Source organism: Salvelinus fontinalis, chromosome 6, assembly GCF_029448725.1.
Source record: "Salvelinus fontinalis isolate EN_2023a chromosome 6, ASM2944872v1, whole genome shotgun sequence".
Classification (NCBI taxonomy): Eukaryota; Metazoa; Chordata; class Actinopteri; order Salmoniformes; family Salmonidae; genus Salvelinus; species Salvelinus fontinalis.
This window is the reverse complement of record NC_074670.1, coordinates 53245137-53387550: the sequence shown is the minus strand read 5'-3', so window position 1 is coordinate 53387550 and position 142414 is coordinate 53245137. Positions and strand designations below refer to the sequence as shown.

At 43.8% G+C, this 142414-nt stretch overlaps 9 protein-coding genes across 21 annotated transcripts in view; 3 read left to right on the top strand and 6 right to left on the bottom strand.

Annotated features, from left to right (window-relative positions):
* Window positions 1-8284, top strand: part of LOC129858121 (zinc-binding protein A33-like) — a 12267-nt gene extending 3983 nt beyond the window's left edge. The window contains exons 3-6 of the mRNA XM_055927096.1: window positions 6228-6461; window positions 6672-6694; window positions 6950-7065; window positions 7333-8284. Of these exons, the coding sequence (XP_055783071.1) occupies window positions 6228-6461; window positions 6672-6694; window positions 6950-7065; window positions 7333-7898 (939 nt within the window). The 3' untranslated portion in view covers window positions 7899-8284. The remainder of the gene's footprint in view (window positions 1-6227; window positions 6462-6671; window positions 6695-6949; window positions 7066-7332) is intronic.
* A 9180-nt stretch (window positions 8285-17464) lies between these two features.
* On the top strand, window positions 17465-31074 carry LOC129858120 (calcium-binding protein 2-like). Its single transcript, XM_055927095.1, has 7 exons — window positions 17465-17911; window positions 18598-18903; window positions 29045-29075; window positions 29217-29351; window positions 29554-29663; window positions 30025-30172; window positions 30419-31074. Exons 1-7 carry the CDS (start codon window positions 17825-17827, stop codon window positions 30442-30444), a joined length of 843 nt encoding a protein of 280 aa, XP_055783070.1. The 5' UTR covers window positions 17465-17824; the 3' UTR covers window positions 30445-31074.
* A 5597-nt stretch (window positions 31075-36671) lies between these two features.
* Window positions 36672-42705, bottom strand: LOC129858118 (zinc finger and SCAN domain-containing protein 21-like). Of its 5 annotated transcripts, none has more exons than XM_055927091.1 (3): window positions 42121-42705; window positions 39463-39536; window positions 36672-38361 (listed from the first exon to the last, which is right to left on the bottom strand). In XM_055927091.1, exon 3 carries the CDS (start codon window positions 38354-38356, stop codon window positions 37184-37186), a length of 1173 nt encoding a protein of 390 aa, XP_055783066.1. In that variant the 5' UTR covers window positions 38357-38361; window positions 39463-39536; window positions 42121-42705; the 3' UTR covers window positions 36672-37183. The 5 variants fall into 5 exon arrangements, with proteins under 5 accessions (XP_055783066.1, XP_055783064.1, XP_055783068.1 ...); XM_055927089.1 differs by having other exon boundaries at window positions 39463-42236; window positions 42392-42705; XM_055927093.1 differs by having other exon boundaries at window positions 42392-42705.
* An 8588-nt stretch (window positions 42706-51293) lies between these two features.
* On the bottom strand, window positions 51294-53600 carry LOC129856727 (beta-crystallin B1-like). Its single transcript, XM_055924456.1, has 6 exons — window positions 53515-53600; window positions 53075-53169; window positions 52821-52939; window positions 52509-52641; window positions 52138-52280; window positions 51294-51970 (listed from the first exon to the last, which is right to left on the bottom strand). The coding sequence occupies exons 2-6, from the start codon at window positions 53162-53164 to the stop codon at window positions 51799-51801; spliced, it is 657 nt and encodes a 218-aa protein (XP_055780431.1). The 5' UTR covers window positions 53165-53169; window positions 53515-53600; the 3' UTR covers window positions 51294-51798.
* Window positions 53601-55114: 1514 nt separating this feature from the next.
* On the top strand, window positions 55115-57603 carry LOC129858116 (beta-crystallin A1-2-like). Its single transcript, XM_055927087.1, has 6 exons — window positions 55115-55221; window positions 55902-55984; window positions 56089-56207; window positions 56413-56554; window positions 56729-56871; window positions 57008-57603. Exons 2-6 carry the CDS (start codon window positions 55910-55912, stop codon window positions 57153-57155), a joined length of 627 nt encoding a protein of 208 aa, XP_055783062.1. The 5' UTR covers window positions 55115-55221; window positions 55902-55909; the 3' UTR covers window positions 57156-57603.
* Window positions 57604-57932: 329 nt separating this feature from the next.
* LOC129858117 (uncharacterized) lies at window positions 57933-60154 on the bottom strand. Its single transcript, XM_055927088.1, has 2 exons — window positions 59239-60154; window positions 57933-59081 (listed from the first exon to the last, which is right to left on the bottom strand). The coding sequence occupies exons 1-2, from the start codon at window positions 60016-60018 to the stop codon at window positions 59055-59057; spliced, it is 807 nt and encodes a 268-aa protein (XP_055783063.1). The 5' UTR covers window positions 60019-60154; the 3' UTR covers window positions 57933-59054.
* A 5023-nt stretch (window positions 60155-65177) lies between these two features.
* LOC129858115 (catenin delta-1-like) lies at window positions 65178-107939 on the bottom strand. Of its 9 annotated transcripts, XM_055927078.1 has the most exons (24): window positions 107812-107902; window positions 106746-106824; window positions 89736-89815; window positions 82299-82448; window positions 79811-79962; window positions 77895-77963; window positions 77432-77554; window positions 77052-77314; window positions 76628-76924; window positions 76307-76541; window positions 75942-76164; window positions 75213-75405; window positions 74985-75102; window positions 74720-74876; window positions 73480-73497; window positions 72978-73046; window positions 72783-72910; window positions 72500-72650; window positions 72182-72374; window positions 71856-72055; window positions 71689-71730; window positions 71523-71599; window positions 71274-71328; window positions 65178-66982 (listed from the first exon to the last, which is right to left on the bottom strand). In XM_055927078.1, the coding sequence occupies exons 5-24, from the start codon at window positions 79955-79957 to the stop codon at window positions 66924-66926; spliced, it is 2817 nt and encodes a 938-aa protein (XP_055783053.1). In that variant the 5' UTR covers window positions 79958-79962; window positions 82299-82448; window positions 89736-89815; window positions 106746-106824; window positions 107812-107902; the 3' UTR covers window positions 65178-66923. The 9 variants fall into 9 exon arrangements, with proteins under 9 accessions (XP_055783053.1, XP_055783057.1, XP_055783052.1 ...); XM_055927082.1 differs by lacking the exon at window positions 89736-89815 and having other exon boundaries at window positions 71237-71328; XM_055927077.1 differs by lacking the exon at window positions 89736-89815.
* A 2288-nt stretch (window positions 107940-110227) lies between these two features.
* LOC129858114 (zinc finger protein with KRAB and SCAN domains 2-like) lies at window positions 110228-114438 on the bottom strand. The gene is made up of 4 exons (XM_055927076.1): window positions 114073-114438; window positions 113077-113171; window positions 112886-112973; window positions 110228-112781 (listed from the first exon to the last, which is right to left on the bottom strand). Exons 1-4 carry the CDS (start codon window positions 114359-114361, stop codon window positions 111934-111936), a joined length of 1320 nt encoding a protein of 439 aa, XP_055783051.1. The 5' UTR covers window positions 114362-114438; the 3' UTR covers window positions 110228-111933.
* Window positions 114439-132160: 17722 nt separating this feature from the next.
* LOC129856726 (smoothelin-like protein 1) lies at window positions 132161-136153 on the bottom strand. The gene is made up of 6 exons (XM_055924454.1): window positions 135985-136153; window positions 134963-135079; window positions 133380-134191; window positions 133151-133265; window positions 132917-133068; window positions 132161-132814 (listed from the first exon to the last, which is right to left on the bottom strand). Exons 2-6 carry the CDS (start codon window positions 135041-135043, stop codon window positions 132454-132456), a joined length of 1521 nt encoding a protein of 506 aa, XP_055780429.1. The 5' UTR covers window positions 135044-135079; window positions 135985-136153; the 3' UTR covers window positions 132161-132453.
* Between the last annotated feature and the right edge of the window lie 6261 nt (window positions 136154-142414).

The window sequence follows — 142414 nt, the reverse complement described above, 5'->3', positions numbered from 1 at the left end:
TTTTAAAGAAAGGCATTGATGTTTATGGTTAGGTTTGGTGCAACGACAGTGCTAAATCATCACCCGTTTGGCGAAGTAGGCTGTGATTCGATGAGAAATTAACAGGCACCGCATCGATTATATGCAATGCAGGACACGCTAGATAAACTAGTAATATCATCAACCATGTGTAGTTAACTATTGATTATGTGAAGATTGATTGTTTTTTAAAAGTTTAATGCTAGCTAGCAACTTACCTTGGCTTTTTGCTGCCCTCGCGTAACAGGTAGTCAGCCTGCCACGCAGGCTCCTCTTGAAGTGCAATGTAAGGCAGGTGGTTAGAGCGTTGGACTAGTAACCGGAAGGTTGCAAAAACGAATCCCCGAGCTGACAAGGTAAGAATCTGTCGTTCTACCCCTGAACAAGGCAGTTAACCCACCGTTCCTAGGCCGTCATTGAAAATAAGAATGTGTTCTTAACTGACTTGCCTCGTTAAATAAAGGTGTAAAAGAATTATAAAAAGTAATAATTCAGCCAAATCGGTGTCCAAAAATACCGATTTCCGATTGTTATGAAAACTTGAAATCGGCCCTAATTAAATCGGCCATTCCGATGAATCGGTCGACCTCTAGTTGGGAATGTCTAATGCACAATGGTACTCTGAGATTATGATACAGATTATGGGATTAGTGTTCACCCATTCTTCCTCTCAGAAACATTGCAGACACACACACACATATTCTCACACACCTAGTGTAAGCACACACCATGAGAGTGACGTAAGATACTGGCCTTAGTTAGCACTTAGCAGTGATAAGGTCAATGCTAGAATTTAGAATGGGCCCGGGACTCCCCCTTTGTGTTCTAACACAGGCTTCACCTCACAAGGTAAAGTCTATAAGAGCGTTGTACGTGTGTCTGAGGCAGATATGGAATGTGCAGAATGTCAGGGGGGAGGTAGAGTTCTGCCTTTAAGATGAACAGAGCACAGTCATGTGGGCCCCATTAAGGAGGAGTGCCCTGTGTGTCTGTTTGTCTGTCACATGCTGACAAACTTACTCTCTGCCAATCACTCAATCTTTCACTTCCCTCTTACTCTCTCTCTCTCTCTCTGTGTGTGTGTGTGTGTGTGTGTGTGTGTGTGTGTGTGTGTGTGTGTGTGTGTGTGTGTGTGTGTGTGTGTGTGTGTGTGTGTGTGTGTGTGTGTGTGTGTGTGTGTGTGTGCGCTTGTAGCAGAGGTGGTTAGCTGTTCCTGTGATGTATGACCTTTTCTTTTTTCTTCTCTCTTTTTTTTCTTTTTTTTCTCAGGGGTGGATCAGCTTAATATTGCGGAAAGAATGTTGCTTCCAATGTAATTGTCTGCATCATTTCCAAGATGACCTTTTCTTTTGATTATGTTCAGTAAACTGACTGAGATTTTAATGGAACACTGCGTTTCTGTCTTCCTTACATGATCAGTTATTGAAATGTTGCGATGTGTGTCTGTTTTGTGCTTCATGTTGTCTTTGTTGTGTATTGTTCTATATCATTGCTGTCTCCGCCTCTGGAAAGCACGTCATTGTAAATAGGGATTGGTTATTAATGGACGTACTTGTATCATTAAAGGTTGAATAAAATAAAAAAAATAAAAACTTGTTTTAGCTCTAACATCATGACTAAAGCTCAATGGGCTAATCCAAGATGGCGTTGCAGTAGGATGTGTGTATCTGTCTTTGTCTTATCCCATGTCTTATCCCGTGTAAATAGCAGGTCTTTTTTGTATATATCTTAATCTCACTTTCTATCTACGAACTAAATATACTTTCCTGCAACCCGCCTCACCCAATGTGGTATGGATCTGCTATTTTTATTCCACATAACTGGAACTTCCATCAGGAGCTAGCCAGCTAACTAGCTACTAGTCTTTGTTAGCCACGGCTAGCGGTCTTCTCCTTTTTCCTGTCATCAGCCAGCCTTACCTTGGACAACTCCTGCCAGTATGCACAGCGCAATTTCAACCCAGAGCATATCGGACTGCTTCTCTCTACCATATCACCGGATTTCTGACGCTTTGGATCATTACACCGGATCATCGCAGCTAGCTAGCTGCAAACGAGTGGCTACTGTTAGCTAACGCCCCTGTCCCGAAGCAAGCACCAGCTATCCTCGAGCTAGGCCCATATACCAGCTAATTCTAGGGCTACAATACCTCCTTTGCCAATTGGCCTGGACCCTTTATTGTCGAAACAGAGCCCCGCCAATCCATCATGACTGGACTGCCAACGTGATCGCCCGATGTGGTCTCAACAGGCTATTCTGTTACAATGTCACCGAAGAACCATCTACTATCCCCGACCCGCTAGTTTTCCTGAACGCTGTGTCCCCTGCTCGCCTAGTGTAGTAGTGACTACCGAACGGCACCCTGACTCACCCATTGCTGCTCTATTAACCGTATGATCACTCGGCTACACTGCTGATGCCCCCTGGACTGTTTCAATAACACGGTACTTCATTTTGTTTACCTGTCGGCCCCACCTCGAACTCAGGTCCTGTATGTACCTAACAGACCCGCTCTGCCCATTCATCGCCATTTACCTGTTGTTGTCTGAGCTCTCCTGATAAACACCTGTGATTGCTTTATGCCTCTCCCTAATGTCAATATGCCTTGTCTACTGCTGTCTTGGCTAGTTCTTACTGTTTTATTTCACTTTAGAGCCCTCAGTCCCACTCAAAATGCCTAAGATAGCTACTTTGTCCCACCCAACATACATATGGAGACCTCACCTGGCTTAACTGGTGCCTCCAGAGATGAAACCTCTCTCATCGTCACTCAACTCCTAGGTTTATCTCCACTGTACTCACATCCTACCATACCCTTGTCTGTATATTATGCCTTGAATATATTCTACCACGCCCAATAATCTGCTCCTTTTAATCTCTGTCCCCAACGCACTAGACGACCAATTCTTATAGCCTTTAGCTGTACCCTTATCCTACTCCTCCTCTGTTCCTCTGGTGATGTAGATGTTAACCCAGGCCCTGTAGCCCCCAGTTCCACCCCTATTCCCCAGACGCTATCATTTGTTGACTTCTGTAACCGTAAAAGCCTTGGTAACCGTAAAAGCCTTGGTGATTTAGATGCACTATTGTAAAGTGGTTGTTCCACTGGATATCATAAGGTGAATGCACCAATTTGTAAGTCGCTCTGGATAAGAGCGTCTGCTAAATGACTTAAATGTAAATGTAAATGTAATGTTTCGTGCATGTTAACGTCAAAAGCCCGCTCCCTAAGTTTGTTTTATTCACTGCTTTAGCACACTCCGCCAACCCTGATGTCCTAGCCGTGTCTGAATCCTGGCATAGGAAGGCCACCAAACATTCGGAAATTTCCATCCCCAACTACAAAATTTTCCGGCAAGATAGAACTTCCAAAGGGGATGGAAGTTGTAATCTACTGCAGAGATCTGTCATGCTATCCAGGTCTGGGCCCAAACAGTTAGAGCCTCTACTTCTAAAAATCCACCTTTCCAGGAATAAGTCTCTAACTGTTGCCGCTTGTTATAGACCCCCCTCAGCCCCCAGCTGTGCCCTGGACACCATATGTGAATGAATTGCCCCCCATTTATCTTCAGAGTTTGTACTGTTAGGGCCATCCTACAATTTAAGCTAGATGCCCTCAATCTCCCACAAATGATCATTGAACCTACCAGGTACAACCCTAAATCCGTAAACACGGGCACCCTCATAGATATCCCTCTAAATACACCTCTGCTGTCTTCAACCAGGATCTCAGCGATCACTGCCTCATTGTCTGCGTCCGTCATCACTGTCAAACGCTCCCTAAAACACTTCAGCGAGCAGGCCTTTCTAATCGACCTGACCCGGGTATCTTGGAAGGATATTGACCTCATTCCGTCAGTAGAGGATGCCTGGTTATTCTTTAAAAGTGCTTTCCTCACCATCTTAAATAAGCATGCCCCATTCCAAAAATGTTGAACTAAAAATAGATATAGCCCTTGGTTCACTCCAGACCTGACTGCCCTTGACCAGCACAAAAACATCCTATGGCGTACTGCATTAGCATCGAATAGCCCCCACGATATGCAACTTTTCAGGGAAGTTAGGAAACAATATACACAGGCATTTAGGAAAGCAGAGGCTAGCTTTTTCAAACAGAAATGTTCATCCTGTAGCACAAACTCCAAAAAGTTCTGGGACACTGTAAAGTCCATGGAGAATAAGAGCACCTCCTCCCAGCTGACCACTGCACTGAGGCTAGGAAACACTGTCACCACTGATAAATCCACTATAATTGAGAATTTCAATTAGCATTTTTCTAAGGCTGGCCATGCTTTCCACCTGGCTACAACTACCCCTGTCAACAGCTCTGCACCCCCCACAGCAACTTGCCCAAGCCTCCACCATTTCTCCTTCATCCAAATCCAGATAGCTGATGTTCTGAAAGAGCTGCAATCTGGACCCCTACAAATCAGCTGGGTTAGACAATCTGGAGCCTCTCTTTCTAAAATTATCTGCCGCAATTGTTGCAACCCCTAATAATAATAGCCTGTTCAACCTCTCTTTTGTATTGTCTGAGATCCCTAAAGATTGGAAAGCTGCTGCAGTCATCCCCCTCTTCAAAGGGGGAGACACTCTAGACCCAAACTGCTACAGACCTATATCTAACCCACCCTGCCTTTCTAAAGTCTTCGAAAGCCAAGTTAACAAACAGATCACCGACCATTTCGAATCCCACCGTACCTTCTCCGCTATGCAATCTGGTTTCCGAGCTCGTCATGGGTGCACCTCAGCCACGCTCAAGGTCCTACATAATATCATAACCGCCATCAATAAAAGACAATACTATGTAGCCGTCTTCATCGACCTGGCCAAGGCTTTTGACTCTGTCAAAACTCAACAGCCTTGGTTTCTCAAATGACTGCCTCGCCTGGTTCACTAACTACTTCTCAGATAGAGTTCAGTGTGTCAAATCGGGGGGCCTGTTGTCCAGACCTCTGGCAGTCTCTATGGGGGTGCCAGAGGGTTCAATTCTTGGGCCGACTCTTTTCTCTGTATACATCAATGATGTCACTCTTGCTGCTGGTGATTCTCTGATCCACCTCTACGCAGACAACACCATTCTGTATACTTCTGGCCCTTCTTTGGACACTGTGTTAACAAACCTTCAGACGAGCTTCAGTGCCATACAACACTCCTTCTGTGGCCTCCAACTGCTCTTAAATGCAAGTAAAACTAAATGCATGCTTCAACCTATCGCTGCCCGCACCCGCCCGCCCATCTAGCATCACTACTCTGGACGGTTCTGACTTAGAATATGTGGACAACTGCAAATACCTAGGTGTCTGGTTAGACTGTAAACTCTTGACTTCGGCGATGTCATTTACAAAATAGTCTCCAACACTCTACTCAGACTACATCCAGTTTGCTATCACAGTGCCATCTGTTTTGTCACCAAAGCCCCATATACTACCCACCACTGCGACCTGTATGCTCTCGTTAGCTGGCCCTCACTTCATATTCGTCGCCAAACCCACTGGCTCCAGGTCATCTAAGTCTTTGCTAGGTAAAGCCCCGCCTTATCTCAGCTCACTGGTCACCATAGCAGCACCCACCCGTAGCCCGAGCTCCAGCAGGTATATTTCACTGGTCATCCCAAAGCCAACTCCTCTTTGGCCGCCTTTCTTTCCAGTTCTCTGCTGCCAATGACTGGAACGAATTGCAAAAATCACTGAAGCTGGAGTCTTATATCTCCCTCACTAACTTTAAGCATCAGCTGTCAGAGCAGCTTACCGATCATTGCATCTGTAAATAGCCCACCCAACTACCTCATTCCCATACTGTTATTTATTTTTTGCTCCTTTGCACCCGAGTATCTCTACTTGCACATTCATCTTCTGCACATCTATCACACCAGTCTTTAATTGCTATATTGTAATTATTTCGCCACTATGGCTTATTTTTTGCCTTACCTCCCTAATCTTATTACATTTGCACACACTGCATATAGACTTTTCTGTTGTGTTATTGACTGTACGTTTGTTTATCCCATGTGTAATTCTGTGTTGTTTGTGTCGCACTGCTTTGCTTTATCTTGGCCAGGTCGCAGTAGTAAATGAGAACTTGTTCTCAACTGACCTACCTGGTTAAATAAAGGTGAAATACATTTTTAAAAAATAACAAAGTCTCTTAGATGTATTCCATACCCAGTCTGTAACACTAATATTTTTCTCTGTTTCTACCCACATCAGGAGCGAGCTGGGGACATGGAGGTGCAGGTGAGTGCAGAGTTTGGACGTCTGAGGGAGTTCCTTCTCCAGGAGGAGGAGAGAGTGAAGGAGCGACTGCAGAGGGAGAAGGAAAAGAGGCTCAACCAATTGGAGGAGGCCCGCAAACACAACTCAGAGCAAATCAGCCAATTAGAGCAAACCGCCGACCAGCTTCACGTCAAACTCCGAGAGGAGGAGAACCCGGCACAACTCAGGGTGAGAGGAGAGAAAGGAAGAGGAAAGGAGATGGGAGGAAATCTGGATTTTAGAGGACAGATGGAAAGGGGTTAATAAGGGTGGTGGTGGAAAAAGAACTAGAGGGACAGTGGGAAAGGGAAAGAGGAGGGTAGAAGGTTTCTGAGTAGGAGAAGAAGAGTGTGTGCGTGTCTCAGCATGGCCTCATATCTCTGTTTTTGTTTCTTACAGGGAATCAAAGATTTTATTGGAGGGTAAGTCATTAAATCCATGGTTGTTATTTGATGCTACAGCTCATAGAGCTCTGCAACATCCACATGACTCCACATGATTGAATTAACTCTAAAAAAGAAAAAAAAGGTAACCCGATGTTCCACAGTGTTTCATTCATCTTTATTTGTTCTATAAGGGTACTTTGTAAATTAGATAAAGACTCAGAAACAGGCCTTTCTAGGTAAATGAAACTCTGTCTCTCCCTTTCTTTCTCTCTATCTCTCTCCATCTCTCAGGACAGAGAGTGTGTTTGAGCAGCCCCCGGAGGTGCCTGTGGATCTGCAGGAGGGGGAGTTCCTGGGACCACTGCAATACCGCACCTGGAGGAGGATGAACTCTGTGCTTCAGCCAGGTACAACCACAGCCATAAAGCGGTAGACAACACACACCTTACCCAAACCTGACCACATTGAAGACCATACCTGAATCCATTAGTCCACAGCTCTCACATATGTGACTTCATTTCACCACAGGGTCCACCTGATTGCATTCTATCAAACCTGACTGCACCTAACAGTATCCAACCACACCTATGAGCTGGCCGCATACACCACAATTAACACTCGACCTCACACCCAATAACTCTTGTTAATATTTGAATGCCTCTGTCTCTCCCTAGGTGTGACAGCAGTGACTCTGGATCCAGACACAGCTTACCCCAGGCTGTGGGTGTCCCCGTGCTGCACCCAGGTCAGTGTGGGGGACATCCAGCCCAACCTGCCCAACAACCCTGAGCGCTTCACCCGCTACAACATCGTCCTGGGCAGCCAGGCCTTCACCTCAGGGCAACACTACTGGGTGGTTGAGGTGGGCACCAAGACAGCCTGGGGGCTGGGGGTGGCGGCTGCTTCGGTCAACAGGAAGGACGAGATCAGCCTGTGTCCGGACGATGGCTTCTGGACCCTGGTGATGAGAGACGGGCGGGACGGGAGTGAGTACGAGGCCTGCACCAACCACGAGGAGAGCCTGTTGCACCCCCCTCGCCCCCCCAGGAGGGTAGGGGTGTACCTGGACTACAGGAGGGGTGTTGTGGCGTTTTACGACGCAGGGGATATGAGTCACCTGTTCACATTCTCCGACACCACATTCACAGAGCCGGTGTACCCCTACTTCAACCCCTGGCCAATCATCAACGGGAGAAACCGTGAACCTCTTATTATTGTTAGCCCAGACCCGGAGGTATGAGAGAACTGTTAAGAATTGTTATGAACTGTCTGAGAAATGTCAGAGAACACTGAAAACCAAATACAAGAAAGAAGAACAAGGTTAGAAAAGCTGTGAGAAACAGCATCATCCTCACTAATGCACTAACACTATACCATTGTTCACTGTTTTGTCATTTATGTTACCGTGGATAATGTTTTGGGTTTGAAGAGAGCACATGCCAGTGGACTTTAAAGTAAGCCACATGGAAAAACTAATTGAAAAGTACCTTAAATATAACATTCTTATCCTTACAAATGGACAGTGTGAACATTAAATGACAATTTCATAGTATTATTCTATAAAGTATACATAGTAAGATGACAGCGTATTTGACGTTTTAATAAAAGAGTATATACATGTGAAAAGGTATTCTACTCATGTACTAACTGACTCCAATAGCAATATAATGAAAGCTGTGTGTGTGTGTGTGTGTGTGTGTGTGTGTGTGTGTGTGTGTGTGTGTGTGTGTGTGTGTGTGTGTGTGTGTGTGTGTGTGTGTGTGTGTGTGTGTGTATAACCTTAGGGGTAGGTTGTCATAATCCATTGTGATGGATAATGAACTGTCTGGCTGTTCTTTAGAGCTTGACTTTAGTGTATTGAGACTGTTGTTCTATTTCAGTCCACTGGAGGGCGATCAAACACAATACCCACCCTATACGTGCGTGTGTGTTTGGGGGTAGGGGGAGATAGGAATGATCCAGTAGCGAAAAGGACCTGGGGGAAACATTGGCTGACTGTAGAATAAAAATGTGCTGTGCTACATCCACAATGTGGTCTTTCTACAGATAGATCACACTGTTAGGTTCTAATTTTCAGAGTAAAAACTCAACGGACACCATGAAAGCTTAAACCAAGTTTATTCTTCCCAGAGGGTCAATACAGCTGCATTAGACAAAAACATGGTTTCACCCATGGTAGTATACATACCCCACTATGGGTGGAGTCTCCTCCTTACCGCCGAACATTGCATCGTTATTGCTAGTCAGGGAGCTGAGTGATATGGGCCATAAATGGTTCCTCCCCTTATCAGTACTGCTACATGTGATAGGTTTTCCCTGCACTCAGCCCCTCCCAAGCTTACTTATGGCACCCCTCATGTCTCTATTATACCTAATGATTAATAATACACCTAATGATTAATAATACACCTAATGATTAATAATACACCTAATGATTAATAATATACCTAATGATTAATAATATAGAAAGCTCAGAAACCAAACCTATCAACACACATACATGTCATATGTTTGGCCTGTTGTTTGGGAACATGCAGATAATGAACTGTGGCTGTTCTTTCGAGCTTGACTACGGTGTATTCAGACTGTTGTTCTATTTCAGTCCAACACAACGGCCACCCGACACGTCATTCTCACACTGGTGGCAACAAAAGAGAACGAGCTTTCAATGATTAAGAGCTGCACTTAAGAAATCACTGATTAAAATCCATGTTTCAGGTCGGGGATTTAACACCTAAAATATGAATCATGTAGCCATACTACGCCATCTTCTTTATACACGAGGTGACGTCCTCAGACTAATCTAAAATACACAGGTTCTTTGCATCAGGGAGTGGAGTATGCCAGGGACATACAAACATGTACTGTTCATTCACAATTTCAATTATTCAAGCAACTCAATGAAGGCTTCTCACGGACACCACCTTCAGCGTCTAGCGCTCCGTGCAACCACTGCTGACAAGCACAACAGGGTTACATCATCCCGAGTTCCATCAGTACATAGGTTTTCAATCGTCTATCAATGTATTACATTTCAATCAATATTCATAGTATTTCTGGCCAACACACAAAATACATACCCAGGAAGGCATGCCATGGGATAAGGGGAACAGGTACCCGTGGTTATGGGCAACCTTGCCATGAACATACTGACAATCCATTATCGCCACACCCATCATCCCAAGGCACGCCAACCTGCACATAGTAATAGGATCCCCGGAACGAATGAAACAGACAAACATGTATACCTTGAGCCATGCCCTTAATTGGAAATTAGACCCCTGGCGCTGACAGAGGCTGTGTTCAACATTTCAACATGTTACACCTTGGCTGTGGTGCTAAATGATTTTTGGCAGAACTAACCGGTCAGAAAGGGGTTCGGATTAGAGCAGAGGTTCAAGGTGGTGCTGAGTACTGAGAACGTGTCTTAAGTTCGTGTGTGTCTGTGTGTGAGCGGGAACAGGTGCGTGTATGCGCAGGAAGTGTGTGGTGTGTGTGGTGTTGTGTGTAGGATTATCACCCAGACATTGTTTCAGCCTTCTATATCTGACACTTTGAACTTGATAAGCGAGAAGCTACCAGAATATACCACAATACAATATGAAAAAAATAAGAAAGCAGTTAAATACTAATCCCTTCTATATTTGATGCAGGACAGCTATATGCTTGTGTTTTACATAATTTATATATGTGGTATTACGAGTCTATTGCAACATAACACCACAGGCTATTGTATCCTCAGATGGGCACACAACTATTCTTAAGTTGACTTAACATGGACTACAGTCAATTGGTTTTACTTGTTAAGTATGTTAAGTCTACTTACAGCGCGTTCCTGAAAGTATTCAGACCCCTTGACATTTTCCACATTTTGTTGCGTTACAACCTTATTCTAAAATGGATGACCTTATTTTTTCCCCTAATCAATCTACACACAATACCTCAAAATGACAAAGCGAAAACAGGTTTTTAGACATTTTTGCTAATGTATTAAATTTTTTAAACGGAAATACCTTATTTACATAACTATTCAGACCCTTTGAATATGAGACTTGAAATTTAGCTCAGGTGCATCCTGTTTCCATTGATTATCCTTGAGATCTTTCTACAACTTGATTGGAGTCCACCTGTGGTAAATTCAATTGAATATGATTCGGAAAGGCACACACCTGTCTATATAAGGTCCCACAGTTGACAGTGCATGTCAGAACAATAACCAAGCCATGAGATCGAAGGAATTGTCCGTAGAACTCCGAGACAGTATTGTGTCGAGGCACCAATTTGGGGAAGTGTACCAAAACATTTCTGCAGCACTGAAGGTCCCCAAGAACACAGTGACCTCTATCATTCTTAAATGGAAGAAGTTTGGAACCAACAAGATTTTTCCTAAAGCTGGCCGCCCTGCCAAACTGAGCAATCGGGGGAGAAGGGCCTTGGTCTGGGAGGTGACCAAGAACCCGATGGTCACTCTGACAGAGCTCCAGAGTTCCTCTGTGAAGATGGGAAAAACTTCCAGAAGGACAACCATCTCTGCAGCACTCCACCAATCAGGCCTTTATGGTAGAATGGCCAGACAGAAGCCACTCTTCAGTAAAAGGCACATGACAGCCTGCTTGGAGTTTGCTAAAAGGCACCTAAAGGACTCTCAGACCATGAGAAACAAGATTCTCTGGTCTGATGAAACCAAATTGAACTCTTTGGCCTGAATGTCAAGCGTCACATTTGGAGGAAATCTGGCACCATCCCTACAGTGAAGCATGATGGTGGCAGCATCATGCTGTGGCAATATTTTTCAGCGGCAGGGACTGGGAGACTAGTCAGGATCAAGGGAAAGATGAACGAAGCAAAGTACAGAGAAATACTTGATGAAAACCTGCTCCAGAGCACTCAGGACCTCAGACTGGGGAACAGGACAACGACCTTAAGAACACAGCCAAGACAATACAGGAGTGGAATGTCTCTGAATGTCTGTGAGTGGCCCAGCCAGAGCCCCGATCGAACATCTTTGGAGAGACCTGAACATAGCTGTGCATTGACGCTTCCTAACCAACCTGACAGAGCTTGAGAGGATCTGCAGAGAAGAATGGGAAAAATTCACCAAATACAAGTGTTACAAGCTTTTAGCATCATACCCAAGAAGACTCAAGCTTGTAATTGCTGCCAGAAGCCGTTCAACAAAGTACTGAGCAAAGGGTATGAAAACTTGTGTAAATTTTATATTTCTTTTTTTATACATACATTTGCAAAAAACTCTAAAAACCTGTTTTTGCTTTGTCATTATGGGGTATTTTTTGTAGATTGATGTGGGATTTGTTTTAAATATATATTTTAGTAAGGCTGTAACGTAACTAAATGTGGAAAAAGTCAAGGTGTCTGAATACTTTCCAAATGCACTATTGCAAGACTGAATCGGGCCCATAGTAAGTAAGTTCATTGTCCATCCCTTCTTTAACAAACAAATTAATGATAAAGGTTCTTCTAGTTCATCTGTCTATCTTATCTGTAATTAGATAGCATTACTCTAAGGCTAATCTACATCCAGTAACACAAGCCTTCCGTTTTACATTACTGTTTATCCATCCATCACCTCCCTCCCTCATTCTCTCTCTCTCTGTTCGAGGAGAGATAACTCATCACAGGCATACAGGTAGATCTCTAGGAACAAGGAGAGGACTTTGATTAATGATTGGACTAGTAAACAACCCTGGGTTTCATTTCAGATACATTTTTCCAGTGTTTCATAAAGATAATTTAGCGCCTCACACCACTACACCTGGGTCGCCTCAAACAGAGAGGCTCAAATCCACTCGGCTCTGTCTCTGGATAATTCTCCTGCCTAGGACTCTCCTACGACCCTCCAGAATTAAGATCATGGTGGTTTTCATTAGAAACCAAGTGCCACAGTCCAATCGAAATTAGATCACGCACATATAAATATATATATATATATGAAGACATATTGTTTCTGAATGAGAGACAAAGGGTTCCTCGTTCGCAGGTTCAATGCCAGCGAAAAATGTTATATTTTAAAGCATAGAACAGAAAGGCCTGTAATAGCAGGAGTTGAAACGGGAGAACCCAGTGCCCATTTTATTCAGAGCGGTATTGGGTGAACATCCCACCAACCGCCCACCGTTCATTCTGGCCAGTGCTGTGGCAATATTGAGGGAAAGCTGCTGAGCGCTTTATCAACTGTTTGGTCATGTGAATAGTCGAATTCAGTTGCTATATCAGATAGGAAAATAATACAGCGCTATAATATAGTGGCTTACCTATGGAAATGTTATAAAAGTCCCCTCTGGCTAGATGTAAAGGTACAGGTGGAAACAGCAATTATGCCTACACATTATACCTTGCCATAGACTTGTCATGCACTGCGCTCTTCTGCTGCTACTCCATCATAGTCCGTCCCATGTATCCCCAATACATGTGTGGTTAAATTTACATTCTGTAATGCTAGTATATCAGTCGATCAACTCTCGATGAGTGAAGGAGACTCCGTTACTGAATGATCAATGATTTGAGGGAAACCCACCCACGGCCATGGTCGATCTCCCAACATGTCACTTTTTTTCAAGGCTACTAAATAAGAATCGGACACCTGGAATATAATGCAATCCTTTTCGATTTTAGCATACTACATTCTGTGAATCTTTTAGCATCTTCCAGACAAATCGCTAGCAATAAAGTGCAGAATATGTCCAAACTGATACGTAAAGGCGCATAGCTTTCTGTAAGCATGAGCGAGGCCACTGTCCAATATGCAGTCCTTCCTACAATATGAAGGACTCTTTAGGTTACTTTTTGATTGACACTTTATTCCTTTATAAAGCCAGAGTACTTGCTTTATATGCGTGCTCCTTTGACATGTTGATCCATTGCTGCTTTAATCCGTTTTCATCATTTGACCAGGCGTCTGGCTGTAGGTGTAGATATTTTTAGAAATACACATTTTTGGTACGCTAATAATCCTAGGCCTACAAAGCTGATTTGGTGTTTTAAAACAGGAGGATATACGAAATAATATTTATTTGTATGGCTGTGGACAGGTCGAAGATATGGGGACAGTAGCCTACACCCAGTTTTAAATCGTTGGATAACAAATATAGGCTGTGATGATCAGTGTCAAACTATTGACTATAAAAGTGTGCTGTTTTCAGACAATTTATACAGCTTGTGTCATAAGGGAGCTCCAAGGCAAGTTGGATTAATTTGCACACGGGGAGGGACCAGGGAACTGGTCACAATATGGAAGCAGAGGGCAGATAAGAGACACATTTAATTACCATGTGTAGACACAACAAATCTTGATCAGATCATCTTGATCGGATGACAGGAACCACATGTTAATCCAAGGTGTAAACATAGCTTCTGCCTCTCCCTTATCCACCTCTCTAACTATCCTTCTCTTTCCCTCGGGCCCTCCTGAGTTATCCCTTAGTAAAATACACCATTCTATTTTTGACCAGTGCAACTGGATGTTTTTGTCGTAATGGATCTCTTTTCTCCCGGTCTGAGTTTGTGCTCCCCAATCAATAACTAATGACCAGGCAGATAGGGGGAGTGAGAGACAGGCTTAATGTGATTAATGGAAACCTCATTAGGAACTGGAGAAATGTTTGTTACCATACGCTTATCCTTCAGCTTGAGTACTATCAGCTTCTTTTTCAGCCGGAAAGAGGTTAAGAGCTGGCTAAGAAGGGAGGGGTGAATAGAGGAGGAAAGAGGTTAAGAGCTGGCTAAGAAGGGAGGGGTGAATAGAGGAGGAAAGAGGTTAAGAGCTGGCTAAGAAGGGAGGGGTGAATAGAGGAGGAAAGAGGTTAAGAGCTGGCTAAGAAGGGAGGGGTGAATAGAGGAGGAAAGAGGTTAAGAGCTGGCTAAGAAGGGAGGGGTGAATAGAGGAGGAAAGAGGTTAAGAGCTGGCTAAGAAGGGAGGGGTGAATAGAGGAGGAAAGAGGTTAAGAGCTGGCTAAGAAGGGAGGGGTGAATAGAGGAGGAAAGAGGTTAAGAGCTGGCTAAGAAGGGAGGGGTGAATAGAGGAGGAAAGAGGTTAAGAGCTGGCTAAGAAGGGAGGGATGAATAGAGGAGGAAAGAGGAGGGGCCAGAGGTCAAGAAAACAGCGGGGCAAATAGGATAGAATACTTTATAATGTGTTTGGAAATGTTCCATGTGTCATTACATAAAGACATACTGTAACATAAGATACAGAGTTCAACCCAATTTACACATAATAGATGTAGGTGGTAAAACAAAACACAGGAGGCTGCTGAGGGGAGGACGGCTCATAATAATGGCTGGAATGGAGTAATGGAATGGTATCAAACACATGGAAATCGATTACCATTCCATTTATTCCGTTCCAGCCGTTACCATGAGTCCGTCCTCCCCAATTAAGGTGTCACCAACCTCCTGTGGTACAAACAGTATGTGGCTAGGTTACATTGATAGTCCTTGTTTATTGAACTGAAACTGATTGGAGATCGGCCGAAGTGATGGAGAGTGATGCTCATCATTTATTTATCCTTGAACTATTTGTCGTCCTTCACGATCCTATAGACTAAGGGCTAAGTACTGTTCTGGAATGAGAAGGAAGAGCAGAGGTGGTTATTACTTCTTTCTAGAAAGCAGATGCTTTCAGTGGAATTAAATATCTGTGGTGATGTCATACATGTCCATGTAAGGAAGAGCTTAGAGTTATGCTCTAAGCCAAGCTGTGATTGAGCATAGAGTCTGTGTGCTGGTTTAGTTCACGGCACACAGGTATAGTACCAGTCAAAAGTTTGGACACACTCACTCATTACAGGGTTTTTCTTTGTTTTTACTATTTTCTACATTGTAGAATAATAGTGAAGACATCAAAACTATGAAATAACACATATGGAATCATGTAGTAACCCAAAAAAGTGTTAAACAAATCAAAATATATTTTAAATGTGAGATTCTTCAAATTAGCCACCCTTTGCCTTGATGACAACTTTGCACACTCTTGGCATTCTCTCAACCAGCTTCATTAGATAGTCACCTGGAATGCATTTCAATTAACAGGTGTGCCTTGTTAAAAGTTCATTTGTGGAATTTCTTTCCTTCTTAATGCGTTTGAGCCAATCAGTTGAGTTGTGACAAGGTAGGGGTGGTATACAGAAGATAGCCCTATTTAGTAAAAGACCAAGTCGATAATATGGCAAGAACAGCTCAAATAAGCAAACATAACTTTGAGACATGAAGGTCAGTCAATTAAGGAAAATGTCAATAACTTTGAAAATGTCTTAAAGTGCAGTCACAAAAACCACCAAGCGCTATGATGAAACTGGCTCTTATGAGGACCGCCACAGGAAAGGAAGACCCAGAGTTATCTCTGCTGCAGAGGATAAGTTCATTAGAGTTAACTGCACCTCAGATTGCAGCCCAAATAAATGCTTCACAGAGTTCAAGTAACAGACACATCTCAACATCAACTGTTTAGAGTAGACTGCGTGAATCAAGCCTTCATGGTCGAATTGCTTCAAAGAAACCACTACTAAAAGGACACCAATAATAAAAAGAGACTTGCTTGGGCCAAGAAACACGAACAATGGACATTAGACCGGTGGAAATCTGTCCTTTGGTCTGAGTCCAAATTTGAGACTTTTGGTTCCAACCGCCGTGTCTTTATGAGAAGCAGAGTAGGTGAACAGATGATCTCCGCATGTGTGGTTCCCACCGTGAAGCATGGAGGAGGAGGTGTGATGGTGTGGGGATGCTTTTTTGGTGACACTGTCTGTGATTTATTTAGAATTTAAGGCACACTTAACCAGCATGGCTACCACAGCCTTAAGCAGCGATACGCCATCCCATCTGGTTTGGGCTTAGTGGGACTATCATTTGTTTTTCAACAGGACAATGACCCAACACATCTCCAGGCTGTGTATGGGCTATTTGACCAAGGAGAGTGATGGAGTGCTGCATCAGATGACCTAGCCTCCACAATCACCTGACCTCAACCCAATTGAGATGGTTTGGGATGAGTTGGACCGCAGAGTGAAGGAAAAGCAGTCAACAAGTGCTCAGCATATGTGGGAACTCCTTCAAGACTGTTGGAAAAGCATTCGTCATGAAGCTGGTTGAGAGAATGCCAAGAGTGTGCAACGCTGTCATCAAGGCAAAGGGTGGCTACTTTGTAGAATTTCTAACATAAATTATGTTTTGATATGTTTAACACTTTTTTGCTTACTACATGATTCTATATGTGTTATTTCATAGTTCTGATGTCTTCACTATAATTCTACAATATAGAAAATAGTAAAAATAAAGAAAAACCGTTGAATGAGTAGGTGTGTATATACTTTTGACTGGTACTGTTTGTGTGTGTTTGTACCCTCAACTGTGTGTGTGTTTAGTCATGCCTACATGATGTATTTATCCATGCATGCATGTTCATGTTTGATGGTGATGACATGTCATGTTTGAATCTGTACTCATCCCCCCTTCCCTCCTCCTGAAAGGCTGACCTGAACACCTCAATGAAAATCCAATTAGCGTTCCAACAAAGGCCAGGGCCTGGGCAGACACAACTTATCACTACACAAAACCGATCACAGACAGACAACGAGACAGGGAAAAGGGGGATGGACAGAGAGAGACAAAGTGTTTGTGTGTGTGTGTGTGGGGGGGGGGGGGTGATGGAGAGATAGGAAGAGAGAGAGAGCGAGAGAGAGAGAGGGGGAGAGAAAGAGAGAGAAAGAGAGAGAGGGGCAGGAACTCAATCCCTGAGTTTCAGGACACATGATGATAAAACACCCTCACCTGGACAAACAGGACGAGAGATAGAGAGAGGCACGCACTAACAACCATTGAACAGGGATAGAGACAGAGGAAAGGGAGTAAAGAGAAGGGGAGGGAAATCAAGGGAGTACAAAGCGAGAACAATTTTATTTAGGAAAAGTTAGCTACTTTCTGATTTTAAACTTGGGAGAGAGATAGCAAGTCAAAGCAGAAATTAGAAGAGTCCAGACAAAGTGACTTTAATAGATACAGAACTAGTCAGTTTGAAGTGTCTGTTTAAAAAAATCCACTAGGAAAACTAGAGAGGAGAGGGAGGAAGTGAGAGAGAGAGTGAGAGCGAGAAAGAGAGGGAGCGAGAAAGGGAGGGGGAGCAAGAGATAGAGCGTGTAAGAAAACAACACCGAGATGTTCATGATCATTCCGAAGGATTCTTCCGCCGGAGGAGGTGGTTCAGCAGGGATGAGCTCGCAACACGGGAAAAGCGCAAAACAGGTGTGTGTTTGTGTGTATGGGTGTGTTTGTGTCGGTTTGTTTTCATGTGAATTAATTACACAATGTATAATTTTATTATCTTTTAAATTTGACTAATTTCTCTCTAACTCTAGTGAACAAACATAGATGTTATGAGAGGTTTTAGCATCTCTTGGAGTTTAAGATAATATTGTGTGTATATAAATGAGTGTGTGTGTGTGTGTGTGTGTGTGTGTGTGTGTGTGTGTGTGTGTGTGTGTGTGTGTGTGTGTGTGTGTGTGTGTGTGTGTGTGTGTGTGTGTGTGTGTGTGTGTGTGTGTGTGTGTGTGTGTGTGTGTATAACCTTCGGGGTAGGGGGAGGGGAGGGGAGTTGAGGGTGAAAAGATGAGTGTATTGATATGGGGCGGGGATAGGGATCACCTTGCAGGTACGGTATATGAAAAAAGTTCATCTTTAGGGTTTTGTCAGATGTTATGGGATAAAATTAAGAGAAAAAGATTAATTGATGAAGAATACTTGTGAATTTACCTGTGACTTTTACCTCAAACACCAATTTGTTCGTTAGTCAATTATTTTTCAATTTGAAATAATAATATCTGATTCATTTCTTAGTTTGTATGAAACACTTGTATGGATCTGACTCAGTTCCTGACTATCAGTATCAACGTTGGTATAATGGATCTCTCACCTGTACTTTCCCCATGCAGGTAAAAGCAGCGATCAGTAAGAAGGTTCAGAAACAGCAGATTAAGCAGAGGAGGCAGTCCATTGAGCAGAGTGGAGACTCAGAAGTCTCAGCGGCTGGAGTCAACCCCCCCCATGGTAGGAGGTACAGCCAGACCCCCACCCCCTTCCCCAGAGATAGAGAGAGAGGTACAGGGGATGAAGAGGAGGAAGAGGAGGACCTGGATGTGGAGGACAAGGTGGCAGATGTGATAAAGACGAGTGGTCAGAAGCAGGAAGAGATGGAGTCCATAGACCTGCTCCCTATAATGGACCCAGCATTTGGACCGGTAAGAGCCGGGTCTGCCCTGGGATAGGCCTTCTTTAGCAGTGTGTGTGTGTGTGTGTGTGTGTGTGTGTGTGTGTGTGTGTGTGTGTGTGTGTGTGTGTGTGTGTGTGTGTGTGTGTGTGTGTGTGTGTGTGTGTGTGTGTGTGTGTGTGTGTGTGTGTCCGTGTGTGTGTGTGTGTGTGTCCGTGTGTCCGTCCATCCAAGGCACGATTGCAATCTACCAAGGTCCTGATTGAAATTCCCTACTCCAAATAAATACGCTGACTCTGTCCCCATACTATAAGGTAGCTGCTTATCCTATATCCCATGTTTAAGTGTTAGCCTTGATGCTAAGAGAGTTGTGTTGTTTATCTGTGTTCAGGGTTTATGTGGTAGCGTGTGTGAGGGTTTAAGCTCTTCATTGGCATCTGCTACAATAGGAAACTATAATTCGTAACAGATATCATTTTAAGCCCCAGGAGTAATAAACACCAAACAGTACGCTTCAGAGTCTTGGGGCGGGGGCAGTAGGTTTGCCCTCAGGAGTCTGGTTCCTCCCCTCTCCCCTGGTCTGGCCTGTCCTGCCTGGCCTGTTCTCCCCTGGCCTACACTGTCCTGCCTGGCCTGGCCTGCTCTCCCCTGGCCTAGCCTGTCCTGCTTGGCTTAGCCTGTCCTGCCTGGCCTGGCCTGCTCTCCCCTGGCCTAGCCTGTCCTGCCTGGCCTGGCCTGTCCTGCCTGGCCTGGCCTATCCGGCCTGGCCTGCTCTCCTCTGTGCCCGTATTTGGCTCTGGTTCTGACTCACTGAGGCACTGCAGAGTTCCTGTAGTTGACAAGTTGAGTAACTGGATACTAGTATCAGTATCTGACACCTGATCAGAACACAATACATCTACAGAATTACCGGCTCTTACACGCATATCACCATAGCGACCAGAGCCTTACTTCCAGTCAGGGGTAAGAGTCAGGTTACATGATGCGTGTCTACCTGAGTCTGTCTCAATACACACACACTTACCACACACTCCGTCCTGTAGGCATGCAGAGCAAACAAAGTGTGTGTGTGCATGTGCTTGCATGCGCGTGCGTGTGTGTTGTTGTGGGGTTGAGCTGACACCCATACTGGTCGTGTGACAGAGAGGTCTAATACTGATACCTGATGCAGATCAGATACTGTTCAGAACACACAGAACTAGAAACCCAACAGAGTGACATGATTAATTGACATGATCAATAATAAAATATCAATGAGATATGTAATCAGTTTTAATGGCAGTGGTTGCAACAATGTTTATCCTATCAACAGCATGAGTGTTGTTTACCAGACTTGTCCTGGGACTAGTCCTGATTTACCCAGTGTGTGTGTGTGTGTGTGTGTGTGTGTGTGTGTGTGTGTGTGTGTGTGTGTGTGTGTGTGTGTGTGTGTGTGTGTGTGTGTGTGTGTGTGTGAGTGAGAGAGATCTTGTTCTTCTTTCCTTGTGAACACCTGAAATCCACAAAAGGATAGTTAAAACCTCTTAAGTATTTTTAAATTTTCGCCTAAAATGACATACCCAAATCTAAATGCCTGTAGCTCAGGCCCTGAAGCAAGGATATGCATATTCTTGATAGCATTTGAAAGTAAACACTTTGAAGTTTGTGGAAATGTGATATTAATGTAGGAGAATATAACACATTAGATCTGGTAAAACATAATACAGAGAAAAAAACATGCGCTTTGTTTTTGTATCATCTTTTTTGAAATGCAAGAGAATGGGCATAATGAATTATTCTAGCCCAGGCGCAATTTAGACGTTGGCCGCTAGATGGCAGCAGTGTTTGTGCAAAGTTTTAGACTGATGTAATGAACTATTGCATATCTATTCAAAATGTTGTATCAAGACTGCCCAAATGTGCCTAATTGGTTTATTCATACATTTTCAAGTTCATAATTGTGCACCCTTCTCAAACAATAGCATGGTATTCTTTCACTCTAATAGCTACTGTAAATTAGACAGTGCAGTTAGATTAACAAGAATTTAGACACATCAGCTATATCTATGTCCTGGGAAATGTTCTTGTTACTTGCAACGTCATGCTAATCACATTAGCGCACATTAGCTCAACCGTCCCGAGGGTGGGACACCGATCTGTAGAGATCCTATTTATTAAGCAAGGAAAATTTCCCCTTGTGGCTATATAAATAAAATACAATGTGGTTTTAAAGTGGCAATCTGCAGTTGCTACATACATTTTGTGACTTATAAATGAATTATATGTACCCATTGATTCTTGAATAATACAACTTCTAAATGCCTAATGAGCTTCAGAACCCAAAATATAAGCTTGTTTTACTCCAATGATTGTTAACAAAGTAAATGTAAACAAACACTATATTGAAAACATGGTTAAAACAATCATTTTGATATCATGGATGGTCAGTCCTTGCATCCATAGCTCGGTCTATGAATTTGAGAGTTGTTATATTTCTCCAGCCCCATCCGTCAGCTTTTTACTTTTTTACCTTTTTTTACAGTACGGCGAGTTCACTTTTTTGTTGTTTCAGCTGCTGATTGCTGCTTTAAATTCTGCCAAATACTTATTGAACACTATATTTTGTACTATATTTTGTACTATATTTTGGACAGAAGCTGTCCTCTAGTGGTATTAAATTGACACTGCAGTGTTGAACTGCCCTAGTACTGACCTAGTACTTGTTAAAGATTCCGTCATGACATGAGCCAAAATGTTCGTTTGATCTAAATCCAAGTCTGTCTCCAAAAGTATAGAGGAAAAGCGGTCAGTTGATCTTGTAACAGACATCTGTCACTCAGTTAATCTTGGCACTCATACTTCTTATCTGCTACTATCACCATACGTCTGGGTTTGAATGGGTGTGAAAGAGAGAGAGAGAGAGAGAGAGAGAGAGAGAGAGAGAGAGAGAGAGAGAGAGAGCGAGAGAGAGAGAGAGAGAGAGACGGAAGGGGTAGAGAGGGACATGACCAAACTACACACACACACATTTGGCAGAATTTGATGCCAAGTTACATCAGGTAAGCCTTATCTTTGAGTGGTCATGGAATGTCACAAAATGTATATCCTACTACAAATGTTATTTATACAACACACGTACACACACGTACACACACGTACACACACACACACACACACACACACACACACACACACACACACACACACACACACACACACACACACACACACACACACACACACACACACACACACACACACTCTGGATAGTAGTTGGGGCCATCTAGGCACCAATGGGCATAGATCTGGCATCACTTTACCTTCTCCCAAACCTAACCTTAACCATATGGGGGGGGAACACAAATCTGACCTTAGACGAGCGTCTATGGAACCTAACCCCTAGCCTTATGCCCCCAAGGTTCATCATGAGGAGAATGGTATGCATTAGTAATAAGCTTTACAAAGTCAGGCTACCGTATATTAACATCTGCCCCTGTTGACAATAAATAAATCCTGTAGGTCTCTCTGTCTCTGTGTCTGTCTCGGTCTCTCTTTCTTTCTCTCTCTCTCTCTCTCTTTATACGGCATGTAATTCCCGTCAGTAGTCATAGTATTTATTTAGTCATGTGAGTCAGTGTTGTTGCACAGAAACACAGTTTAAATGTTGTCCTGGAGTGTCTGATATTATGTCCTGTGTCTCTGGATTAGACAGCTTTACAGCTCGGATTAGAACCTCTGTAATGCTTTTATCATGCACCAATCAGAGAGAATATTATATTTGACATCCAAGGAAAGCATGAAGATGTGTTTATTGATTTTAAAAACAGTCCAATTAGAGCAGTCGCCTGTGATGTGCGTATTTGGTTAGGATATGATTAACACACGCATACAGTTAATGGTGTGTGTGATTCTAACATACGCACATACACACATCTAATGGTAGTCCAAAACAGCAGCTTGCTTCCAGGCTGTTTGAGCATCAGTCTCACTCTTGGCTCTTTTCTTCCTCGCTCATTTGTTGTTTCTTTCTCTGTTCTGCTTCTTGTCTTGTTCTCTTCCTGCTTTCCCGTAGATTTTTATCTCATGACCAGTTTGATTTTCTTTCTCCCTGTCTCTCTGAATGTTCCATCCTTTTCTCTCCATCACTCCTCCTCCTCATCATCTATTTTCATCTTGTATCACCTCTCTCTCCAACCTGCCCTCAATTTCTCCCTTTCGTTGTTTCTCTCAATCTCCTTACTCTATCCGTTTCTCTTCTTACCCCTCCATCTCTCCCTTTAATCTGAAATGGAGTGATAGGAATTTTTAAATCCCTTGCGTTTGTCCCCTCTAATTCTCTCTATCTCTCCTCCCTCTCTCTGTCTATCTCTCCCCCTCTCTGTCTGTCTGTCTGCATCTCACCCCCCTACGTAGATGTAGTCATTTGAATGGAGTAACAAGCCTTGCTCCAGGGACAGAGAGAAGGAGAGAGGGAGAGGGGTAGAGAGATAGGGGATTTAAGAAGGGGTCAAATTGAGACTTGATGAGTGAGTTGGAGCGAGAGGGACAGAGTAATGTACCACATGAACTCTTTTCTATTCAGACATAGAAGTGGGCTAGGTTAATGTTTGTTTTAGGCGACCTTAAACCCAGATCAAGATGTTGTTTATGGGATTTAGGATCTTCTGAGTGTGGATTAGAGGTTCTACTGTATGTTTCATCTCTGATATGAACATCACTTCAGACCACGATGTGACTGGGTGATAGGACCTCCTGGACCCCACCTCAGAACTCTAATCTCGGGTGGGACCTTTGGAACTCCAAAGAAAGGGGGAAGAGAGAGAGAAAGAGAAAAAATAGGAACAAGAAGAATAGAACAGAGAGGGAGGGAAAAGAGAAGGAGGGTCAGGAGAGTTACTTCACACTCCGAGGAAAAGGGATGGGAAATTATACTAAGCCATCCATGAAAAACAAAATGAAGAAGGTAAGAGCAGTTATTTGCTTTTTTTTAAAGATATGGGACGAGAGAAGCCTTTGCTTGCTTGCTATTTCCTTGTCTGTGTGTTGATGTGTGTAATATCCTGGAAATATAATATAAGTATAAGTATAAGTATAAATATAAGTATTTTTTCTGCAAAGTACTCAATTTTGAATAGGTGCTGTGCATTTTTAAACAACATTGATCTGAAACCATTCAACGTGATTATTCTGAAAAACGCCAGTAGAGACAATCTATGGCGTTTCCTTTTCACTTATATGCATAATGTCTCTGCATCTCTGTACAATGGAGATCTTTCTTTGATTATCTCCGAGCCTGATAAGCAGTATTACTCCCCAGAGATCTTTATCCTTGTGTTTCCTAAAGGGCAGGCCCAACAACCACATCAATCTTGTACCAGACGTGGAGTTTGATTCTACAGTTATTCTCAAGCGCATACAAGCATTTTGTTTTTATAGATCAATGTTGTTGATTTTTTTTTAAGTGTTCTCAAGACACAGAATTCTGTGGCCCACTGAAAAACAGTAAATGCCTTCTCAAAACTTAAATATTTTCATCAATTCTATATGCTACTGTCACAATCGCTAATACATTACTCAAAAGAACATGACTGTCTGCAAAAAGATTAACACAAACATGAATTTCTCTTGAGTCTAAGCTGACAAAGCAGAAAGTTAGTGTGTGTCGTTTTTGATTCTAGTGATCAAAATATTTGCTTTGCAGTCACTAAATCATGAAGATCAAAATTGGAAACACAACTATCAAAAGGTGCATAATAATGGGAAAATACAATATTATTCCTGATCAAAAAGAAAATAGAAAATAAGCACACCGCGCAGGAATCCTTCATCAATATCTTCCCAATCCAATGCCATGTATTCAGTACTGTACCTTCCATCGGCTATAGAAACACAATCCAATGCCATGTATTCAGTACTGTACCTTCCATCGGCTGCAGAAACACAATCCAATGCCATGTATTCAGTACTGTACCTTCCATCGGCTGCAGAGACACAATCCAATGCCATGTATTCAGTACTGTACCTTCCATCGGCTGCAGAGACACAATCCAATGCCATGTATTCAGTACTGTACCTTCCATCGGCTGCAGAAACACAATCCAATGCCATGTATTCAGTACTGTACCTTCCATCGGCTGCAGAAACACAATCCAATGCCATGTATTCAGTACTGTACCTTCCATCGGCTGCAGAAACACAATCCAAGGCCATGTATTCAGTACTGTACCTTCCATCGGCTGAAGAAACACAATCCCCAATAGAAATAAGGAAGGTGAATACAATGGGAGAACACAACTGATTTGAATGTATAGGCCTCAATCCACACCAAAGTAAAGCTCTATAATGGAAGGTCATAACCCACTGGGCATAGACCCCAGTTCAACGTATAGTTTTGATTCACATTTGTTTGAGCTGTCAATTAATGTGAATTCAAAGTGAAATCAACAACAAAACATTACCCATGTCATTGGATTTCGGTTCAAAGTTGGGTGAAAAAAAAACGATTGGCAAATTGATTTACCACGTTGATTCCACATCATCACATAGATTTGTTTGGGGTTGAAATGATGTGGAAACAATGTTGATCCAACCACTTTTTACACAGTGGGAATGTTTAGGAGTAACCCAAAGTCCCTTAGAAGTAACTCCACTTTATTTTCTGCATATCTGCAATGTTGTAAAAAAACGTACAAATTTGACAGTTCTGTTGCCTAGAGCTTTCCCTATATTGTACCTTCCATTTCCAATATTGTGTCGTCGTATTTACTGATTGCCAGAAACCGTGAACACATTTGCAACCTTTTCTCTTCTGAAGAAAACATGTTAATATTCTGTAAACAAAACACTTTGCATTGAATATTGCATTCATTGATGACAACTGTATTTACAGTTTTGTAAAACTGGGTCTAATACAGTATATGCAATCCAGGCATAAAGGCAAGAAACTTATCAGACATTCTGCAAATGTACTTAATTAAGCATTTGATCATTGTTGGTTTGCTGTAGGTTAGTTTAACCACACTTCCAAAAAATGTTTGTACACAGGTTAAGAAAAACTGTAACTAAACACAACTCTGGTATTATCATATTGACTAGATGTAATCTGTAAGTGTGTTATGTAACACTGTGTTGAGTCTCTGAGTTGAGCAGAGTGTCTGAACACTTACCAGAATGAACGCCCCAATCCAACTCTGAGCCAAGACTGAGCCTCGGAAACAGAGCAGAGAAAGAGATAGATGAGAGAGTGAGAGATGGAGGGAAAGCATAGCTCCTTGTAACCAATACACAGACCAGCACATAAACAGAGAGCTAGACTTATTGAGCTGATGGTCTGCTGGCTGATAGGGCTTGTCATGTAGATAGAGTTAAACTTCTAAAAGTCTGACAGAGATTGCCAATCCTGTCCTATCTTGTTTGCTGATGTAACATCGTATCTCCATGAGGACTAGTATGTGGACAGCTGGCTGTCAGACCTCAGCAGACAGAGAGGGAAACAGAGTGTGAAACCAACGACTGTTGGGTTCACTAGTTCTGGATGATTCTGGTTCTAAGGGGGCCGTCGGGCCCCAGGGGGGTAAGGGGAGGGCAGGGGGCCCGGAGGGGCCCCGGGCGGAGGGTGAGGAGGAATCGGGTGAAGACGAGGAATTTAAGGTGCCACTGTCTGCACTGGTCCAGAACTGCACCGTGTTACACAGGATCGTGGGACCCGCCTGCATCTTCCTCAAACAGGGCTTTGCAAGCAGCCAGATCGTACGTACACACGCTAGTGAACACATACACACACATACTGAGACACATGCATGCAAGCGCATACTCAATCACACACACACACGTACACTTACAATTACATGCTAAACTATTCACACACACACCAACACACACACATCATGATCATCTTCCCTTCCTTCTCACCACATAACATTCTCTCCACAATCATTTCATTTTCATCATGGGACAACCAATCAAACGTGCTATATAAAGTACATACTGCAGGCAGAGAGGAGTCCAACCAAACCTTGATGTGGTGTTGCACTGTGTTTATCACATACAGGGAGATTCCAAGAAGAACATCCATAGTAAAGAGAAAGACTGTCTCTCCCTATATTTCTCTGCCACCAAACAAACTCAACCTAATGACCTACTACACCAAAACAGGCACGACCTACAGTGTGTGGACGTGTGTGTGTGTGTGTGTGTGTGTGTGTGTGTGTGTGTGTGTGTGTGTGTGTCAGTAAACAATTCACATTATATGTCCAAGGGTCTTACTTACACTAAACCACCTACATTTCCTAACCCCCCCCCCCCCCCCCCCCCCCCCACACACACACACACACACACTACCCAATAATCTGGTTACTACAGTGATTTATGTATTGTGAAAGTATTTTACTGGGTCCATAATACAAACATGGCTCATACAATGTAATCTGTGTAGATTTAGGGTCAGATATACAGTACCAGTCAAAAGCTTGGACACACACCTCAAGGTCTTTTCTTAATTTTTATTACTATTTTCAACATTGTGGAACTATGAAATAACACACATGGAATCATGTAGTAACCAAAAAAAGTGTTAAACAAATCCAAAATATATATTACATTTTCGATTCTTCAAAGTAGCCACCCTTTGCCTTGATGACAGCTTTTCACACTCTTGGTATTCTCTCAACCAGCTTCACCTGGAATGCTTTTCCAACAGTCTTGAAGGAGTTCCCACATATGCTAAGCACTTGTTGGCTGATTTTCCTTCACTCTGCGGTCCAACTCATCCCAAAACATATCAATTGGGTTGAGGTCAGGTGATTGTGGAGGCCAGGTCATCTGGTGCAGCACTCCATCAATCTCCTTCTTGGTCAAATAGCCCATACACAGCCTGGAGGTGTTGGGTCATTGTCCTGTTGAAAAACAAATTATAGTCCCACTAAGCCCAAACCAGATGGGATGGCGTATTGCTGCAGCATGATGTGGTAGCCATGCTGGTTAAGTGTGCCTTAAATTCGAAATAAATCACAGACAGAGTCACCAGCAAAGAACCCCACTTCATCATACCTCCTCCTCCATGCCACACATGCGGAGAACATCCGTTCACCTACACCGCGTCTCACAAAGACACAGCGGTTGGAACCCAAAATCGCAAATTTGGATTCATCAGACCAAATTACAGATTTCCACCGGTCTAATGTCCATTGATCAAGTTTCTTGGCCCAAGCAAGTCTCTTCTTCTTATTGGTGTGCTTTAGTAATGGTTTCTTTGCAGCAATTCGGCCATGAAGGCTTGATTCACGCAGTGTCCTCTGAATTGTTGATGTTGAGATGTGTCTGTTACTTGAACTCTGTGAAGCATTTATTTGGGCTGCAATCTGAGGTGCAATTAACTCTAATGAACTTATCCTCTGCAGCACAGCTAACTCTGGGTCTTTCCTGTGGCGGTCCTCATGAGAGCTGTCATCAAGGCAAGGGGTGGTTTCTTTGAAAAATCTCAAATAGAAAATATAGTTTGTTTTGTTTAACACTTTTTTGGTTACTACATGATTCCATATTTGTTATTTCATAGTGATGAGGTCTTCACTATTATTCTACAATATAGAAAATAGTAAAAATAAAGAAAAGCTCTGTAATGAGTAGGTGTGTCCAAACTTTTGACTGATACTGTATTATATCTTTAGAAGCAATGTACTAGATAGATATAATATTTAGTCTAACTTTGCAAGGCATCCTGGTTTACTCTTTCTAATAATGTGTGTCTACTGGCACGCTACAAATCACATGTACCACCTCTGCTATTAAATTAATCATACCATAGCAAAAAGATGTAGATTTTATCAAGCAAAAACAAATGGCAGAATTTCTCTCTCTTCTTTTCTCTCCTGCTTTTTCTACCTTTGGCTGATTGGTTCCCATTGTCTTTGTGATTGAGGCCCATTGTGTATTTTCTAATATCAGTGGTTGAACAATTTGTGTTTGTTGACCTTTAGATTTACATCTGTGTGTTTGACGGCAGTTTTTGTATCAACATGAAAACATGCACGTACGTTGCTTGTCTTGTCGCGGGTACATGAGCAAACAGATTTTGTCGTCGTCGTACGTCTCGTGGGGTTGTGATGTAGTGCGTGTGTGTGTTTGTGATGCAGTGTGTGTGTGTTCATGTGCCACTACCAGTCTGCTTATGTGAGTTCCTCTGCTACCTCCAACAGGACAGGGACCTACGACCAGAGGAGATTGAAGGTAGATTTTCCCCTTCTATCTCACACAGTCAGAATCGTACCATGACATGTTTTACAATGTACATTCTCTAATTCTTACCTTGTGAGTGTACTTGTATGTTTGTGTGTGTGTGTGCGTATGCGCGTGCCTGTGTGTTTGCAGAGCTTCGCGAGGCGTTTGTGGAGTTTGATAGGAAGAAGAATGGTTATGTCAGCCACAAGGACCTGGGAGAGTGCATGAGGACCATGGGCTACATGCCCACAGAGATGGAGCTCATCGAGCTGGGCCAGTCCATCTGTGAGTCGGATGTCATCATCACGAGACAGCGGAAACCACAGAGTCATGGAATATCTGAAACTCTTGAGTGCTATGGCGGAATTTAGGTTGATTATTGCAATGAATTATGAACCAAGGAAACACAAAATCAAGGAATATTTAGGCAATGAAAGACATATTGTACCCATGAGTAATAGTAGTAATGTTTTTATGTGGTCTGTAGGTGGCGGCAAACTAGACTTTGAGGACTTTGTGGAGCTGATGGGCCCAAAGATGCTGGCAGAGACAGCAGACATGATCGGAGTGAAAGAACTGAGAGATGCATTCAAGGAGGTCTCTCTCTCTCTCTCTCTCTCTCTCTCTCTCTCTCTCTCTCTCTCTCTCTCTCTCTCCTCTCTCTCCTCTCTCTCTCTCTCTCTCTCTCTCTCTCTCTCTCTCTCTCTCTCTCTCTCTCTCTCTCTCTCTCTCTCTCTCTCTCTCTCTCTCTCTCTCTCTCTCTCTCTCTCTCTCTCTCTCTCTCTCTCTCTCTCTCTCTCTCTCTCTCTCTCTCTCTCTCTCTCTCTCTCTCTCTCTCTCTCTCTCTCAGATTGTGTGGTTTCAAAGCTTACAGAGATGGTTGCTGTCTTTCTCAATGTGAGTAACTGTCACTTTAGCCCCCTTTCTCTCTGTCCCTTTCTCTCTCTCTCACACACAGTTTGATGCTAACAGTGATGGTCAGATCAGTATAATGGAACTGAGGGAGGCTATGAAGAAGCTGATGGGAGAACAGCTGACCAACAGAGAGATCGACGAGATCCTCCGAGACGTGGATCTCAACCGGGACGGACTGGTCGACTTTGAGGGTGAGAGATGTGTGTGTGTGTGTGTGTGTGTGTGTGTGTGTGTGTGTGTGTGTGTGTGTGTGTGTGTGTGTGTGTGTGTGTGTGTGTGTGTGTGTGTGTGTGTGTGTGTGTGTATGCTCAACTTCAGTACTGATTTATATTTGTTAGAAGCAGCGACTTGGGTTTTTTGTTGGTCTGTGTATGGGATAATCATGTCTCCTTTTCATTTAACTCTCTTTCTGTCATGATCTCTCTCTCTTTTTACAGAATTTGTTCGAATGATGTCACGCTGAGATAACCATATGGCGTTGTTGTGTAACAACTGGAAAAGGGACCACTACATTTGTAGTGAACAACTGGAAAAGGGACCACTACATTTGTAGTGAACAACTAGAAAATGGACCACTACATTTGTAGTGAACAACTGGAAAAGGGACCGCTACATTTGTAGTGAACAACTAGAAAAGGGACCACTACATTTGTAGTGAACAACTAGAAAAGGGACCACTACATTTGTAGTGAACAACTGGAAAAGGGACCACTACATTTGTAGTGAACAACTAGAAAAGGGACCACTACATTTGTAGTAAACAACTGGAAAAGGGACCACTACATTTGTAGGGAACATTCTTGTTCTACTGACTGGACCTCGGTTTGTTATTTTTTGTAAAGCAGCACTTAAATTGAGTGAACACTTAATAGTAGTTCTACAAATCTTCTAACTCAAGTTGTGACAGTTAAATTGAACATGGATTGGTTGTGACATATCAACATCCTAATGCTTGGCTGTCATGAGTATCTCTTATCTTTTTAAAGTGTCTTTTTTTTAAGTGAATGTTTTTACTCTGATTGTATGTGTGTTCAAAGGTTCAACCTCGTTTGTCAAATGTGATGTTATTTTCAAATAAAAAGTTGTCTGTCTGTGTTGTTTCTATTGCTGTTTTTATGTGCTATCTTAAATGTAATCATTTCTAAGAAAACGTTTGACTAATTCATTCATTGATGATCATTTGATAATAAAATTAGACACATTTTAATGCAACGTAAGACTAAATAGGGACAGGAATTTAGTTAATGAAAATTATAATGAATGTCTATGATAAATTCACATTCTCCACACACAGTATGGCACCTCTTCTGTTCAAGGCAAAGATCACGTGGTGGCATGGAACAGATTAGTTTCAAGCCAAAGAACACGTGGTGGCATGGAATAGATTAGTTTCAAGGCAAAGAACACGTGGTGGAAAAGATTAGTTTCAACCAACTCAACTGAGCAATTTTATGAACTTCTATGACAATGGAAAACATGGAACCAAGTCAAACGTGGTTTGAAACAATAAGCTGTCCTCCTATAGCTCCTCCCACCAGCCTCCTCTGCTATGTATATGCAAAGACACTAGGTTAATGAGCAGCACTGTGGCAAGTTTGAGTCCGGGCTGATCACCTTGAGCTGCTGGGTGTAACAGAAATGAATCAGAGAAAGGGTCGTAGTTCATATGGTGCATGGACACGAACCGAAGCCAAATTGCATAGAACCAAGAGAGAGCTGAAGGTTTTCAGCCACGAAGGTAGTAGAACAGAGTTGAGTTTGGGGGTCGTTTTTCTGTGTGTGGCCACTGCTCATGCTCTCAAAATGTTGGCGTCCGGAGAATACACTTTTCCAAGGTGAGCAGGATGATTATGAGATGGAGTTAAGTTGGACTGCCACTGGGCCGCAAGCAAAGTCGGGAGAAGAGGAATGTTGGGACAGGGACACAGAGAGCTGGATTTTTGAGGAGCAATGTAGGGGGAAAAAGAGGAAGAAGAGGAAAGTATGAGGAAAGCAGGGGTTGGATTTTTATTTGAGGAAGATGGTGGTAAAAATGGAGATGGGGTGAAGAAGAAGAGTGGTGTCAAGTGAAAACAGAGTGAGCGGTGCACCAGACCGAGTTCTGGAGGTGAAATGGAAGTGAATGAGGGCGAGTTAAGTGAGGTAGAAGGTGTGGTGAAGAGCTCGGAACCCGAGCCTGGCGATCAATGGACATGATAAAGAAGAATCTTGTCCAGTAGGATTTACATTTTTTAAGAAAGTGTATCCTTGTCTTTTGGCAGATCCATTTGTGGTTTCAGGGTGGGTGAGAAAGGAGTTGGGTGCAGTTGAATCAGTGAAGGTAACCTGTAGCGGACTTGTGATATTTGTTTGTATTCTTCTGACCAGAGGGAGCGGGCGCTCCGTGTCACGCAACTTGAGTCAAGATCTGTTTCTTGCTTTGTTTGCTCTTAGGAACAGGGCACCATTGAAATTAGTGATTTCTGGGGTAGCATTAAGTATGGAGATGGAGCAATTGAAGTTGAAGATTCCTGGTGTTTGTGATGCCCGCCGTTGTGGTGCTAAGTAGACCTGGTGGTGAGTGTGGTGAAACAGAGGAGTCCCTGTCGGTCCTGTGTGTGTCAACTGTAGGGGTGCCCACGTTGCTGGGGAACAGATGTGTCCGGTGAGAGAGAGGCAGGTTGAGATGGCTAGAGTCAGAGTAGTGCAGAAGGTGACGAATGCTGAGGCAGTGAAGAAAGTAGAGGAGAATGGGTCAAGGGTGAGGGATCCTAAGAGGATCCCTGTGAGTAGTAGATCTGTGCCAGCACAGAGGGAAAGGACAACAAGCGATATATGCATCAGTATAGTTGGCTTCTTAGCATTCATAGGTTATCAACTGTACTGCAGAAATGGTACGTAAATCACCGAAAATAGATGTTGTGGTGGCAGCTGCAGAGAAGTATTGGGTATACAAAATTTGATTTCAGAAAAGTTAAAAGGTGTGTGTTGACTGGTGGTGTTCCGTACTTCCAGGCCATTGGCCGGAGCAGGAGCAGATAGGGTCAAAGTAGTGGAATGTGGTGGTGGGTTTTTAAGGTTAGTTTGTATATATTTGCATATATATATTTTTTTGTGGGGGTTAGTTTATTTATTTTTCCACTTTCCCCTTTTTGTATCACTAAGTAAAATGGATTTATATTATAGTCCAGTTGGGGGCGGTAGTGCAACATGTTGGATGCCAACCTCCGTTTTAATCCAAAGAAGAAGAAGTATTTTCATTCAACATGTTACTGGTAATGGCGGGGCCGACGACAAAAGTGTTTTATCAAAGAAAGGCAGTGCAGAAACAGTGGTTTCACTCATTTATAGGGGTCTAAACGACTGATGGATATAAACTTTATTGCTAAAGCATACATTACCTAATTTAAACTGCAATGATGCCATCAAAGACACTGGAAGCACAACTGTCAAAGCTACCATCATAAAACAATCAGGCCTCGATAACATGCAAGATTTTGAAAGCCATATGAAAGATTGCATAGACATGTCACGGCGAAATCCTGTCGTGGTTGAATAACAGTGTGGCCCAATTTGTCAGAGAGAGATCAGAGAAGGAGTCTGAGATGGGCAAACCGAGAGACCTGCAGGGAGAATGAACCGGAGAGCCTTCTCAGCTCATTCACAGACCAGCTCAATAACACTGCAGCTGCGGTACCAAATAGAAAACATGTTCCAGGTGAGGCTGTGCATGGTACATTTGTCATTTAATTTCTCCGCATTTTTCTGTTTGCTTTTACAGAATATAACTTGTGCTTGCTGAATGATACAACATAACATGTTACTGAATTTACTTCGCTAACGTTAGCTACTGTAATTACATCTCTCCACTGTAGGGCTAATGCAGGCGGTCCAAGAGAAGAAGCAGAGCGATGAGGAGAGCACTCTGGAGTTTGATGAAGAGTTGACAGCTGTATCTTGTTTCGTGAAAGCAGCGCATGACTTGGAGTATGAGCTCACTATGGTAAACGTCAAGCTTGACAATCATCTTCAGGGAGACGTGTAAAGGTGTGGAGGCCAGCCAGTGACCCTCCAGCCGGGGCACACTGGAGCTAGCTAATCCCAGAAAGGAGGACCTGGGGCTGGGTGATGATCAGGAGGAGCTGGGGGAGAAGGGCCTGGAGACCCAGGCAGAAGGGACAAACTAACTGTTCACAGTACTGCAAGAACTTCAGTAAGAAGTGGGTCCTGCGCCGCCATCTTAGAAGACACAGAGTGAGGCCAGGGGAGGAAGGGTCTGGCCTCCCACCTGCTGACTCATAGTGGGGCCAAAGCCTACGCCTGCAATGTGCGTGACCAGTGCTTTACACGCCCTAAATCTCTCAGCAAGCACCGACCTAAGCCTAAACTGTTCATGTGTACTGACTGTGGTCAGAAGGCTTTTTCCATTCAGGTGCAGCTGGCCGTTCATGAGAGCACACACACTGGGAAGTGAGCCTTCGAGCCTCTTCCCCCCTCTATCTTCCACAAACGGCTTCTCCACGTGGAGGTACTGGGCGGTCACCAGATGACACACCAGGTGGACCGGACGTTTCTCTGCCCGAACTGCTCCAAGGGCTTCCACTGCGCCAAGCACCCACCGGTGCAGCCTCTGTATCATGACCTTCCACACGCCCAACGAGCTCCGTCACCGGCTGGAGCGCGCGCACACCCCTGCCCCTACAGCGGGAGGAGCTTCAAGGCGGACTATGAGGTCATGCTGCACTGCCGAACGCACAACGACGAGTGCCCGTACCCATGTGAACTCTGCTCTTTGAGTTTCAAGCGGACGCCTCTCCTGGCATCCCACAATCTCACTCACACTGGAGATCGCCATGTAAATGTGTGAGCTGTGCCAGCGTAAGTTCTCTCAGCCCACTGGTCTGCAGATCTCTAGAAGTTACACCAGAGTGAGAAGCCATACAGCCTTCCCTAACCTGGCCCTCCTGGAGGCACACAACCGCACCTCTCACCCTGACCCCCTACAGACGAAGCAGGCCGAGGTACTGATTCAGAGCCGCAGGTGCCCCAAGATTCTACCACGACCAGGGGAGAGAGACCTGTCCACTTCAGCTGCTCTACCCAAACAAGGGAACTCCCAACACAGCAGGCAGCACCTGGTCAGGTTTTGTATCGGGTTCCAATTAAAAGGTGGGTATCATGATTGTGCTCACCCAACAACCTGACACACTTCCTATCCAGTCACCTGCCACTGCCGTATTCCCCGCCCCCATGACGAGCCAGACCACAGCCACACCAGCAGGACCCCTCAAACTACAGATGCCACTTACACCAAACACACCTACCACCACATTGCAACACAAGCCACCAAACCTAGACAGAGATACCCCACCCAGACCCAGGAGGCTTCGCAAATCTGAGAACAAGAACAAGCCGTCAGTCAAAACCCCAGAACCTCCTCCACAACATGACCTTACTGCTAGGGTCAGCACTAAATGTCAAGGGTCATCTCAGTCCTAGACAGCAGGGCAGCCAGTGACTGAAACTACTCCTAATTCTGCCACCAAATCCAACCACAAGTCCTTTACCAAAGTTCCGGTCCTGACCTGAGCACGTCCCAATCAGAAAATGAGCCTGCGGCTCCAGGAAAGACCCTGGCCAACAGCAGAGCCTCTAGTATACTTGAGGTAGGACTAGAAGCAGGATCAGGGAAAGGGGTAGAGGAAGAGTGGCAGGTGGGAAGAGCGAGGGGCAGATGGGAAGAGAGGGAGAGATTATGTAGCTGTAGTGAGACTCCTGACTATAGCTCCAAAACCAGTTGTAAAGATGTAGGATCTTAATTTGATCACTTTTGGTGGCAAACTTGTAGTGTATTTAAGGAAATAAAAAGGCAAACGTTTGTAATTTCCACTTTAAAATGTCAGACTTGATTTGCATTAACGAAAAATGTCAGCCCCTACAAAAACTGTCCATTAATTATAATCCACATAATTCACATTTCCTGTTGCTGCAGAGTTATTTTCCTGCTGTAGCAAACTGTCTCAAATTAAGATCCTACATCGGTTATTGTACAGGCTCCCTGAGTGATGACAGACTGCTTTTTAGGGTGGATCCTCTGCGTGTTTGTGTTTGGATGGGTATGATCGGTTGGATACGTTTGACAACTCGGGGTTGAAGAAAGGACAAATAGGACAACACGGGGAGAGACCAATATTGAACTCTTTTTGTTTTCCGTTGCAAAATGTTTTGCTACGGTACTATGCACTCATTAATATACGACCCAGCTCCCTACTGATCTACTTTTAGACAATGTAGGACCCTTTACGTGACTGTTTCAAATAAAGTATCTCATGTTTGGCTGAAGCTTATGCACTGGTTAGTAATTCATTCCACTTTTCTCTGGTACCTCGCTTCTCACTTGTGGTTGTGTAGATCCATAACTCATAAACCCTTTATTCTCTTTCAGTGTGTACCTTGTTCCAGGAGTGTATAGGCAAGTTACCTTTACCTTGTGGCCATTGGAAACAACATTTAGGCCAGGATTCAATGGAAGGGGTGAATAGCGCAGCCCACTAGACAGAAGCCGACAATGTGCCTTTCAAAAGGCACTTATGAAAAACGCTGTGCATCTCAGTTCAAGAGTAAACTGCACTTTAAAGTCGCTTATAGTGCACTGCGCTATAACGCACACTGAATTCAGGCCTTAGACTTAAGAAACACACAAATACACAGTTCTTGATCCATGATTGTTTACTTTAACAGTGAAGTACAGATCATCACATTCACAAAGCACTTCTCTCTGTCTCCACTCATAAAGGCACTCACGGAGAAAGCTATCTAAGGGAGGACAAACTTTAAATGAAATTCAGTTATCCATTTGTCATTTTACTGAGTATTGCGAAAAATAAAATGGCTAAAAATATATATCTTTTTTAGGTATTGATAGGAAGTAGAATACAAATATAGACTAGATCATCTCTTCATCTATGATATAGATTTTTATACACAGCTCCTCAGTTCATACACACTGTTTTTCATAATGTCATTATTGTCTCTCGATTCATGAAACTTCCAACCCCCTAATGCTGCGAAAAATACCTTCAGTAAGGAATCACCGAACTCTCCCAGCAAGCTCTCTAGTCACCGGCCGTTAAGTCGCAATCCATATTTGATAGTTTGATCGCTGGAGGTAGTACTTGCTGAAACTGGACTGTTATTGTAGGAACCTTTTTAATTTATAAATGTCATGTTTTTCTTGTTGCAGAGCAGGCTCCAGATCTGATGTGGCGGTCCAGACCTCCTTTCTCTATGTAGGTCTTCCCACAGTCTTCACATTCGGACTTGGGCATACTGCCATGGATGTGGGCCCTGTGCCTGCTGAGATTCCCCCTCTCTGAGAACCCCCTGCCACAGTCTGGACAGAGGTGGGGCCTTTCCCCCGAGTGGATCAGCATGTGTTTACGCATGTTCCCACTGTCGTTGAAGCGTTTGTCACATCTGGGGCAGGGGAATGGCTTCTCCCCGCTATGAGTGCGAATGTGCCTCTCCCGGTCACGGCGGGATATGAAGGCCTTCCCGCACTCCTGGCAGGAAAAGTTTTTGGGCTTCTTTTGGGGTTCTGGAAACGAGGAGACACCACCTCTTCCTCCCTCTCTACCTCTTTTGCCTCGACCTCGTGACGATGACGTTCTTTTCCTGTGCCACAGTGGGGACGCCTCTCGAAGAGCGGGGATGTCAGCATCTGGGTTGTCCTGGAGGGTCTGGGGGTCGGCAGGGGCCCAGGTGGGGTCCTCTTCACCCTCCTTGTCGTCTGACTCCGAGTCGGAGCCCAGGATGGAAGAAAGGGAGCGGCTGGCGGACTCAAAGCCCCGTCGACGCTGGGACTCACCCAGGGCCTCGTCGTCCTCCACGGGGGCTAGCCAGTCTCCAGGGTGCTGGTCCTCCTGTACCCCTGGTTCCGTCTCATCTTCCTCCCTACTCACAGGACTGGAGCCTGCACCTGCCGAGGGCTGAGAGGGGGCCTGAAGCTTAGGGAGACCGGAATTCTTTGGATGGAACACTCCTCCAGACTTCTTCAGCTCAGCTTTCTTCTCTTCTCGGGCTGTACATGTTTGGCTGGCTGGATCGTAAAACTCAAGTTTCATTGGTTTAGAGTCAGGAATCTCCTTGTCTTCACTCTCCTGTTTGGTAAGTAATAAAAGGGATGTGACTGTGGTCTCATACTCCTCCTCTTTGATGTGCGTTGGCCTCTGAAGCTCAGGGTTCGTAACAAATAATTCTGTCCGCTCCTGTTTGACACATGAGGTAGAGAGGGATTCCTGACCTCTGGAGACCAGTTCGACCTTGGAATGTTCCGTTTTGGGCAGAACTCTTTGGGGTGACCCTGGTCCGTGTGAGCTGTCCATCTCCCAGGCCATCACCACTAGGACAAAACAAATGGTATTAGAACACATGACATAAGCATCTTGTTTACATTTCATAACCACAATCAGCTGTCAATTTATTTTTTTTATTCAATGGTGGAGTTCCGTTTGTTTTGCATGGCCAAATTACCAGGTTGGGTGGAGATTTCACTTAAAGGCCAATGGAATGGTCCAAAATGTGCAACCCAAAACGAACTCTACCTTTGTAGAAAACCTGTGGTAGCACCAAGTATGCATATAAACCAGTGGAGGCTGCTGAGGGGAGAACAGCCCATATTAATAGCCAGAACAGAGCAACTGGAATGGCATCAAACAACTGGAAACCATGTGTTTTATGTATTTGATACCATTCCACTGATTCCGCTCCAGTCATTATCACAAGCCCGTTCTCCCCAATTAAAGTGCCACCAAACTCCTGCGATATAAACCAGTGTTGGGTTCAAGACCACCTAAAACCAAGACCGGAGCGAATCAAGACCGAGTCAAGACCGAGACTTGGAGGGGGACGAGAGGTCCGAGAGAGTCAAGACCAGAAAAACGTGAGTTCAATTCAAGACCATGACTGTAATTTTGTCAAAGGCATCTGCCATTCAACATTTTGGAGTGACAGTTGAATCAACCAATTACATTTTATTGTAATGGGTGGGATGATTTTACAAAACGTATGGAAACTTCTGCCTTTTGGAAGGCCAACAGGCCACTGTGCAATAGCGAGCAGTAGTTTTACCACGGTCTAGCTAGCTAGCTTTTGTTGTAGGATAGTTTGCAGCGGCTGCAGCAGGTGTTATCAAAAAGAATGTTGTTGCTAATTTGTTAGCTTCCCCCTTTAAAATAATAACTTTCAACATGAAGTTAAGTGTGAAATGATCATCTGGTGAGTGGAACTGTGTTTTTTATTGTAGCGCGCTTGCTGTTGTTAGCCATCTCTTTGAAAATAACTTGTGTGTGAAACATTGTTGCATTTAAACTTTAGATCACGGATTACTTTGTGTGCTGAACGTGAAATGTTTTTTTGCAATGGTAAGTAATAGTTTTACATTTCGATTGGGAAATGCTTAGCCTAATGGTTTTGTTTTTGTATTCTTATGATTGGGACCTACCGGCTTAATATGTCAGAGTGAATGGACCGGTGTCTTTCCATCGGCCCTATGCAGTGGTGCTGAAGAAGTGGGTCCTGTGTGACGGAATTGCACCACTTGTTAAAAATCTAAAATCACACTTTAAATACATTAATAAAAGGACACAAATGGGATGTTCTAAGTCCACAACAATGCTTAAACCACATCAGGAGACTATCTTTTAGGTCTGGGAAAAATCTAAAAAATATATTGTTGGAGGGTGTAGTTGACCTTTAATTAAATTGAGAAAAACAAATTCTTTCCCCATTGATACAAATCAACATTACATCATTTTGTCAGGTAGGCAAGTCAACATTTAATTGTAAAGGTTTTTTGGGAAAGCCTTCATAAATATTCATGCAAACAGCGTATGATGACTGAATTGCACATCGTAAATAGCCTACTAACCAAGACTAAGGACCAAATGTTTTCAATACCTGGTTTGCATACCCATTGTTGCCTTAGATAGCATTTACTGCTAGATATCATGAATTGAAATGTCTTTCCTACCCTACCGGCTACCAATGTAATTCTTCTGTGAGCTGCTCCATGCAACAACCAGTTGGAAGCTGTGCGCTCTTGCTGACTGCAGATTATATTCGACTGAAACTAGGATATGTGTAGGCAACTTTGTGCATGATTTCTCTATTGTACTACATAATTAATACACTGTATACCTCCACTACTTTGATATGCAACCAAAGGGATTAAGAAGTGAGTTTAGGCAATGCCCACAGAAAACCCCTTAAAAAAAGATTGCCGTTTTGAAACTGCAGTCAACTGTGGTATTTTGGACGCAGTAATTGCAGAATAACTGCAGTTATACTGCACTCTGACTGCAATATTTTTTCATAAGGGACAAAGTTGGTATAGGGTGTATACCTGCATATAGCCTCCACTATATCATTGGCCCTTTGTGATTTACAAAAGTGCACTCTCACTGGTATTACGGTTGCTGTCCTTTCAGCATCACCAGCCTGTCACACACTGAAGGCCTAGGGGTCCAATAGGTTCGCCACTGCGCAAACATGTCTACTATAGATATAAAGACTATTAGAATTTCTCCCTGTCTCCCCTTACTAATAGTAAGCATGCAACTTAGTCAACAATTTACCCCACTCTTCCCTACCAGAGAGTCAAGGAAATTCAGACAAACTTTGAGGATATTTTTCAATGCAAGTAAAGTACAGTAATGTTACAAGTAAAGTGGGAATCTCAGGTTTCAATAGGCAACAAGATATTGTTTCAAAAAAGGAGTGTATATATTTGGCCTGGCAAAGCGTTTTTATGCGCTGACTGAATGGAAGCTGTTAATGATGGGCTTTTTACTCCGCTGGTCTGAAATTACAAGTCCTCACTGTCCGAGACTGGATAAAAATGTAGCTGACACAGAGAGAGTAAAAATGTTTCTTGACATCAAGTCAAGACCAAGACACTCAATGTGTAGTACTACAACACTGATATAAACCCTGGACTGCTGATTAAATGTGTTGTCCAATGAGAGGCTTTGAAGACACCGGTCGGCCATATTGTCACTCCCAGAAGGAGCAGTCCTCCATCGGAATGAATGGAACTCAGTACAGTATTTCAATTAAATGTTTCAAGGACAAAATGACATATAAACAAAAAAATATAAACAAAACATGCAACAATTTTAAAGATTTTACAGAGTTACAGTTCATATGAGGAAATCCGTCAATTGATTAGGGTCTAATCTAGGGATTTCATATGACTAGGAATACAGATATCCATCTGTTGGTCACAGATACATTGCAATTGTGTTTGTTGTCCGTAGCTTATGCCTACCCATACCACAACCCCACCACCACGGGGGCAGCAAAGCGCTCGTCCACAGGACTCCATAAACATGGTCTGCGCTTATAAGGCCGGTTGGAGGTACTGCAAAATTCTCAAAAATTACGTTAGAGGTGGCTTATTGTAGAGAAATTAACATTAAATTATCTGGCAACAGTTTTGGTGGACATCCTTGCAGTCAGGATAAGAATTGTACGCTCCCTCAACTGGATACATTTGTGGCATTGTGTTGTGTGACAACACCGCAAATTTTAGAGAGGCCTTATTGTCCCCAGCCCAAGGTGCACCTGTGTAATGATCATGCTGTTTAATCAGCTTCTTGATATGCCACACATGTCAGGTGGATGGATTATCTTGGCAAAGGAGAAATGCTCACTAACAGGGATGCAAACAAATTTGTGCATAACATTTGAGAGAAATAAGCTTTTTGTGCATATAGAACATTTCTGGGATCTTTTATTTCAGCTCATGAAACATGGGACCAACACTTTACATGTTGCGTTTATATTTTTGTTCAGTGTATTTAAGTATTTTTGTTGTTGTAGTGGGGACATTAACATTAGTAATCAATAAAAATGTGCTCATATAAAATAATTTACAATTATGCATTAAGTTGTCTGTAATATGAAAACGAATGTAGACGTTAATAAATGCATGTATATAGCTTCCAAGATATGTTTTACAATGGTGAAGAAGTGCGAAGATGGAGGCTCGCACGTCGGCTTCAACACAGCGCCCCCAATCAGTTTTTTTATATAAATATTTTGAACACAGCGCCCCCAATCAGTATTCTAGTGTATATATAAATATTTGGGTAAGACTCACATGGTTCTGGCTTCAAGTGGACTTGTTGTTAATTATGGAAAACGCACTTTCTCCACGTCTTGCTGAGGATGCCGAGGGAGGGCGGGGTCTTCTAACAACATCCAAATTGCGTAGAACTGCGCGGAAAAGTAGTAAAGTTGTAAACTACTATTATCGCGCATGTACTTAATTTACTAATACGACAGAAAGCCGTAACCGTTGTATATTTGTCATAATGTCGCTTAGCTAAATGTTTAGAAACTGCTAGTAAAATAGTTTATTCTCGACTCACCGCATCGTCAATTGACCTTGTTTTGATCAGCTGGAAGATAGTCTGTTGACTTGTTAGTTGCTGGCTAGCTAGATTGCAAAAAGATCCACACGAGAAGCATCAAGCGTAAACAAAACTGACCAGATCCGCATGACGAAACCACCTGTCAAATTTGATTGTTATTGTTTCCAGTGAATGGTTAGCTATCAAATTACAGGATTTCTGAACCTTCCGAAGGCATGAACATTCCGGAAACGATACTGTTTGGCGGGTGGACACGAACCAGAGAGGAAGAGGCCCAACTCCGCAAAAAAAACAGTCTCCCTCCAGCAGGTGGCGTTGTTTCGCCCACCAAGCAAGGAGTTTTTGTGTGGAGTGTCGAATTCGGCATCAACAACAAAATAATGGCTTATTTTCTACTTGAGGTTTATTTGATTGGAATAGAAGCTTAAGTTGCTACGAGTGTACTGATATAAATAGGACACGTGACATCCCGGCAACTGAGAAAAAAACTATTTCGGAGTTGTCTCGAGATTGTTATGCATATTCATGTATTGAGGCTAGTAGCGTAGCATCTCTCTATTGAATACAAGCGTTTGACGTGGAACAACCTCATCGAATATTCAAAAATGTTTACAATAATGAGATGTATCCACCAATCCTAAGAAAGGATGGGTGGGACCTAGACAACCCGCTGTGCCCCTTTGTGGACAACGTCTCCTATTGTTAGGGCGGAGAGACATATATCTTGTCAGTATATCCAGAATCTTTACTGGGCCTTCTTCATCTTTAGTATCATGGCGTTCGCTCACTTTGTTTGTACATGCCGCCACCTACTGTACGGTAATTTAAAAGGAAGGGGGAAAGTAAAAAATCGCACCACGAACTCACCCTATGTCTATATATCACTATTTTAATAAATAATATGAAGAGCCCCACCTATTTTGAGCACCACCTGTTTAGCATGTTATTTTGGCATTAATACATTTAATCTAGAATCGGCTTCCTATTTCGCAACAAAGCATCCTTCACTCATGCTGCCAAACATACCCTCGTAAAACGGACCATCCTACCGATCCTCGACTTCGGCGATCTCATTTGCAAAATAGCCTCCAACACTCTACTCAACAAATTGAATGCAGTCTATCACAGTGCCATCCGTTTTGTCACCAAAGCCCCATATACTACCCACCACTGCGACCTGTATGCTCTCGTTGGCTGGCCCTCGCTTCATACTCGTCGCCAAACCCACTGGCTCCAGATCATCTACAAGTCTATGCTAGGTAAAGCCCCGCCTTATCTCATCTCACTGGTCACCATAGCAGCACCCACCCGTAGCACGCACTCCAGGAGGTATATCTCACTGGTCACCCCCAAAGCCAATTCTTCCTTTGGCCGCCTCTCCTTCCAGTTCTCTACTGCCAATGACTGGAAAGAACTGCAAAAATCCCTAAAGCTGAAGACTCTTACCTCCCTCACTATCTTTAAGCACCAGCTGTCAGAGCAGCTCAAAGATCACTGCACCTGTACATAGCTCATCTGTAAATAGCCCATCCAATCTCCCTCATCCCCATACTATTTGTTTATTTATCTTGCTCCTTTGCACCCCAGTATCTCTATTTGCACATTCATCTTCTGCACATTCTACCATTCTAGTGTTTAATTGCTATATTGTAATTACTTCGCCACCATGGCCTATTTATTGCCTTACCTCTCTTATCCTACCTCATTTGCACATGCTGTACATGGACTTTTCTACTGTATTATTGATTGTATGTTTATTTATTCCATGTGTAACTCTGTGTTGATCTACGTGTCGAACTGCTTTGCTTTATCTTGGCCAGGTCGCAGTTGCAAATGAGAACTTGTTCTCAACTAGCCTACCTGGTTAAATTAAGGTGAAATAAAAATAAGTAAATATCAGTTTGCAAACAATGTAAAAAAAAAAAATCATTGAGTTAATAAAGACGACACAAACATGGTCTTTTTTTTGCTTTCTTGAGTAAGGTGGCTCCAAAATGAAGGTGTTTCAGTCTACAGTAGCTCAGTGCTTTCTGCAGTGGTGGGGTAGCCAGCAGAAAATACGGAGTGTAGGGGTTGGTAATGTTCTCTAGTTGCGCCGTGATTGGCTCAGTGTTCTGTCACTCATGGGGACACTACGTCACTGCCAAATCTAAGGGTAGAGCTAAAAAATTCAAGCCCCTTGGGTGCTGCCATAGAGTTACATTAGAAGTGCTCATTTAAGAAGGCTCAAGGTCGTTGGCCACAGATAAAATTATGTCAAATCACATTATATTTACTGTAGCTTTGATTGGATTGATCATGTCAACATCATACTTTCAAAATCTTAGCTAGCAAGCTCGCAGTCATCATCATGAATCAAGTCGACAATCTACTGGCAAATCCTTTTCAATCCTTGTCATATGAAGAGAAATAAGGAAGAGAAATTATAGATAAAAAAATCGGTGACCATTGGCCATTGGACATAAACATTACACAACAAGTTAGAAACTGCAAATTCAACAATGAGTGGTTTGGAAGGAATCAGTGGCTAACTGCAAGCATTGTAAAGCAATCACTTGCCTGCTATTCAGTGGAGTGGGTGTGTGGTCCAAGTCTGGGTTTAAGGGTCCTCTTTTCCAAGCTTAAAAGGATAAACATTCAACATTGGCCATGCTGTCTATACAGCATGACGTCTGTCACATTCAAAAGAACGGGAATCTGGGAAATCTCAGACTTCAGAGATTGGGAACTCTGGAAAAAACAAACTCCGACTGGGAAAATACGTTTTAAACGGTCATCCAACTCGGAATTGCAAGTCGGGAACTTGGGCCTCTTTCTAGAGCCCCGTCCTGAAGATCACTGACGTCATGATTCAACCTTGTTTTCCCCCCCCAGTTGCTTTGAAAGCACCATAAATCCAAAGAATGACAGAGTTTGATGACAAAATTTGCCTACGAAGGACCACCGAGCCACCTTGTTCAAGTGAGCACAGCACAACAAGGTGAGTCCAGAAATCTCTTGTATGCTGCTGCATAAATTCTGTAATATGCCAGGGAGATATATAGACTGCAGGTAAGAAAGTAATACCAAGTGTATGTTGTGTAGTAAACTGTTAGTAATCAATGTGCCTCACCCTAATAATTTGGTCCCTTTTCCCCTCATAGCCTACTGTTCAGAACAGCCTACTGTTCTGACTTGGTGGTGTACATGTAGCCTATAGCCTGTTTTAAAGACATGTCATCATTGAATATTGTAAGAGCTTTCATTCTATGCTTATATGCCCCCTTTATTTATCCTACGGTTCTGACTTTTTGTACAGGGAGAGTACTATAAGAACAGCCCATGTTCTGAATTATGTCGCTGGACATTTAAAAAGTGCAGAACAAATAGCTAAATTGACTACGTTCGTCCTAGCTCACTCATTAATGTCTTATTTGAAATTACGGATTGCCTCTTATCCTCTCATCGTCCCCTTATGCCATAGTTTGTACATCTCATTTGTCAGTAGAAAGCACAATTGTTTAAGCAATTCAGCCATATCAGCTATGCTTTTTTTAAATGCAGTAAATTAGGCTGAATAAACTGTTTCAATTCCAGACAAGGCTCCGCTGATAGCCAGGTGTAGCATTGGTAAGGTGTTGGGACTACTGTTGGGACTCTGCTGTTGGGACAGCTTTATGTAGTCTCTAAGAGTTTGTGTGCACCGTTTGTCACGGTGCAATTAATGTATTGTTTAGTGTAGTGGCTTTGCTGGCATGCATCAAACATTTTGGGGGGGAGTTTCCTCAGCCCATTTTACTAGCCTGGCTGTCTCTGGCCTGTCGATGCTCGTAAAACATGGGCTTCCCAAACTTTTCTTGTGCGATGCAATAGGAGGTGTACCTGAGTTTTCATCTACGCTATATATACAAAAGTATGTGGACACCCCTTCAAATTAGTGGATTTGGCTATTACAGCCACACCTGTTACCGACAGGTGTATACAATCGAGCACACAGTCATGCAATCTCCATAGACAAACATTGGCAGTAGAATGGCATTACTGAAGCGCTCAGTGACTTTCAATATGGCACTGTCATAGAATGCCACCTTTCCAACAAGTCAGTTCATCAAGCTTCATGAAATGGGTTTCCATGGCAGAGCAGCCGCACACAAGCCTAAGATCACCATGCGCAATGCCAAGTGTCGGCTGGAGTGGTGTAAAGCTCGCTGCCAATGGACTATGGAGCAGTGGATACGCATTATCTGGAGTGATGCTTCACCATCTGGCAATCCAATGGACAAATCTGGGTTTGGCAGATGCCAGGAGAACGCTACCTGCCTCAATGCATAGTGCCAACTGTAATGTTTGTTGGAGGAATAATGGTCTGGGGCTGTTTTTCATGGTTCGGGCTGACCCCTTAGTTCCAGTGAAGATAAATCTTAACGCTACAGCATACAATGACATTCAAGACGTTCTGTGCTTCCAACTTTGTGGCAACAGTTTGGGTAAGACCTTTTCCTGTTTCAGCATGACAATGTCCCTGTGCACAAATCGAGGTCCATACAGAAATGGTTTGTTGAGATCTGTGGGGAAGAACTTGCCTGGCCTGACCTCAACCCCATCGAACACCTTTGGGTTGAATTGGAATGCTGACTGCGAGCCAGCCCTAATCGCCCAACATCAGTGCATGATCTCACTAATGCTCTTTTGGCTGAATGGAAGCCAGTCCCCGCAGCAATGTTCCAACATCTAGTGCAGGGGTTGGCAAACCTTTTGACTCGAGGGCCACATCGGGATTTTGAAATTCAACCAAGGGCCACATTTTTGGGGGACAAATTGTTTGTTAAAATCAATTTGTGGAGGGTCTCCCAAGTGGCGCGGTGGTCTAAGGCACTGCATCGCAGTGCTAGCTGTGCCACTACAGATTCTGGGTTCGAGACCAGGCTCTGTCGCAGCAGGCCGTGACCAGGAGTCCCATGGGGCGGCACACAATTGGCCCAGGGTTGTCCGGGTTAGGGGAGAGTTTGGCCGGCAGGGGTGTCCCTGTCCCATCGCGCACTTGCGACCCCTGTGGTGGGCCGGGCGCATGCAGAAGAAAGTGCTTTGTTTCTGGCCATTTTGAGCCTGTAATCGAACCCACAAATGCTGATGCTCCAGATACTCAACTAGTCTAAAGAAAACCAGTTGTATTGCTTCTTTAATCAGAACAACAGTTTTCAGCTGTGCAACATAATTGCAAAAGGGTTTTCTAATGATCAATTAGCCTTTTAAAATAATATATTTTGGATTAGCTTACACAACGTGCCATTGGAACAGAGGAGTGATGGTTGCTGATAATGGGCCTCTGTACACCTATGTAGATATCCCATTAAAAAAATCTGCCGTTTCCAGCTACAATAGTCATTTACAACATTAACAATGTCTACACTGTACTTCTGCTCAATTTGATGTTATTTTAATGGGCAAAAAAATAGCTTTTCTTTAAAAAACAAGAACATTTCTAAGTGCCCCCAAATTTTTGAACGGTAGTGGATATGTCCTTTATTGTTACAATATTTCTTAACAATATGTGTTAACATATACAGTAACAGTCAAAGTTTGGACACACCTTATGCCAGGTGTTTATTTTTTTAAACAATTTTCTACATTTTAGAATAATAGTAAACACATCAAAACTATGAAATAACGCATATTATCTTTTTATTTTTTACCTTTATTTAATATGGAATCATGTAGTAACCAAAAAAGTGTTTAACAAATCAAAATATATTTGACATTTTTCAAAGTAGCCACCCTTTGCCTTGATGACAGCTTTGCACACGCTTAGCATTCTCTCAACCAGCTTCATGAGGTAGTCACCTGGAATGCATTTCAATTAACAGGTGTGCCTTGTTAAAAGTTAATTTGTGAAATTTCTTTCCTTCTTAAACTTCTTGCGACTACAGGGGGTGCTGTTTACTCATTAGCATATTTGCATTACAGATTAAACGGCTTCCTACTCTCCTACTTTATCGTACAATATACATATTATTACTATTATTGGATAGAAAACAGTCTCTAGTTTCTATAGCCGTTGGAATTTTGTCTCTGAGTGGAACAGAACTCATTCTACAGCAATTTCCCTGACATGGAGTCAGATTTCACACATTTTGGCCCCTGATCTGGAGTCAGTTTAAAGGCCACTGTGAATGCTATAAGGATACGGACACTGCTTACGTCTTCCCCTGGATGCCTTTACGTGATGACGCTTTGAATGGTATCGATTGCCCAATCACAGCCACTATAAAACAAAAAAACGTGTAGGTAGGAACTCCTTTCCAGCTGCGCCGGACGCACGGTGGACACCGACCCGTTCTTTTTCCAAGCATTAGTGTAGCCAGTAAAATTTCTCAGGTCATGTTTTTACTCGTTATAGGAGTTAAAAACATCATAAGGTAGTTAATTTAAACCGTTTTATAGCAATTTATATCCGTTTAGTGCGATTTTGGGACATTTATTTCTGAGACACTTTGAAGCGCCGGGCAGGTTTCCAGTTCATGCCGAACGCAGTGGGCATTTCCACATGGCAAGAGGACAGCTTTCGACCAAAAGACGATTAGACCCAAGAAAGGATTCTTTGACCAAGATTCTGATGGAAGAACAGCTCAAGTAGGAACAATTTATTATGATAAATCGTGTTTCTGTCAAAATGTTAATCGCTTATGACGCCATTTTGTTAGACGTAGCTTCGCTTGGCGCAAACTGTATTGAAAATTAAGGATAATTTAAAAAATGTAAATCAGCAATTGTATTAAGAATTAAATTGTCTATCAATCGCTGTCCACCCTATATTTTTTAGTCACGTTTATGAGTATTTATGTATACGACTAGATCACTGTCTAATATGGCGCACGACATTGTCTGACCAGCTGGGCAACTTTTGTCATTGTCTAACCATGATTTTGGTGGCTAAATTTCGAACAAACTGTATATGTATGTTGTAATATGATGTTACAGGAGTGTCATCGGAAGAATTCTGAGAAGGTTAGTGAAAAAATTTATATATTTTGGCGATGATATCGCTCTCTTTGGCTAGAATCAGTGCTCGGGTAACGTTTGCGTATGTGGTATGCTAATATAACGATTTATTGTGTTTTCGCTGTAAGACACTTAGAAAATCTGAAATATTGTCTGTATTCACAGGATCTGTGTCTTTCGATTAGTGTATGCTGTGTATTTTTACGAAATGTTTGATGATTAGTAATTAGGTAAACACGTTGCTCTATGTATTTATTCTAGTCCATTTGTGACGGTGGGTGCAATTGTAAACTATGATATCTACCTGAAATATGCACATTTTTCTAACAAAACCTATCCTATACCATAAATATGTTATCAGACTGTCATCTGATGAGGTTTTTTCTTGGTTAGTGGCTATCAATATCTTAGTTTAGCCGAATTGGTGATAGCACCTGATGGAGTAAGAAACTGATGGAGTTAGAAAAGTGGTGTCTTTTGCTAACGTGGTTAGCTAATAGATTTACATATTTTGTCTTCCCTGTAAAACATTTTAAAAATCTGAAATGGTGGCTTTATTCACAGGATCTGTATCTTTCATTAGGTGTCTTGGACTTGTGATTTAATGATATTTAGATGCTACTATTTAATTGTGACGCTATGCTAGCGATGCTAATCAGTGTGGGGGGGGGGGTGGGGGGTGCTCCCGGATCCGGGGTAGATGCTCGTTAGAGGTTAATGCGTTTGAGCCAATCATTTGTATTGTGACAAGGTATGGTTGGTATACAGAAGATAGTCCTATTTGGTAAAAGACCAAGTCCATATTATGGCAAGAACAGCTCAAATAAGCAAAGAGAAATGACAGTCAATCTGGAACATTTCAAGAACTTGTGTAGTCGCAAATTCCATCAAGCACTATGATTAAACTGTCTCTCAAGAGGACCGCCACAGGAAAGGAATACCCAGAGTTACCTCTGCCGCAGAGGATAAGTTCATTAGAGTTAACTGCACCTCAGAATGCAGCCCAAATAAATGCTTCACTGTTCAAGTAACAGACACATCTCAACATCAACTATTCAGAGGAGACTGCGTGAATCAGGCCTTCATGGTCAAATTGCTGCGAAGAAACAACTACTAAAGGACACCAATAAGAAGAAGAGAAGAGTTTGGGCCAAGAAACACGAGCGGTGGACATTAGACCGGTGGAAATCTGTCCTTTGGTCTGATGAGTCCACATTTTTGGTTCCAACCGTTTTGTCTTTATGAGAAGCAGAGTAGGTGAACGGATGATCTCCGCATGTGTTATTCCCACCGTGAAGCATGGCGGAGGAGGTGTGATGGTGTGGGGGTGCTTTGCTGGTGACTCTGTCAGTGAGTTATTTAGAATTCAAAGCACACTTAACCAGCATGGCTAGCAAAGCATTCTGCAGCGATACGCCATCCCATCTGATTTGCGCGTAGTGGGACTATCATGTTTTTCAACAGGACAAGGACCCAAAACACACCTCCAGGCTGTGTAAGGGCTATTTGACCAAGAAGGAGAGTGATGGAGTGCTGCATTAGATGACCTGGTCTTCACAACCCAATTGAGATGGTTTGGGATGAGTTGGACCACAGAGTGAAGGAAAAGCAGCCAACAAGTGCTCAGCATATGTGATAACTCCTTCAAGACGGTTGGAAAAGCATTCCTCATGAAGCTGGTTGAGAGAATGCCAAGAGTGTGCAAAGCTGTCATCAAGGCAAAGGGTGGCTTTGGAAATTATCTGCAGTGCTCAGCTCTGACTTCATATTCTCCTATCGATATGTGTATTTTCATGACCTTTTCATCAACATTGACTAATCTGTACTGATATGATTTTCATGTTATGACCTGTTATAGCACTTTTATTCATACAGTGTCATCTTGGTCATGAGGGTTATCGGTCACAATGCAAAGACAACGTTTTGAAATCAAGATTTTCATTTTTATTGAAAAGTTGGCCAGGATTCTGTACAGCAGAGAGGGTGTGCGATACACAGGGTTAGGAAGTGGGGGGTGGATATTGAAACTTCTTTTCCCATGGTGCATCATACCCTGAGCCGAGAATCATGTGTAAAACAGCAAGATATTTCTCGTTCCCTCTTTGGTGCTGCAATGGACTGCAGGGGAAAGGAATGGGGGACGAAAAAGCTAGGAGGGAAAAGCTAAGGTCGGACCACAGGAGAGAAAGAGAAGAGTAGAGAGAGAATGATGGAGGGGTTGTCTTCAGGTGTTCTGTAGCCAGGTGGTCCTTCAATTGAGGTTTGAAAGAGTGGGGGATTTTTAACGTCAACCCTCTCCCTTGTTGTTTCAGATGGTATGCTTCAGCCAGGGGTTCGGCAAGGCCTCAGACATCTCTCCCCCTCTCTCTCTTCCTCCGCCCCTCTCCCTCTCTTCCGCTCTTTCTCTTTCTCTCCTTCCCCGAGCCTCACTTGCTGGCCATGGTGTAGCATCCCTGCTGGTGCCACTGCATGTCGCGGATACGCCTCACGGACTGGAACTGGGGGTGACGGGCGCCGAACTCGTTGAAGTGTTTGAAGTCGCCCTTCTCCAGAAGGTACTGGGAGCCGCGGTATCCGGGGAACTGGTAGCCCACCCAGCTGAGGGGAAAAAGGAGAAGACCAAATTATGTCACTAGGCAAGTCACTACGCATGTCACTAAAATAACAGCCGTTCTCCTACAATCTTTTCATTCTAGATCTATGTGTTCTTAGTTGTGAGTTTAAACTCTGTTAATTCCTTTTTCCCTCTCCATAGCAACACTTACGTTCCGCAGCTGACCATTATGCTGCCGACCCTGTCGGTGAAGCCGTAGGAGAACAGAGACGGAACGTCATCGTCCATGATCTCCATCTTACGGCCCTTGAATTCCCCAACCTCGTACAGGCAGATCTTGTGCTTCTCGGGGTCCTGCGAGAGAGAGGGGAAAGGAGAGAGGTGTGTGAGAATGAGGGAGGTGTTCAGAAGGAGAGAAATGTACAGGAGAGAGACAAAAATGGAGAGAGAGTAAAGAAAGGCAGAGTGAGAGATCAGAGGGTAGCAAGTCACAAAGAGAGAGGATGTGTATACGTGAGAAAAATTAGAGAACAGATGACAGAGAGAGAGAGAGATGGTGAAAGGCGAGAGGAGTGTCCCCACCATGCGGACGGGCCTGAAGGACAACAGGTAGTCGTTCTTCTGGCAGTTGCTCCAAGAGTCCCAACGGGGGAACTCTCCCTTCTCCAAAATGTAGTGTTCGCCACAGAAGTTCATCTGCTCGAAGCCCACAAAGCTATACAGGATAGAAAGACAGTGTTACTTTATTAGACAGCTGTTTACATATCTAATTGGGATTTAAAAAAAACTGTAAATGATACTGCTACTTCTACCATTATCCATCAAAGCTACAGGAATAGCAGGACATTAATAGAAACTAATATATAGTATAAAAAACTGGAGAGGTTGACTTACGGTCCACACTCAACGCGGAGGGAGCGGACGCGGTCCATGCCCATCTCACACACGTTCATGCACTCGTTGCTGATCTCGACCATGCGACCCTGGAAGTTCTCCTGGTCGAACACAAACATCTGAGGGGCAAACAGAGAAAGAGAAACAGACATAAGTATATCATCAACACAGATAGTGTCTGGCTGTATCAGTGATCCAATGATATTCCATTAGATTGGAGCCAGGAGAAGTCCTGTTAGTTGGGGACTACTTGCCTTGTAGGACATCATGCCCATCTCAGACTTCTTGCTCTGAGCAGCCTTCCCGTCGGTCTGGGAAGCAGCCTTGGACTTATCACTGGACATGATGACTGGAAGAGAGAGAGAGAGAGGGGGATGAGAATGAAACAGTCTCAAAACAGTCAAGAAGACACATCCAATGTGTTGGGAATACAAAAAAATGTATGGAAATAGCAATAAGGGATGAAGATGGAGTGAATGGATGCTATCAGGGGAAGAGGGATATTTGGGGTTGGGGATGCAGTTAACATGTTTAATATAGTGATGTATAATAGGAATGTAACATAGCGACTTCTAACTACTGATTTCAAAGTCAAACTGCTGCTGAACAGCTGCTACTCATCTTTCTCCCCCTACTCCCTTTACCTGTGTATGCAGGTGCCACCATGTGTATCGTGTGTGTCTGCTGCTCTTACCTGTGTGTGTGATCTGCCTCACTCAGAGAGTGTTTGTGGCTCAGAGCGCGCCCCGCCCTTTTATACGCTGGCGCCCAGAGGAGGAGGATTAGAGACAGAGAAACAAACCTGCTGAGGTCAGAACCACGAGACAATAGAACCACCGCATCATCAGAGAGGGACAGTCAGGGGGGGGGGGGGGGGCAGCCACAGGGACCAATGACATCCATAGTTCATTGAGAAGAATTGGAGGGTGGTTGATTATCGAATACTGTACATGATGATAGGGTCTAACCACAAACAGATACAGTATCTGAGAGATAGAGACATAACACTGTACCGGGATCTGTGATAAGCAACTGATGACGTTTTTCGCACTCTGGTATAACCTGTGACAAAGACCTGTACATATATTGTGTTCATGGTCATAATAATATTGATCCTATGTCATTTTGAGGAGCACATTTCCCACGCTCAATAAGGTAGAAAACTAAAGAATAACAGCAACAAACAACAAAAAGTAGAACAAACTATCACAATACATAAAACCATTACATACTAATGTAAAATATGTTGTTTTTAAATGATCAACCATTAAAAGCTAGCTTGAATAGGTAGGAGGATATTTACTGAATAGGCTCACTATTTACATCGGAGGACATGTGAAGTGTGCTAATCATCTGCTCATAATCAGTACCAACTTCTATTACAAACAGAACATTTCTGGTCATGTCTTCTCTCTGAGTCTCGTCTCATCCCCATCGGTTTTGAAACAGTTGAATGGGAGCTCAAGCCTGAAGCAAGTCATTAACACATATTTTTTAATTGATGCGTTATTGGACCTCACATTATCAAACTACCGGGTTTTGATTAAGAGAGTGTTAAGTCTATAAGGTGTCAGTATGATTTCGATGAGGTGTGAGGAGTGAAGTTGTGTGGTGCAATTTTTTGGGGGGGTCTTTACTGTGCTTAAGGGGCCAGGGTACCATGTATATGACTCAAGGATGGATGGGGACTCACAAGGATGTGTGTGTGTGTGTGTGTGTGTGTGTGTGTGTGTGTGTGTGTGTGTGTGTGTGTGTGTGTGTGTGTGTGTGTGTGTGTGTGTGTGTGTGTGTGTGTGTGTGTGTGTGACCCATGGAATCTGTGAAAGGGGGCAAAACATCTCTGTGTTGTCCTATGTGTTTAGTGACTAATGAGATACTATTACATATAGATGTCAAACTTTCTAATTCTCAAACGTTTCAATCCTGTCCATATTCAATTATAAACATATTTGTATACTGACTTTTTCTCTCTACCCAAACGGTGCCTGTGCCCCTTTAATCTCCACATCCTCCACCTCTATCCCAGCCTTTGTGACTGCCACACACCGGACTGCTGACCAGCACGAACTGACCGGGCCGCTATTTGTTCCTCTCCCATTCAGGGCGAACCCCGATCGCTGTGCACAGAGAGGACTGACGTTCCATAGTATATGCTGAGCTGGCGTGTCGCGCAGTTTCGATGGAATGACAGGAAAGAACAGGAGCGCGCTGTTGGCCAGTGTTCTAGGTGGGAAAAAGTTATTGTGCGCGTACCAAAGCCCTGCGCCGTGGACGCGCTCCAAGGGGCGCGCTTCTCGTTGGTCCATATAAAACTGAAGCGCCAGGTTCTCTCAAAGCTCTACGCGAGATAGCGTTAGGCGCGTGCCACTACCGAGCTCATCACGAATAAGTGCCAAACTAGGTAAGGTGCCAACTCCGTAACGCATTTAATGCAAATTATAGGGACAGTCAGTCAGATAGGTCATAACAGGCTTATTCAAGACGCGTTTACACATTCATTTAAAACTCACCAAAAGCACTAACCCTGAAACAACACGTTAACCTGCAGTGCACATTGCATAGTTTGGCTACATAATGTATAGACTCGTTTAATAACTGATCCGTGGCTCCATATTGCCTATTCTGGTGTAGCCTACAAACTTGGATGGACAATAAACGATCTGATGTTTTACTGTTAGTTCACAAAAATCTCGATTTGTTGCGTATTATTTATTTTATACGATTGGCTATAACAGGGAGCGAGCTTGTTAGATAAAATATCGTGTAGCTTTATCATAGATTAATTGATCGGCATTAGTATGACTTCAGCTCATTAGAGACTGTGCAGTGACATTTTTTCCAAATAGTGCATAGTGGATAGGAGAAGTGTTAAAGGGGAAACATTTTAGAGAGGTTGTTTCCCGAGGCATGTTAACTTGAAAACCAGTGTGAAGCCTTGATTATAGAATAACATAGAATGTAATAAAATATAATGTTACTCTGTCTGTGTGGGTTGTTGGCGTTGAGGTGACTTATTGAGGTCACCTCAACTTATTGAGTTGAGGAGACTGTGTAATGGAACGTTTGACTCTTGCCTCTTAGGTGTAAAGATGTACAGAACCACTAGATCACCAATGATGCAATCGCTTGTCAACTCAGGAATGGGCGTGGCTCCTTTCTTCAAGGTAACACACCTTAGAGGAGCACATACCTTTGCATAAGTGGGATGGGCTCTGTCACCTTAAATGTCCCTCTTCTCATCTTCCATTTCTTCTCCCTCTCTCTGTAGGTGACTGTGTTCGAGCAGGAGCACTTCCAGGGCAAGTGCCAGGAGTTCACCTCTGAGTGCTGCAACATCCACGAGTGTGGTCTAGACATCATCCGCTCCATCAGAGTGGAGAGTGGAGCGTGAGTTTCACACTGTGTGTTTACGCCATCTGTTTAGTGGGAATGTTTATTTATTGACAGAGGAATCCAGGTGTGTAATCTGTCTGTCTGTGTGGATGAGTGAGTTATTTTGTTTATAGTGGCTGGTACAATGTGGGTGATTAAGATGGTAGTTCAACGTGTAAAATATCTCAATGTGTAAAATATCTCTCTCACCCCCCTGTAGCTGGGTGGGCTTTGAGCACCATGACTTCCAGGGTCAGCAGTTCATCCTGGAGAGAGGAGAGTACCCCCACTGGGACGCCTACAGTGGCTCCCTGTCCTACCACGTGGAGCGCCTCATGTCCCTGCGTCCCATCTACTGTGCTGTGAGTACCACAGTGTGTGAGAAAGAGGAGATGTGAAAGAGAATCTATGCATTTTTTTTTTATGTCTGCCAAACGGATACATTCTATTAAGGCCTTCCTTGAGAAACTCCCAAATTCTTGGAATATGGTCATATTTATGTGTGTGTATGTGTAACCTTCCTCTCTTTCTCTCAGTCCCACATGAGCAGTCGTATGATGATCTTTGAGAGAGAGAACTTCATGGGCCGCAGTGTTGAGCTGTGTGACGACTACCCCTCCCTGCAGGCTATGGGCTGGTCCATGCCCGAGGTCGGCTCCATGCACGTGCAGTGTGGCGCGTAAGTTATTAACGTCTATTATTCACTACACACACACACCACGTGTTAGCAAACAGCTGTGGTTTAATACTTTGCGCACACGAATGATATACTAAACCTTAGTGTTAAATGAATATCCCCTATCGCTATCCCCCAGCTTTGTGTGCTACCAGTACCCCGGCTACAGGGGCCAGCAGTACATCATGGAGTGTGAGAGACACAGTGGAGACTACCAGCACTGGAAGAACTGGGGCTCCCACTCCCAGACCCCCCAGATCCAGTCTATCCGCCGTATCCAGCATTAAGAGGGGCTAGAGGCTGAGAGGCCCACGGACAGCAATCCCCAGCCCAGACGCTGCTCTACCCCTTACCCCACCAACGGGAAGACCAGCTGCCCCTAACTACCGACTCACCACATAACACTGACACACACAGCCGCTCCGAGGTACGATGAGACTATATCGCACCGGTAAAGCACAGGAACACACACACTGACATGACTGACATAACACATTGTTTATTTTTATCAGGGTAGAGCGCCCACACACAGACACACACCTGCGCTGTACTACCTGAACCCCGAACCCCTGTCCAGGTCACCAGGGCTGAGCAGAGCCACACATCCTGTTCGAACCAGAGGTCAACGCATCAGCAGACACCAGTTTCAAGATGGCGACCACCGTAGTGCAGCTCTAATGTGATGTGTGTAGGAGGTTGAACCAAAGGTTAACTAATAAACTCATGTTCACTTCAGTCACTCAGGCCTGTCCTATCATTATGTGGTGTGTGTGTGTAGGATCATCTATAATAAACACCATATGGGATTCAACATAGCAGCGTCTCAAGATGTGCTATTTGGGTCTAATGTAATAAGCCAAGGGCTTGTACACTGCATGTCAAACCCTCTGATAAACATAGATATAACATAAAAACTACTTCAAATAAACCTGTTGCTTTAAAAAAAAAAAAATGAATAGCCTTGCTGTATCCACTCAGATTACTGTCACCACTTAAAGACACTACAACACCGTGATAAACATCTCAGCTATTTAGGCCGCACTTAAAATATATTCACACAAGGACACGTTAAGAATATCTTTAATCTGGTTTTTAAACAGAAAACAGTCAAACACCTGGGGAGAACAGTAATAATGACAAACCTGACGTGATTCCATTCTCGAACAATCCGAAGCAGAATCGGAAGATGTAGGCCTGTGATGATCGACACTCAACCAATGAAAGTCGACAATTGCTGTGAATCTGAACTAACAGCAGTGTAAAACCTGATTTGTTGGCAACTCAGAACGAAACATTTGCTATATGAATGAACCCAAACTCCTCTGCACAAGAGGCAAATATAGCTGTTGTTTTTCCTACACGCGTCATTGAAAACTTTAACACAATGATGTTGTAAAGGTCTGGGCAGTGAGATGTAGACAAACAGCACAACTGACCCACAGTGTAAAACACATTCATAATTGACGATCTAAGTGCTGAAAACTAGAACTCAAGCACAGAGCTCTAAAGACAAGGTGAGGTAGAAAAAAGGTACAACAAAAATGTCAAAAAAAAATTTAAACATCCAATCATCCTCATTTAACAATTGGTAACTTGGAGGAACTCAACCACACAATCATGCCACACAATCATGAAAACTCAGATTAGAGTTGAGTGTGATAATCTGACCGATAACGTAGGATACCGTGTGTATGGACTCAGTCAGAGCAGAGATGACATATATCCAATAAAAGGGGTGTGGTCCAACTCTCCTCCAATGACATCAATCTCCTCTTCCTCATCAGAATTAAGCCCCTCCCCCCAGGAGCCAGGCAGTATGATAGGAGGGACTGGGGAGGCGCTAAAGCCCCCCAACACATCCACTTCCTCTTCCTACCAGCTTCCTGTTGACCCTTCGATGTCCACCTCTCGGATGGAATGTGAAGGATGGGAGACTGGAGGCTTTTACTATCCCAGAATGCATCTGAACTGAGACCTTCCACTCTCCGATTTGGATTGGTGGGTTGTGGAGTTCGGTCTGTTTTTCTGCTCTGTCATCCATTCTTCTCCATCTCCTTCTACATCACTGCCCCAGACACTCACCTCACAACCTCCTCGCCCTGTCTGATTGGCTGGGCACTCTGACCTCTGGGGTTCTGATTGGGCTGATCGGGAGATTGGGTAGGGGTGGGGTTTTCTTGGTAGTGTCAGACTGCTGCTGGCCGGGCCTTGGTCTGAGAGATGACAACACTGACTATAATTAGACCACTCAGCCATAAAACACCTATACAAATTATACACGGCTAACAATTTACTGAAGAATGCATGAAGTATACTGAGTAAATAGTAGCAGATGTTTCATAACATCAAATGTTGAGGAAAGTCTCTCACCTGAGATTTGATCTTCTCAGCCGACCTGATTGTGCGGTTGACTGGGGTGGGCATTTGGCTGTGAGAGACTCCGCCCCTGGTAACACAGCCTTCTCCATTCTGACAACGCACACTGCAGGCTGGCATGGCATCTTGTTTGTTTGTACACACACCTGGCAACGCATCAGTGACCTGATTGGGCAGTTTGCTGGGGGTAGGCGTTTCCCTGGCAGCATCCTCGGGTTGGCATAGCTCCTCGCCTGTACGGACAGACACACCCAGGAACACATCATCCACATCCGGCAACGGACCACTCACAATCTCGCAGTTCCTCGTATTCACGGAGTACCCTTTCTTTATCCTCCTCTTCTTCTTGATCAGTAGTCTGGTCCTGTCTATGTTCCTCTCCCCATGACGTTTCTTGGGCCAGACTATAGGTTGGATGTTGATCTCGCCTCGCAACCGTCTTCTGGTCATCACCTTCCTCTCTTCCCCTGGGCTGGGTGGCAGACTGGTAGGGGGTAGAGCTGAGGTGGGCTGGACACTGTTAGGAGTTGAGTATGGAAGAGGTGAAGTGTGAGAGAGAGGGAGGTGTGTGTGTGCGGGGTGTGTGACTGTGCTACACTGCTCTACGTGGGCTGTGTGTGTGTAGCTGGGTTCTGGTTGAGGCATGTATACCTGGGCTAGGTGTGTGTTACTATGCCCAGTGTTAGAGGTGTGTGTATAGGCTGTGTGTGTGTAGCTCTGCTCTTCTCTGACTTGAGTGCTCTGAGTTCTGTGTTCAGCTGTGCTGGTCACCATCTGGGCTCCACTATAGTTCCTGAGAGCGGTGTAAGGCTCCGAGAGGCTGGCTGTGCGCCGAGCCCCCTCTCCCTGTTCCTTGTACCACTGGGTTGGATGCTGCCACCTGCTGCTCAAACGACCTGAGGAAGTGATCCAGGATGTCACTCAGCTCACTCTCGACATGCTGCTGCAGCCCCACTTCTGAGGAACTTGGCACTTCCAGAACGGTCACCCGCACCGGTCACCTCGGGAACAGCGTCCATGGCGCTAGGAGCTGCTACGGCAAAGCCCCTGCCGGCGTCCTGGCGACCACCACAGGCGAAGTCTAGGCCCATCATGATGTCCTCCAGCAGGCGGTCAAACTGCTCGGCAGAGTCCTCCTGGGGAGGGGGAGCCAGAAGGGGGAGGGGGGCAGTGTGGACGAGGGACGGGGCAAGGGTCAGGTAAGGGGCAGGGAGATGGGGACGGAGTTGGGGGGTTGGATGGTGATGTTGTTTTGTAGGTCAGAGCGTGGTAGAGTTGCATGGGTAGGGCAGGGAAGGGTAGGGGTAGGGCAGGGTAGGGGTAGGGCAGGGTAGGGGTAGGGCAGGGCATGGTAGGGGTAGGACAGGGTAGGGGTTTGACCTGACTTCTCTGCTTCTTAATCACTGGGAAGCCATCCTGAAGGAGAGGACTTTACTGTGACTAAATGTAACTTAGCACACAATACACTATTATTACAATTTACAGCATGGGGAAGTGAAGAATGCACAAACACAGTTATAAAACCCAATAGATATGTCATGACAGAGGTGTGTGTGACTGTATGTGAAGGCAGACAGATGTCACTCACCGGGACAAGCTGCTGCCCTGCATTCTGTTGGCCCCTCCCTCTCTTTCTGCCTCGCCGCGAGGCTCCACCCCTCTCCTCCTCCATACCGGTGATCTCCCACATCAGCTCCCTGGGCTTCAGCTGCTGCAGCTCAGCGGAGTCACGTCAATCAGGATTAACAGCAAGCGCGCATATCAGGACAAATGATGTGAGACTCAACAAGGAACAGCAGCACTAGCTTCATAATTCTCACTCAACATTATTACTTGCGTGGTTCTTTGTATCCTGATCGACCCCAGTCCTACCAATCATTACAGCAAGGGAGAGACATCCATTACATCCAACAGTGTAAGAGAGAGGATCCATCAATGTGCTTTCTATCTCAGTATGTTGCTAGCTAACATTGGCCTGAAAGTTGAATTCAGGGAGGAAGCAACGTGGCGAGGACAGAGTAACGAACAGATTTAACACGCTAGTTTACTGTCTAGACACGATTCAACTGTCAGAATGCCAGGTAAATGGGGGGAGATTTTGCAAACACTAGGAAGAAGAACGGGGTATAATGGAATGTATTAGCATCGTGGGAGATGACCGAAAAGGTTGTAGGTATTGCAGATGAAAAATGCGAGCCCACCACGCCGATCTTATTTCTCATTCACAAACGGAGAAACAAGAGAAATGCTGCTCCATTTTCTAATGCAATAACATTGTTTGATTCAGGAACTACATTTGTATGAGTATAACAGTTAAACAATCATCATTACAGATCGCTGCACATTTTGCATGCCACTCCAGCATTCCAACTAGATCACCTGGGATGCGTTGAAGACATTGCAAAGAAGGGAATCAATTTCCCCAGAACAAAATGTACAGCGCTCATGAATGAAGTTATAGGGCCCGCAGTGCATGAGGAACTAATAAATAAAATTGTGAATGAGTCTTACTCGTTGATTATTGATGAAAGTACGGACGTCGCAACCAAGAAGCAACTGCAACTTCTATGGGGATCACCAACATGTACCTCCTTTGGCCCCTCACTGGCTGGAACCCTGTTTCTGAGTGTCCCATAAAGTCCAAGAAATGGCTTCAACCTGGTAGTGGGGCTCCTGGTTGGCCTAACCCAGCACTTTGGGGGTGAGCAGTACACACCTCATATCTGTCTGTCCCTCTACTCTCTGTAGATCAACATATGGGTAATGGCAGCAGCAGCAGCACCAACTTGTGTGGGGATAATTTCATCCTAGATGGATGGCTACTACCAAACTAGCACTACTGTTTTGGTGTACTTATCTCTATACATTAATTTACATTTATTATGAAATAAAATCCAAAAAGCAAACTGTTGGGGACTTTAGTTTTTCATACTCCAGTTTAAAGGAATACAATTATTTTAGAGCAATGTGACTTGAATTAACACTATTTCACAATGATTAACATTGTGTTAACACCATTTCACAAGAATGTTTTCTGAAAAAACATACCTCTTAACCATTCACTATCCATCACTTATATAGTTCAGATTAAATCATTTAATGTGATAAACCAATAAAAAGGGAAAAATGCAGAGAAGCAATTTGACCATAAGTATTTAGATTGAACATTTATCCAATAGTTGTCTCCATAATGACAAACTCCTCTCTAGCTGCTGAAAAAAAAAGTTGGGCAAGTGTTCAGGCCTTTTGGGTGGGTTTTGAGTGGTCATTTGGCTACAAATTTTAGCTTGACCTGGCAACACTGATAAATGGGTTGCCACAAATGCACCTGTAGAGAAAAGCCATACTGTCTATGAAAATTCTCTATTTGTGTAGTGTGTACTGGACTGTAAACTGTACAGACGAGTACATTTTTTCAAAACCAAAACTTTATTCCCCCTCAATTAAGCATTTTTCACCCAAATTACAATTATTGTATTAATCTAAAACAATTAACTGTGTAGATCTAGGCCAGGCCTACTGGAATTTAAATCATTAAATACATTCACCGTCAGTGACAGACAGTTATACAGGGCTAATAAATCTAGATTAAGACATTAGAGCATTGTAGTATAATTATAGCCTAGTAATGGTCCAGACTCCAGGTTCTCATAATCTGCACATTATATATACATAGCCCAAGTGGCTGTTGAATAGAACAGACATAGGGACACAATTGAGTCAAAGACAGAAGCCTCTGGAAGTCACATGCAGATCTAATCATGATCTGATTATGAACTTCACCGCAAATTCCACAGGGAGATTCTAAAAACCTTTGATCCACCTTCAAATAGAATCCTATGGCACAGGCAGAATTCATCCGAATTCCACGACTCAAGTTCAAAGGGTTCCATTCCCAGTGTATTCCAAAGGGTCAGTGAAAAGGACTGGGTTTGAGGGTGAGGTATCCTTGTGCGGTTTGGGTCTAGGCCAACGTTCCTCGAATTTCTCAAAGAAGAGTGGATCGGTGAATGGCCCAGAGTAGATAATGTGCTGGATTAGGTAGATGATTGCCACGACCATTGCACTGATCAGAAAGAATGGTATGAGCGGCCGCAGGTGAGCCCACACGACCCCCACCTCATATACTAACGATCCCAACCCACCTTGGTTACCAGTGTGAGTGGTGCGGCGAGACGAGTCTGGGAACGTGGTGGGTGAACCATCCTGCGTGTTGGAAGACGGGGGAGAGAGGTGATCCATAGTGGAGTAGTAGAAAGAAGAGTGATGCAAAACTTTTTCAATATTTAAGTTATTTGTAGCCTGTGATGTCTCCAGTTAGGCTAATCATCCATGGAAAAAATAAATGCAAAGAACATTCTGTAGTTCGAGTCACTAATCTCTTGCACCACACACTTCCTGTGCTCAGTAGCTGTTGCTCTCACACAGACACTAGTTACCCCCAGTGCTTGTCAATAGTCCATGGCTGGTAAGGTTTAGCCCTTTGCTCCAAGTTTGACTTGAAGACTTGAATCTTCATGGGTCTGAAGTCAACATGTTTAAATCCTCACTAACATGCCATCTGGAGCAGGTGGTGTTCCCTCTTTCTCAATCTGTTCTTTAGTTTTCCTTCTCCTGCCCTGCTGTGTGGATTCTGGAGAAACATGACACTGCGCATGATTGAGAGAGCAAATGAAGGAGAGTGGCATCTTTAAATAGCTCTAGTACCAAGTGACAGGAGAGTGTGCAACAGGGGAGCAAAGAGAGAATCTGCTGTATTAAGTGCCCTCAAATTTAGGGAGAGACACATAGGCTGCATGCATACCGTACACACACTAACACTTATTCGCTCTCGTATGCTCATACAGGGGCAGACTTAGTGATTTGGAGGCCCTAGGGGGAAGAATAATTTTAGGACCCTTGTAGGTATATAAAAATATTTGATAAAACATAGATTTTGGCCTTACTGCTAGTCAAAAGGAAGTGTTTAGAAGTGTCCTATACCAGAGATATAAGCTCAGAAAAATATTTTTTGCCATGGAATTAGCTGTATACCTTTGACGGGGAAATGCCCTATTCATTTTTCGGCCGGATTACCTTCAGACGAGCCCCGTGACACTTGTTGGGGTCGTAGAGCAAAATGGAGAACACCAGTATTCGTGAGTTACAATTTCTAGGCCAAACCGTTTAGACGCTACAGAGGTTTTCTTGATGTCTCCTGGTCTGACAAACATCGCTGTAGCGCAGACGTCAGCAGATGCAGTGGATTGAGACGCAGCCCATGTTAAAAAAAACATATATTTTAAACAGATTAAGGGGCTCGAGCTGAGAAATGTTCTATGCCCAGCTCATGAGGCCCCTGCCTCCTCCGCCTAATGGTAAGTCTACTAGTGCACTCACACATACTTGAGGCTTCATGATCCAGCCTTCAGCTGTAGTTAAACTGCATAAGCTGTAATGTCTGTCTGCAGAGATGTCTGGAATACTGATAAGGGTTTACGAGGGGACATTGAGACACTTTAAAGCGCTCATGTTCATTGGTCACATCCACCCTGGTATCGTCTCACACCGTGAGACATGAGTCAAAGAAGGCTGAGCACATTAAACACTCAAATTTCATCTGTGGCCAAAATGTTCCCCAGGGTCACATTAGCCTGTCACATACAGCAATGTCTAGGACTTACTGGCCAAGGTGTAGACTCAAAAGCAAATTCAGAGGGGTAGAAACCCCTTTCAGGAATCTCAAATGTAGTAGATGCATATTAACTGAGTGAGGCACAAGACTGAGCAGACCACCCGTAGCTCAAGCCTTCATGGTTATTAAGGCGTGAATGTGTATGTTTGAGTTAGTTTGTCTGGGTAACCAGACTCCCTAAGCTGTACCCCTTAAATTAGACATGTTTATCCCAAGTACACATCTCTAGCTGTCACACATGCACACAAATCTTATCAAATCTGGTCTGAGAAAAGATCTTTATTTTATAAAACAGTATTGCCAGTTACATATTCTTACTGAAAAAGAAACTTTTCAGAACCAAGGCAGGTATGTTCATCATTGTACATGAATAGGCAATAATAACGAGAAATTATGCATGTGGAATTGGTCTCTTGCCATTCAAAGAAAGTGGTAAAAGCAGAATAAAAAGTATAACAGGTTGCATATGCTTCACCCATCACTCCCAAATCAGAAAACAAAATATTAAAAACACGGGCACAAAATTAAGTCAAAGCACAAAGAACAGATCTTATATACCAAAATGTGCTTTTAGTGTTTTCCCCTTAGCCTGGTCCCGCTGTGTCTACACTCGAGTCCCCTCTGAGGGAACCAATTCTCTCAATACGTAACTACAAGTGTCATTTATAGAGAAGTCCAACCTCATTCTCCTTTTCAACCATTGGTCCATATCAGCGGCACATTGCTCTGTCCGGTGTAACAGTAAGTACTGACTGAACTATAGTGCGATTAGCGTTATAGGTGGTTCAGAGCATTGCAGAGAACTGTCTTTTATTAAAACCGACACTAATGTCTAACATGCAGAATAAAGAATCTTGTGAGTTCTATGCAATACATTTCTAACAACCCATCCAATTGAATAGGCCCCAGGTCTGTAGTGGGGTTCTGTATAGTAGTGTGGGGAATGAGTTCCTAGTGTTGTAGTTTAGTGTTGGAACGTTATCTAGGGCAATGTAGGACTAAGAGCTGTGGTGCTTTTTAACAGTGTGTGAACTGTAGTATTCCAGCTACCTGCACAGCAGAAGCTAAATCCACACAGCCAAAGTTAACATATTAGGAGGGTAAGACAGCAGTCTAACGGTCATATCTTTACATTAGGGGAAACAGACACGTAAAAAAAAAAAAAGATTATCACTCGACAAAAGATGCAGTTGGTAAATCTGTAAAAGCCACAATTGAAAAGAACAGACAAATAAAATAAATATTTGCCACAGGAGTAGAAAAACGCATGAAAGCACAAAATTAAATCCTTTAAAACAAACGGTCATATGGGTTTTGTTCGTTAACGAAGCTCTCACACACATCCATCTCACACAGATCTCCTGTATGGCACTCACACACAAACACCGGCCTTTAACTCTCCCAACTAACCCAAAACCAACCAGACGAAGATAACTAGAAGAGATTAAAATAACTCCTATACAGACACTCTGAATCTATGAGGGCCGAGCCCCATTGGTCCACCAGTCACTTCCCACTCACCAATCCCAATCTGGGCACTATTTAAATTAAAATCAACCTTGAAGGCAGACACCTCCCTTACCAATCAAACATGTCCTCTTTTTATATACATACCCTACAGATATTTAAAAATAAATTCATCTCAGGATGCAGGTGATGGCAGCAAATCTGATTCACGACAACACACATGGATGAGTATGAGGACGATAAATCTAACGAACGCTCACTGAGCCAAATGTTGGATGTAAGTAACCATAGAAACAACAGAAATAAACAATGATTGTCAAACAAAGATGATTGCCTTGAAAAAGGGAATATCAATAAAAGTTAGATAATATATTTCTGATGCTACTATGATCCGTGTGTGTGTGGTGTCAGTTTGAGTGTTAGATTTCTGATTGCAACACAACTGCTTTCTTTGGATGCCAACCCTCATCTTCATAACCACAGACTTGTGATGGAAGGAGCGAAAGAGGGGGATGAGAGCAAGTCTGTGGGTCTCTCCTCAGTAGCAGTGGTAGGGCAGGGGCAGCTCACTCTGGGTGATGCACACTATCAGTTTTTCTGGAGGGAGAAGAGAATGATTGGCAATACATTTGATTAGTGCATGTGTTTATACTTCAAAGAGTAAAACGCAAACGGTATACCCAAGTGGATTCTGTAGTGCAAGTATGTGAGTCTATACACAATATGCCAAAATGCAAGTGCCTACAGTATATTGTTAAGGTATATGATACAGCATAATACACAAGTCCACATAGCACACCAGTGTGAAAGCCTCTTGGGTATTCAATGTTCCCCCTGTATTTATCATTGCGCCAAATAGTATACACGGAGTGTACAAAACTTTAAGGACACTTTCCTAATATGGAGTTCCACCTCCCCCTTTTGCCCTCAGAAAAGCCTCAATTCATCAGGGCATGGACTCTACAAGGTGTCAAAAGCAGTCCACAGGGATAGTTGCCCATGTTGACTCCAATGCTTCCCACAGTTGTCAAGTTGGCTGGCTGTCCTTTGGGTGATGGACCATTCTTGATACACACAGGAAACAGTTGAGTGTGAAAACCCCAGCAGTGTTGCAGTTCTTGACACTCAAACCAGTGTGCCTGGAACCTACTACCATACCCTGTTTAAAGGCACTTAAATATTTGGTCTTGCCCATTCACCCATACACAATCCATGTCTCAAGGCTTAAAATCCTTCTTTAACCGGTCTCCTCCCCTTAAACTACACTGGTCGAAGTGGATTTAACAGGTGACATCAATAATGGATCATAACTCACCTGGTCAGTCTCATGAAAGAGCAGGTGTTCCTAATGTCTTGTACATCGAGTGATATATACACACACACATACCTACATATATATATATATATTCATTTATACACACACACACATATACATATACACACACACACACATATATATATACACAAATATATATATATACACATGTGTGTGTATATGTGTATATATATGTTTGTGTATATGTATTTGTGTGTGTGTATAAATAAATATATATACATATATATGTATAAATATATATGTGTGTGTATATATATAATATATATATATATACATATATTATATACACACACACACACACACACACACACACACACACACACACACACACACACACACACACACATATATATATATATATACAGTGGGGCAAAAAAGTATTTAGTCAGCCACCAATTGTGAAAGTTCTCCCACTTAAAAAGATGAGGCCTGTAATTTATCATAGGTACACTTCAACTATGACAGACAAAATGAGCATTTTTCCCCCAGAAAATCACATTGTAGGATTAATGAATTTATTTGCAAATTATGGTGGCAAATAAGTATTTGGTCAATAACAAAAGTTTCAATACTTTGTTATATACCCTTTGTTGGCAATGACAGAGGTCAAACGTTTTCTGTAAGTCTTCACAAGGTTTTCACACACTGTTGGTGGTATTTTGGCCCATTCCTCCGTGCAGATCTCCTCTAGAGCAGGGATGTTTTGGGGCTGAACTCCCTCCAAAGATTTTCTATGGGGTTGAGATCTGGAGACTGGCTAGGCCACTCCAGGACCTTGAAATGCTCCTTACAAAGCCACTCCTTCGTTGCCCGGGCGGTGTGTTTGGGATCATTGTCATGCTGAAAGACCCAGCCACGTTTCATCTTTAATGCCCTTGCTGATGGAAGGTTTTCACTCGAGGTTTTCACTCTCTCGATACATGGCCCCATTCATTCTTTCCTTTACACGGATCAGTCGTCCTGGTCCCTTTGCAGAAAAACAGCCCCAAAGCATGATGTGTCCACCCCCATGCTTCACAGTAGGTATTGTGTTTTGGATGCAACTCAGCATTCTTTGTCCTCCAAACATGACGAGTTGAGTTACCAAAAAGTTCTATTTTGGTTTCATCTGACCATATGACATTCTCCCAATCTTCTTCTGGATCATCCAAATGCTCTCTAGCAAAATTCAGACGGGCCTGGACATGTACTGGCTTAAGCAGGGGGACACGTCTGGCACTGCAGGATTTGAGTCCCTGGCGGCGTAGTGTGTTACTGATGGTAGGCTTTGTTACTTTGGTCCCAGCTCTCTGCAGGTCATTCACTAGGTCCCCCCGTGTGGTTCTGGGATTTTTGCTCACCGTTCTTGTGATCATTTTGACCCCACGGGGTGAGATCTTGCGTGGAGCCCCAGATCGAGGGAGATTATCAGTGGTCTTGTATGTATTCCATTTCCTAATAATTGCTCCCACAGTTGATTTCTTCAAACCAAGCTGCTTACCTATTGCAGATTCAGTCTTCCCAGCCTGGTGCAGGTCTACAATTTTGTTTCTGGTGTCCTTTGACAGCTCTTTGGTCTTGGCCATTGTGGAGTTTGGAGTGTGACTGTTTGAGGTTGTGGACAGGTGTCTTTTATACTGATAACAAGTTCAAACAGGTGCCGTTAATACAGGTAACGAGTGGAGGACAGAGGAGCCTCTTAAAGAAGAAGTTACAGGTGTGTGAGAGACAGAAATCTTGCTTGTTTGTAGGTGACCAAATACTTATTTTCCACCATAATTTGCAAATAAATTCATTACAAATCCTACAAAGTTTTTCTGGAATTTTTTGTGTACCGATGATGAAAATTACAGGCCTCATCTTTTTAAGTGGGAGAACTTGCATAATTGGTGACTGACTAAATACTTTTTTGCCCCACATAATATGTGTATATATATATGTGTATATATGTGTATATGTGTGTGTGTATATATATATATTATACATACATATACATACATACATACATATACATACACATACTTATACACACACACATTATATATATATATATATATATATATATATATATATATATATATATATATATATATATATATATATATATATATATATATATATATATATATATATATATATATATATATACACACACACACACACACCAAAAATACATGCAAGAATTTCAAAAGAATCTGAGTTAGTTCATTAGGAAATCAGTCAATTAAATAAATTCATGCCTCTGGGTTCGCGCCCAGGCTCTGTCGCAGCCGGCCGCGACCGGGAGGTCCGTGGGGCGACGCACAATTGGCATAGCGTCGTCCGGGGTAGGGAGGGTTTGGCCGGTAGGGATATCCTTGTCTCATCGCGCTCCAGCGACTCCTGTGGCGGGCCGGGCGCAGTGCGCGCCAACCAAGGGGGGCCAGGTACACAGTGTTTCCTCCGACACATTGGTGCAGCTGGCTTCCGGGTTGGAGGCGCGCTGTGTTAAGAAGCAGTACGGCTGGTTGGGTTGTGCTTCGGAGGACGCATGGCTTTCGACCTTCGTCTCTCCCGTGCCCGTACGGGAGTTGTAGCGATGAGACAAGGTAGTAATTACTAGCGATTGGATACCACGAAAATTGGGGAGAAAATGGGATAAAAAAAAATATATATATATATATAAAAAATAAAAAATAAATTCACAACAATAAGTTGTGAATTTGACCCATTCCTCCTGACAGAGCTAGCGTAACCGAGTGCATGCACTAACCTACTTGCCGAAACTATAGTTTGTTAACAAGAAATGTGTGGAGTGGTTGAAAAACGAGTTAGACTCCAACCTAAGTGTATGTAAACTTCCGACTTGAACTGTGTGTGTGTATGTGTGAGATAATATATATGTGGACACCTGCTCGTCGAACATTTCATTCCAAAATCATGGGCATTAATATGGAGTTGGTCCCCCTTGATGCTATAACAGCCTGCACTTTTCTGGGAAGGCTTTCCACTAAATGTTGGAACATTGCTGCAGGGACTTGCTTCCATTCAGCCACATGACCATTAGGGAAAATCGGGCAATGATGGGCGATTAGGCCTGGCTCGCAGTCGGCGTTCCAATTCATCCAAAAGGTGCTCGATGGGGTAGAGGTCAGGGATATTGTTTTGGCATTGCTGGATTACTGACAGGGCACATGCCCATTGCTTTTGTTATGTTTGAGCATAAGAACACAAAATGGCCATGGCAAAATGTGTAGAATTGGAAATAGGAAATTAACTTTCACACAGCAATATTCTCTCTCAGCGCCATGGGAAAATGTTTACAATTAGAGAATTAAACCATTTTTAAACTAGGGGAAACACTGATGGTATTGTATACTACTAGAGTAGTCATACCGCTGAACTTCAATCAGTTTTCACTGCACACTATACGGTCTACAAAACCAAGGTACTGAAATAACACAATATTGACAGTGTTACAGCAGAGATAGGTAATAGGTATCAGAGACAAAAAAGACAAAGGACAGAGTCCATGCAGGACAAGAGGTGAAACGTACCATGCTGTTACATGCAGAGGGGGAGAGGGGGGCTAACCATCGTAGGAGTCCAACAGAGGCAGTGAACCCTTTCTGCCTCCATACACCCCACGCTGAGACAGAATGAGAAAGACAGAAAGAGCGGGAGATTGTGAAAGTGAGAAATATACCGTGAGTAGAGACGGTGGTCGTCAACCAAAAGAAAATAGAGACGTTTTAAAAAAGGTGTGAAGGAGAGAGAACGGGTTAAAAGGCATGTGTGTTTAAGTTAAAGAAACAATGTGTACATGGCAGGGGTGTGTCTTACCTGTAAAGTGTCTGTGGCATTGAGGGAGTTGTCCAGAGTGTGTCTCCTCTCCATCTGGTCCAGTGTAGAGTAGGCTTCTAAGATGTAGGGAGGAAGAGCATAAATCCCCGATAAAAATAATGTATTACCTGGGCTAAGCTTTGTCAGGTTGTTTTTGGATACTCACCAGGCCCTAGGTCATTCAGTGGAATCATGTCCCTCTTCTCCCCTGTCGAACAAACAAAAGCCATTACATTCTGTTTGCTTCCCTAAAGTTCCTACAGTTTATGTCTAGCTTTAACTTGCTGTTAAGGTGCAAGTCTGATGCAAATACAACTCTATTCCAAGAGTCACCTCTGTCTAGCAGTGGCATGGTAGTGTCCTCATAGGTCCCATTGGTGCGTGTAGAGGGGCCGTTGGCGGTGGGGTTGAGGTTCACCATGAAGTCGGTCTTCTTCCAACCATCCTTCTCTAGGGGGCGCCGCAGATCTTTGTGCCCCCAGACCAGCTGTAACACCTGGCCTGCCCCACGCACCTCCCGCTCAGACCGCTTACTGCAGGACCAATAGACATACACTCCGTTAGACAAGTACTGTATGAACACTGACCTATCAGTCACAAACGGCAACAAAATAACTTATTAATGAGCAGTTCAGTTCCAAACGCAAACACACTCTCACCCATCCTTGTTGATGAGTACCAGTCTCTCGATGCCTTGGGAGGCCCTGAGGGTCTTGGCGGCCTCCAGGCTGTTGCCCAGCACCTCAGTGAGCGTACTCAGTACAGACACCACCGTCTCCTCAGACAGAGGTCGTGCCGACTGGCTCTGGCCACCCGGCAGGTCTGCCACCAGGTGGGGCACAGCGTGCTTACCTATGGGAGGACAATACATCCACTCTTTAGTGTATCTGGGCAAAAAAATGTAATCTATCTGCTGATGAAAAACACATTTCCCCATGAAATTGTCATAACATACGATATCTGATACACCAACTTACCGAGCAGCTCGCGGTTGCGGTTGTCGATGGCCAAGTTCCTCAGGGCTCCCGACATGGCTCTGACCACGCGGTCGTTCCCATGAGCCAGCAGCTCTGCCATCATGGGCAGGCCCTTCTCCAGACGCACCGTGGCCCGGATATAGCGACCATACTGAGGGACAGAGAGGGAGGGAGAGGGAGTAATCTGCGACCAACGCCATTGGGGTAATGCTATGGATCAGAAAATGATAGGCAAGACAAGGAGATTCAGGTAAAGGTGAGAGGTGAGAGGCTGTCCACTCACAGTCCAGCGTCCGGCACACAGGTTCTGTACAGCCCCGGCTGCGGCCTCCAGCACTGAGGGGTTCTGGCTCTCTCTCAGCAGCGACGTGTACACACGCACCACCTCTGGCTGGAACAACAGCTCATAGCCTGGTAGGAAGAGGGATTTCAGTAACTGATTCTGTGTCCACTGTTTTCGTATGGTGTTTTGACTTACCTTTGGCAGGCATCGTCCTCTTCGGAATATCAACCTGGTCCACACTCCCGTCATCCGCATCCTTCTTACCTGGAGAGAGAGGATGGTGAGTGGGGATGAGGAGAGGACAAAACGATCTGGAGCTCATTCTGATTGAGGTAGATGTAAAAATACATTTTATGCGCATCTGAATCTGTTCCACCTCAGCCCTTTAATAGATGCAGAGTCTCCTCAGAAAGACATCATGGTATCATGCACTAGTTGAACAGCATGCACTCCGTTTGTCACGTCCCATTTACAGTAAAGGCAATGTTAAGACCAGCCAGCGTTAGGAAAAGCCCTTATTTAGCCACAGTACAATACAACACCAAGCCGGCTGTGTTTACGGCAGCCCAATTCTGATATTTTTGACGAATCACATCAGATATTTTTCAGCGCTGATCTGATTGGTCAAAAGACCAATTAGTTAAAAACAAGATCAGAATCGGGCAACCTGCATAAACGCAGCTGAAAAGAATCTTACCTTTGGAAAACCACTCATCTAAACAGGACAGGAACACAAAAAGAGGATGGGTGGAGGACAGAGGGAGGGAAGGAGAGAGTGAAAAACTGAAATAGTAACCCAGCCACCAACAAGCACAAACCCATCAGAACCACAAGAGCAAACCCCAGCCCATGGCACCCAATCATCACATACAAAGTAGGATTATGTTTCCACTAACCACAGATCTAAGGTCAGTCTAAATCTCACAGCCCTTTTAATGAGTAAGGACTGGGGAGAGGGTGATCTGATCCTAGATCTGGAGTTAAGGGAAACGTTCTACCTCTAGCCACAGAGAATACACAGTGAACTATGACCTTTAACCCATAAGAGTTTACGCCCTGCTCGTCAAACATCTCAGTCCAAAATCATGGGCATTAATATGGAGTGGGTCCCCCCTTAACTCTTCTGGGAATGCTTTCCACGAGACGTTGGAACATTACTGCGGGGTCTTGTTTCAATTCAGCCACAAGAGCATTAGTGAGGTCGGGCACTGATGTTGGGCGATTATGCCTGGCTCCCAGTCGGCATTCCAATTAATCTCAAAGGTGTTTGATGGAGTTGAGGTCAGGGCTCTGTGCAGGCCAGTCAAGTTGTTCCACACAGATCGACAAACCACTTCAGCACTGACCTCGCTTTGTGCACGGGGGTATTGTCATGCTGAAACAGGAAGGGGCCTTCCCCAAATTGTAGCCACAATGTTGGAAGCACAGAATCGTCTAGAATATCGTATGCTGTATCGTTAAGATTTCCCTTCACTGGAACAAAGGGGCCTAACCCGAACCATGAAAAATAGTGTATTTAAACCCTTATTTTGTCATGAAACAGTCTCCATATACACTCACATCCATTTTTGAGTGGTACTGGGGGGCCTTCAGACAAGTCTCGAGGCCTGTGGGCATCCTAGAGAAAAACCACCAACATTTTCATGAGTCTCACCTTCAAACTGTTGGACGCTACAGACAAAATTTGACAGATCTTCTGTACCGACTGACTTCAGACGAGTCCCAAGACGTCTTTGGGGTTTGGACGCTACAGACGACTTTATGAAAAGATCGATTTTCAGGATGACTCATGGTCTGACAAGCTCTAGCGCTGATTGAGATGCATCCAATGGGGAAAAAAACAGATCTCTAGCTTAAACAGATATGTTCATTTTGCTAATAAGATTTCCGGGGGGGCGCGGACATCAACCTTTTGGGGTTACAGACCGGTTACTGACCTTTGCCCTTCCGTGAGCCGAAGCAGCCTGCCTTGTTGGAGCCGGGGGTGGGGCCCTGGTTTAGGGGTGCGGCCTCCTGGTAGCGCTCGCAGCCGGGAACCTCTCGGTGAACCTGATAGGACAGATTCCTCAGCAGACAAACACTGTTCTCCACCAACTGCACAGAGACAGGGAGATGGGAGGTTTTAAAGGGTCATTACTCAAGTAAGTAAAATTCATCAGCAATCGATTAGAAGTGAGTTGAGTTATTAGTTGAGTTAAACACCTTGTTGTCCACATCTTTGCGGTTGATCTGTGATTGGACAATGTACATCAGTGAGTCCACCAATCCTGCACACTCTCTCAGCTTCCGCCTGGCCTCACTACGTTCTGAGCTCACGTTTCTGAACAAAACAAAAAATATATAGTTACAATGTTTAGGGTTCAACATCCCCAATACATACTCCCTTTGTCCGTTCATCTCCTGCTGTCCGTTTCCTCTCCCTCCACGTACCTCAGACAGCCAGCTGTGTTGGTGAGGGCCGTCTCCCACTCCAGGTGGCGTGGTTTGAGGCTCTCCTCCCCTCCGTCACTCCCTCTCTCCCAGCCAGAGTGCGGCACCATCACCTCGTCTGAGAGGGCGTGTAACGCGTGGTCCACGATCTCCATCTTCACCAAGTCGTGAGACGATAGGTTCCACAATGTGCCTGAGGAAGAAGAGGGAGATGCGTCCATCATCTTCATGACTCTCAGTTCTCTGATTGGGACCAATAATAAGGAATTATAGTAGAGGTGATAAGGCTGAAGTATAGTAGGAATACTACACGGTAATGTTTTACTGTCCCATAACTAGTACTGTAATAGAGTAGTTATAACAGTCAGTCCCTCCAGAATTCCATGATTACAATTTTGGGGCAAAATCAAATTCCTGCATATTATGAGGGCTATTTCCACATAAAAAAAACGTCAAATCTCAATATTAACACATAAAACGGAGCCATCACCGCAGTACACAAATAGTACTCGTAATTTCAACTCTTCACCGCAAAATCGCCGCATATGGTTCAAATCAAACCACACATCAAACGTTGCCGTCTGTGCATTTTCGCGACAAATTGGTAAAAATCATTGCACATTGCTATGCAAAATTACAGAATTGCCGGAGCAAAAGCAAGCATTTTTGCCAGCAAACAGCACAAAAAAATCCCTTTGAAATCTTGGAGGGACTGAACAGTAGTATTACCTGTAATGGTGTCAGTGAGGTCTTGGTCTCTGGCCTTCCTCAGTAGCCGGACTAAGGCGGGGATGCCGTCACAGTTCTTGATGGCGATCTTGTTGTCGTGGTCTGGTCCGTACGAGATGTTCTTGAGCGCCCCGCAGGCCGAGTGGTGTACATCCCTCTTGGGGTTGTCCAGCAACGAGACCAGAGAAGGGATCCCCTTTAAACGACGCACCTCCGATTTCACCTACATAACCAACATGGTCACACACCAAACCCATCCTAAAACACTGACAGCAGTACTTTAACACTTGTAATATCCATAATTTCAATACAAATCAGTGTGTTTGCTGGTATACAGGGTTTGTGTGTGTGTGTGTGTGTGTTACCTTGTCGTTCTTGAAGGTGAGGTGCTGGAGGAAGGCAGCAGCATTGGTTTTGACCGGGTCCAGCCTGTAGTTCAACATGGCGATGACCTCAGGGAGCTCCGGCTGTCTCCAGGATGTGGGCGGACCCTTCCTCAGGATGCTGTCCAATGACGCCATACTTCCTCTCTCCATGTTGAGTCCCCAGGTGTAGGGGTCGAATCCTCCCATGTCCCCTTCCAAAGTGTCCTCACAACTCCTAAGGGACAATTGGAAAAATCAGACGCGGATTAATTGGTGTGTGTGTGTGTGTTGTACATACATATCTGAGTGGTGTGTGTCTACCTGAGCCTGCGTCTGTCCAGTCCTCCTGGGCCTGGGCCTAGTCGTGGCATGGTGCCGTATCCTGGATGCATGGTGGGAGGAGCCATACTGTACTCCACATCATCATATCCCAGACTCCTCTGGTCATCCTCCATGCCATAGTGGCCCTGGTGGGCGTAGCGCCTGCCCCCCATCTCCAGGGCACTTCCCATGCCACTCACCCCTCGCCCCACCTGGGGCTGGGCTGCGTAGGGGTCCAGCTGCTGTCTACTGGGGGCACGGTACCCAGAGTCAAGGGTCCTGTACCCATCTGCAGGTCTGGAGAGAGACAGAAGAACAATTATACCAAAGATAGGAAATCTTCACAAAGGAATAAGGAATTTTCTTTCTTTACAGTGCTTTTTGGCGTTTTCACAAACTTTAATGACAGTGGCAGTGGTCTGACCTGTAGCGGTCGTCCATGCGTGTGCCTCTGCTCAGGCTAGCGTAGGCCTCAGAAGGCGGGGCACTCCTGTAGTCGTCATAACCCCCCGCGGGACCGTAGTGGTAGTTCCTGGGGACCGTGGCTGTGGGGTAGTCCCCCCCTCCACCCTGCCTGTAGGAATGGTCCAGAGTGGCACTGTAACCGCCCATGCCCGAGACAGACACTCCCCCGTCAATGGACATTGAATCAGAGGGCAGGACAGTACGTGAGGTGATCACCTTCATCTGCAGAAGAGGAAGTACATCACCATGAGACAGGAAGTTGTAGATAATCATTTGTCATCCATGGAGGAAATTATTTTAGTTTAGTTTTCAGTTACAGTACAAAGTGTGCGTTTATACCGCGTTCCCTGCACGCCGTCCATTGGATCCATCGTCTGAGAAGGCGGAGTGTACTTCCTGGAAATCACCTTCTGGTGTGTAGCTCTCATCTAGAGCGCCATGTGCTGGGTCCACCATCCTGTACTGTTAACACAGAGCATCACACACAGAGCATCACACACAGAGCATCACACACAGAGCATCACACACAGAGCATCACACACAGAGCATCACACACAGAGCATCACACACAGAGCATCACACACAGAGCATCACACACAGAGCATCACACACAGAGCATCACACACAGAGCATCACACACAGAGCATCACACACAGAGCATCACACACAGAGCATCACACACAGAGCATCTCACACAGAGCATCTCACACACAGAGCATCTCACACACAGAGCATCACACACAGAGCATCACACACAGAGCATCACACACAGAGCATCACACACAGAGCATCACACACAGACCTGTGTCCCGTTAATGTATCCCTCACTCAGTTTCAGTCGTTCTATGTCTGCATCCCCCAGACGCCCGTTCTGAGGAGGAGAGAGAGAGAAACAGTCAACCAAGAGAACTCATATCCACAGGCGTCTTTAGAGACATTATAGAGGATCCAACTGGGTTGTAGTCTAGGCTACAACATCTCCCTACAATCACTTGAACACTGCTGGCGTCATGACAACCAAAGAGACCCTGTTCTCTCAATACCTCAGTCATCGGCCACAATTGAATACTTTGAAAATGTATCCTTCCTTTCCTTCTCCCTTTGAGGTAATCAATGACCAAACCATTTCTTCTTTCACCACTCATTTCATGTTAGACCACTTCAATGAAGAATGGATAGATGGGTGGAGGACAAAAAAAGGTGGGTCCATGGCTGTAGTGCAGACTCACATTTTTTTTTATAACTATCCCAAGATAGACCCCAGTGTCGTTTCCAATGGGAGCAAATTAATCAGTAGGTAAGGAGTTGGGCAGAGCCAAGCACAAGCTAGTGAGATCCTATTGGCTCGTTCTAGCATGTATTTGCATATTTCTGTTGGACAACACCTACTCTGAAGTGTGCTTGTGCAATAACTCAATTCTCCCTTGCACTCAAACTTAGTCAACTGTTTGTAACAGATGCTAGTTTTGGAAACAGAAAACTACAGGGAGGTCAAGTTTCAAAGAGAAAATTAGCAAAATGCCGGCCAAAATCCATCTTGCTCCATCCCACTGCCGGTCACTGGGCTTCCCCTCACCACCTTATTTGGTAGTGAGTGGAAACGCCAAAAGGATGCTTCACATTTATACATCCGATGAAATATCTGCCTCATTGTTCAATCTGTGCTATAGCTGTGTGTAGTGCCTACTCTGTCCTCAAGGGGTCAGACCTGTTCATCCACTGTTACAGGAGGAAATGCATATTTCCCTTCACATTCTAAAGCTGCTATGTTAACAGGATATGTGTTAAGCACAAAGTTTTTGTCTAAACGTGGAATTATACTTAAAACTTAGAAGTCAAATTAGATAAACAAAGACAACTGAACCGTGAGAGGCAACACCCACCCAGTGACAGTCATGAAACATTGCTTAACACACTGACTAAGCATGGTAGAGAATGACGGGACAGCCTTAAACCAATTAGCCCTGCTAGGATGATAAAAAAAACTTCAAAAAGGCAACCCCTTCACCTTCCCAAACAGCCTGTGTTTACACAGTAAAAAAAGAGGACTTCTCCACGTCCCATCATGGCTCTAAATTCATGATAACACGTAGCGACTTCACTGCTGTGGACAAACACATGATTACATAATAGGACATAATTAAATTATGAGTTCTTGAAGCAGTTCCTCTTTTAGTTGATACGGTGTATCGTTTAGAATGATGATCTTAGTGGTAGTATGAGGCTGCATGCATGAGAACTGACTGCAGCATTTCAGGTGCAGTTTTGACCACAACATGCTGGGGCAAAGATGAGAATAGCTGTAATTACATGACAGAGGCCTGCAAAGGTATGCAAGGGTGGTATGAAGGTTTTGTGTGAATGTGTGGGGGTGCAGTAAGTGTGGTGGTGAGTGACGGCGTTATGCAGAGGTACGCGATGGAAGACGCATGGCCTGTTAAAGCTGTAGAGATATGTAAACACACACACAGTAGTGTGTTAAAGGATAAGGGCTGAAATGCAACGCTCAGATACCACACAATTCACGGCACCAGTGGAGGTACGGAGGGATGGATTATGGGGTTGGATGCGATGGATGGAGGGTGATAACAGCAATCACTGGATGATGGAGGGCTGGATAGAAGGAAAGATGAGGGATGACTGGTCTTTCCGCCGGCATCTAGAAACAGCCCTAGGCAATCTCCCCTGGGGAGACGTGGATGGGGTCTGGGCTGTTACCTGTGTGTGGGGGAGGGGGCGGGACGGGGGGCTGAGCAGGCTCACTCTCCTCCTCTCCTCCTCCAGCGCTCTGGTCAGCTGTTCAAACTGCACCTCCTGCTCTCTTACCGACTCCAGGAGAGCCGCAGCGCTCTCGCACTGTTCCATACACTCTACAGAGAGAGCACACACACTGTTCCATACACTCTACAGAGAGAGCACACACACTGCTCCATGCACACTACAAGGCTTGGACAGTATACCGGGGTATTTTTCAATACCGTCAAAACCATTTCTTTAAAGTTTCTCAATGCATTTTTATATTTGTAAATACTTTTAAAGTAAATACGTGCAGTCAAATTGTGCAATTCGTTAGGAGATTAAGCAGATTGCGTTCTTCATGTCACCTGTCACATTGTACATTATGAAGCTTACCGTAGTTCCCCAGAACAGTCACGCGTTTGTTTGTAAATAGCACAGCGGGGAAAAGCGGAAGCAGTTGAGTCAAGCTGTGTACTGACAAGGGTCACATTTTATATTGAAATTCAGTGTTATGCTTCAATAAAGTGATCAGGGACGGGACGGGCAACTACAGTTTTCCTTCACAGGAAATACATTAGTGCAACACAGTCGTCAGAAAATAGCTTCATTTTCAGAGGACAACAGAAGTGCAACTATTTGGCTGGTAGTCACACAACTAAATGAGCTTACAATGAAAAAGCAAAGGTCTTTTTAGCAAAAACTATGCATGGCCATATTTCTAATGTTTATCATAGGAAATATAGCTGGCTATATTCTAATGTCATACTTAAAATGAATCTTGTATTTTACTGGTGAAAAGTAGGCTGGCTACACCGACAAAAGAAGCTACACAGTCAGAGAAATTCCGCTGATAGAATGCCAGTGAATTCTCATCCGAGTAGAGAAGTGCAACTGAAGCACAAAATGAGTGATGCCGAACACAAATTAAAATAAGCATTTTAGATCTGCGCTTACAAAAACGCAGCAAGATATTTCTTAAGCATTCCTTTTTCCTGTGTGAAAAACAGAGTTCGGCGTTAACTCGACCTCTAAGTTTAACTTGCTCTTATCTAATTAAGTGCATTAATTAATAAGGTGACGGGTCATCATAGTGTGCTAGCTTTCTGCCGTGTTTGAGAAGTCAAAGCCCTTTGGATGAGTTATTTGTACATCTGACACTGATATCTTGATTTTCTTTTATCTCCATTCTCCGCCCCTCCCCCCTCTTCTGAGCAGAGCAGGCAGGTCCGTTGCCCTAGCGACTCCAGACAGACCGCGTGTACACATGCTGCTCCTTCAGACACGTATGCGTACATTTTTTATTTTAAAATATTTTTTTTTTTACATTCGCTTGTAATAGTCCTTGTAAACTCACAATAATTACATTCGGTAGCTCCTACACACACACACACACACACACACACACACACATATATATATATATATATATATATTTCACTTCAGTTTATTTTAATTTGCACTCATTACCATATTTAGCTAGTAGCCTCCATGGAAATTCACTACTACTTGTGGTCATTTTGTTAGCATTCTGTAATAGACACCCAGTGTTTTTTGGCACCCCCTTGAGTACTAAGCCAGTAATACCGTAACTTCCGGGATGAGAGAAGGACGGTATGAAGATATGTTTGGGCAGTATCCAGATTTTCCTACACTCTACAGAGAGAGCCACGTTACACACACACTAGGGAACCCCACACACACACACCCTCCATAGTAGTATGAAAAACACTAAAGCAAAAGCAGGAAGCCTCAAACCTCATGAAATCCCTAAGGTTTGTCCAGCTATCAAAGGTAACTATGTAGTCACGATAACAGAACTAACTTCAATACCAGGTTTATCACTACACGCGATACCATCACTATACTTGATTCCAAAACAATGTATGAGCCAGTCACAGAATAGCACTTGAGCCAGAGAGAAAATCAGCTACTGCTCTGTTCAATCACTGGGCATCTTTCGAGTTCAATATCGTCACAATTGAAAAATGTTAAGTCAATAGTTTAAAGACAGCCATGTATGCAGCCGTGTATGCGTTAATGAATCAATTATACAATCATAATCAATTTGACTCTGGTAAAAACAAACTACTAAACAACAATGGTAATAATTTGAATGGTAAATCTCTATGTAAAGTATTCTCGCCTGTATGGACGTGGTATTGCGAACAGTAATTAACATTTTCAACATTTCGTGGCGCATTACTCAAGTGTGTTAACTTCTGTGCAGCATGCGTGGGATGCTAACAAAGCAGGCCAGACAGCTCTAGCAATGAATGAGTAAGTGGAGCAGGTACTTTGCTCTTCTCGCTATAAAGGGGCTGCACTGAAACAGACTCACATGAAACACATTTGACAGAAGTACCCGAACGTAACAAACAGGAGTTTTTTTTGTATCGAAAAAGTAGAGAATTTTCAGTATTTCTGTGCAACACTAAATAGAAGAGCAAAAAAGCAGAGATATACAAACCTTCACCAAGAGGCGTGGCTTTGGAGAAGAGGTGAGAGGTCAGGCCAAGGTCAAAGGCTGAGCCCTAGTTGGAGGAGCTCATGGGTAGAGTAGATTAAGTTTGCCAAACCACAAGGCCAAGAAAGAGGAGGATGGATAAGGCAAAAGATACTGCAGAGGGGGACAGAGAAACAAAGGAAAAAGTGAAAATGCATATTTAAACGTTTAAGACTACAGGAAGATGATTGCTAAACACTTGAGTATGTAGAGTTGAACACAAGTGCTGCTGAGAATATTTTTTTTAACTCCTGTTCACTCCGCTATCATCCAGAAGGCAAGGTCAGTACAGGTGCATCAAAGCTGCACCGAGACTGAAAAACAGCATTATCAAGGCTATCAGACTAAAATAACCATCACTAGCCAGCTACCACCCAGTTACTCAACACATGCACCTTAGAGGCTGCTGCCCTATATACATAGACTTGGAATCACTGGTCACTTTAATAATGTTTACATATTGCTTTATTCATCTCATATGTATATGCTTTATTCTATTCTACTGTATTTTTAGTCAATGCCACTGACATTGCGAACTAATATTTCTATTAAAAATGCACACTATATCTGTGAACATATCGTCCGATATTAGCTAAAAATGCCAACATCGGTATTGGACCAATGTCTAGTTTAACAGCGGTGTGAAAAAATTGTCAAAGTTGGCGTGCATACCTATATAACGTAATGACGCCACGTAAAATTGTGCTATACGTGCAACACAGCATTCCTAACCTAGCCCACAATGTCTGCTGTGTGGCTAGAGCAGTCAACGAGTCTAGCAGCCATTTGAAAGAGTAACAGCAAAACAACTCAAAGGTGAAATCCATCAACGCCAGGATAATGGAATTCATTGCACTTGACAATCAACTGTTTTCTGTCGTGGGTGATGTTGGCTTTTGCGACTGGTCACGCATCGGTACACACTAACGTTACCAAGTGCGCTATTGCTCAGATGTTGCCCTACCGGAGTTACACAGTAATAGCGTCACTGCTATTAGCTTCACAACATACTATGGAACGCCGTTTGGGTCTTTGTGTGTCAAAAAAGATTGACAATAACACTAAGTGTTTTTTGACAAGTTAAATAAGCTTTTAATTTGAAATGTCAAATAAACAGTTCTATTATAGAATGTTGTGTGTTCTGAATTTCAACATGCAAGCCAAGCGCCACACTATCAGTAGCACTCAAAGCTGTACAAAAAAGTCACCAAACAAGCAAACGGCGGCCACGAACTGTGTGTTTATTTTATTTTTTATTTAACCGTTATTTTACCAGGTAAGTTGACTGAGAACACGTTCTCATTTGCAGCAACGACCTGGGGATTAGTTACAGGGGAGAGGGGGATGAATGAGCCAATTGTAAACTGGGGATTATTAGGTGACCATGATGGTTTGAGGGCCAGATTGGGAATTTAGCCAGGACACCGGGGTTAACACCCCTACTCTTACGATAAGTGCCATGGGATCTTTAATGACCTCAGAGAGTCAGGACACCCGTTTATCGTCCCATCCGAAAGACGGCACCCTACACAGGGCAGTGTCCCCAATCACTGCCCTGGGGCATTGGGATATTTTTTAGACCAGAGGAAAGAGTGCCTCCTACTGGCCCTCCAACACCACTTCCAGCAGCATCTGGTCTCCCATCCAGGGACTGACCAGGACCAACCCTGCTTAGCTTCAGAAGCAAGCCAGCAGTGGTATGCAGGGTGGTATGATGATAATCCGCATTGGTAATAAAGCATTATTTGTTCGACCGCAACTTCTGGGGTAGCTAGCTAGCTTAGTACCTAGCTAGCGCCAATACAACCAGCCTGAAAACAAGAAACTGCAGTCATTTTCAGTATTCTTAGCAATGATTTAGGAATCCTTGTGAGTAAGTATTAGCTAAGTAGCCACTTGTTCGCCTATTGAAATTGAACTTCAGTTCATGAAAATAAATAGCTAGCCAGCTACTTAACCCTGTTGCCCAAAGCTAATGTTATAAACAGCCAGCTAGGGTCACCTGGCTAGTGAGACTTGACCTGACCGGGTTGTGTAGCTAGCCACAATAAGGATTAGCTTTCAAAATAAAAGTTCCTCTTTGAAAGTGATGCAGAAGGTTACAATTGGTGGAATCATGCCATATTTAGACTATATAATGTTAAACAAGGTTGAAATGTGAAGCAATGAAATGGGGTATCAGTCTACTGTGACACCCACAGAACACAACTGTGAAGAGTTTACGCAAATATTAGCATTGTAGCTCTTATCGCGGGAGTGCGACTGTGTGAAATCACCTCCCCAGTCAGCCTATTGTGTGTATTGACATTCATATTGCACTGTACAGCTTTACCTAAGAATTGGAGATCAATAACATGGACTAACAGTCTACTCAATACACAATATATTTTTACCCCCAATGTCTTCAGAGTTATCAGACTCCAAAACATCCACGCAGTATTGTTTTTCCTCTGGAATAGTGTTCAATACACATAGGTTGACAACAAATGTGGCTCAATTCACAGTTGTTTCAGAGGCCCGCAATGCTAATTTTCTCTGGGTGTCACTGAGTAGACATACCCCATGTCAATGACCAACAACCCATAGGTAAGGCTGTAAAGTGAAATAAGTATGCCCCAATGCAATTTTAAAGTATAATACATCAAGTGTGATTTCAACAGATTTTTCAAATAAACAGATTAGTCTTTTGTTGATTTTTATATAACATCCCAAAACCTCATGATCTTTTCAATTACGGCATACATCTATTTGTATTCATTTGCATCACTGTCAATGACATACTTTTATTTTGTAGGCTAACTGCAAAGTCCACTTATTTAAAATGACACCTACCCCGTCCAAACCCAGACGATGATGGGCCAATTGTGCACCTCCCTATGGGACTCCCAATCACGGCCGGCTGTGACACAGCCTGGATTCGAACCAGGGACGGTAGTCTTGCACTGAGATGCAGTTCCTTAAACCACTGCGTCCGTGTGTGTGTGTTAACTATTTAACTGTACTAGAACGCTTAAAAAGGCTGCACAAAAATGTGATATCGGTATCAGGTTTTTTGGCAAGGAAATTATTGGATATCGTATCGACCAAAAATATCATATCGATGCATCACAAATGTATTTCTTAATTCCATTCATTTACTTTTATATATGTGTGTATTGTTGTGAATTGTTTTTAGATACTACTGCACTGTTGGAGCTAGGAACAAGCATTTCGCTACACCCGCAATAACATCGGCACGTGACCAATAAAATGTGATCTGTTAATTTGGTGAAACAGCCCAAATGGCTATCCCACCAGACAATACACACACCTATATTACACTAGCTTTAACAGTATAGTAGCTGTGGTTCAGTTGAGACTGCAGCTATTGTCTGGGCCAAACAAAACACATTGTCAGCAGAGAGACAAGAACACCAACTCCCAAGATCCATCTCTCCTCTCCTTTGTTTAATGCCCTCCAGTACGGTCCGTCCCTCCCCCAGCCCATTTCTCACTCCCTCTCCCAACCTCGCCTTAAGCCCCGTCGCTCCTTTTTCTCTCTACCAATCGCAATCCATCCTCCTCTCCCCCTCTGTCAACGTCCCCTCTTTCATCCCTCTCCCTCACTGTTTTTCGTTCCAGCCTCTTCAGAGCACACAATAGAATGGAATACAGTATTATCAGAGCCAGACAAACAGGCTCAGACGGTAGTAATTACTCTTATCTGCTGATAAAACATCTCATGCACCCACTGGTTCCTGGTTTAAAAAAGGTTACTATACCAAGGCTCCACACACAAACAAGCACAGACATACACCTGTCAAACCGGTTTGGCTAGGGAGGGGCATGGGGAGAGACCGAGGTGACCACATTTTGTCTCTTTCGGTCTGACACATACAGACACAGGACTCTTGGTATACTACTGCCTCTCTCAACAGCTACTGAAAACCAGGAGTAAGAGCTGTGGTTTAAGGGTCAGCCACATCAGGAAATCTGACTGCCGATGGGTACTTTGCACCAGTACCCAGAGAGTCGTCAGTTAACAGTGATTATTATTTGACCATGCTTGTCACTTATGAACATTTTGAACATCTTGGCCATGTTCTGTTATAATCTCCACCCGGCACAGCCAGAAGAGGACTGGCCACCCCTCATAGCCTGGTTCCTCTCTAGGTTTCTTCCTAGGTTTTGGCCTTTATAGGGAGTTTTTCCTAGCCACCGTGCTTCTATACCTGCCTTGCTTGCTGTTTTGGGTTTTAGGCTGGGTTTCTGTACAGCACTTCGAGATATTAGCTGATGTACAAAGGGCTATATAAAATAAACTTGATTGATTGAACAGTTTTACCTCCGATTTGCTTCTTTTAAATACTCATGGCCACAAGGTGGCAGTAGCTTGTTTGGCTTGTGTCTGCTGTTGCTAAGGTACGCTAACTGGCAAGCTACACTAACGTTGCTCGCTAGCTATTTTGTAATAAGCCGTTGTTGACACTAACCAGATTGCCACAACTAGATAACTAGCAACATCCTTATATCACAATGGATTTGTAAAAAAATATACAAAATATTTAAAAAGCCGCTACCTGTCGAGAAGTCAATGGAATAGCTAGCTATGTTGTGCTAAATGGCTTTACTAACCATTTAGTTAACAGATAGCAAGAGAAATGGCCGTATGGGATAATGGAGAGTGAATTAAATGATTTCTTCATCTTGATAGATTGCTAGCTTGGTAGAGCATTTAGTGTTGTGTGCATTGTGCTTCCTGGCTCAGTAAGAAAGCTAACGTTAGCTAGCTAACTAATGAAAAGGTGCACATTAACAACCTAACAAAATTAATTATTCTAGGACAAAACTCCTTAGCAGATGTAAAGATTTTCTTTAGAAAAACAAAGTTGCATATTTTAACAATTGATGAAAAGGGAGTGGTTTACACTGAGAAAAGTTCCCTCTGTCAGCGCATACACTGATTGGCTCTAAGTCAAGTTCTCTGCCACTGACGAGCATTTCGATTCTACAAGTAGAAACGGCAGGGGTGTAATCAATACTCAGATTCTGTTGCAAAACATTTTGCAACAGACACCATTTAATCCAAAAGGAAAATGCAACCAAGAGTTTTACCAAATGACCGTACGACAGATCACATTTTCACCCTGCACACCTGACAAACAAAACAGAAAAATCTTCAAGCTTTGATAAATAAATAAAAGGTTGATTCAATTTGGCATGAGGACCTGCTATGGAAAGTAGTGTTGGGGGAAAAACATGACATAAAATGTCTTTCCACAGGACCAGGTGGTGAGACAGGGATGCAGCTTAAGCCTCACCCTTAACATATATCAACGAATTGGGGAGGGCACAAGAACAGTCTGCAGCACCCAGCCTCACCCTACTAGAATCTGAAGTCAAACATCTGTTTGCTGAGGATCTGGTGCACCTGTCCCCAACAAAGGAGGGCCTACGCAGCACCTAGATCTTCTGTACAGATTCTGTCAGACCTGGGCCCTGACCGTAAATCTCAGTAAGACAAAAATGGTGTTCCAAAAAAGGTCCAGTCGCCAAGACCACAAATTCCATCTAGACACCGTTGCCCTAGAGCACACAAAAACTACAACCCTCGGCCTAAACATCAGCGCCACAGGTAACTTCCAAAACTGTGAACGATGTGTGAAGGCAAAAAGGGCCGTCTAAGCCATCTAAAGAAACATACCAATTAGGATCCGTCTAAAAATACTTGAATCAGTTATAGAGTCCATTGCACTTTGTGGTTGTGAGGTCTGGGGTCCGCGCACCAACCAAGAATACACAAAATGGGGCAAACACCAAATTGAGACTGCATGCAGAATTCTGCTAAAATATCCTCCATGTACAACATAAAACAAATAATGCATGCAGAGCATAATTAGGCCAACACCCGCTAATGATCCAAATCCAGAAAAGAGCCGTTAAATTCTACAAATATCTAAAAGGAAATGATTCCCAAACCTTCCATAACAAAGCCATCGCCTACAGAGAAATGAACCTGGAGAAGAGACCCCTAAAGCAAGCTGGTTCCAGGGCTCTTTTCACAAACAGACCCAACAGAGATCCAGGAGAGCAACACAATTAGACCCAACCAAAAATCAGGAGAAACAAAAGGATAATTACTTGACACATTGGAAAGCCTTTACAAAAAAACAGAGCAAACTAGAATGCTATTTGGCTCTAAACAGAGAGTACACAGGGGCAGAATACCTGACCACTGTGACTGACCCAAAATTAAGGAAAGCCATGACTATGTACAGATTCACTGAGCATAGCCTAGCGATTGAGAAAGGCCACTATAGCCTGTCTTCCCTTGAGAGCCAGTCCTGCCTATGTGCCCACAAAATGAGTTGGGAACTGAGCTGCACTTCCTAACCTCCTGCCAAATGTATGGCCATAGAGACACATATTTCCCTCAGATTACAAAGACCCACAAAGAAATTAAAAACAAATCCAATTTTGATAAACTCCCATATCTATTGGGTGAAATTCCACAGTGTGCCATCACAGAGGCAAGATTTGTGCCCTGTTGCCACAAGAAAAGGGCAACCAGTGAAGAACAAACCATTGTAAATACAACTTATTTATTTTCCCTTTTGTACATCATTACAACACAGTATATAGACATGACATTTGAAATGTCTTTATTCTTTTGGAACTTGTGTTATGTTTACTGTTCATTTTAAGCTTATTTCACTCGTGTGTGTTATCCATTTCACTTGCTTGGCAATGTAAACATTGTTTCCCATGCCACTAAAGCCCCTTAAACTGAAATTGAATTGAAAGAGCGAGAGGTGCTGACAAAGGGGTAAAAAGGTGAAAGGAGGAACAGAGGTGTATTGTGAAATGGGAAGGGAGGGGGGGGGGGGGGCTGACTCACAGTTTCACCTGTGGGGGACTGAGTGTGTGAGAACGAGAAAGAAGCAGAATGAGAGAAAAATAGTGTGAGAGAAAGTGTCCGAGCCACACTGAGCAAAGGTGGAGATCAGGCCAGAATGGAATGTGATGACATCACTGAGTAGAACTGCCCTTTAAACAATAGAAATAGTACCTCTAGCTGCCTCGTCGGCTCCCGTCTGATGACTCACCACACACACAAATTCCGTTCCACGTCTATTACAGGCCGATTCCCGCTCCCTTGTTGCTTTTTTTTCCCCCCCAGAAGAGGAATGGTGGATGTGAAAAAAATCAATTAAAAAAAGAGGTAGGATGGATGACAGACAGGGCCAAAAGAGGCAGCTAGAGATACAACTTCTATTGTTTAAAAAAGGGATTAATATTTCTCAAGCGGGTTGTTTTATTTTGGAATAGAGGGGTTCAGGAATCAGAGCTGAGGGGTGTGAAGAAGTAATGAGGATGGATGACATCATTTTAACAAACACACAGCCAAAGGCCACTGCCCACCTGCACAAACTCTTGTCCAGTAACACATGCCCTTATATGGGAAGACGCAGTACAGCAGCACAGAACTGGTGTTATCTGCCCTACAGTCAGGAGAGAAAGAGGGGAGGAGGAGGGAGAAGATAAGGAGTGCTGAATAAAATAAAGTGAAGCTTACATTCCTCAGACTGTGTCGGGTCAAATCGCTACAAAAGTCCCTAGTTAAGACACAACAAACCGTAGTAGGAGAACTGTGGGTTCAATATGGAGACAGTAACATCTCAAGGCAACCCTCGGTCACAGTGACCCATTCACAAAGCGAGCAAAACCCAGTCTGGCATTCCACAGTCTCATTCATTTAGTGAAACCCATCATTACCACTCAAATCCAAATGTTTGTTATCATTTACAAATAAGGAATGTGTGAGTGATTGTGCATGTTTTTTTGGTCATTGGTGTGTGGGTCTGCGTGTCTGAGTGTAAACCACAGAGAGTGGGGAATTCGCAGCTGTTCGTTTGGGAGGCCACTGGAACAATGAGAAGTTTGTGTGAGTGAGCACAAGCGTGAAAGCGTTAGTGTGGTTTAGGCTGTGTGTGTTTAAGGGGGGCTGAACTTCCTGATTTTGCCTCTGCTTCAATCATCCATCATGTTGCACACCTTTTAGTTCTCCTTAAATGCTTTCAATATTTGTATTGAATTTATAAAATGTTGTGCAAATTAAATTGTTCAATATTGTCCCTTGTATAGAGGCCAGATTTAGACATAGCTACATAAACTTGGTGTTGAAGACAGGGATGCAAACTGGTGAGGGCCCAACAAGGCAACACTTTGTTGCACCGAAACATGCAAAAACCATCCCTGTTAGGGGGAAATGCAGGTTAACTAGTGGTTCACGTGAACCTAACTCACAGCTAAAAAAATGTAAAGAGAGCACTCCAATGTTATTAGTTGCCTAGACTACTGCAAATGACGCTTAAGTCTTGAGAAACCCCCCCACTAATATTACAATTAGCCATGACAGCCTTTATAATAGAACGCTTGTGACCACACACACAACTACCTAAATATTGCACTTGGGACAACACATCTTAAAGTAGAAATATAATTAAACAAAAAGGCATTTTTTTTGCTCTATTATAGTGGCCACTATAGTCGACGTCGATCAAGTGCACAAGGCTACGTGTGCAAAAATAACGTTGACTGAGTAAAAAAATGTAATAATCCCCCATCACACACACACGTGTTACTGTCAAGTGCAACACGACAAGCCATATCTTTGGGCTACACTGCACGTTATTACATTGTACACTTTCTGCCTGTGGACATGTGTTCTACAATGTGCCAGCAGAGCATGATACCCTTTGTTGGCATAATTGATCTCTTTCAGGCAGAGAGTACACCTGGCATACCCCTTTTTATCCACTGTATTGAAAAAGTGAGAAATAGGGAAAGTGTGTGGTGTTCCTTTCACCTCTATAGCGAGATCCAGATTAACAAGTATAGCTGGACCGGGCTTAAACAAGCAACGCCTCATTTTCACCCAATTCTCTCATTCTGAAAATTAACCAGAATTTAATGGCTTTCGCCATAAAGCCTTTTTGAAATCTGACACAGTGGCTGGATTAACAAGAAGTTTAGCTTTATTTTTATGTATTACACTTGTGATTTTATGAAAGTTAAATATTTATAATACTGTCGGTTGAATTTGGCGCTCTGCAATTTCACCGGATGTTGGCGAGGTGGGACGGTAGCCCATAAGAAGTTAATGGTGGCCGGACCCATCTATGTGAAGCTAGCCACATAAGGATAAGCCAGAAGTGGACTTTGCGGTTAGCCTTCAAAATAAAAGTATGGCATAATTTTACTATTTGTATTCATTTGCATCACTGTCAATTACATAGTTTTATTTTGAAGGCTACACGCAAAGTCCACTATTGTGGCTAATCCTTATTGTGGCTAGCTTCACAACACATAACCCGGTTATTTTAATGAACTGAAGGTCAATTTCAATAGGCGAACAAGTGGCTACCTAGCTAATACTTACAAGGATTCCTAAATCATTGCTAAGAAAAGGGAAAATGACTGCAGTTTCTACAGGTCATTGTTTACAGGCTGGTTGTATTGGGGCTAGCTAGGTACCAAGCTAAAGTTAGCTACCCCAGAAGTTGCGGTCGAACAAATTATGCTTTATTACCAACGCGGAATTGTAAAAAACTTTGAGCCAATTTTATTACCATAAGCCTACTACATGCATTTCAAGGTAGCGTGTACAGTTTCAGCATAGACAATACGTAGCTATTACAAAAGTGCACATACTCAGACACACTGAGCGTTGATTGCTCATAGCAGAGAAAGCCATGAGAAGACAGATTTAGACATTGCATACAACAATTCCTTTCATATCCTGCTGTTCATAGAAATAACTCAATATACCAGTTTCTCAGTTATCGCAGGAAACGAAGAGTGAGTTTGGGCGCGAAATCACAAAATTGTGTCAACCCATTCCCGATATTAAACCCTAGTGTGTTGGGTGTGCATTTTCCCTCTGAATTGCTGATTGCCTGGGTGCTGCCAGCTATGGGCAGGATTGAAATAAACCCAAATTTAAGGAAAACTGTTACGTACCCTTCATTCAGTGACATATAGTACCAGTCAAAAGTTTGGACACACCTACTCAATCAAGGTTTTTTCTTTATTTTTACAATTTTCTACATTGTAGAATAATAGTGAATACAACAAAACTATGAAATAACACATAGGGAATCATATAGTAACCAAAGAAGCGGTGAACAAATCAAATATATATATATTTGAGATTCTTCAAAGTAGCCAACCTTTGCCTTGATGACAGCTTTGCACACTCTTGGCATTCTCTCAACCAGCTTCATGAGGTAGTCACCTGGAAAGCATTTCAACAGGTGTGCCTCGTTAAAAGTTAATTTGTGGAATTTCTTTCCTTCTTAATGTGTTTTAGCCAATCAGTTGTGTTGTGACAACCCTGGAATGAGTAGGTGTCCAAACTTTTGACTGGTAATGTACCTTTTTTTGGACGAGACCGACAGACAAATTATCCTATTTACACTCTAGTCGTTTCAACCAGATACAGTTGAAGTTGGAAGTTTACATAAACCTACGTTGGACGTATTAAAACCCGTTTTTCAACCACTCCACAAATTTCTTGCTAACCTGTTGAGGCTAGGGGGTGCTGTTGTCACTATTTATGGAAATCGTGTAATTTTTGAAACGGCTTTCTACTAAATTCTTGATCGTACAATATGCATATTATTATTATTGGATAGAAAACAGTCTCTAGTTTCTATAGCCGTTGAAATTTTGTCTCTGAGTGGAACAGAACTCATTCTACAGCAATTTCCCTGACATGGAGTCAGATTTCACACATTTTGGCCCCTGATCTGGAGTCAGTTAAAAGGCCACTGTTATTGCTATGAGTATACAGACACTGCTTACGTCTTCCCCTGGATGCCTTTACGTGATGACGATTTGAATGGTATCGATTGCGCAATCACAGCCCCTATAAAACAAAAACACGTGTAGGTAGGCACTCCTTTCCTGCTGCGTCGGACGCACGGTGTACACCGACCCGTTCTTTTTCCAAGCATTAGTGTAGCCAGTTATATTTCTCCGGTCATGTTTCTACTCGTTATAGGAGTTAAAAACATCATAAGGTAGTTAATTTAAACCGTTTTATAGCAATTTATATCCGTTTAGTGCGATTTTGGGACATTTATTTCTGAGACACTGTGAATCTCTGGGCACGGTTCCAGTTCATGCCGAACGCAATGGGCATTTCTACATGGCAAGAGGACAGCTTTCGACCAAAAGACGATTAGACCCAAGAAAGGATTCTTTGCCCAAGATTCTGATGGAAGAACAGCTCAAAGTAGGAACAATTTATTATGATAAATCGTGTTTGTCGAGAAATGTTAATCGCTTATGACGCCATCTTGCTAGACGTAGCTTCGCTTGGCGCAAACTGTATTGAAAAGTAAGGATAATTTAAAAAATGTAAATCAGCGATTGTATTAAGAATTAAATTGTCTATCAATCGCTGTCCACCCTATATTTTTTAGTCACGTTTATGAGTATTTATGTATACGACTAGATCACTGTCTAATATGGCGCACGACATTGTCTGACCAGCTGGGCAACTTTTGTCATTGTCTAACCATGATTTTGGTGGCTAAATATGCACATTTTCGAACAAACTGTATATGTATGTTGTAATGTGATGTTACAGGAGTGTCATCTGAAGAATTCTGAGAAGGTTAGTGAAAAAATGTATATATTTTGGCGATGTTTACGTTATCGCTCTCTTTGGCTAGAATCAATGCTCTGGTAACGTTTGCATATGTGGTATGCTAATATAACGATTTATTGTGTTTTCGCTGTAAGACACTTAGAAAATCTGAAATATTGTCTGTATTCACAGGATCTGTGTCTTTCGATTAGTGTATGCTGTGTATTTTTACGAAATGTTTGATGATTAGTAATTAGGTAAACACGTTGCTCTATATATTTATTCTAGTCCATTTGTGACGGTGGGTGCAATTGTAAACTATGACATCTACCTGAAATATGCACATTTTTCTAACAAAACCTATCCTATACCATAAATACGTTATCAGACTGTCATCTGATGAGTTTTTTTCTTGGTTAGTGGCTATCAATATCTTAGTTTAGCCGAATTGGTGATAGCTACTGGTGTTGGTGGACAAATAAAAGATGGTGTCTTATGCTAATGAGTTTAGCTAATAGATTTATATCTTTACATATTGTGTCTTCCCTGTAAAACATTTTAAAAATCGGACATGTTGGCTGGATTCACACGATCTGTGTCTTTCATTAGCTGTATTGGACTTTAATGTGTGAAAGTTAAATATTTAAAAAATATTTTTTTTTTTAATTTCACGGCTCTGCCTTTTCAGTGGAATGTGGGGGGACCCCAGTCCTAGACAGGTTAACAAACTATGGTTTTGGCAAGTCGGTTAGGACATCTACTTTGTGCATGACACAAGTCATTTTTCCAACAATTGTTAACTGACAGATTATTTCACTTATAATTCACTGTATCACAATTCCAGTGGGTCAGAAGTTCACATACACTAAATTGACGATGCTTTAAACAGCTTGGACAATTCCAGAAAATTGTGTCATGACTTTAGAAGCTTCTGAAAGGCTAATTGACATAATTTGAGGCAATTGGAGGTGTACCCGTGGATGTATTTCAAGGCCTACCTTCAAACTCAGTGCCTCTTTGCTTGACATCATGGGAAAATCAAAAGAAATCAGCCAAGACATCAGAAAATAAATTGTAGACCTCCACAAGTCTGGTTCATCCTTGGGAGCAATTCCCAAATGCCTGAAGGTACCACATTCATCTGTACAAAAAAATAGTACGCAAGTATAAACACCATGGGACCACGCAGCAGTCATACCACTCAGGAAGGAGACGCGTTCTGTCTCAGAGATTAATGTAAGAAGATTAATTAAGAACAGCAGCAAAGGACCTTGTGAAGATGCTGGAGGAAACGGGTACAAAAGTATCTATATCCACAGTAAAACGAGTCCTATATCAACATAACCTGAAAGGCCGCTCAGCAAGGAAGCCACTGCTCCAAAACCTCCATAAAAAAGACAGACTACGGTTTGCAACTGCACATGGGGACAAAGATCGTACTTTTTGGAGAAATGTCCTCTGGTCTGATAAAACAAAAATAGAACTGCTTGGCCAGAATGACAATTTTGTTTGGAGGGAAAATGGGGAGGCTTGCAAGCCAAAGAACACCATCCCAACTGTGAAGCACAGGGGTAGCATCATGTTGTGTGGATGCTTTGCTGCATGAGGGACTGGTGCACTTCACAAAATAGATGGCATCATGAGGTAGCAAAATTATGTGGATATATTGAAGCAACATCTCAATACATCAGTCAGGAAGTTCAAGCTTGGTTGCAAATGGATCTTCCAAATGGACAATGACCCCAAGCATACTTCCAAAGTTGTGACAAAATGGCTTAAGGACAACAACGTCAAGGTATTGGAGTGGCCACCACAAAGCCCTGACCTCAATCCTATAGAAAACATTTGACCCAAGTTAAACAATTTAAAGGCAATGCTACCAAATACTATTTGAGTGTATGTAAACTTCTGACCCACTGGGAATATGAAAAAAATAAATCATTCTCTACTATTATTCGGACATTTTACATTCTTAAAATAAAGTGGTGATCCTAACTGACCTAAGACAGGGAATTTTTACCAGGACTAAATGTCAGGAATTGTGAAAAACTGAGTTTAAATGTATTTGGCTAAGGTGTATGTAAACTTCCGACTTCAACTGTAGAATAAAAAAAAACATCTCTATGTCGCTTTAAGCAGATTCCTAGTCGACATATCGCTGCATCATACCCTTTCCAAGTAAGCAGTAAGATATTTTAGCCTTAAAGCCTATCGGAAGTCAGCTGTGAGTATCGCTGAACAATAACATGGCTGCCCCCCACCCCCCCCTTCCTAAGAAACAGGATGTTATGGATTCTCCTTTAGGGGTGAATGAAGGCATGAGTGGTCTTCACTGAAGATAAGCAGCAGGGTGCGCACAAGCCTTTGTTCCACACCCGATTCAGCTCTTCAAGCTCGGTTCACTTAATTCACTGACCTTGACTGGACTATGGGGTATAGCAACAGTACAAAGTCACCACTAATTTCACTGCCACTACCTGCGGTTACTGTTCTTTCGCTTCCATCTATGATTTTGAGGCATCTACCTTCATCCCTAACCGCCCTCCCACTCGTGTTGAGGAAGTAAACTAATCAATAAAACCTGTACGAGGAAGAAAAAGCGGATGCTACTGCAACAACCAACCATTACCTCAACTGCACTTTAGTCAATATCTCTAGGTCACCATGTCAGCAGATAAAAGCAGAGTGCCTTAGGCTCAATGATACAGAATACATGTGCACTCAGACGCACGCAGGCCTGATACAACACTGACACACCACGAGTCATATCATCCTGTCTGATTCTGCAGCAGTCAATGTGACTCACCCTAGCCAGGAGACATCTGAATACAGCGTAGCTTTCATGCATTAGTTATTAACCCGAAACCTGGGTTACTTTTTGGGTTAAACAACTAATTGACCGACGTCCTTTTAATTATTTGAATTCCATTTTGCTCTGGTTTTTTTCTATGTGCTCAATGCACAGTTTCTGTAGAGATCTCACATTTCAGGCTTAATCTGATTGATGTAGTAGTTTCCAACAGGCAAATTTTCCACAGTTAATTACCATGTTTTCTGCACTAAACTACAATGACCATAATCCATTGGTTGCCCCCCTACTTGTCCAGTCTGTGCTGAGCACTAAGCTATAATAATAGGTGTGGAAAAGAGACGAGAGAACGTGCGATCTAGAGGGCTGGAAAGCAGATGCTTTGCGAGCTCTCTACCTGAAAAAACATGGCCTACATTGCCTTCAGAAAGTACTCATACCCCTTGACTTATTTCAATTTTTTGGGGTGTTACAGCCTGAATTCAAAATTGATTAAATATATTGTTTCCTCACCCATCTACACACAATACCAAATAATGACAAAGTGAAAACATGTTTTGACATGTTAGCAAATTTATGGAAAATTAAATACAAAAATCTAAATGACATAAGTATTCAAACCCCTGTGTCAATACTTTGTAAAAGCACCTTTGGAAGCGATTACAGCTGTGAGTCTTTCTGGGTATGTCTCTAAGAGCTTTCCACAACTGGATTGTGCAACATTAGCCCATCATTATTTTCAAAATTCTGGTTTTAGATCATTGCTAAACCATAATTTTCAGGTCTTTCCATAGATTTAAGTCAAAACTAACTTGGCCACTCAGGAACATTCCCTGTCTTGCTAAGCAACTACAGTGTAGATTTGACATTGTGTTTTAGGTTATTGTCCTGCTGAAAAAGGTGAACACATCTCCCAGTGTCTGGTGGAACGTAGACAACCAGGTTTTCCTCTAGGGTTTTGCCAGTGCTTAGCTCCATTCCGTTTCTTTTTTATCCTAACAAACTCCCAAGTCCTTAACGATTACAAGCATACACGTAACATGAAGCCGCTACTACAGTGCCTTCGTTCGAAAAAGTATTCAGACACCTTCCCATTTCCCACATTTGTTACATTAGTGTTATTCTAAAATGGATCTTAATTCTCAATCTACACACAATACCCCATACTGAGAAAGTGAAAACAGGTTTAGAAATTTTTGCAAATGTATTAAAAATAAACACCTTAATTTACATAAGCATTCATACCCTTTGCGATGAGTGCTCAATTTTGAGTAAGGTGCATCCAGTTTCCATTGATCATCCTTGAGATGTTTCTACAACTTGACTGGAGTCCACCTGTGATATATTCAAATGATTGGACATGATTTGGAAAGCCACACCTGTCTATATAAAAGGTCCCACAGTTGACAGTGCATGTCAGAGCAAAAGCCATGAGGTCGAAGGAATTGTCCGTAGAGCTCCGAGACAGGAATGTGTCCAGGCACAGATCTGGGGAAGGGCACAAAAACATGTCTGCAGCATTAAAGGTCCCAAAGAACAGTGGTTTCCATCATTCTTAAATGCAAGTTTAGAAACTGGCACCATCCCTACAATGAAGCATGGTGGTGGCAGCATCAGGCTGTGGGGATGTTTTTCAGGGACTGAGAAACAAGTCAGGATCGCGGGAAAGAGATCCTTAATGGAAACCTGCTCTAGAGCACACAGGACGTTTGTAAAAAAAATAATTAAAAATAAAATAAATTTAAATACAATTTAGAAGGCTGTAATGTAACAAAATGTGGAAAAAGTCAAGAGGTCGGAATACTTTCCGAATGCACTGTATGCTTGGAAATATGGAGTGGTAATCAGTAATGTATTGGATTCGCCACAAACACAACAATGATCTTTGTATTCATGAAAAAAGTGTATTGCCTGGCAACATTTTTTGCAGTATTACTTTGCTTAGTTGCAAACAGGATGCAAGTTGGGAAATATTTTTTATTCTGTACAGGCTTCCTTTTCGCTGTCAATTAGGAAGTATTGTGGAGTAACTACAATGTTGTTAACTTCTTATGGCTGCAGGGGCAGTATTGAGTAGCTTGGATGAAAGGTGCACAGAGGTGCCCAAAGTAAACAGCCTGCTCCTCAGTCATAGTTGCTAATATATGCATAGTATTATTAGTATTGGATAGAAAACACTCTGAAGTTTCTAAAACTGTTTGAATTATATCTGTGAGTATAACAGAACTCATATGGCAGGCAAAAACCTGAGAAGTTCCACTTCCTGTTTGGATTTTTTCTGAGGATGGTAGATTTTCAACCAAGCTCCCATTGAAATTACAGCGAGATATGGATTAGTTTTCTACGGCTTCCACTAGATGTCAACAGTCAATAGAACTTTGTCTGATGACTCTAATGTGAAGGGGGGACGAATGAGTAAGCACTGCCATGAGGTCACCACGCGCGTTCACGTGAGAGGCAGCTCCGTTCCATCGCTCAACTGAAGTCAATGTAATTCTCCGGTTGGAACGTTATATAAGATGTATGTTAACAACATTCTGAAGATTGATTCAATACATCGTTTGACATGTTTCTACGGACTGTTACAGAACTTTTGGACATTGTCAGGTTTTAGTGAAGGCGCTTTCCTGACGTTGGATTTGTATACCAAACACGCGACAAAAATACACTGCTCAAAAAAATAAAGGGAACACTTAAACAACACAATGTAACTCCAAGTCAATCACACTTCTATGAAATCAAACTGTCCACTTAGGAAGCAACACTGATTGACAATAAATTGCACATGCTGTTGTGCAAATGGAATAGACAAAAGGTGGAAATTATAGGCAATTAGCACGACACCCCCAAAAAAGGAGTGATTCTGCAGGTGGTGACCACAGACCACTTCTCAGTTCCTATGCTTTTTGTGTTGTGTTGTTTAAGTGTTCCCTTTATTTTTTTGAGCAGTGTAGCTATTATGGACATAGACGATGGACATTATCTGAAAAAAAACGAACATTTCTTGTGGAAGTGGGAGTCCTGGGAGTATATTCCGACAAAGGTCAGCAAAGGTAAGTGAAAATTTATAATGCTTTTTATGAGTTTTGTTGACTGCACAATTTGGGCGGGTAACTGTATGGCTTGCTTTTGTGGCTGAACGCTATTTTCAGATTATTGAATATTGTGTTTTGCCGTAAAGCAAATCTGGTGCAGTCCATGAGGAGATGCACTGCAGTACTTAATGCAGCTGGTGGCCACACCAGATACTGACTGTTACTTTGATTTTGACCCCCCCCCTTTGTTCAAGGACACATCATTCCATTTCTGTTAGTCACATGTCTGAGGTACTTGTTCAGTTTATGTCTCAGTTGTTGAATCTTATGTTCATACAAATATTTACACATGTTAAGTTTGCTGAAAATAAACACAGTTGACAGTGAGAGGACGTTTCTTTTTTTGCTGAGTTTACTAACAGTGATTGTCAGACAGCATAGGCAGCAGCTCTATAGCCGCGAAGTGGAAGGACACACAAGCTCACAGAACTGGACAGCCAAGTGCTGATGTGCAAAGCGTGTAAAAATTGTCTGTCCTCGGTTGCAACGCTCACTACAGAGTTCCAAACTCTGGAATCATCGTCAGCACAAGACCTTTTTGTCGGGAGCTTCATGAAATGGGTTTCCATGGCCGAGCAGCCTCACACAAGCCTAAGATCACCATGTGCAATGCCAAGTGTCGGCTGGAGTGGTGTGAAGCTCACCATTTGCAATGCCAAGCGTCGGCTTGAGTGGTGTAAAGCTTGCTGTCATTGAACACTGGAGCAGTGGAAAAGCGTTCTCTGGAGTGATGAATCACGCTTCACCATCTGGCAGTCCGACAGACCAATCTGGGTTTGGCGGATGGCAGGAGAACGCTGCCTGCCCCAATGCATAGTGCCAACTGTAAAGTTTGTTGGACGAATAATGATCTGGAGCTGTTTTTCATGTTTCAGGCTAGGCCCCTTAGTTCCCGTGAAGGGAAATATTAATGCTAGTGCATATGACATTCTAGATGATTCTGTGCTTACAAATTTGTGGCAACAGTTTGGGAAAGGCCCTTTCTTGTTTCAACGTGACAATGATCCCGTGCACAAAGCGAGTTCCATAGAGAAATGCTGACAAGATCGGTGTGGAAGAACTTGACATGCATGCAGAGTCCTGACCTCAACGAATACCTTTGGGATGGATTGGAACGCCGACTGCAAGCCAGGCCTAAATCGCCCAACATCAGTGCCTGACCTCACTAACGCTTTTGTGGCTTAATGGATTCAAGTCCCCGCAGCAATGTTTCCACATATAGTGGAAAGCCTTCCCAGAAGAGTAGAGGCTGTTATAGCAGCAAAGGGGGAACCAACTATAATAACGCCTTTGATTTTGGAATGAGTTGTCCACATAATTTTGGCCACGTAGCGTGATGCATCTGCAACTGTAGCAACACGTCTGAATATCTGACATGTGCGCCAGTGTTAGACGATAAATTAGATTACAGTCCTTCGTGTCGATTTAAGTGTGTGTTGCTGGTAATAAGATTAAGGAATTAGACTATTAATCCATTTACCTCCACGCACACACTAAACCTCCCAAACACTGTAGTGTACACACACACAAACTTAGCCTATGACTCATGAGGCGAATAGTGATGGCACTGCAGTGGATAGTTGCCGTCTTACAGGCTCCTGACCAATTCTGCCATTTTGTGTGTTTTTACTCTGATCTTCATTTTGGGGTGCATAACATTTCTGCCACATCCTATGATTGAAAACAGCTTCTGGACATCAGAACAGCGATCACCAACGTCAATTTTGATGGAGATTTCTACTAAAACAAGTCAGCAACTCTGGCAGTTATTCTTACCCCAGACCAGGCCTGATCCCCGGGACTTGAAAGAGAAGGGGGTTAAGAGAGGCAAGCAAGGTGGCGTCATTATTAGACTAAGTCGGCGAGCATCTAGACCGCCATTGCCCTCTGTTGTGTTGGTGAACGTAACCTAACTGTAATATCCTTTTTCTCGTAGTCGTGGCTGAACATGGACATTATACACCTCACTGGCTTTTCCATGCATCGTTAAGATCGGACGGCAGCCTCGGGTAAGATGAGGGGTGTGTCTTTTACCAACAGCTGGTGCAAAATCTCTAAATGTTAAAGAAGTCCCAAGTTTTTGCTCACCTCAGAAGCTGCAGATCAGACTATGTAACAAAAGCGTTCTATATTTTTCTGTATAGGACCATTAGAAAACAAGAAAATGCACATCCAGAGGCAGCGTTTCTCAAGGCCAGTGATTTTAATGTAGGGAAACAAATCAGTTTGACCTCATTTTTACCAGCATGTCACCTGTGCAACTAGACGCAAAAAAATATATTTAAAAAAAGAATTACTCTACTTCACCTTTACTCCACACACAGAAACCCATACAATATGACCATAACTCTATCCTCATGATTCCTGTTCACAAGCAAAATAACTTAAAACAGGAAGTACCAGTGACACGCTCAATTACAGTAGTAATCCAATGAAGCACAGAGTGGAATATGTTTACATGTTTCACATCAGTCACCGGCTTCATTAATAAGTGCATCGACGACGTCGTCCCCACAGTGACTGTACGTACATATCCAAACCAGAAGCTATGGAGGCAACATCCACACTGAGCTAAAGGCTAGAGCTGCGGCTTTCAAGGAGTGGGATACTAATCCGGACTTGTATGAGAAATCCTGCCATGACCTCTGAAGAGCCATCAAACAGGCAAAGCTTCAATAAAGGACTAAGATCGAATCCTACTGCACCGACTGACACTCAAAAGTGGTAAAACTTGCAAACTATCACAGATTACAAAGGGAAAACCAGCCTCGGGCTGTCCTACCAGACGAGCTAAATGCCTTCCATGCTCGCTTCGAGGCAAGCTACACTGAACCACGCATGAGAGCACCAGCAGTACCGGACAACTGATCGCGCTCTATGTAGCCAATGTGAATAAGACCTTTAACCTTTTCACACGTGAGTTCCAACTATTATTACCGGTCACCCCAGCGTGAGTTTTTTTATGCGTGTGATGTCAGAATGCACTCAATGTTCCAAAATTTGATCGTTACAGGACAGTTAACCCACGCTGCCCTCAAACCAAGGCATGCTGCCTGCAAATTATAGGCTGTTTCAACTTGTCAATATCAAATTATTTTCTAACCAGTTTTATTTTCTACCAACAGTTTGAATTGAGGTATGTTCTGCCTCATCATCATTCACATAGAAGTGATCAATTTCACTGATGCGGACAATTTACATTTGAGGCGTTACTGAGCAGGACAAACCTCTATTCGACGAGAGCCCAAGAAAAAACTTTTCCTCCCTGGCACATTTTCCGGCTGGCGCCTGCATTGCCTTCACTACTAACAACTTTGGACATGTGTGAGTTCCTATCAAAGTAAGTTCCTTATTACGTTACCATTATAGTTTCTGTATATAGTGTCGTCATTTCTACTGTAGCACATCGTATGCATGTATGGAGCATTATGTATTTACTGTTATATTCACATTTTCAAGTACTGCTGACAAATCATACATTGCATAGATTGTAATGGACACGTGTGTAAAAGACTTTTTTGAAGGTTGTACTGATTATGATGAGCTAATGCTAAGCTAATTGTCAGCTATGTTTTTTGATATCATACAATGCATTCTGGTTGTCACACAGATCAAAGCCGTTATAACAAAACAACGTTAACTTCTCTAGGATAGGGGGCAGCATTCGGAATTTTGGATGAAAAGCACGCCCAAATTAAACTGCCTGCTTCTTGGGCCCAGAAAATATGATATGCATATAACTGGTAAATATGGATAGAAAACACTCAAAAGTTTCCAAAACTGTTAAAATAGTGTCTGCGTATAACAGAACTGATTTGGCAGGCGAAAACCTGAGAAAAATCCATTCTGGAAGTAGTTTTTTTTGTTGGTTTTGTAGTTTACTATTCAATGCCATTACCGTATCCATTGACCTAGGACTCAAATTGCAGTTCCTATGCCTTCCACTAGATGTCAACAGTCTTTAGAAATTGTTTCAGGCTTGTATTCTGAAAATGAGGAAGTAAGAGCAGTCTGAATGAGTGGACCCTAAAGTGTCACAGAGCTTTTTCAACACCCGTTACCGAGAGAGTGCCTTTCTTGTTTACCTTTTATATTGACAACGTTATTGTCCGGTTGAAATATTATCGATTATTTAGGCTAAAAACAACCCGAGGATTGAATATAAACATAATTTGAAATGTTTCTATGAACTTTACGGATACAATTTTGATTTTTTGTCTGCCTGTTTTGACTGCGTTTGAGCCTGTGGATTACTGAAGAAAACACGAACAAAACTGAGGATTTTGGATTTAAAGAGACTTTATCGAACAAAAGGAACATTTATTGAGAAAATGAATGTCTGCTGAGTGCAACCATATGAAGATCATCAAAGGGATACATTTTCTCTCTATTTCTGACTTGTATAACTCTTCTACTTAGCTGGTTACTGTTTGTAATGATTTGTCTGCTGGGCTATGTTCTCAAATAATCATAAGGTATGCTTTCGCCGTAAAGCATTTTTAAAAATCTGACACCGTGGTTGGATTCACAAGAAGTTCATCTTTAAACCTATGTAAAATATGTTTTGTTTTCCGAATTTTTTATAATGAGTATTTCTGTATTTGAATTTGGCGCCCAGCAGTTTCACTGGCTGTTGAAGAGGTGGGACGCTAACGTACCTAAGAGAGGTTAAGGGTTACACTTTCAGAAATGAATGATGGTAGATCACACACCCCCTTCAACATGCATCCTGCAAACAGACCCAAATCATCTTGTAACCTTTCATAATCGCTTGACGCTAAAAAAAAACACACGGCGGGCGCGCACAAATACCCATCATCTGATAACTTACTGTAATTGCTATAAGCTAATTAATATCATGGTTCCTGTCAGCCAAGAATTAACTAAATATGACCGCTTGTGTTAGGTCACGCTTTCCTCAGTTAGTGCTACATTTTGCAATGTAACCTACATTTTTACAGGTTGGATGAGAATTGTGTTATGCTGTCTCTACTTCTGTGAATGTCTGAACATTGCATACCAAAAAACAGCTGCTCACATTGAGGACATTACATTTTAAAAACTGTTTGTGCAAAATACTTGTGAAAAAAAAAATGTGGCCAGCTCAAACACTGACTGTTGCGTCAATTGTAACTGGACATTCTAAATAAGCGTTCTAATCACACCGGTTTGAGCGTACAAGGCCAGGACCACTGCAAAATTATCAGACCCGTGTGTTCATACGTGTCAAAGGGTTAAAACAAGTAAACATTCCACAAGGCTGCAGTGCCAGACTGATTACCAGGACACGTACTCAGAGCATGAAAATACCAACTGGTGGGTGTCTTCACTCTTCCTCGACGTCAGCAAGACAAAGGAGCTGATTGTGGACTACAGGAAACGGAAGGACGAGCACACCCCATCCACATCGATGGGGCTGTAGTAGAGCAGGTCGAGAGCTTAAAAACTCTGTCCACATCACCAAGGAATAAAAATGGTGCACACACACCTTCGAGAATGCACGGCAAGTCTTCACCCTAAGGAGGCTGAAAAGATTTGGCATTGGTCCTCAGATCCTCAAAATGTTCTTCAGCTGCACCATTGAGAGCATGTTGACTGGCTGCGCCACCGCTTGGTATGGCAACTGCTTGACATCCGACCGCAGGGCGCTACAGAGGGTAGCGCGTACGGTCCAGTACATCATTAGGCCAATCTCCCTGCCACCCAGGACCACTATACCAGGAGATGTCAGAGGATGGCCCTAAAAATAGTCTGACTCCAGCCACCTAAGTCTTATACTGTTCTCTCTGCTACTGTATGGCACGATGCACCAATTCTGGAACCAACAGGACCCTTTACAGCTTCTACCCCCAAGCGATAAGACTACTAAATAGTCAACCAAATAGCTACCCAGACCACCTGCATTGACCCTCTTTGCAATAACACTCGACTCATCACATTCGCTGCTGCTACTGTTTATCTATCCTGTTGCCTGGTCATTTTACCCCTACCCTATCTATATGTACATATCTACCTCATACCCCTGCACATCGACTCAGTACTGGTACCCCATGTATAAAGCCAAGTTATCATTATTCATTGTGTATTTATTCTTTGTCTTATTATTTTTACATATTTCTCTGTGTTGGGCTCGTAAGTAACCATTTAACTGGTAGTCTACACCCGTTTACGAAGCATGTGACATAAATGATTACTTTGAAGACTATAACCCGTAGACAACTCATCTGGTCACACAAACATCGCCTGTAGAATATCAACAATCTCAGCTACTTCACAACAACTAAAACATGGTCTGTTAGTGTACACAGACACACTCGGGTGCTCTCCTGTTCCACCTGCACTGCATCACAGTGAAGGTCTCAGGGAGATCCCTTGTTGACTGTTATCAGACTGCGGAACACCTGCAACGGCACCAGACATGACTGATATACCCAAATGAATTCCAACATCACCTCACGGGAACAAGCAACAAACAGTGACCTAACTGCCTTCCTCGGCTAGGCATGAAATACAAATGTGAATCATTACAACCCAATATACGGGGTTGGATCCTTCTTATTCAAAGCACATGTCGACAGTTCATCCCACCCAACCTTTTCCCTAACAAAACAAGTTCACTCAGGAACCACCGGAACAGGTTAGCTGAGAGGGGAAAAACACCTGTGGGGGGTAATTCGACTTGAAGACCACCCCAACCAGTTATATGCAGCCATATACATTCCATAACTGGTAATGACAAAAACAACCAAAGGCAATAGCAAACACATCTAATTAAATATGGTCAAGGGAGAACTTGTTCTTAGTTCAGGCTTTGGTTTATCTTATAATCCTTCACATGGGGAGAAAACATGGGACAACTCAACCACCCTTACCTGTATCGGGTGTAGTCAATACTGAATGCTTGCTTGTCCCCTCGTTTGAAGTGGGGCTGTTGTCACCACACTTCAGATACTATAACGACAAAAACATAGGAGTTACCGCGAAGGTTTAACAGTGAAAATGTTAAGTTAAACACTCCAGTCTTGCTAAGTGACTAGTCAAATGAGTTGCCCGGGAAGCACAAACCAAAAAGTTAGGTTATTTTTGATCAACCAGCCATACTAACACGAAAAACACTTAACTACCTATTATCGTTAGTCAGCAAAGACATTCATATGGCAATCGTGCCAAAATAAGTTTCGATTTTTTTTGTATCTACAAAATGTTATTTTGCTTAAATTGATAGGTTTAACAGCAAGTTGAATGAGGTCGATTGAGGCCAGGGTTATGTGAAATTCAAACAAAAGATCAGTCGGTGCATGGGTATTCAGGGAACGATGGCTATCTGGATTTTCAGATGGGTTTTCATCCAAACAGTAACAGTCACAGTAACTAGCTACATTGAGCAAATAAAAACAATGGAATACCGTCAGCTAGCTAGTTATGAATTAACGTTACAAGGATGCAGCAAGTGTATTTCTAAAACTCGCGGGCTAGTTCGTTTGGTTGACCAGTTAGCCACGGTTTGCTAACAAGAGGATTAACTAACAAGTTATCGTTAGCTGGCTAGCTTGTTTGACTAGCTAACCAGTTTACTATCCATCCGTGGTGTGCGTAGATTAGCACAAACTAGCTGGCAAGCTAACGTTAGTTGCTAACACACCGAGCAGTCTTGAGTTTGAATTTAAACGAACCTTTGCGCGCTGGTTAAAATGTTTGGTAGCTAGCTAGATAATAGGTCCTCCGCCTCCACTTGTGGTAGACACTGGCCTACTAGACAGACTTCAAGCTGGCTATCCGTGTAGAGCGGAATTTGGGCGTTTTAACCCCAATCACGGGCATTGGAAAAGTCGTGCTGATCTGTGCCCCAGTGACCACTCCTTGACGACACTGCGGTTTGTGAAGTAAAACACTTCCAAACGATCCATTCAATAGCCTTGTATCTTTTATTTTACTTACATACCCGTCTCGTATTTTCGGCCTCTTCCCAACGTATTTTTTTTATCCCCGTTTGTGCTTCTTCTTCTTCTTCTTTCCTGGTTTCTCGGTCAAACTCGGTCGGAGCAAAGCAACGGGACAAATACACGGGGGCTAGAGGGCGGGCATAACAGATACATTTTACCGTAAATACGGATAACAATTGGCCGAACAAGATTCCGCCCAAGTAATTGTGTCACAGGTAGCAGAATGAATAGTCAGGAGCACACAGCACACTCGAAAATGTACTTCTCCACAAATATCCAACTGAATGGACATGAAAAAATAAATCTATATATATTCAATTGGTATGGGTTCAAAACTTGATGTTGAAGTTGTGAAATGTCCCAGACTCTCCCCCCATGTATCTTCTGCTTGGATAGTTCAATCTGAGCCACTGACTTAATCCCATTCTTTAACTTTCATTTGTGTTTGAGTTGGATAAGTGAATCCAACATACTGTATCATTTGCTAACGTGTCAATAAGTTAATAGGCTATTTATTGCGTTTCAAAAGTGATATGGAATTGTTTTTGGTTGTCAAATATCATGTTTAGGATAGTTATCTTCTGCTTGGATAGTTCCATCTGTGCCACTGATTTTGTCTGGCTTTAAACAATGTAAGGAATGTCCCAATTTCCTGAAGATTCCTGAAGAGACCCCCATGACGGTGAAGAATCTCTAGGCTACAAGCCACAGTACAAGATTGCTAAAAGGAGGCAATGCTGCACTCTAGAGGTAAAACTACAAACAACTGTTTACTGTTATATACAGTGCCTACGGAAAGTATTCCGCAGACCACTTGATTTCCACATTTTGTTACTTATTCTAAAATTAAATGTAAAAAAATCCTCTGCAATCTACACACAAAACCCCATAATGACAAAGCGAAAACAAGTTTTTGCAAATGTTTTAAAAATAAAACGTTAAAACATACCTTATTTACATAAGTATTCAGACCCTTTGTTTTGAGACTCGAAATTGAGCTCAGGTGCATCCTGTTTCCATTGATCATCCTTGAGCTGTTTCTACAACTTGATTGGAGCCCACCTGTGGTAAACTCAATTGATTGGACATGATTTGGAAAGGCACACAGCTGTCTATATTAGGTCCCACAGTTGACAGTGCATGTCAGAGCAAAAACCAAGCCATGTGATCGAAGGAATTATCCATAGAGCTCTGGGACAGAATTGTGTCAAGGCACAGATCTGGGCAAGGGTACCAAAACATTTCTGCAGCATTGAAGATCTAAGAACACAGTGGCCTCCATCATTCTTAAATGGAAGAAGTTTGGAAACACCAAGACTCTTCCTAGAGCTGGCCGCTCGGCAAAACTGAGCAATCGGGGGAGACGGGCCTTGGTCAGGGAGGTGACCAAGAACCCGATGGTCACTCTGACAGAGCTCTAAAGTTCCTCTCTGGAGATGGGAAAACCTTCCAGAAGGACAACCATCTCTGCAGCAATCCACCAATCAGGGTTGTATGATAAAGTGGCCAAACGGAAGACACTCCTCAATAAAAGGCACATGACAGCCGGCTTGGAGTTTGCCAAAAGGCACCTAAAGGACTCTCAGACCATGAGAAACAAGATTCTCTGGTCTGATAAAACCAAGATTGGCCTGAATGCCAAGCTTCACGACAGGAGGAAAGGCACTGGCACTATCCCTACGGTAAAGCATGGTGGTGGCAGCATCATGCTGTGGGGATGTTTTTCAGAGGCAGGGACTGGGACACTAGTCAGGATCGAGGGGAAAGATGAATGGCGCAAAGTAAAGAGAGATCCTTGATGAAAGCCTACTCCAGAGCGCTCAGGACCTCAGACTGGGCTGAAGGTTCCCCTTCCAACAGGACAACGACCCTAAGCACACAGCCAAGACAACGCAGGAGTGGCTTCGGGACAAGTCTCAATGACCTTGAGTGGCCTAGCCAGAGCCCGGATTTGAACCCGATCGAACAACTCTGAAGAGACCTGAAAATAGCTGTGCAGCGACGCTCCCCATCCAACCTGACAGAGCTTGAGAGGATCTGCAGAGAAAAATGGGAGAAACTCCCGAAATACAGGTGTGCCAAGCTTGTGTCATACCCAAGAAGGCTCAATGCTGTAATCGCTGCTAAAGTTGCTTTAACAAAGTACTGAATATAGGGTTTGAATACTTAAATAACTGATATCAGTTTTGAATAAATTAGCACAATTTTCGAAAAACCTGTTTTTGCTTTATCATTATGGGGTATTGTGTGCAGATGGGGGAAAATCGAATCAATTTTAGAATAAGGCTGTAACATAACAATGTGGAAAGAGTCAAGGGGTCTGAATACTTTCCGAAGGCACTGTATATATGAGTATTGGCTTAGTGGTGCAGCCACTGAGTCAGGAAAAAAAGCATTTGCTCATTCATTCCTTCATATCAAAACATAGTGTTTATTCATTTCGGCCAGAGTAGGTTACTTACTAAAATCTACTCATACAGTAACTTTATGTAGTATGTGCATTTAGATCAGAGACAGACAGAGTGTAAATCAGGGAGATGGGGAGAGTAAGAGCGACGGGACAGATGTGGGTTCCAGTCTGGGGCGGGAAGTGTGAGAGAATGTATAATTGTTTTTGTTGATATACACTAAACACAAATATAAACACAACATGTAAAGTGTTGGTCCTATGTTTCATGAGCTGAAATTAAAGATCCCAGAAACTTTCCATATGCAAAAAATGCTTATTCTCAATGTTGTGCACAAATTTGCTTACATCCCTGTTAGTGAGCATTTATCCTTTGCCAAGATAACCCATCCATCTGACAGGTGGCATATCAAGAAGCTGATTAAACAACATGATCTGGGGACAATAAAAGGCCAATCTAAAATGTGCAGTTTTGTCACACAACACAATGTCTCCAGTTGAGGGAGCATTGGAATGCTGACTGCAGGAATGTCCACCATAGCTGTTCCCAGAGAATGTAATGTTCATCTCAGAGAATGTCATGTAAATTTCTCTACCATAAGCTGCCTCCAACGTTGTTTTAGAGAATTTGGCAGTACGTCCAACCGGCCTCACAACCGCAGACCACATTGTGAACCACGCCAGCCCAGGACCTCCGGCTTCTTAACCTGCGGCATGGTCTGAGACCAGCCACCCGGACAGCTGATGAAACTGTGGGTTTGTACAACTGAACAATTTCTGCAAACTGTCAGAAACAGTCTCAGTGAAGCTCGTTGTCCTCACCAGGGTCTTGACCTGACTGCAATTCGGTGTCGTAACCGACTTCAGTGGGAAAATGCTCACCTTCGATGGCCACTGGCACGCTGGAGAAGTGTGCTCTTCATGGATGAATCCTGGTTTCAACTGTGCCGGGCAGATGACAGACAGCATGTATGGCTCGTGTGGGTGAGCGGTTTGCTGATATCAACATTGTGAACTGAGTGCCCCATGGTGACGGTGGGGTTATGGAAGCAATTCCTGGAAGCTAAAAATGTCCCAGTTCTTCCATGGCCTGCATATACACCAGACATGTCACCCATTGAGCATGTTTGGGATGCTCTGGATCAACATTGTCGACAGCGTGTTAAAGTTCCCGCCAATATGCAGCAACTTCTCGCAGCCATTGAAGAGGAGTGGGACAACATTCCACAGGCCACAATCAACAGCCGGATCAACTCTATGTGAAGGAGGTGTTGCGCTGTTTGAGGCAAATGGTGGTCACACCAGATACTGACTGGTTTTCTGATCCACGCCACGCCTTTTTTTTTTAAGGTATCTGTGACTAACAGATGTATATCTGTATTCCCAGTCATGTGAAATCCATAGATTAGGGCCTAATAGATTTATTTCAATTGACTGATTTCCTCATATGAACTGTAACTCAGTAAAATCTTTGAAATTGTTGCATGTTGCGTTTACATTTTTGTTCACTGTGTATGATTATTGTTGCTCAAAAACATTGTTCATTTATGTAATTCTTCATATACTTTGCTTTGGCCACAGTGGAAACAACCAATTTATGCCAATAAAGCATATATTGAATTGAGAGAGAGCGAGCGAGAACAAGAATGAGAGAATGATGAAGAAAAATAAAGAACCTTAAGCTCCACTGGCCACCGGTGAGTTTGGGTGTCAGAGTGTCAGCGTCCCTGCCTGCTCTGGGTGTGTGACCATGTGTCTGCGCAGGTTGCTGGGGTTATTGAAAGAAGCTCCACAGTGGGAGCAGCTGTAGGGTTTCTCCCCAGAGTGGGTCCTCAGGTGGATGGTCAGGCTGCCATTCTGGGTGAAACCCTTCCCACACAGGGAGCACATGTAAGGTTTCTCCCCTGTATGAATACGCATGTGGACCCTCAGTGTCGTCTTGTTGACAAACGAGTTCCCACACAGGTTGCATATGACAGGCTTCTCTCCTGTGTGGACCGCCCGGTGGCGGATCAAGTCAAGCCGGCGAGAGAAGCGCTTCCCACAGTCGCTACAGAACAACGGCTTGGTACCATGGGGGACGTGGTGGCGCTGGAACTGGTTTACAAGACTAGGGCGCCTCACAGTCACACCCCCTGTTACCAAGGCTGTTGTTGGGGTCGTTGGGGTGGTTTCTAGGGAAGCTACCTGTACGATTTTCAGACCCCGTCCTCCTGTATCCCCTCTCGGCAGACCCCCTCTGTCACTTTGCAAGCCCCTCATTTGGGGGTTGCCTTGCAGTGGTTCCCCAATAGAATGAGTATTCAACTGTATCTGATTGCTGACTGTGTGGTCCGGCAGCAGACCAGAGTGTGAGGGAAAACTCTGAAGTAGTTCTGGGGCTCTGAAGAAAGGGTAGTTCTCAGTACTGGTCACGCTGCACAGCGCTTCTTCACCTCGACCATGACCGTGAGGGTCGTTCATGCTGTATGGTCCCTCATCGTGACCTAGTCTCTGGGTGGCATGTTCCGGCTGTGGTGTCACCATGGTAACATTTTCATCACAAATATCGTCATGACCTACGGGAAACAAAACGATAATATCATCTGGTAGTTATCTCGCTGTCAATTGTCTATATACCATCCTATCATCTTCTTCCTTCTCTTCCTCGTCCTCTACACACCTGCATCTGGCACACATCCTCCAAAGTCATCCTCAGGACCCTCCTCATCTTTTATCAAGATGACATCTGGACTCTCCACATCTGCACACTGAACCATACAACACACACATTTACACAGACATGTAAACATTTCTAGAGTAGTAGTAGCCTATGTCAGCAATGTGTGATGAGTTGTTAATATTGCCACTGACCTCTTTTTTGACTGTGGATGGTATCTCCTCTTCCGCTATTGTAATAGGGGCATCATCTCTGCTGTAAATGGATGTCTGGTGCTCAGGTGTCTTATCTATGAGGGAGAGCAAAGGTCAAAAACCATTCCTCTTCCAACATATTATGTTCAATTGACTGGAGTGTATTCATTAGTCGGATTCAGTTGCAAAACCTGTTGTCCTAGAGAAAAACGTTTACTTTAGGAAGCAAACAGAGCAAACTGAATAAAACGAGGAGGGTCCAAACTAAATTTGGACAATAGAAACTGTTGTTAATGTTGAAAAATGTTTTTCGTTTCGAGTAAACGGAATCCAACGGAATCCACCCAGAGATGATGAGGCGAAGCCAGAGGGATAACTGCGCCCAAAATCTGTATTTTCCAGCACGTGGCGATTTTTTCTCACCAAGCGAAGTCTTTGTATGGAGGTGAATGAAAGTGTCGAATTTGGTTAACAAAAAAATGTATTTCTTATTTGCTATGTGTGGCTTATTTGATCGAATATACGTGTTGTAATGGTTCGGTTGTTAGGAGTGTATTAATATAAGTAGGACACGTGACATTCCGGCAACTTTGGAAAAAAACACTTTATATCAGAGTTGTGCCTGGTCGTCACTAGTTACCTCAGACACAAAGTCCTAAACCCCGCCCATTTCTACTACCCATCTTCTTAAAATGTGATTTGAAACCATACCCTAACGACATGTCTAACATTAAATTAAGACCAAATAGCAAATGTTTGTTTTCATACATTTTTATGATATAGCCTATTTTGATTTTGTGACTTTGTGCCCGTTGTTCACATGCGTATCTGCCCTCTCGTTGGCTAGAACGGTCCCACCTGATAGTCTCCTCCCGACTGCCTTCCATTTTTTAAAGAGATTGTGTTAGAGCGGCCACTAGAGTATCTGGTTAATATAATGGATCATCTGTGATACACCTATGGCTCCCAGATAGCAGTTTGAGAGCCTCAACCAACCTGCGAGTTTCCCCCGAGGCTTGCATAAAGTTCTGCTGAAAGAAAAGCGACTGCCCCGCGGTGTACTCGCCCTTTGTAGTCGCAGGGTGAAAAGCTCGTTCTTCATCACCTTCATCCTCATTTTCAGAGCTTCGTTTTCTTTGTAGCTGCGAGAAACCTCCAACTGCAAATCAGCCGAGCTCTCGGAAAAGAGTTGACTTATCTCGTCAACGGCCGCTCTAGCAAGCACGTCCATTATCGAGGCAAGTTGTGTCTGTAAAGACAGAATAGCCTGCATGTTTGTTGACATCGATAGCTGACGAGATTAACGACAGAGGGAGAAATTGGAAAAGATCAGACAAACTGTGACGCGTCTGTCTGTGTACACAAAACGACTTCCGGTGAATAAAGCAGCTCACCGTAATTATACGAAGACGTCCGCTGACTTTTTTGGGAGTAGCAAATATGGTGTACTAAGTTACCACAGAATCGTTGGAATGAACGATCATTGATTAGTGACATTGGTGGGAAAAGTACTCAATTGTCATATTTAAGTAAAAGATAACTTAATAGAAAATGACTCAAGTGATAGTCATCCAGTGAAATACTACTTGAGTAAAAGTCTAAACGTATCTGGTTTTAAATGTACTGTGGTGGAAAAGGTACTCAATTGTCACATTTGAGTAAAAGTAAAAAGTAAATGCTATACAACAAATTCCTTGTATTAAGCAAACCAGACGGCACGATGTTCTTGTTTTTTAAATTTACGATCAGCCAGGGGCACACTCCAACATCCCAACATATAATTTACAAACACAGCATTTGTGTTTAGTGAGTTTGCCAGATCAGAGGCATTAGGGATGAAAACGTATTATATAGACAGGTGTGATTTTAAACCAAACCTTAACCACACTGCTAACCTTAAATTAAGACCAAAAAGCACATATTTGTTTTCAGGAATTTTTAAGATATAGCCATTTTGACTTTTTGCCGTGACAACTGTACAGTCGTGGCCAAAAGTTTTGAGAATGACACAAATATGAATTTTCACAAAGTCTGCTGCCTCAGTGCCTTTAGATATTTTTGTCAGATGTTACTATGGAATACTGAAGTATAATTACAAGCATTTAATGTGTCGTGTTGACCCTTCTTTTTCAAGACCTCTGCAATCCACCCTGGCATGCTGTCAATTAACTTTTGGGCCACATCCTGACTGATGGCAGCCCATTCTTGCATAATAAATGCTTGGAGTTTGTCAGAATTTGTGGGTTTTTGTTTGCCCACCCGCCTCTTGAGGATTGACCACAAGTTCTCAAAGGGATTAAGGTCTGGGGAGTTTCCTGGCCATGGACCCAAGATATCAATGTTTTGTTCCCCGAGCCACTTAGTTATCACTTTTGCCTTATGGCAAGGTGCTCCATCATGCTGGAAAAGGCATTGTTCGTCACCAAACTGTTCCTGGATGGTTTTGAGAAGTTGCTCTCGGAGGATGTGTTGGTACCATTCTTTATTCATGGCTGTGTTCTTAGGTAAAATTGTGAGTGAGCCCACTCCCTTGGCTGAGAAGCAACCCCACACATGAATGGTCTCAGGATGCTTTACTCTTGGCATGACACAGGACCAGTGGTGTGCCGTGGGCCTGGGGCCTGGGCCTTCAGTGAGGTCCTACACAGTCCCACCCGAATTAATCCACCTCTTATTACCATCATTATGATGCCATGGCTCTAGACACTATACATTTAGACGTCGGCGTCGGGCGACCTCTCCTTACAATGTCTAACTTTTCTTGAAAAGTTTGTCTTGAGAATGGCGTTATAATTATATCCTCGACCAAATCGATATCTTCTCCTCCTTCCGCCATTGTGGATTGAAAAAACAGCTTAGTAGTACGCAAATTAATTTGTTTATCAAATTCAGTTTCCTAGTTCTGTATAGACCTGCCCATAGGACCTGCCTCTCAATATTGGTAATCCAATCAAAAGACGTGCACGCACTACGCCTGCTAGCTGGCTCCTGTGTAACACTGGAGCCAGCCACAAGCGTACAATAGCCAACTCTAAAGCTGATTGGTTGACACTAAATTTTCCTTTCCATTCACTTTAAGCTACAAGCGCCCGCACTGTTGATTCTGAAGGCCTGGGGGCAGATTTTAGACCCCTGGCAACACATGATGGCTGAATATGATTGGATAAAAGATTTAACATAAAGACCAGTCCTCCAAATCTCAACCTGGGGCTGGAAGCAGTGCAACCAAGAGGAAAGCTATTAAATGAAGAGTATAACTCATACACATGCACATTTGTGGCCTGTTGGAGGTCATTTTGCAGGGCTCTGGCAGTGCACCTCCTTGCACTAAGGCGGAGGTACCAGTCCTGCTGCTGGGTTGTTGCCCTCCTACGGCCTCCTCCACGTCTCCTGATGTACTGGCCTGTCTCCTGGTAGCGCCTCCATGCTCTGGACTCTACGCTGACAGACACAGCAAACCTTTTTGCCACAGCTCGCATTGATGTGCCATCCTGGATGAACTGCACTACCTGAGCCACTTGTGTGGGTTGTAGACTCCGTCTCATGCTACCACTAGAGTGAGAGCACCGCCAGCATTCAAAAGTGACCAAAACATCAGCCAGGAAGCATAGGAACTGAGAAGTGGTCTGTGGTCACCACCTGCAGAATCACTCCTGTTTTGGGGGGTGTCTTGCTAATTGCCTATAATTTCCACCTTTTGTCTATTCCATTTGCACAACAGCATGTAAAATGTATTGTCAATCAGTGTTGCTTCCTAAGTGGACAGTTTGATTTCACAGAAGTGTGATTGACTTGGAGTTACATTGTGTTGTTTAAGTGTTTCCTTTATTTTTTTGAGCAGTGTATATTTAAAAATATATATATATATTCTGATGATGTTTAGGCCAGCAGAGAAGGCCTTGCTGGCCCTGAAGGCCCACCACTGCACAGGACTGATGGTAGCGCTCACCTTGTCTTCTCCGGACAAGCTTTTTTCTGGATGCCCTAAACAAATCGGAAAGGGGATTTATCAGAGAAAATGACTTGACCCTTGTCCTCAGCAGTCCAATCCCTGTACCTTTTGCAGAATATCAGTCTGTCCCTGATGTTTTTCCTGGAGAGAAGTGGCTTCTTTGCTGCCCTTCTTGACACCAGGCTATCCTCCAAAAGTCTTCGCCTCACTGTGCGTGCAGATGCACTCATACCTGCCTGCTGCCATTCCTGATCAAGCTCTGTACTGATGGTGCCCCGATCCCGCAGCTGAATCAACTTTAGGAGATGGTCCTGGCGCTTGCTGGACTTTCTTGGGCGCCCTGAAGCCTTCTTCACAACAATTGAACCTCTCTCGAAGTTCTTGATGATCCAATAAATGGTTGATTTAGGTGCAATCTTACTAGCAGCAATATCCTTGCCTGTGAAGCCCTTTTTGTGCAAAGCAATGACGAGGGCATGTGTTTCCTTGCAGTTAACCATGGTAGACAGAGGAAGAACAATGATTCCAAACACCACCCTCCTTTTGAAGCTTCCAGTCTGTTATTCGAACTCAATCAGCATGACAGAGTGATCTCCAGCCTTGTCCTCGTCAACACTCACACCTGTGTTAACGAGAGAATCACTGACATGATGTCAGCTGTTCCTTTTGTGGCAGGGCTGTAAGGTCGCCACCAACTGGACGGGGGTGAAAAAATAAATAAAAGTAAATTCCATACGGGAAGGGGAAATTAACGTTCATCCTCACAAACTACAATTTTTTAAATAATAATTAACAAAAAATATATACATTCCCACTCCTTCAGTCATTCGAAAACTCAAATGAGACAACACGAGACAGTTTTCCATGTAGTTCCTTGGGTGTGAAATCTTTTAGTCCCAGAAATAGTTCAGCTGCATAAACGTGTTTTATTTATTTATTTAACCTTTATTTAACTAGGCAAGTCAGTTAAGAACTTATTCTTATTTACAATGATGGCCTACCAAAAGGTAAACAGCCTCCTGCAGGGACGGAGGCTGGGATTAAAAAATATATATATATAAATATAGGACAAAACACACATCACGACAAGAGAGACAACACTACATAAAGAGAGACCTAAGACAACAACATAGCAAGGTCAGATGATGTCAATCTGTCTTGACTTCTTTTCAACTTGTTAAGTGCCGTTTATCACCATCGCTATAAAAGACACAAAGTGTCCTGCTGGTGATTCGCAGGCTGAAGTATGTTGCAGTGTAGATCTAATGGCATTCACTACCATCGACCTTTATGACTTCCTACCCTTTTTACCGTCTCCGCATAGGAAACAGACTGAACTTCCCTGATTTTGGCAAACTCACCGTATTTGGGCATCCAAGGATGTCGCCTCATGTTCTCCACCACAGTTACAACCCTTTCCTACTTGGCCACTCTCTTCAGCTAAACAGTCTCAATCATAGCGATTTTCCCCACACATCCCACATCCCGGCTCCTTCTGTCTGCAGACTCTTCCCATATGTCCAGATTTATTACATCGCTTACACTGCAAAGGTTTGGATAAGAAGGCTCTAACTGGATAGAACACATGTCTCAGCTGCACTCGGGTCATGAGGGACTCCATATAAAAAAACACAAGGACCTGTGGTGACCCATCATACAGGGGCCTTGTTTTGAGCCCCAGCTTTGTAGCAAAGAGGTATGTATTTTTTGTGCCTGTTTTGCATGTTATTTTGGCATTAATTCGTGTCACATATCAGTTTGCAAACATTGTCCAAAAAAATCATCCTTGAGTTGCTATGTTGTTGTCTTGGGTCTCTCTTTATGTACTGTGGTTTTTTCTCTCTTGTCATGATGTGTGTTTTGTCCTACATTTTTATTTAATTTATTTTTAATCCCAGCCCCGGTGTCCGCAGAAGGCCTTTTGCCTTTTTGTAGGCCGTCATTGTAAATAAGAATTTATCCTTAACTGACTTGCCTAGTTAAAAAAAAGGTTAAATAAAAAATAATAAAGCCGCATACAAACATGGTCTCTTTCTTGAGTAAGGCAGGTGTTTCAGCCTAGCTCAGTGCTTTCTGTGGTGGAGGGGCAGCCAGCGAAAATACAGAGCGTAGGCATTGGTAATCTTCTCTAGTTTCGCCGTGATTGGCTCAGTGTTCTGTCACTCATGGGGACACTATGTCTCCGCAGAATCTACAGGGAGAGCTAGGCAGTTCAAGCCCCTTTGGGTGCTGCCACAGATTTACATTAGAAGTGGCGGTCCATGAAGGCTCAATATCATTGGCCACACATAAAATGACGTCAAATCATGTTATATCTAACGTAGCTTTGATTGGACTGTTCATTTCAACGTCATACTTTCACAATCTTAGCTAGCAAGTTAGACAAGTAGTCATTATCATGAATCACGTCAACAATCTCCTGGCAAATCCTTTTCATATGAAGAGAAGTTATAGATAAAACTTTTCAGCGCTCATCGGCCATTGGACATAAACATTACACAACAAGCCGAAAGTCGCAAATGTAACATTAAGGGGTTTGGAAGGAATCAATGGCTAACTGCAAGCGTCACAAAGCAATCACTATTTTGCTTCTCTTGCCTGCTATTAGGTGGAGAGGGTGTGTGGTCCAAGTCTGGGTTTAAGGATTTAAAACATCTGTCTGAAAGGGTCTCTTTTCCAAGTTTAAAAGGATAAACATTCACATGCAACACCATGGACCAGAAAAGGTTGAATACAATGGCCATGCTGTCAATCTGGCATGATTTCGGCTGCATTCAAGACAACTGGGAACTCAGAAAAAAAACTAGCTCCGACTGGGAAAATACGTTTTGAACGGTCATCCAACTCGGGCCTCTTTCTAGAGCTCCGACCTGAAGATCACTGACGTCATGATTCAACCTTGTTTTTTCAGAGTTCCCAGTTGTCTTGAAAGCACCATAAATGCAGAGAATGCCAAGTTTCGATGACAAAGTTTGCACACAAGGACCACGGCTCAACGTTCAGGTTAGCACAGCATATTTTTTTTATTTAACTGGGCAAGTCAGTTATAAACAAATTCTTTTTACAATGACAGCCTAGTGGGTTAATTGCCTTGTCTGTCTACAATTATTTTCTCGGTGGTTTAACTGCCTTGTCTGGCCCCACGGGTAGAACAACAGTTTTTTACCTTGTCAGCTCGGAGATTCAATCCAGCAACATATCGGGTAAAATCGCCACTGACAAGGACAAACGACTCTTCTCCTTCCTGCTATTAACCACATTATTCATCAAGCGTACATTGACCGCTCCAGGAATTTCATTTAATATTTCAATGTCAACTTCTTCTAAAACTCCAGAAATTACTAATTTAATAGGTGCCCTGCTCCGTAGCTCAAAGCACAACACATGATAATCTCCAAATTGAGAGAGATCCATGTAATTCCAGTTGATACTGATTTTACTTTGCTTTCTCCACCACTTTGGATATTTTCAGTGGATTCACCAAGTCGGGTGTACATAATCCCAGAAACGTACTCCTTCCAGATACGATGGGGAATCATCAACACTTTGTTTTCTTTTTAATATGAATTTAGCTTATTTTCCCATTTCTTTGGACAAAAGTCCATTCAGCATTTCCCATGTCATCCAATTCAAGCTCCTACATCCAGCATCTCTTATTAACTAGAACATCATCCTTTTCAGTAGAAAGTGCAAACATAACAACACAACATTACATTCTTAAAGGGCAGGTTGTATGATATATTGCCACAAATCTAATGCAGATTGATGCTATTCCATCTTTATACAAAAGTTCCTGAAAAAAATGATACACTTCTATTTTTGCAATTTGAATTAGATTTGATCAAAAACTCATATGCCAACAAAGGGAAACTTAGTCAGTTGCCCAACCGAATGCATTCAACCGAAATGTGTCTTCTGCAATTAACCCAACCTCTCTGATTAACAGAGAGGTGGCTGCCTTAATCGACATCCATGTCATAGGCGCCTGTGAATTAGCTGTTGTTGACAGATTTCTTCACCTTACCAGCTCGGGGATTCAAACCAGCAACCTTTCGGTTACTGGCCCAATGCTCTTGGCCTAGCGGTTAGCAAACAAGCTAATTGGTGGTGAGTATACCGGTAGCTTGACCATAGATTGCTGTTTATGTATCTAGTTATGTATATTTTGATAATCATTATCACTAGTATTGCTAGTGTAACGGATGTGAAATGGCTAGCTAGTTAGTAGTGGTGCGCGCTAATAGCCTTTCAATCGGTGACGTCACTTGCTCTGAGACCTTGAAGTATTGGTTCCCCCCGCTCTTCAAGGGCATCGTCTTTTGTGGAGCGATGGGTAACGATGCTTCGTGGGTGACTGTTGTCGATGTGTGCAGAGGGTCCCTGGTTCGCGCCCAGGTCGGGGCGAAGGACGGACTAAAGTTAAACTGTTACACTAGCATAGCTGACGTTAGCTTGCTAGTACCAACTAATGTCAGCCTACCTCAATACAACTCGGATTTGGCTTGACAACACAATAACATTAATAAAGGAAGGCAAATAATTAGTAGCAAAACCGTCTCTCATGATTATGATGTTGCCAGATTGACTTCAGATGTAGTATAACTTTAGACAACTAACTAAGATTGAGGAGACCACCATATTTTAGCAAGCTAACATTAGCATTGCTAGCTATTTTTGATTAACTTTGGTAGTGTGATGGAACATTTTATGTTGGTGCTTTTCTATTTAGAAATTTCTGTGTTCTATGTTTGTGCTTTTCTAATAACTGTTTTCTGTGTTCATGCAAGTGACTGATTGAAAGAACCCTCACTATCAGTATCTGCAATTTTCCAGTACGCCCAGACCCTTGTTTTGAGAACGAAATATCTCTGTTTCAAGGTCTCAGCTTAAGGAGAAGAAGCCTTGTAAGGTATTGGTCTGTCACATGCAAGACCCATGCATCACATGAATGAAGCAAACGTTAATGATTAATTCATTTTGATTAAGCTAACTCATGCAAATATGACTTGTGTGCAGTATATAAGAGAACTAACGGGACTACTGGTACTTTATGCATCTAAGTTTGACTGTGACCTCTCCAGCTTGCTGACAATAAAGAGTGATTAATTTAATATTGACTTTTAGTGTCCTGTGTAAAAATTTCCACAACAATTTGTCGTCGTGAACTGGATCAGTGATTCCACCTGTGGAGCATCCCAGGGAAGGTTTGCGAGGGAGACACCGGTGCCGCATTCCCTAGTGGGAAAGCGTAAGGGAATTTCCTGTCCGACCAAAGATGACATGGACCCGCCCAGACCAGACTTTTACTGAGAGCTGCCCGGGGTAAGATACCAGATCCGCGAACTTCTGAGGGACATGTCTTCTGAATTTCCGTAAGTCAATTAATAAATTATAAAAAATGTAATTCAGGCGAGAAACGCATTAAAAGGTATCCATAGTCTTATAGAGAGAAGGATATTCACTAGTTTTATGAGAAGACTAGAGCGAGGACGTAACGGTACCATGGAAAGCCCCGCTGACAGCTGTCTGTATATAAGGGCAGAGGGCGAGACCCAGATGCAGACAGAGGAGGCAGATGGTTCGAGTCTCTTGATATTTATTAGTATCCAAGGGGCAGGCAAGAGAATGGTTGTGGACAGGCAAGAAGATCATATCAAGGTCACAGTCCAGGAGATACAGAGTAGGAGGTACAGAGGAGGCAGGCGGGTTCAGAGTCAGGGCAGGCAAGGGTCAAAACCGGGAGGACGAGCAAAAGAGAGATAAGAAAAAGCAGGAGCACGGGAAAAACACGCTGGTTGACTTGACAAGACAAGACGAACTGACACAGAGAGACAGGAAACACAGGGATAAATTCACCGGGGGAAAAAAGCGACACCTATCATCGTATTTCCATGCCACTAAATTTGTGTAATTTAGACGAAACAGTCACATTAGCCTCCAAGGTGCCACCCATGTCTAGGGCACAAATAAATATTGGATGCAGCTATGTTGGTACTAGCTAACTCATGTCTGACTACAACAGTGTACTAACTAGCAGCAACAAACTCAAACCAACCCAGGGCCATATCAAAACACATCACAGTTAGTTGCATAGTGTAACTACGTCACCGGCCTGAATCTAATCAAATCTGGAGGCAGTCAGTCTGTAAAGCATAGATTTAGCTTACAAACGAGATTAGGTTATTTCTCGAGCTACATTATGTTTATAATTGAGGGATGATGACAACCATTGACCCTGTTTTTCTGTTACTGCACAGTTGGGTGCCAGACGGATGCTTTGGTCATGAACGGATGCCGGGACCTACCCGAAGGAGCAAAGGTGGGTATCATAACATGTCCAGCAATGTGATTGCAATGGTTTAGCAACCTCCCAAAATTATTTAATTCACTGTTCACTTGCTATTTTCACAGCTTGTCAGGCAAGACCTCAGAATAAGTGTGCCATGCAAAACAAGTACCCTTGTGACACCTCTATTGTTGCCAGAGTCAAGCGCGATTCTTATGAAAAGAACACAAAGTCTCTGATAGTGACCCTAGTTACTGCCCTGGTGACACATATGGCTTCATCAACATCAACAGGCACATTATGTTCTGTGAAATGTGAAACATTTTATAAAAATATACCCGGCTTGATAAAATAGTAGGCTAATTCCCCAGCAAACCAGATACAGCCAGTAGATGTTAAAAAAAAAGAAGCTTGGTCCTTTCTTTAGAACAAAATGCAATTTACCACTTGGCTGTCTATCATATCACCCTGTCACAGGCCCTCCCAGTCAATACCACCTCATAAGATTGCCTGCTGCAGTTGTTCAAGAGATGTCCAGTTTGCAGCCGAACATGCAGCATAGAGAAGACCTTCAGGAAGGGGGCCGTCCTTCGCTGTGAGCTGACTGATCCATCCTATGAATGGATCAGTCAGCCACATGTTGGCGAGTATCCGGTCAGCAACCTTCACCTGTCAGTGGCAACAGCTTTCACAGGCTCATCATTGGTACAAATATAGAAGGTAACCCACTTCATTACTTTGATACATTTGAAAACCCAATTGTGAAACATAATGTATATAAACTGACATTATTTGTTGCTTATTTTCTGCCTCTTAGATGCATTTAATGTCCATGGGCTCTGGCAAAGACCTCACCTCCAGCCTCACCTCTTGTCTGCTCACCGACAGTCGTCGATGGTAGCGTAGGTAATATCTGACACACAAGCATATACCACAGTGCCTTCGAAAAGTATTCAGACCCCTTGACTTTTTCCACATTTTGTTACGTTCTAGCCTTATTCTAAAATGGGTTAAATAAAAAATAACCCTCAGCAATCTACACACAATACCCCATAATGACAAAGCATAAACAGGTTTTTAGAAATGTTTGCAAATTTATAAATAAAAATGTAAAATACCTTATTTACATAAGTATCCATTTAATGTTGGCTTCACTTGGCTTTCCATATAAATCCTACCATTAAAAAAGGAACCTGGATTTTAGTCACTTTCTCATTATAAAAGCAACGATGGTGAGATTAATGCTACCGCTATTCATGGGTTAATTATCTGTGCCTTCGTTGGCCACAAAGGCTACAGAAAAATTGCATGCATCCAATGTATTTAGTCAGGCAATGCCCACATTATTCTCACATATTTTAGAATGTAATAATAATTTTTATATCAAGGCCTAAAAAATGCATTATTCTTAAAATGTTAATGGCCTACTTTTTCTTTTACACTTTTTGCATATTTTGGGGGGGAGAGGGGTTCTATAGTAGGTCCTATATGTACAATTATAGAAATTATACAATTGTATTATATTGTGTTTCTTCAAAATTACAATTAAGTGCTTGAAATAGTCCCTGAAAGTCCTTGAATTTGACTTGCCAATGTCTTTATGAACCCTGCTTAAAGGATGTATAGTCCCAATGTCTTTATGAACCCTGCTTAAAGGATAAATAGTCCTAAACCTATGTTGTTGTATAGGTGGAGTTATGGGCCAATTTGCATATATTCCCTTTTATTCCCCTAGTCTAGTACACATGTGGAACTGCATAAAAATCTTTTTAATTTTGCTTTCAAACCATTTTGGAGTTTTGATCCCAATGTCAAACATTGGCCCAATTATTTATAGGAAGACCCTTATAGACGTTCAATGTCTACTATGATGGTAAAGGTTTATCTTGATTTCGTGTAACAGTACGAGAAATTCTGATGTGCTGAACTGCTAATAAGTTGTGTATTTCAAGGCTGCTAGTGGTTAGCTAGTAGGGATAAGCCAGGGGTGTAAAAGGAGCTATGCTAATAACCTCAACGTTTTTATATATTTTTATATTTTCTGTGCCAAAATATTACTTAAAAAACAATAGGACTCGCTGTATGATGTGAGTCTTCAGTCTTCACTCCTGCTCAAGTCACATTTTCAGTATTTGCGCCCCTTGCCCTTAGGCCTGGACTGTGATCCGGCTCTTCCGAGTGAGTGTATGGCGTGTTGTTCTGGTTTGTTGTCTGCTCTGCTACTTACAGATCCACCCGGTTAGAGAGAGCCACCGACATCCACCAGGTAAGAACATGGTGTGACTTTCTGTAGATTTCTCCAAAAACCAGTGTGGTCGCCCGGCAGTGGGTTTCATCCTTATTGTCTCACCCACCTCCAGCTCTGGTATGTCTCAAGCAGTCCAGTCGTAGAAGACGTCTGGACAGAAGGCGTTGCGCTGCTGTCCATGTTTTCGGGGTGTGTTCCTCCACTGTAAGATGGCTTTCCAGGGGTCGTGTCCGTTATGCAAGGCCTTGCGTAACAGTTCTTTTTACAACCTTGACAGCTGACTCTGCCTTGCCATTTGCCCCATTGGGGGGCCAGCTTTGGAAAGGAGGTCATGTGGTCCAACTCCCATTCTGAGTCGAAACGCTTGAACTGTGCATTGAGTTGTGTGCCATTGTCCGTGATGACCTTGTCAGGCTGACCTTGGCTTGCGAACTGCGCCTTGCAGCGCTTTATGACTGTCTCTGCAGACAAGTCAGGGAGCAGTTCAATCTCCCAAAAGTCAGAGTAGTGATCAATGATGAGAAGATCGTACTTTTGTCTGTGACTGAATAACCATGCTGACGATCTGCTAGGGCCTTGTGGGTAATTCTTGCAACATCATGGTTTCATTTTGCTGTTCATGCGCGTGCTCGTCGCATGTGGTACAGCTGCTGACAAAGTCTTTAATTTCTGCCTGCATGTTTGGCCAGTATAATGTTTTGCATGCTTGGCGGGAGCATGCGTCACCTCCAATGTGACTGGAGTGCCAGGAGCTTCACATCGTGGTCGAGTTCTGGTTCTTCGTCAGTGTCACCGCAGCCTACAATCAGGATATCATCAACGATGGGTTCAATCCCCTTGAGCAAGACAGTAACTCGTGCTGCTTCCGTTGGTCAACCCCAGGCACCACAGAGACACTAAACGGGAGCTTGAGCCAACATATTCCCATCCCAGCATATTGGATAACTCATTCATATTCCATTCACCCATCTCAATGTAACATCGATAGGTCTAGGCTATTACATGATAATCGAAGTTGCTCTATATGCATCATGAGGTTGCTACAACCTAGCCTAAAAAAGCCTACAGGTCGAGAGACAAATTGGAGCCTTGCAGACTCTTGCCTGCATCTAGCTTATCTGGGGTGTAATCATTAGTCCACACAGTTGCAAAAATGAACGAGAGTTTCTATTGGACAAATTGAGCTTGGTCCATCCACATTTTGTTACATTTGCTTCTGTTTAAGAAATGTTTGCAACAGACTTGATTCCTTCTCGCATCTACGTGCTCTCCTCCTCTCACCTTTTCTCTTTGCTTGTGGACTTCAGTGCACAACACAACAGCTGTCTGTGACCCTTTCGGGAAAAAAAACTATCCAAGCTAAAACTTCATACCATAACTGCTAACCTCTACACAGTCCACATCGTTGTCACCATATTAGGGATGGATCGAACTTTACAGGATGGTTACATGGAGGAAAATGGGGGAAGGTCATGCTTGTTCAATTTCAGTCAAGGGGATCGAGATGCACAATTGAGAGCATCGTGTCGGGTTGTATCACCGCCTGGTACGGCAGCTGCTCCGCCCATAACCGTAAGGCTCTCCAGAGGGTAGTGAGGTCTGCACAACGCATCACCGGGTGCAAACTACCTGCCCTAAAGGACACCTACACCACCCGATGTCACAGGAAGGCCAAAAATATAATCAAGGACAACAACCACCCGAGCCACTGCCTGTTCACCCCGCTATCATCCAGAGGCGAGGTCAGTACAGGTGCATCAAAGCGGGAACCGAGAGACTGAAAAACAGCTTCTATCTCAAGGCCATCAGACTGTTAAACAGCCAACACTAACATTGAGTGGCTGCTGCCAACATACTGACTCAACTCTAGCCACTTTAATAATGGAAAAATTAATGTAATAAATGTATCACTAGCCACTTTAAACGATGCCACTTTATATCATGTTTACATACCCTACATGACTCATCTCATATGTTTATACTGTACGCTATACCATCTACTGCATCTTGCCTATGCCGTTCGACCAGCACTCATTCATATATTTGTATGTACATATTCGTATTCATTCCTTTACACTTGTGTGTATAAGGTAGTTGTTGTGAAATTGTTAGGTTAGATTACTTGTTAGATATTACTGCATGGTCAGAACTAGAAGCACTAGTTCTGTGCTGCCAGTTGAAGGCTATTCCATGTGAGAAATTGCTAAGAAACTGAAGATCTCGTACAACGCTGTTTACTACTCCCTTCACAGAACAGCGCAAACTGCCTCTAACCAGAATAGAAAGAGGAGTGAGAGGCCCTGGTGCACAACTGAGAACGAGGACAGGTACATTAGAGTGTCTAGTTTGAGAAACAGATGCCTCACAAGTCCTCAACTGGCAACATTAACAATGTCTACACTGTATTTCTGATCAATTTGATGTTATTTTAATGGACAAAAAATGTGCATTTCTTTCAAAAACAAGGACATTTGTAAGTGACCCCAAACTTTTGAATGGTAGTATACTGTCACGATCATGTGGCGGATTGACGGACCAAAACGCAGCACTTGGAAAATAAGCCATCTTCTTTTATTATAAAGATGACGAAAAATAAACACGAAACACTTAATACAAACTAACAAAACAACAAATGATCGTGAAGCTAAATAACGATGTGCACACACTGGCTACAAACGTTCTGACATAGACAATTACCCACAACCAATGAGAGCCTATGGCTACCCTAAATAAGGCTCCCAATCAGAGACAACCGAAATCAGCTGTCTCTAATTGGGAACTCATTCAGGTAACCATAGACTCTCCTAGACAACTAAACATACATAGACAACACTAGACACATGTACTCCACACAAACCCATATACTATACCCAACAACCCCTTTACCATAAAAAACACCCAAAACCAACAAAACACAAACATTCCCCATGTCACACCCTGACCTAACTAAAATAATAAAGAAAACAAAGAATACTAAGGCCAGGGCGTGACATAACCCCCCCCTTAAGGTGCGAACTCCGGGCGCACCATTACACAGTCTAGGAGAGGGTCTGGGTGGGCTTCCATCCACGGTGGCGGCTCCGGCTCTGGTTGTGGTCCCCACGTCACCACAGTCCCTAACCACCTCCTAGGCTTCCTCCAAATGACCCCCCTCCACATTAACCCCATTGCATTAAGGGGCAGTTCCGGACTAAGGGGCAGCTCCGGACTAAGGGGCAGTACCAGGGTCAGGGGCAGTACCAGGGTCAGGGGCAGTACCAGGGTCAGGGGCAGTACCAGGGTCAGGGGCAGTACCAGGGTCAGGGGCAGCACCAGGGTAAGGGGCAGCACCAGGGTAAGGGGCAGCACCAGGGTAAGGGGCAGCTCCGGACTGAGGAATGGCAGCTCCGGACTGAGGAATGGCAGCTCCGGACTGAGGGACTGCAGCTCCGGACTGAGGGACGGCCCATGGCTGGCTGACAGATCTGGCTGCTCATGGCTGGCTAACGGATCTGGCTGCTCATGGCTGGCTAACGGATCTGGCTGCTCATGGCTGGCTGACGGATCTGGCTGCTCATGGCTGGCTGACGGATCTGGCTGCTCATGGCTGGCTGACGGATCTGGCTGCTCATGGCTGGCTGACGGATCTGGCTGCTCATGGCTGGCTGACGGATCTGGCTGCTCATGGCTAGCTGACGGATCTGGCTGCTCATGGCTAGCTGACGGATCTGGCTGCTCATGGCTAGCTGACGGATCTGGCTGCTCATGGCTAGCTGACGGATCTGGCTGCTCATGGCTAGCTGACGGATCTGGCTGCTCATGGCTGGCTGACGGATCTGGCTGCTCATGGCTAGCTGACGGATCTGGCTGCTCATGGCTAGCTGACGGATCTGGCTGCTCATGGCTAGCTGACGGATCTGGCTGCTCATGGCTAGCTGACGGATCTGGCTGCTCATGGCTAGCTGACGGATCTGGCTGCTCATGGCTAGCTGACGGATCTGGCTGCTCATGGCTAGCTGACGGATCTGGCTGCTCATGGCTGGCTGACGGATCTGGCTGCTCATGGCTGGCTGACGGATCTGGCTGCTCATGGCTAGCTGACGGATCTGGCTGCTCATGGCTAGCTGACGGATCTGGCTGCTCATGGCTAGCTGACGGATCTGGCTGCTCATGGCTAGCTGACGGATCTGGCTGCTCATGGCTAGCTGACGTATCTGGCTGCTCATGGCTGGCTGACGGATCTGGCTGCTCATGGCTAGCTGACGGATCTGGCTGCTCATGGCTAGCTGACGGATCTGGCTGCTCATGGCTAGCTGACGGATCTGGCTGCTCATGGCTAGCTGACGGATCTGGCTGCTCATGGCTAGCTGACGGATCTGGCTGCTCATGGCTAGCTGACGGATCTGGCTGCTCATGGCTAGCTGACGGATCTGGCTGCTCATGGCTGGCTGACGGATCTGGCTGCTCATGGCTGGCTGACGGATCTGGCTGCTCATGGCTGGCTGACGGATCTGGCTGCTCATGGCTGGCTGACTGATCTGGCTGCTCCTGTCTGATTGGCGGCTCTGGCAGATCCTGTCTGGTTGGCGGCTCTGGCAGATCCTGTCTGGTTGGCGGCTCTGGCAGATCCTGTCTGGTTGACGGCTCTGGCAGATCCTGTCTGACGGACGGCTCTAGCGGCTCCTGTCTGGCTGGCGGCTCTAGCGGCTCCTGTCTGGCGGACGGCTCAGTGGGCTCATGGCAGACGGGCGGCTTTGCAGGCTCATGGCAGACGGGCGGCTTTGCAGGCTCATTGCAGACGGATGGCTCAGATGGCGCTGGGGAGACGGATGGCTCAGATGGCGCTGGGGAGACGGATGGCTCAGATGGCGCTGGGGAGACGGGCAGTTCAGTCATCGCTGTGCAGACGGCAGACTCCTGCCGGCTGAGGCGCACTGTAGGCCTGGTACGTGGTGCCGGGACTGGTAGCACCGGGCTGGGGACACGCATCTCAGGGCTAGTGCGGGGAGAAGGAACAAGGCATACTGGACCCTGGAGACGCACATTAGGCCTAGTGCGTGGTGCCGGAACTGGTGGTACCGGGCTAGGGACACGCATCTCAAGGCTAGTGCGGGGAGCAACAACAGGGCACACTGAACTCTCAAGGCGTACTATAGGCCTTGTGCGTGGTACCGGTACTGGTGGTACCGGGCTGAGGACCCGCACATCAGGGCGAGTACGGGGAGAAGGAACAGTGCGTACAGGACTCTGGAGACAAACAGAGGGCTTGGTGCGTGGTGTAGGCACTGGTGGTAATGTGCTGGAGACACGCACCACAGGGCTAGTACGTGGAGGAACAACAGGGCTCTGGAGACACCCAGGAAGCTTGATGCGTGGTGTAGGCACTGGTGGTAATGGGCTGGAAACACGCACCTCAAAGCTAGTGCGGGGAGCAGGAACAGTGCGTAAAGGGCTCTGGAGACGCACCTTAGACCTAGTGCTTGGTGCCGGAACTAGTGGTACAGGGCTGGGGACATGCATCTCAGGATGAGTGCAAAAAGTAGGAACAGGACACACCGGGTTGTGAAGGTGTACTGGAGACCTGGTGTGTATAGCCGGCATCAAATCTTCCGGAACTTTAACACAAGTTTCAGGCTGAGTACGAGGAACTGACACAGGTGGCATCGGACAGCTAATACGCTCCTCAGGGAGAATGCATTGCATACTCTGCCAAACCAACAGCTCTCTCTCTTCACTCTCCTCCAATTTCGTCAACAACTCTTCGAATGTCTCATAATCTCCCCTTCGTTCACTCTCCTCCAATCTGTCCAATAACTCCTCGACACACTCAGACTCACCCCTCAACTTCGCCGACTGCTCCAAGTGCCCCCCTCCAAAAAAAAAATTGTGCTGTCTCTTGGGCTTCCTCCCGTGTCGCCGTGCTGCCTCCATCTCTGCCTTGGGGCAGTGATATTCCCCTGGCTGTGACCAGGGTCCTCTCCCCTCTAGAATTTCCTCCCACGTCCAGGAGTCTTGACATTGCTGCTGTTGCTTTGTTTTCCGCTGCTTGGTCCGATGGTGGGTAATTCTGTCACGATCATGTGGCGGATTGACGGACCAAAACGCAGCACTTGGAAAATAAGCCATCTTCTTTTATTATAAAGATGACGAAAAATAAACACGAAACACTTAATACAAACTAACAAAACAACAAATGATCGTGAAGCTAAATAACGATGTGCACACACTGGCTACAAACGTTCTGACATAGACAATTACCCACAACCAATGAGAGCCTATGGCTACCCTAAATAAGGCTCCCAATCAGAGACAACCGAAATCAGCTGTCTCTAATTGGGAACTCATTCAGGTAACCATAGACTCTCCTAGACAACTAAACATACATAGACAACACTAGACACATGTACTCCACACAAACCCATATACTATACCCAACAACCCCTTTACCATAAAAAACACCCAAAACCAACAAAACACAAACATTCCCCATGTCACACCCTGACCTAACTAAAATAATAAAGAAAACAAAGAATACTAAGGCCAGGGCGTGACATATACATGGGTGGTCTGTCTGAAGAATAAATCAAAAGAATACATTATAATACACATTGACGTTTAATGTTCCTCTGCACAAAGTTCCAAAACACAGCATGTTAAATAATGTTTAAAATATCACAACAGGTTACAATTGACACACATTGTTGGAATCTGGGCATAATTCCAAACCTTCACAAAGCCAGCTTTTCAATACACAGTAGTAATGTGTCACTCTTTAAGAAATTATGCTCATATACGCTACACACACACTCGTGTTGAACACTGTAAGACTCTACTTCATGATGTAGCTTAAGTCTTTCTTAATCTCTCTGAATCTCTCTCCTTTGGTCTTTTCAATGTATCTTTAGCATTAGCTTAATAAGCCTGCGCTTCAACTTCTCTTTCCTCTCTCTCTTTCTCTTTCTCTCCCTCCACCGCTGAGCTCTCCTCGGTTTCTTTCTCTTTCCCATCTTTTCCTTTGTTCTCCCCTCCCACACTCTCCTCCTCTTTCTTCTCTGTAGTGGTTTCTACCTCTCCGTTGGTCATCTTTTCACTCTTCTTTTCCTCTGCTGTGTCCTTCTTCTCCTTTTCTTCCTTGTCCTTCTTCTCCTTCTCTATTTTGGAGAGGTGATGACAGAGGGCCTGGACATAGGTGAACACACACATAGGATCTGGTCTGTTCCCCATCAGGAGCATATCACCAACCTCCAACAGGGGGTAGCAGTCAGCCATGGTTCTGAGAGAGAGAGACAGAGAGAGACAGAGAGAGAGGACGATTACTTTACAACACACACACACTCAGACACAAACACACACACACACACATACAGCTTCGTACTCTGCTGTGTTGAAGGCCAGGGTGAAGTTCTTCTCTTTCTCAGATGCGTTCAGGGCTGAGAAGTCAAAAGCATCTGGGAAGAAGCGATGGATGAGTGCACAAAACGCCAGCCCATCACACCATGAAGATGAGAAGTTCTCTATGGAAACACCCTGGGAAAGAGAGGGTGGCAAGCAGGGTTATGGTTCCCCAGATGTCACCTCTTATGTCTCTTGTGCATGACCATCCCCTCACCTCATAGTTGCGTGTTTTGTTGGCACACCATGAAAGCACTTTCTGTTTGATTGATGCCCCACTTGCCACAGCCATAGATGATCTCTGAAGTTTGAAGTTGGGGACAACCGGTGTCCTTAAAATAAATCAAAAGACAAATACAACTCTCCCCATTAAAATGTTGTTATATTAATACAGATTATAGATTTAATTATACACATTGGAACACATTATACATGTCAGAACTTACTCAGGTGCATTTTGCTGGAACTTTGCTATGATGTCATTTTTTCTGGACATCCTGGCAGAGCGGGCAGAGTTCCGGGGTCGGACCACAGAGGGGGCTGCAGAGGATGGGGTAGAGGCGGTGGGATTCAAGCCACTCTTTCTTTTGGTCTTCCCTTGCTTCTCCACCTCTTTGCTCTTCTCTTTAACCTTTCCTCCTCCTGCCCCTTCCTTTTCTTTTACTGCTTTGCTCTTGTTGTCTGGTGCCTTCCCTTCCTCTGCCTCTCCTCCCTCTCCCTTCCCTTCCTCTCCCTTCCCTGCATCTCCTTTCCCTGCCACTTCCTTCCCTGCCTCTCCCTTCCCTGCCTTTATTTTTCTGTCTTTCCTATTCTCTTCATCTCCTTTTCTCTTTTCTATTTTCCCCCCCTTCCCCTCTTTCCTGGCATTATTTTCTCCCCCCTTCTCTTTGTCCTCTTTCAGCTCCTCTTTCTCTTTCTCAATCTCTCCTTTCTTGACCACCTCTTGCCCCTTTCTATTCTTGTGCTCCTCCATCTCTCTCTCCCCCTCTCCGTTCACCAATTTGTGGTCTTCTGTTTCTCCGGTGTCTGCACCATGACACGGCCCTTCCTCACCCTTACAAGCCTCTTCACCATTAACCTCATTGGTGTCGGTTACTGGCTGAGACTCCTCTATGTTTTCAATGCTAGCCCCTGTTGCCTGTTCTGGAGTTTTCGCCCTATTAGCCCCTGACTTGACCCTATGACCTTCCGCTGTGTTCTCCGTCAGGTGCTCTCTCTTCGGGGGGCCACACTCCTGGACTGGAGCTTCTCTCTCTGTCTGAGAGTGACAGTATACATAGTTAAGTACTTAAATAGGAAATTAGTCTGCTTCACTCCAGGGAATCCCCATAGTTACTTTGGTGCTCAGAACACATGCCCCCGGCTGTACAGAGTTGTTTATGGCTGTAATATTACACACATGTCTATCATAATGTTTCATGACTTTAATAAGTTACAATTGAAACATATTACATGTTTATGTTGTTTTTATGTAATGCAAATATTCAACTTACTTTTAAGATATATAACGTTGCAGATAATACAGTATGTTGGATTTATGTTAGGTAAGTACACTTGAGGAACTGTCCCAGGTGTCACTCCTGGTCATGTTTCAGGGTAGTGACTCATCAGTGGAAATAGGATGGACACGTGTGTGTGTGTGTTGCGTGTGTGTGTGTGTGTGTGTGTGTGTGTGTGTGCGTGCGTGCGTGCGTGCGTGCGTGCGTGCGTGCGTGCGTGTTGAGAGAGAGAGAGAAAGGCAGCAACATTCCTGTGCCAGAATTTGACACAGGAACAGGTGTTGCCCAGCCATGACCACCACCAACCCCTCCCACTATCTTCGCTCCAAATACTACATTGGACCACATCGCAAATACAACTCTGCCACCTCATGGTAAAACTACATGGCTCATGTATATGTGTTTTTGTTTCTTGAAATATAGTGTGTATTTGTTTGTCTGTAGGTGGTTGAGGTTTGTCTCTGTATGCCTATTGTCTTGGTGTTGTCTGTATCGGTTTTTGGGTGTGTTTCCTTCATCAACACACACACCTGGTTGTTGTTGTTGTCCTCTATCTGGTTGGCTGTTGCATCGTTCCCAGAATCCTCCTGGTGGAGTGATACATCGTCCATGGTTTGATGGACTTCCTTTGTCTGTTTGTCCAACTTCTTCTGAAGCAAAAAGTCAAATCAGACTCTTCCTTTCCAAGGTTATTGAATTGCTCCTGATTATTCAATATCTATGTTCATTCAACGCCCATTCCATCAATCAGTGTAGCCTCAAAGTTCTAGGCAGAAATCTCTCTTGCTCTCTCTCTCTCCCTCTCTTTTTCTCTCTTTCTCTCTCTCTCTGTCTTTCTTATATCTCTCTGTCAGTGCTCTCTGGTGTGTGGTTAGTGAGTGCCCCCCTGCCCCCCTCCTGCCTTCACTAGGATTCCAAGTCACTTTATCTGACCCTTTGAACAACACAGGTTCCAGAAATAGAGCTAGTGACATCGGCACAGTCCAACAGCCAGGACAGCTGCATCTGCTCTGGAAACCATGGGTACACAGATACATACACACACAAACATGCATAAGTACACACATGTATACGTGTGTGCAAATACACACATACATAGACAGACAGACACACACACAAACACACACACTCACACACACACACACACACACACACACACACACACACACACACACACACACACACACACACACACACACACACACACACACACACACACACACACACACACACACACACACACACACACACACATTATAGTCTCAAGTCAAGCCCTAGCAAACAGATTTGCATAGTTGGGACTCTACTCAAATTAAATTGAATTCTTACCCTGATCCCAATCACCTTAATGGCCTATTTAATCTCAAAGTAAATGCAGTCATTCAGATATAAGAGTTAACAGAAATAGTAACAATCAATACAGTTCACAGTTCAACACACATACATGGAGTCCAGGACATACAGAGACCAACACTTCCACGTACACATGCAGTGAATCTTTGATGTTGATAAAAACGTGTGAGTTGAGTGGTAGGAGAGGTGCAGCCCTTACCTTGTGTGATACCTGTAGCCCTCTGGGTTCGCTGTGGTCACTGTGTCCTGCTTTCTCTCTCTCTATTAAGTCAGTGTGCACTTCTGTCTGTCCTGTTTGTCTTAACACCTCTCTCTCTTTCTGATTTTCTGGCTCTCAATACAGTGTTAATAAACTGCAGCGACTAGTATATCAGTAGGTGTGAATATACTCGGTCTCTCTTTCCTCTCTGGCTATTTTTCCTTCTCTCTCTCTCTCTCTCTCTCTCTCTCTCTCGCTCTCTCTCTCTCTTTTATTCACAGCAGAATGCTAATGTCCTGTAATGTCCAACCAGATTCGTACTGATATACAGTGGGGTCCATAATCAAATAGAAAATTATATTATTTTATACTAATACAATTGCTCAGAGAAAAATCGAAAAAAGATAAGGGTCAAAATGATTACTTCAGCACTCTATCCTTGTGAGGGTAACAACACACCCCAACAAATTATGAGATTGGAGATCACGTTGGGAGGGATCTTAGATCATTCCTCCATACAGAATCTTTCCAGATCTTTGAAATCCTTCATCTGCGCTCATGTACTGCCCTCTTCAATTCCATCCACAGGTTTTCAATGGGGTTCAAGTCCGGAGACTTGGCCATTGTAAAATGTTGATTTTATGGTTAGCCATTTCTTTGTGGATTTTGATTAGAAATTGGGGTAATTGTCTTGCTGGAAGATCCACTTCCTAATGATTTTTTGTTTTTCATCAGAAATGATTGCTTATAGGTCGCAGTTATAGGTCGCAGAGAACTTGTTCTCAACTGGCCTACCTGGTTAAATAAAGCTGAATATATATATATATATATCTATTGTGAGCGGACCAAGTAATTGGGCGTCACTCTAAAGCGGGAAGGTGGAACAAACGAGTCAGGAGTAGGTTTTCTTGATTGAACAAAGTTCTATATTGAGGGCATTTGGACAACACAAACACTCCAACAGAATCAATGAAACTCTCCAAAGGAACAAAACATATATCTTCTTCTCCAGAGCAAAACAGGAACACAATATGATTGTCTTTAAATTACAACAAAAAGTCACGACATTGTCACCGTCTTAATGGTTCTTCCTAGATAGCTCCTCTGTCTCGGTGGCCATCTTCCAGAGATCGTTCCCCTTCTTGCTGGTTCCATACTCTCTCTTATAGGGGAAGGAGAATATCTCATTAGTAGTGTCAGCTGTGCTTAATTGCCTCTGGTTCACTTGTCTCCCATGCCTTGTTGGGCTACCATCCGTGAGCCCAGCCTGCCCTCTGGTGGTCCTTCCACATACCTTCCCCCTTTGGACCGAACCGGAGGGTCGGGCGCCAGACGCACCGTCTTGGTCGCGTCGGGACAGCGCTTCTGCATTCCCGTTCCTCGATCCGGCCCTGTGGATGACATGGAAAGAGAACGGCTGTAAAGACAAAAACCATCTGGCTATTCTGTTGTTATTGTTCCTCTTACCAGCCATCCACGTGAGGGGCGCATGGTCCGTAACTAAAGCAAACCTCCGACCCAGTAGGTAGTACCGGAGATAATCGAGGGCCCACTTAATGGCTAAGGCCTCTTTCTCTACGGTAGCATACCTCTGTTCCCGATCACTGAGCTTCCTACTTATGAAGAGAATCGGCTTCTCTGCTTCGCCTTTACCCTGAGCTAGTACGGCCCCGAGCCCTGTATCCGAGGCGTCGACCTGCACAATGAACTCTTGTGAGAAGTCCGGAGCCTGTAGGACGGGATCAGAACACAGGCCATCTTTTAGCGATTGAAAGGCCTCTTCCGTCTCGTCGTTCCACTCTACCTGGTTTGGCAAGTTTTTCTTGATGAGGTTTGTGAGGGGATTGGCAATGGTTGCATATCCCGGGATAAAACGGCGATAATATCCCGTTATCCCTAAGAAGGCCCGAACGTCCCGCTTGGTCCGGGGTCGCGGCCAGTCTCGAATTGCCCTGGTTTTCTCTGCCTGTGGACGTATTTTCCCATTCCCCACGGTGTACCCCAGGTATTCCGCTTCGGACAGACCCAGGCAGCATTTATTTGGTTTGGCCGTCAACCCTGTGGCTTCCAAACTCACGAGCACCGCCCGTAATCGCAGGAGGTGACTATCCCAGTCCTCGCTGTGGATAACCACATCGTCTATGTACGCCGCTGCATACTCTTGATGGGGCCGTAGAATGGCATCCATGAGGCGTTGGAAAGTTGCAGCGGCACCATGCAGTCCGAAGGGCATCCTCACATACTGGAAAAGCCCCTCTGGTGTGGCGAAGGCAGTCTTTGGGCGATCCTCCGGAGCCACTGGCACTTGCCAATATCCCTTCGTCAAATCCAGGGTGGTGATGAACTTGGCCTTTCCTAAGCGCTCCAAGAGTTCATCCACGTGGGGCATGGGATACGCATCGAATGTAGAGATGGCATTCACGGCCCTAAAATCGTTGCAGAGTCTCATACTACCATCGGATTTGGGGACCAGGACTATGGGACTGGACCACTCACTCGTCGATGGCTCGATCACACCCATCCTCAACATCTCCCTTACCTCGTTCTTAGCGATGACTCGGCGAGCCTCAGGAATCCTGTAAGGGCGGATATGCACCTTCTGGCCGGGTTCAGTGTGGATATGGTGGAACAGGACATCTGTTTGTCCTGGGAATGGAGAGAATATTCGACCGAAGTTCATAATCAGCTTGTCTAGCTGTCTTGACTGCTCCGGCAGGAGAGTTTGACCACGGCGCACCGGTGGTAGTGCCTCCTCTTTTCCTTTTCCCTCCAGGGCCATCAAAGCCACCTCCTCCTCTCTTCCATGGTACGGCTTTAACAGGTTTATGTGATAGAGTTGGACCTTCTTCCTTCTATCAGGTTGCTTGATGAGGTAATTGACCGGTGAGACCCTTTTCATTACCTCGTAGGGTCCCCTCCACTGTGCCAGCAAGCGATGTTCGGCCGTGGGCACGAGCACCATCACTTTCTCTCCCACGGTGAACTCACGGGGGGTCGCGGACTTATCATAGGCCCGGCCTTGGGTCCTTTGTGCCTTCTCCATATGCTCCTTGACTATGGGCCACACTGCTGACAGGCGGTCTCTCATCAGGGTAATATGTTCTATTGTGGATCGAAAGGGGCATGGTTGGGTCTCCCAGGTCTCCTTGGCTAAGTCGAGGATCCCTCGACAGGGTCTGCCATAGAGCAATTCAAACGGAGAGAATCCAGTGGATGCTTGGGGTACTTCTCGCAGGGCAAACATTAAGTGTGGGAGAAGCATGTCCCAGTTTTTCCCGTCTCGGGACACCACTCTTCTCAACATGCTTTTAATCGTTTTGTTCAAGCGTTCACACAACCCGTCTGTTTGAGGGTGGAATATGCTTGTACGTATCTGTTGAACCTGATACAACCGACACAGGTCCTTCATCAACCGCGACATGAATGGGGTTCCCTGATCAGTTAAGATCGTCTTGGGGAGGCCCACCCGAGAGAACATCATGAATAATTCCTTGGCAATTCCCTTTGACGACATATTACGCAGGGGTATGGCCTCCGGGAACTTGGTAGCGTAATCTATGACCACTAGGATGTACTCGTGTCCTCTGGCGGATTTTGGGAGGGGTCCTACGAGGTCCATAGCTATGCGTTCAAAGGGAGTCTCTATGATGGGGAGAGGAATCAAAGGGTTACGCAGGTGTGGCCGTGGAGCTGTACGTTGACATTGATCACACGTCCTACAATACCTGGCCACATCCCGGGTGACCCGGGGCCAATAGAATCTCTGCATGATTCTGTCAATAGTCTTGTCTCGTGCCAGGTGTCCTCCTAGGACGTGGGAATGGGCTAACTGTAGAACTGTCTCCCTGTATGGTCTAGGCACCATTAGTAATTCCAGGTTTTCCCCCCTTCGTCGTACGACCCAGTATAAGAGACCCCGCCTGATTGCATAGTAAGGAAGAGGGGGCTCACCTGATCCGTCGACGTTCCTCCCGTCGATCACCTTCACCTTCCTCATGGCCTCCCTTAGGTCTGGGTCTCTATGCTGCGAGGTGCCGAACTGTCCCTTTAATTCCTGGGGCAGATCAACCTCGGTAGAGGGATGTGGAGGATGTTCCCCATCCCCCTCAGGGGTGACCGATGAGAACCCCTTCCAGGTTCCCTCCTCGGATGGAGCTTCAAATATATCCCTTAGCGTCTGGTTGCTCCTTCCTTCCTGTGTAGTGTTAAACCCTTCACAAGTGTCTTCATCGGTGGTTTCCTGGAATATCTGTCGTAAACGTTGGGTTGCTATTTCTTCCTCTGCTGCAGAGGACGAGGACGTAGCTACGTCTCCTTGTAGGACTACTACCTCGGGCTTGGATTTTCTCTTCTTTCCTGTCCCCCTTCTTTCCACGCATAACGTCATCTGCCGAAGCTCCTTATATAAGGGACAGTCTCTCCCGATCAATAATGGTACCTTCAGCTGGGGCACTTTCCCTGCCCTGACTGTACACCTTCCTTTTGGAGTGAGAATCGGCAGATTCACAGTGGGGTAATAGTGGGTGTCTCCATGGATACAGGATACGGCTACTTTGTCTGGTAGCAGTGTTGCGGAGGTCACCAGCCGCTCCTCTACTAACGTAACCATACTTCCCGAGTCGAGAATGGCTACCACATCTTGTCCTTCGACTTGAACTGGAATCTCTGGGGCTGGAGCTATTTCTGCTAACCAACAGTGCTGATCCTGCCCCCTCAAACCGAGAGGTGTGGGGGTGGGCAGTGATGACTCTGTGACCATGGGCTCGTCCTTGCTAGGACATTGTGGGGCATAATGGTTGGGAGACTGACATTTATAACACCGACCCTGCTGTGTGGGGGATGATTTCTCCCACCTCCGGAGGGGGTTTGGACGTTTCGGTGGCGGGCGCGTCGGGGTACGGGATCGGAAGAATCCTTCCGTTCCTCCTTGTCACTTTTTAACAACTCCCCTGTAGACCGATATGTTTCCACCGCCTGTGCTATGTCGTCGGCTGACAACGGGTCGGCTTGCCCCACAACCCTTTTTAAGTCACTGGGTAATTCCCTCAATATCTTGTCCACTACAAGAGTCTCTATCACCTGTCCTACTCCCTTTTCAGGTTCTAGCCACTGTTTTGTCAGTCGTATTAATGCAAAAATCTGGGAACGGACGGGTTTGTCAGCTGTGTAGGTCCATTGATGGAACTTTACGGCCCTATCTCTGGCAGTCAGCTGGTACCGGGATAGGATCTCGGTTTTTAGTCGCCCATAGTCTGCAGCTTCGCGGGCATCCAGGTCAAAATAGGCTTCCTGAGCCACCCCGGTCAAAAGAGGGGCTAATGCGCTCGCCCATTTTGTGGGCGGCCACTCTTCCAAGGTGGCCGTCCTTTCGAAGGTCATGAGGAAGGCCTCAATATCATCCTCCTTGGAGAGACGAGGTAAGATGGCGTGAGCAGCCGCTCTTGGCTTAACTCTAGGTTCTTCTCGCCGGCTCAGCTGTTGTTGCAGGAGTTCTATGGTTGTATGCTGTGCCGTGATCAATTGTTGTAGTAGGGCGTTATCCATCGTACTTGAATGGTTCCTCCTGGTCTACTGGAAGAATCTTGATTTACTCACTTATCCTTGTGTCACTCGTCCACCTGCTGCCCACATTCTCCACCAATGTGAGCGGACCAAGTAATTGGGCGTCACTCTAAAGCGGGAAGGTGGAACAAACGAGTCAGGAGTAGGTTTTCTTGATTGAACAAAGTTCTATATTGAGGGCATTTGGACAACACAAACACTCCAACAGAATCAATGAAACTCTCCAAAGGAACAAAACATATATCTTCTTCTCCAGAGCAAAACAGGAACACAATATGATTGTCTTTAAATTACAACAAAAAGTCACGACATTGTCACCGTCTTAATGGTTCTTCCTAGATAGCTCCTCTGTCTCGGTGGCCATCTTCCAGAGATCGTTCCCCTTCTTGCTGGTTCCATACTCTCTCTTATAGGGGAAGGAGAATATCTCATTAGTAGTGTCAGCTGTGCTTAATTGCCTCTGGTTCACTTGTCTCCCATGCCTTGTTGGGCTACCATCCGTGAGCCCAGCCTGCCCTCTGGTGGTCCTTCCACACTATATATATATATATATATATATATATAGGTACCTTCATCTGTGTGTAAAATATTACTTTTCTCAGATGTTTTAATTTATAGATTGTATGTACATTTTAGTGAAGTAAAATAGTTTTGGGGGCAAAATGATATATATTCATCGTTTGGCATAAATGGAATGTTCGTTTCCTGTATGTTTAATATGTGGTTGTCTCACCTAGCTATCATAAGATATTTTTATTTATTTAACCTTCATTTAACTAGGCAAGTCAGTTAAGAACAAATTCTTATTTACAATGACAACCTACCAGGGAACAGTGGGTTAACTGCCTTGTTCGTAACTGGCCCAATG

What these genes read in the sequence shown, in the direction of transcription:
- LOC129856727 (XM_055924456.1), bottom strand. Translation starts at nt 53,164, where the DNA reads ATGTCCAGTGATAAGTCCAAGGCTGCTTCCCAGACCGACGGGAAGGCT. An exon ending in TGGGCATGATGTCCTACAAG is followed by an intron (nt 52,940 to 53,074) that starts GCAAGTAGTCCC and finishes TTTGCCCCTCAG; the next exon opens with ATGTTTGTGTTCGACCAGGA. An exon ending in CCTTCAGGCCCGTCCGCATG is followed by an intron (nt 52,281 to 52,508) that starts GTGGGGACACTC and finishes TCTCTCTCGCAG; the next exon opens with GACCCCGAGAAGCACAAGAT.
- LOC129856726 (XM_055924454.1), bottom strand. Translation starts at nt 135,043, where the DNA reads ATGGACGATGTATCACTCCACCAGGAGGATTCTGGGAACGATGCAACA. An exon ending in ACAAAACACGCAACTATGAG is followed by an intron (nt 133,069 to 133,150) that starts GTGAGGGGATGG and finishes TCTCTTTCCCAG; the next exon opens with GGTGTTTCCATAGAGAACTT. An exon ending in CTGGCCTTCAACACAGCAGA is followed by an intron (nt 132,815 to 132,916) that starts GTACGAAGCTGT and finishes TCTCTCTCTCAG; the next exon opens with AACCATGGCTGACTGCTACC.
- LOC129858120 (XM_055927095.1), top strand. Translation starts at nt 17,825, where the DNA reads ATGTTCATGATCATTCCGAAGGATTCTTCCGCCGGAGGAGGTGGTTCA. An exon ending in TGGACCCAGCATTTGGACCG is followed by an intron (nt 18,904 to 29,044) that starts GTAAGAGCCGGG and finishes TACCTCCAACAG; the next exon opens with GACAGGGACCTACGACCAGA. An exon ending in ACGACCAGAGGAGATTGAAG is followed by an intron (nt 29,076 to 29,216) that starts GTAGATTTTCCC and finishes GTGTGTTTGCAG; the next exon opens with AGCTTCGCGAGGCGTTTGTG.
- LOC129858114 (XM_055927076.1), bottom strand. Translation starts at nt 114,361, where the DNA reads ATGTCAACAAACATGCAGGCTATTCTGTCTTTACAGACACAACTTGCC. An exon ending in GCCTCGGGGGAAACTCGCAG is followed by an intron (nt 113,172 to 114,072) that starts GTTGGTTGAGGC and finishes TCTCCCTCATAG; the next exon opens with ATAAGACACCTGAGCACCAG. An exon ending in AGGATGTGTGCCAGATGCAG is followed by an intron (nt 112,782 to 112,885) that starts GTGTGTAGAGGA and finishes TGTTTCCCGTAG; the next exon opens with GTCATGACGATATTTGTGAT.
- LOC129858115 (XM_055927086.1), bottom strand. Translation starts at nt 79,957, where the DNA reads ATGGAACAGTGCGAGAGCGCTGCGGCTCTCCTGGAGTCGGTAAGAGAG. An exon ending in GAGGACGATGCCTGCCAAAG is followed by an intron (nt 72,911 to 72,977) that starts GTAAGTCAAAAC and finishes TCTTCCTACCAG; the next exon opens with GCTATGAGCTGTTGTTCCAG. An exon ending in TGTGTGCCGGACGCTGGACT is followed by an intron (nt 72,651 to 72,782) that starts GTGAGTGGACAG and finishes TCTGTCCCTCAG; the next exon opens with TATGGTCGCTATATCCGGGC.
- LOC129858116 (XM_055927087.1), top strand. Translation starts at nt 55,910, where the DNA reads ATGTACAGAACCACTAGATCACCAATGATGCAATCGCTTGTCAACTCA. An exon ending in ATCAGAGTGGAGAGTGGAGC is followed by an intron (nt 56,208 to 56,412) that starts GTGAGTTTCACA and finishes ACCCCCCTGTAG; the next exon opens with CTGGGTGGGCTTTGAGCACC. An exon ending in ATGCACGTGCAGTGTGGCGC is followed by an intron (nt 56,872 to 57,007) that starts GTAAGTTATTAA and finishes GCTATCCCCCAG; the next exon opens with CTTTGTGTGCTACCAGTACC.
- LOC129858117 (XM_055927088.1), bottom strand. Translation starts at nt 60,018, where the DNA reads ATGGTGACCAGCACAGCTGAACACAGAACTCAGAGCACTCAAGTCAGA. An exon ending in CTGAGAAGATCAAATCTCAG is followed by an intron (nt 59,082 to 59,238) that starts GTGAGAGACTTT and finishes GTCATCTCTCAG; the next exon opens with ACCAAGGCCCGGCCAGCAGC.
- LOC129858118 (XM_055927091.1), bottom strand. Translation starts at nt 38,356, where the DNA reads ATGGCCTGGGAGATGGACAGCTCACACGGACCAGGGTCACCCCAAAGA.